Genomic DNA, 127,853 nt, shown 5'->3' with positions numbered 1-127,853 from the left:
GGCAGAGGGAGAAGCAGGCTCCATGCAGGGAGCCCGACGTGGGACTCCATCTCGAGTCTCCAGGATCACGCCCTGAACTGAAGGTGGCGCTAAACCGCTGAGTCACCCGGGCTGCCCAAAAGTCCTTATTCCTTTAAAAATATTTTATTTATATTAGTGAGACTGTGCATGTGCATGAGTGCATGCGTGAGTGGGGGGAGGGGTAGAGTGAGAGCATCTCAAGTAGACTCCTTGCTAAGCTTGGAGCCCCATACAGGGTTTGATCTCACTATCCTAAGATCATGACTGGGGCTGAAACCAAGAGTCCTATGCTTAACTGACTGAACTACCCAGGTTCCCCCGGAACTTTTGAGATTTCTAAATGCTCAGGCTATACCCAAATCAAAATCCAGAAAAGAAGAGCCTAAAAATCTCTATTTATTAAGCATCTGGGTGACTTTTATGATTAAGTACTTGTGATCCTTGTACCAGCAGCATCAGCATCACCTGGGAGCAAGAAAAAAATGTAAATTTTGGGCCCCTCTCTGCTTTGTGGTGGGGTTGATAGTTTTGGTGTAAATAGTCTTTCAGGTGATTTTGATGTATACGAAAGTTTGAATAACATCAAACTAACCTCCAACAGTGACATAGGGCAGTGGTTCTTAAATTTGGTTGCACACTAGAATCACCTAAGGAGCTTTTTAAAAAAGTACTGATGCCTGGACCTTATCCCCAGAGAGTCTGATTCAATTGGTTTGGGGTATGGCAAACGTTTTACTGGAATATCATGGATAATGAGGCTTATGTCCTCTGCCATCCATAATCATTTCACCATAATTTTGAATTTATTTAGTCTTGCTGATTGGATTTATACGCAAAGGCTTATTAAATTTGGATGCTTGAAATAAACTTATGACTTTAAAATATCATTGTTTATTTGGATTCTGTGTAAGATTTAATTTTAATAAAGGGATATTACTAATGATTTGAAAACTACAGGACCCGCAGACTCAAGTCTAAACTCTTTAGTCTTTTTTAAAAATTCAATTAGCCAACACACAGAACATCATTTCAGATGTAGTGTTCAATGATTTATTAGTTGCGTGTAAACCCACTGCTCATCACATCATGTGCCCTCCTTAATGCCCATCACCCAGTTACTCCATCCCCCATGCCCCTCCCCTCTAGCAACCTTCAGTTTGTTTCCTATAGTTAAGAGTCTCACGATTTGTCCCTCTCTGATGATTGCTGTTTTCTTTCCCTTCCCCTATCATCCTCTGTGCTGTTTTTTATATTCCACCTGAGTGAAACCATGTAATTGTCTTTCTCTGATTGACTTATTTCGCTCAGCATAATACCCTCCAGTTCCATCCAGGTCAGTGTAAATGCTAACTAAGTATGCATCCTTTCTGATGGTTGTAAACTGTTTAGTCTTGCCTTTAGGACAGAGTGTACTGCTTCTCTTATTGATACCCCCTTAGCTCTGCTCTCTAGCTGTAACACATGTCTAGGAAGTAGGCCTTCAGCACTTAGGAAGGGGAAAGAGCACCATAAGGATGTCCCAGACTACATTCTAGTTCTAGCCCACTGTAATCTTGGCAAGTCACTAATTCTCTTTGGGGTTCTGTTTCCTCATTATGAGGGGAGGAGATAAAACCAAGTCTGTCTAGGACCCCTTCTGAATTGGTATGTTATCATTTACACATTTAGGTGAATTTCCCAACTTGGAGTGCATTATCTTTTCCTTTCTGCTTCTCTGGGTTAATTTATCCTGAGGCATAGTTTGAATTCTAATTATCCTTACTATTTTTTTTTCATTCAGTCTAAGTTTCTTCAACCTCTTAGGCATCTTTATATGTTTATGTCTGGCTTCCTACTGAGTAATAACAAGGTCTCACATATCCCTTTATATCCCCAAATACCTAACACATGGTAAATAAACACGGTTTGGTTTTTTTTTTAGGACCATGAATTACTGCCGCTGCCCATTTTTGCCCAGTGAATCTTTCTTACTGTACCAAAGGTTCTAATTCATATCTTATTCACCTTATAAAGTTTCTTTTATCATAGTCCTTCCTATTTATCCTCTACTTTCCAGGGAGTGTTCTCTAAAAACAGCTCTCTTCTGGCCTCTGCTGGTGTGATAGCAGACAACTGTTTTGTTAATTCTTGCTTAAGTGCATGCTCAAGGACTCAGGCGTAAGTAGACACTGGAGTTTTGAAAGAAACCATTCTAACAGCATCAATTCAGCAAAGTGAAAGATTTTGAGAGGTCTCTTAAACTGCCACGCTTGCTGAGCACAGACAGCTGGATGGTAAAAATTTGAGATGTATTTCAAAATGCTTATTTCTGAAGTGGTATTTTTCACAATTAAACTCCACACTGTTAAAATCAGTTTTAACAGAATTCTTAATCAGAATTAAGATTAACAGAATAAGATTCTTAGGTGTAGGTTTCTTTTCCTTTTTAAAAGAGATTTTATTTATTTGAGAGGGTGCGTGCACAAGTCGGTGGCGGGGGGGGGGGGGGGGGGGCGGGGCGTGTAGATTGGGAAAAGCAGACCCCACTGAGCAGGGAGCGCAATGTGGGACTCAGTCCCAGGACCCATGACCTGAGCTGAAGGCAGACGCTTAACTGACTGAGCTACCCAGGCACCCCAAAGTGTTTCTTTTTCTTAAAGTTTTTATTTATTCATGAGAAACACAGAGAGAGGGAGAGACACAGGCAGAGGAAGAAGCAGGCTCCCCACAGGGAGCCCAATGTGGGACTCCATCTGGACTCTGGGATCATGCCCTGAGCCAAAGGTAGACACTCAATGATCAAAGGCTAAGCCTCCCAGGCATCACTATGCATTTTTATTTAAAGAGTTTTTAGGGATGCCTGGGTGGCTCAGTGGTTTGAGTGCTTTGGCTTAGGGCGTGATCCCAGAATCTCAGGATTGAGTCCCTCATTGGGCTTCCTGTATGGAAAACCTCAAGTTTTTAAAAAGTACATTTTAAAAACTCATTTAAAGGTAGAGTTGGTCAGGGGCACCTGGGTGGCTTAGTGGGCTAAGCGTCTGCCTTTGGTTCAGGTCATGATCTCGGGGTCCTGGGATTGAGCCCCGTATCAAGCTCCCTGTTCAGCAGGGGCCTGCTTCTCCCTCTCCCTCTGCCCTTCCCCATGACTTGTGTTCTCTCCCACTTGCTCTGCTCTTTCTCTCTCAAATAATCTTTAAAAAATATAATAAATAAAGATCTGGTCAATAACAGATAAAAAGGGAGAGGAAAAAAAAGGGAGAAGGACCTTAGTTTACCCAACCTCACAGGTTGACTGAAGAGAAAATGAAAAATGCTAGGTATAAATGGTTGGATAGGGCAGCCTGGTGGCTCAGCGGTTTAGCGCCGCCTTCAGCCCGAGGTGTGATCCTGGACCCCTGGGATCGAGTCCCATGTCGGGCTCCCTGTGTGGAGCCTGCTTCTCCCTTTGCCTGTGTCTCTGCCTCTCTCTCTGTCTCTCATGAGTAAATAAATAAAATATTTAAAAATAAAATAAATGGTTGGATAACTGTTAAGCTACAGGTTAGACTATCTCTTGCTTCCTGTCTCTGCTTAGGCTGCCTTTTATTTATTCTTTAATTTTTATTAAAAAACATTAAAAAACTTTGAAAGAGAGAGAGAAAGTACTTGAGCAAGTGCAGGGGATAGGGGCGGAGGGAATCTTTCAAGCTGACTCCATGCTGAGCGCAGAGCCTGATGCAGGGCTTGATCCCAGGATCCTGAGATCACAACCTGAATGGAAACCAAGAGTCGGCCACTCAACTGACTGGGCCGCTCAGGCACCCCTTAAGCTTCCTTTTATTTATTTATCTATTTATTTAAAATTTAAAAAAGACTTTATTTATTTATTCATGAGAGACACACAGAGAGGCAGAGACAGAGGCAGAGGGAGAAGCAGGCTCCATGCAGGAAGCCCAACGTGGGACTCGATCCCGGGACTCCAGGATCACACCCTGAGCTGAAGGCAGACGCTCAACCGCTGATTCACCTGGGCTGCCCCTTAAGCTTCCTTTTAAAAAGGAAAGTCCATTGGAGATATAGAGCTTTAACTGCACATGTGGTGCCTGTTCAAATCCAGGTGTCCCTGACTCCTGACCTTTAGAAGTACTATACAATAATGGATACAGCTCTGATTCTGGAATTAGGCAATCCTGGGCTCTAATTTTCACCTCTTAGTTATTAGAGGTAGCCCAGTAACAATTATGGTCATTGAGAAACAGGGGAGGTTATTAGGTGGGGCCTTCTGGAAATAAACTTTTTTTTTTTTAAAGCTTTTATTTATTATTTATTTATTAGAGACAGAGAGCGAGAAGCAGGCAGAGGGAGAAGCAGGCTCCATCCAGGGAGCCCGACGCGGGACTTGATCCAGGGTCTCCAGGATAATGCCCTGGGCTGAAGGCAGCGCTAAACTGCTAAGCCACCAGGGCTGCCCTGGAAATAAACTTTTTAAGTTATTTAAGTGATAAATCTCTACGGCCAATGTGGGGCTCGAACCCACCACCCTGAGGTCAAGAGTAACATGCTGTTCTGACTGAGCCAGCCAGGTACCACCTCAATCTAAGTTTATTTGAGTGGAAACTTTTTAAAGAGGGACAGAAACAAATGACATGTTTTTTTCTTTTCCCTTCCTTCTGTTTAGAACATGGACATGATGTTAGAGGTGGCATAGCTACTTTATAGTGACAAGGATGAAGGCCACACACAAAGTACAAAAGAGCAGAAAGCTAGAATCTGGGTCCCTGAGGGCATGATGCGGCTGCATTACCAGCCTTGGACTGCTGACCTCCAGACTTTTTAATGTGAGAAAAATAAAACCAGTCATTTGTTGTTTAATCTGTTTTTTAGGTCCATTTTTTTTTCAGCTTAACGTTAAGCTGACACATGAATTCACAAGATTATTTAAGGATTAAAAGAGAAAAATCTATGGAAGAGTGTAACACAGTTCCTGGCATATAGCAAAGTTACCACTGAATGGGTGCTGTTATTTTGGAGAGATTGGGGACTGCCAGCAGGGAACAAAAATCAAATATAGGATAAACAATTTGGGAAGGGAAGAAAAGTATAGAAGCTACGATATGGGGGATGCCTGGGTAGCTCAGTGGTTGAGCATCTGCCTTTGGCTCAGGTGGTGATCTCAGGGTCCTAGGATTGAGTCCCACATCAGGCTCCCTGCAAGGAGCCTACTTTTCCCTCTGCCTATGTCTCTGCCTCTCTTTCTGTGTTTCTCATGAATAAATAAATAAAATCTTAAAAAAAAAAAAGAAGCTATGATAGGCTTGTAAAAAATTCAGATGTTTAGAGCCAGGCCATGTGTGTTCTTAAGGGGTCTTGGAGTAGATACTCAGTGTATGTAATTTCTTTTGCTATCCTCTCTGTGAGAACATAAATTGATATCATGTGTTCATGTGAGAACCTTGATCAACGAAGAAGATGAGACAAGGCAGAGATTTCTAGGAACTCTGAGAACAGTTTTATGTATGTGGTTAGATTTTAGTGAGGCATTCCATTCGGTGTCTCATTTTCTCCTGCTTAAGCAATACTGTCAAAATATGGATTAAAGAAATATTCAAAAAAGACACTGATAAACAAAATGTCACCGAAAATGGTTGACATAAATGTGGTCTGTCATCTTGATGACTCAGATACTAGGTCCCGGAGGAACAGAAGTTTGCTGAATAGAGAAATCTATTTTACTGCCCACTTGGAAGTTAATAATATCAGTCATTTCAGAAAGACAAATACTACTGAGCTTGAACACATTGGCAGAGAAGAACCTAACAAATTCAGCTTGAAAACTGCACCGGAAAAATAAAAGTATGATGAAAAGAGACTGTGAAAATCTGGGATATTATGATCAGATCAAAGAATTATGTGAACTTATAGAATATGCAAAAAGAAGAAAGGTTGGTATTTGTGGCTGAGCCTCCAAAGGAATTCACTCATTTAGTGAATAGTAGCTCATTTCAAGTAAACCAAAGAAGAATGCTGTAAAGTTAAAAGGATTACTAAAATTTAGACTTTTTTTTTTAAGACTTAAATGTCAGATAGTGGAAAGACCTAAAGAAGAGCATCTGATTGGGACGCCTGGGTGGCTCAGCGGTTAAGTGTCTGCCTTTGGCTCAGAGTGTGATCCTGGATTCCCAGGATTGAGTCCCACATCCTGCTCCTTGCATGGAGCCTGCGTCTACTCCCTCTACCTGTGTCTCTCATGAATAAATAAATAAAAATCTTAAAAAAAAAAAAAAAGGCAACTGATTAAGAGAATGAAAATTTGTAGCGATTCACAAAGCCACTGCTGAATGTAAACACCAAGGGAAGACTGAGTAAAAAGATATGAAAGGCAACAAATCACAGACTACAACTATCATATTTTCAAAATTGTAATAAGGTATTACCAAATAAAGTAAATAAACAACTCTTAAGTTAGAGTGCAAATGAAAGCACCTTACTGTTTTAAAGGTGCAAAGCAAGACAATACAACATAAGCACATCCACATTTTAAATAGTTGTGTGGTGGGTAAATGCCATTTAAAAACACGTTCAATAGAAAAATGATTTATAAGTCAGTTTATAGAAGATCAAACAAAATCAATGTTTAATACCAACTGTAACTATAAATAACTAAAAAGAAATGAACTGTCTTCCATCCTGTTTTTGCTTCAACATCTATGTCTTCTGCTCCTTGCCTTTTGGAGAAAACATTGCATTGTAAGGCTGCCGTCTTTTGGGACGAGGACAAGGATCAAGATCTTCCTTAATGTAACCTTAAAAACAAATGACAAATTTAGGACACTGTATTTGCAACATGTATTTCTCTCAGCATGTACCCAGTAAACATATGACTTATTTAATGCCTTCTAGTTTACATGCTCCTGATTATTAGCCATGCAATGTTAATGAACGAATCATTTCACTACTTATCAAATGTGTTGTATACATTATCTCGGCTAATGCTCACACTCCTTTAAGTAGCCTCCACTATACCTCCTTCACAGATGAGGTAATGGAGACCCAAGGAAGTTAAAGAACTTGTTCAAGTTCACAAAGCCACGAAGTGGAAGAGGCTGACACTTTGCTAAATGGCTGTCAAAAATTCAGAACCAGAGCTCTTAAGTACTTTCCTAGTTTGCCTATTAGTTGCAAATGGGGAAAAACTGCTAAACGAGAACTCTTCACTATTACAATACTATTACAATAATTCCAGGTGCTTATCAACAAGACTTTCTGTGGCAGTTACTTCTTTAGATGACGTGCCCCTATACTCTTCAATCATCCGATTCTCCTAAGGTATCCTGAATCATGTAGTTTGCACTTTGTCATAACCCCTTAAGGCCATAGTAGGTGTATAAACACAGGGTCTATCTAGATTGTTTAATTCTATTTGATGACCAGGCAGGGTCATCAAGACAAAGGGAAGGTAATTTGGCTTATTAGCGGGGAAAGTGAAAATATGGTAATGGCTACAAGAGACTTTGCATCTTTTGGAAAAACTATCTTACTACTCAATATCTGGAGCTTCAGAGCTATATACATTCTCAAGTCATATTAAATGTCAGCGCCAATTGGAAGGCGCTAGTTGCAGCAGTCTTCCAAACAATGGTCCTTTTAACTCAGATATGGTTTATAAATACCCAGCATTCTGGATTAAGTGAGGTTTTAAAATCTAAAATTCAGAGTAGTTGCTTTAAAAAGATACTCTCTTTTTAACGATATAACTTTGCTGGCAACTTTTGTAATGTCATTTTATTAAAAGTCATTTTGATGAAAAGAAAGGATAAATGAGAAATTAACTTTCTGAAATTTGAGTGATAAATGAGGATAATGAATACACAATCGTATTTAAGTGATTATACACAATCTCTGGTTTCAATGACATTACTCACAGTGTTAAAGGTAAGCCTTTTATCTTTAGGAATTTATTTTTATGTCCCAGAACTAGCCTCTGAGCAGAAGGTAAAAGGAACTATAGGGAAAAGTCTAATGTTTAGACTTGCATATACACATTATAAAAAAGCCAAAATGTTATAATCTGTACTCTCACCTCTTTCCATACATGTCTGCGTGGAAGGAAAACCAACTTCCCAGAAGTTCTCTGGTGTGTTGGGTGGAATGTAGCGGAATCGATGTCTTGAGCAGGAAGCCAATTTCTTTTCTCTTTCTTCTGCTGGAATATCTGCATAATACTAATAATAGAAACTGGTAAGTTTTTTCACTTAGAAATAATAAATGTACTGTTAGGCTTATTGATTACAAACTGGAAGCTAATAAAAAAGCTGTCAAAGTATTCAGCATGTTAAAGGGACGGCTGGGTGGCTCAGTGGTTGAGCATCTGCCTTCGGCTCAAAGAGTGATCCCGGGGTCCTGGGATCGAGTCCCACCATCAGGCTCCCCAGAGGGAGCCTGCTTCTCCCTCTGCCTATGTCTCTGCCTTTCTCTGTGTCTCTCATGAATAAATAAATAAAATCTTAAAACAACAACAACAAAGTATTCAGCATGTTAAGGAAACAACATTCACTGAAGATAATATTAGTAATTAATACTAACAGTAACTAGTGCTGGTCTGTGAAATCTTTGCTCCACAAATGAGAAAAGGAGCCTGGAGCTTGTATTGCAAGGTAAAAGCAATATGCTGCTTTTCTCATTGATAAAGTCTTACAATACAAAAACAAAAACTGCCAGCTTAATAGTGTGCTGAGTGATGTAGTTGATTTATATAATGGCACAATCTCAACTGTCAGATGAATAACAAAATTGCACTTTGAACAGCACTTTTCTCAGTTGTTATTTGGATATAACATGTGTGTTCTGAAGTAATTTTCTTATTTAAGTAATTTTCTTATCTAAGTTTTTACAAATAAAAGTTTAGCTCTGCAGTTGCAGGTTTCATGACTTCTCCCTTCAAGCTATTTTTTCAATTAGGATCAACAATGTATTGTTTCTTACAACTGCAAATAAAGAACTTGAACTTCATAAAAACAAGGCTAAAATTTATTTTTATTTTTAAAAAAGATTTTATTTATTTATTCATGAGAGATACAGAGAGAGAGGCAGAGACATAGGCAGAGGGAAAAGCAGGCTCCCTGCAGGAAGTATAAAAAAGAAAAGAAAAACGAGGACAGAGGTATATGGGAATTCTCTGTACTTTCTGCTCAATTTTGTTGTGGATCTTACACTGCTTTCAAAAAACAGTTGATTAAAATAAAACAGAAGGAAAGCACATAGCAGCTATTTTAGTAGTCCAGAGTGATGAAATGGTGCCTTGGTCCAGGGGATTAGTGGTGGTGAAAGTTAAGTGGGTGGAAATGAGATACACTTTGAAGGTAGAACTGATGGGATTTGCTAATAGATCTGTTACTGAGATACGAAAAGAATAGAGGATAGTTATATAAGAGCTTTGGTTTAAACAGCTAGAAGAATGGACTTAGATTCAGTTGAGTAGGGGATCAGTGGTAGAAACTCTGCTTTTGGATATAGTGAAATTTGAGATGATTATTACACTTCCATATGTATATTGCATATTCCACAGGTCGGAACAGACACTGGGATACATTTTAGCAACTGTCAGCATATAGATAATATTTAAATACACAGGACTGGCACTTTCACTCCTGGTCATGAGAGAGTAACAGGGAACAGATTTATCTATCTTAAACAACAAAAATATTGGAATAAAATATAAGAGACAATGGTTTTTAGAGACTGAATAGCAGACAGCATAAGAAATGATTCCTGAGAAAAAGAAAGCAAATTAACAGTTTGCACTATACCTGCACTATAAGCTATCCATATATAACTAACTTATCAAATTTTCTTTCTTCTTTTTCTTTTCCCTTTCCCCTTTTCCTTTCCCCTTTCCTTTCCTTTCCTTCCTTCCTTTCTTTCAAGATTTTATTTATTTATTTGAGATCGAGCAAGAGCAAGCATGAGTGGGAAGTGACGGGTGGACAGAGGGAGAAGCTGACTCCCCTGCTGAGCAGGGAGCCCGATGTGGAACTTGATCCCAGGGCTCCAGGATCACGCCCTGAGCCGAAGGCAGATGCTCAACTGCTGAACCACCCAGGCGTCCCAAAAGAAAATTTTAAAGGGGGACTAAATCATTAGAGGCAGGCATCTAATAGGTAACAGATAGCAAGGGAAGTAATTAAAAAAGCATGTTTCAGAAAAACACAGAACCTGCATGAGATATTTAGTGATAGGATAATTAGTACTAATTCTATGTCATTAGTCCAAGATAGCCAATATATAAAAGGAAAATATAATTGTGTTCAAGGATGACACAGAACCTGTTCATCACATTTTGTTTAGGAAGGAGTATTTGGGGAAAAAGTTAAGAGCTTATAGTTATATCAGTTATTTAGAAAAAAAAATTATGGATACATCTCATTTCCTGAGAGTACTGGTATAATAAATGTTAAAGATTCCTACTAAAATATCAGAATTTTCCCCAACAGCATATGAATAAGGAAGGGTCTTTGCTATAATATAACACCAGAGGAAAGAAATTAAAACAAATACAAATAAACAGGGAAAAGAAAAACGGCACAAATGTCTTAAGCTGGTAAAATGAATGAGGGCTTAGGCTCCAAATTCACTTAGTGAAAGTCTGAGACTGAGGGCTTTCATTTCCATGTATTTAGATCTCTCAAGTCACAGCCAGTGTGCTCTTTAATTATGCATCCTGCTATTCCTGGCTCAAACTAGGTTTCTAGATACAAATATAGCCTCTATGATTTTTAAGTCATGCATTTATGATCTATAAAGCCATATTTTAAAAAATCCACTGGACAGTATTTACATTAGTACTTACAACTTCACATTCCTTGCATGTGTGTCCAAGCAATTTCCTTCTCTCTTCTTTTTTCCGAACTACCTCAATATGAGGAAAATTTTGTAACCTAGTCTCTCTGGAAGAAAAAGGAATTAAATTTAAAAATTAATCCACTGTTACTACAAAGATCCCTGGTTTAGAGTTTTAATTAATGAAGGTGAGAGCCTAGAGGAGAAATAATCCCAAAACATTAATTCATTTTACTTGAAATGTTTATTATGTTAGAAAAACATTTTGGGCAGCCCCAGTGGCGCAGTGGTTTAGCACCGCCTGCAGCCCAAGGCGTGATCCTGGAGACCCTGGATCGAGTCCCACGTAAGGCTCTCTGCATGGAGTCTGCTTCTCTCTCTGCATGGAGCCTGCTCTCTGCATGGAGCCTGCTTCTCTCTCTGTGTCTCTATGAATAAATAAAATCTTAAAAAAAAACAAAAAATTTTTTCATGCATTCTTCTCTAAATACTTATTAGATACCTACTATTTGTCAGGTATTTTTATGTATATTGTTCTCTAACTGAAAAAAAAACCCTATTATTTCATAGTTTTGGCTCTGGATGGCAGAAAATAATATATAAAACAACCTAATTTATTATTATTATTTAAAGATTTTATTTATTTATTTAGAGAGAGAACATGTGGGCAGTTGGGAGGAGTCGAGAAGGACAGAGATAATCCCAGGCAGCCTCTGTGCTGAGCATGGAACCTGACGTGGGGCTTGATCTCACAACCCTGAGATCATGACCTGAGCTGAAACCAAGAGTCAGATGCTTAACTGACTGAGTGAGCCACCCAGGAGCCCTGAAAATAACCTAATTTAAAAAGAAATGCTGTACTATTAAAGTCCGGAATTGGTATTCCATAACATAACCAAGAAAGAGAATAACTGCCTGTTAATTCAGTTTCTTTAAGAACCTGTATTTCTGGGCTAATCTACTCCCCTCCCTCAAAAAAAGAGATTCAATGGGATGCCTGGGTGGCTCAGGGGTTGAGTGCCTGCCTTTGGCTCAGGTCGTGATCCCGGGGTCCTGGGATTGAGTTTCACATCGGGCTTCCTGCAGGGAGCTTGCTTCTTCTCCCTCTGCTTACGTCTCTAGCTCTCTCACGAATAAATTAAAAAAAAAAGAAAAGATTCACCTGTTTGTATGTTATTTGTCATTTTCTCTAAAAATTCCTTTTGCTGCCTCCACCAACCCTAGATACTTCAAAATGTTAGGAATAATTATTTGCGCTTGTCCTTAAATGGATCAGATCCTACTGAGAACTACTGGGAACTGAAGAGGGTCAAAGCCATGAGGTATGTATTAATGAGGTATAGAGTGTTTTGGGTAGAAAGAGCAAGCAGAAAGTATGGAACTTTTTAATATACTGTATCCTGCTATAAATTTTAAAGCCAAATATAGAAAGTCCAAACTTACAAAATAGGTAAATGAAGAATTAAATGATGGTATATATATATTTGTTTATAATAGAAATCTCCCCCAGGAGCTTCAACAGCCTGACTCACAAAATCTGATTTCTGAAACGATTTATTGGTAACATATCTACTCCTCTGAGGCATTCTGATCACATGCCCCTCTAGTTGACAAGTACTTTCTCTCAAAAGGAAGCTTTAATTGCTCTAGATCAAAGTATATAAGGTTATAGGTTCTGGGGTGGGGCTAAAACCCAGGAACTCTCAACTTTAGAACAATCTGTAACTTAAAAGGACAGATAAAAATTGCTTTCTTTCAAATAGTTTATGGACTTTTAAAAGCTTTTGCAGAATACATTTTGGCCATATCCTCTCCTTTGTTGTTTATTCTGCTTTTGTTGTTAAAATGCTGTCGGGAATCTATTAGCACTCTGGCATCTGTAGCAGACCTTAAGCATCACCTAAAAGATTACTAAGCTTCTTGTTCTACAAAACAACCCATCTTCCCAGGTTTTGCTAGTATTGTCTATGGGGAATAATGCTAATCTTAAGACTTTTACCATCCTTATGCCTTATACTCAACTCTTAGGTCTCCAGCTATCTAATGGTTTCAGAATAAATAAAACTACACATGTTTTTAAAAAGTTAGTGAACCTTCAATATGAAAAATTTGAAATGACAGTTCTTACTCTGCAATCCTACTTCAAGGAATCTACCCCAATGATACACAACAATACAAAAAGAGAATGTACGTTATTCACTGCAGTGTTTTGTGTTAGCAAAACTATAAACATCCCAAATACCCATTACTAAGGAAGAAACTATGGTACAAACAATAAAATACTATGCAACTAAAAAGAGAAATGTGGAATACCATCATACAAAATTATGAGTGATTTCTAGCATATATACTTAAATGAAAAAATTGAAAGCAAAATGGAGAAAAGTATATATAACACCCTACCACTTGTTTAAGGGGAGAGAAAACAAAAATATATTTCTGTATAGATATCTGCTTTTATTTTTTAAAAAAGACTGAAAATCCTCATTTTTAACGAATGGTTACCTTTAGGGGTGGGAGCTGATAGGGTAATGGGGACAATGACAGAAACTAGAGTATCTGAAAACACCTTGTTTTGAAGCCTCTGAAACCATGTACGTATTTTACATAATTTAAAAAAATATTTATTTATTCATGAGAGACACAGAGAGAGGCAGAGACACAGGCAGAGAGAGAAGCAGGCTCCATTCAGGGAGCCCAACGCGGGACTCGATCCCGGGACTCTGGGATCAGGCCCTGAGCCAAAGACAGATGCCCAACCACTAAGCCACACAGGCATCCCTATTTTACATAATTTTTTAAAAAAGAATTAAAGATAAAAAGAAAAAATTTCTACAAAATTCAAAAGCAAAATAAAGCAAACCAAAGACTGAATCAGTGACATACCTACACAAAAAATAATTATTCCAAATGGCTTTAAAACACAGTGACTGTACATTTATAATAGTCATAACTTTTTTCATTTTTATAATTTTTATTGTATGAAAATTTGCAGATAACATGGTTGTTCTAATAGATCTTAAGAACAAAATCCCCCACAAAAACACATTAAACCATTTTCATAAATCATAATTATTGGTGATAATTTATGTTATTCTGAGATTGCTCAATATACTAAAGAATAAAGTTAAAGAGAAATGTTGTTGGTAGCATTGAGAGGTGGGATTCTCAGAAGGGGAAAGTAGGTACAGATGTGAGACAGAAGAGGTTATTACATAAAGATCCTGAAGTTGCAGCTATCAATATGAAAAAGTATAGTTATCTTAAAAATCAAAATGAAACAAAAACCTTATTCCTAACTCTGTCCACCCAAAAGATCTAGAAACAATGACTAATAGTAGCAATGAATAACCCTAGTGCTCAGAATAAAACACACGAAACATTTAAATCCATGAGTTCATAATAACACCATAAATAAAAACTCCCTACTCACATCTGGGATTGCTAGAGTACTATTTCTTTGAAGAACTGGTAAATAAAGGAAAAGAATTAAGCACTAGCAATAAACAATAGTTCTTGTCTATCAGAGTCTTAAGGGTATCAACAAAAGTTTGTCTCAGCCTGTCAGATCTCTAAAATTCTCAACAGAAAGAAGTATAAATTTTGTATATTGAATAACTCAATTTGCCAACATCATAATGAAGAAAAAAAAAAACATAAAAAATTTTTAAATTGAATTACTATGCCTAAGTTCACTTCTAGAATGAATAGTACATGATTAAAAGTTACAAAATTTGCCATCTTTGGGGGCACTTGGGTAGTTTATTCTGTTAAACATCTGACTTTAGCTCAGGTCATGATCTTGGGGCCCTGGGATGGAGGCCTGCATTGGGCTCCCTGCTCAGTGGGGGGTCTGCTTCGCCCTCTCACTCTGCCCCTCCCTCTGCTCATGCTCTCTCTCAAATAAACAAAATCTTTAAATAAAAAAAAGCAAACAGAATTTGCCACCTTTGAACAAAGGGCACAAAGCAGCATCATGGTTCAAAATCAAGATGTAAAAAAAAAAAAAATCAAGATGTTCAGTTTTTCTTTTAAGGTTTAAAAACCCTCATGTGGGACGCCTGAGTGCCTCAATGGTTTAGCGCCTGCCTTTGGCCCAGGGTGTGATCCTGGAGACTTCAAGATCAAGTCCCACATCAGGCTCCCTGCATGAAGCCTGCTTCTTTCTGCCTGTGTCTTTGCCTCTTTCTCTGGGTCTCTCATGATTACATAAATAAAATCTTTAATAAAACAAAAACAAAAACAAAAAAAAAAACAACCCTCATGCAATAATTCTTAAGCACAACCTAAGGCTTGCCACCTAAAGTCTTATTACTATGTAACAGTTACAGTATATAATTTAACAAATTCCTGAAATTTAAATACAGTCTACAATAAAACAGAACTAGAATAACATTTGTTATAAAAAAGAGAAAATAACTATTGCCACTGTTAGAGTAGTGGTGATATCAATTGCCTTATTTGTAATATTAATTTTTATGCCTGACTCCATCTTTTTTTATGACCATAAAATTAAATCAGTGATCTGCACCTGTTTTTAACCAAAGTAGCAATTTAACAGTTCAGTGGTACTCTGAGAACGATAGCTGTTTTACTTCCAATCACATCACTAGTATTAATCAAGGCCAACTTACCTTTCATCATCCTTAAAATATAGCTCCACAGATGCTTTCTGCTTGACTTTATCTTGTTTATTATCATCATGAACTGTAAACAAAACACACATACCACACACTGAATGCAGAACTAAGAAAAAGTTTTTTTGCAACAGGAATGACTTACATCAAAACTTCCATTCTTATTGGATTTCATACTGTAGGCTACTGGGCAATTCATTTAAATTTTCTGTAATTTTTTTTTCTTCTGCTTAATGAGCTGATTATCTTGTTTACCTCAGAATTACTCGAGACAAAAATCTTACCTAGAAAACTATTTTAATTAAAAAAAATTAAAAAAAGATTTTATTTATTCATGAGAGACACACACAGAGAGAGAGGCAGAGACATAGGCAGAGGAGGAAGCAGGCCCCCCGCTGAGTAGGGAGCCCAATGCGGGACTTAATACTTGAGTTCTGGGATCATGCCCTGAGCCAAAGGCAGATGCGCCACCCAGGTGTCCTTAGAAAACTATTTTAGATTTAAAAACTATATATATGACGTATATGTACATATGTGTAGATTACATATAAATATCAAGTATTTTAGACTTTAAAAAGAGTTAGTCTGATGCCCGTTATCATTTGGCATCAAACAAGACAGCTTTTAATAAGTTTCATTTTTAGTCTTGTTGATTTTTATTTTTAAAGTAAGCTCTATGCCCAACATAGGGTTCAAACTCACAACCCTGAGATCAAGAGTCACAAGCTCCAAGTAGGTGGTCCAGTCCTACTGATTTTTATAATGTGTCTTTGAGGTAGATTAACTAGGAAATAGCGGTTAAAAAGTTTTATCAGAAAATTGGTGACAAAATTAGAACAGAAGCTCAGGGAAATGAATCCCAAATTGTCTAGACCCAAATAGCCAACTGCTATTGTGTATTCAAATAATCAAAATTTATCAAGCATCTTGCTAAGTTCTGGCCATGTAATGTCCAACAGAAGAAACCAGGTCTCCTGTCCTCCTGGAGTTTATGCCACAGTGAGGGAAAAAGGCATTAAGCAAGTAGATAGCTAAAGCTTATCTGAGGAAGGACATGAAAGGTGGTAACTAATTCAGCCACAAAAAGCAAGAGTGGAGAATGGAGAAGGTTCCAGGTAAAGTTCTTGAGATGGGATAAAGTTTGGTATATTATAAGAACTAAGAAAAGGCCAGTGTGGTTGAGATTGAGTGAAGAAAGGTGTTAGGAAAGATGAGACTGAAGGGGTAGGCAAGTACCATATCATGATGGGCTCTGAAGGCCAAAAAGAGTTTGAATTTTGTTTTGAATGCAAAAGAAAGCCACTGAAGACTTCTGAAAATCCACTTTACTGAGGTAATATTTATAAAGGAAACACCCTGATTTTAAATGTATTAGGATTAATTTTGGCAAATGTTTACTCCAGTGTAACTACTATCCAAATCAAGACAGGGAACTTCAACTTCCCTCATCCCTGGAAGTTTCCTCCTATTCTGCTTCTCAAACACATGTTCTCTGCTGTCTCTTCCCTTCCCCTCTGGAGGGATGATTTCTGCCACCACAGCTTAGTTATGCTGGTTTTAAAACTTTGTATCAATGGAATTCCATAGTATGTATTCTTTTCCATCTTTTGGATTTTTCTAGCTCAATAGATTTTAGATTATTGCTGAGTCTAATACCCTCCTTTTTATTGACAAGTAGAGGAGTTTACCACAATTTGTATTTCGTTACCTGTTGATGGACATTTGGTTTATTTCTAGTTTTGAGCTACTACAAATAGCACTATGAACATTCTTGAGCACAATGCTTTATGAATGTGTTTTGGTTTTAAAAAAATATATTTTATTTATTTATTTAAGAGAGAGAGCATGAACAGTATGGGGTGGGGAAAGAGAAGGAAAGAAAAGCAAGCACCCCACTGAGCAGGGAGCCTGATGTGGAGCTTGATCCCAGGACTCTGGGATCATGACCTGAGCTGAAGGCAGATGCTTAACCGACTAAGCCACCCATGTGCCTCTGTTTTCATTTTTCTTGTTTATATACCTAGGAATGGAATTGCTAGGTACTATGGTGGGTATGTATATAACTTTATAAGAAACTGACAAACCTCAATAAAGCTGTTAAAAAAAGCCTTGCTGAACTCTTTTCCATAGCACACTTTTATATTCCCACCAGCAAAGAATGAGAGTTCCAGTTGCTCTTCACTCTTGCTCATGTCAGATATTTTTTTTTCTCATGTCAGATATTACCAGTCTTTTTAACCATTTCAGTGGATGTGAAGTGGTATCTCAGTCCCTCATGTCCAATAACGTTGGGAATATATTTTATTTATTTTTATTGATTGATTGATTGATTTTTTACGTTGAGCATATTTACATGTGTTTACTGGCCCTTCAAATATCTTTTCATTGAAGGTTTTTAAGTAAGAAGATAATACAATCCAACTTACATGTGAAATAAATGATTTTTAATTTTGTGCAGAGAATGGATTGAAAAGGAGAAACAACTGTCATAAAAAGACTAGTCAGGAGGCCTGTAGTTGAAGAGGTGGAAAGGAGAGTGGTTGAGACTAGAGCAGTGGCTACAGAGATGGAGAGAAGTGAAATGATAGGAGACATATTTTGGAGATAGTAGTGCCAGGGTATCAGACTGGGCATGATGAGGAGTTGAAAGGAGAAGTCAAATATGACTCCCACATTTCTATCTTTAGTAATCAGGAGGATAGTAACTGAGGTTTAAGGAGACCAGGAAAGGCAGGGATAGATCAAATTTCGGTAGGAAAATAAAGATTTCTAATTTGAATTTATTAAGTTCAAGGTGCTCATAAGATGTCCAAGAGGTAGCTGGATTCAAGCCTGGGGTTCAGAAGAGAGAGGAAAAGGCTAGGAATAATGAATATATAGAAACGTCTTAAAAAAAAAAAAAAAAAAAAAAAAAAGAAACGTCTTCACATGACTTCCACTACAGCACATACTCCTGTTTCCTTCCTATTTCACTAGCTGTAGCTCCTTCCAACTTCCTTTGCTGGCTCTTCTTTCTTTCTCCAACCTTTTAAAGTTGTCATACCCTAGAGGTCAGAACTTGAAATTCTTCTCTGATCTCACTCAGTTTCGTGGCCTTAAGTACCATCATCTACTTGCTGTTGACCTCCTGCCCCCTAAATCATTTCTTTATCCTGGAGGTCTTGTCCAAACTCAACACCCTATCAATTACCTACTGATACTTCCACTTGAATATCTAGTAAAGTATTAACATGTCTGGAACTAAGCTTTTGGTACCCTCCCTGAAACTTGTTCTTTCTAAAAAAGATGAGGTAGAATTTTGTGATATGAGGGTCAAGAAAATGAAATAAATGGACAGTAAAATCCTAAACCATGTGACTGAGAAATGAAAAAGTCTGAAAGGTCATTTGGTAAGAAATAAATGGAACCTGGCTTGGATATGTTAAGTTTAAGTTGTTGAAGAGACACAAAAGTAGCATTTGCATTTATATTACATTTTCTCTAAGAATTGCAGGACTGGGATTCATCAGAGAAGTCAAACTAGAGATACAGAGGTAGTTAAGAAAAGCATGAGAAAAATATATGAGAAAGAAAACAGAGTCCTGGGATACTCTAAGAAGCAGAAGTTCCCAGAGATCAAAAGAACAGTACAGCACTGACACAAATGATTAAGTGAGAAGAAACTTTGGGATGGTCAGTGTAAGATAAAAAAAAAAAAAAAAAGAAATTAACAATTATGTCTAGTAAAAGAACCCCCCCCCCCCTTAAAGATTTTATTTACTCATGAAAGACACAGAAAGAGAGGCAGAGACACAGGCAGAGGGAGAAGCAGGCTCCATGTGGGAGCCCGATGTGGGACTCGATCCCGGGTCTCCAGGATCACGCCCTGAGCCAAAGGCATATGATCAACCACTGGAGCCACCCAAGTGCCCCTCCCTCTCCCCCTCTAAAGTGAAAACAATTAGCAAAAGGCTCTTCTTGGGGGAAAAAAGTGAGCTGAACAGTTGTAAATTTTTATTACAAAAGTTGGCCTGATCAACTTTTTGCCATGGACTGAACAAGCAAAACCCTGCTGTTTTGTACCTTTGGTTAAGGTCTTTCTCGCTTTGAGCTAATAAGGGCTGTATTTTTAAAAACCTGATGGAAGCACAAGGAAAACATAATCAAGAGAGAATGTACTAAAGCAGAAGGTGTGCTCATTTATAACCTTTGCACTGGACTACAAATTCCCTTTTATTCACAAAAAGAAAATGAGACATTTAACTTTAACTTTCAATTCAGATTATCTACTTGGAGTTTCACTTATTCTTTTGATTGCTACCTTGCACTATAAACTACTGCTTCTAACATAAAGAGTTTTAAAAAGATTGATACATATAGTTACATTATGTTGTTTGGGAAGGAAGGTAAAGCATTCAAACAAAATTAGTCTGAATTTTCTATAAAACTTTCTCCTTCCACTGTATTACAATGATTAATTTATTACTTGACAAAAAAAATCTCAAAACTTTTATGAACTTTATGAGTAAGGTACAAAGAAATTTGTAGTATTCAATCAAGATTAATTTTTTAGTTCTTTAAAAAAATTTTTTAGTTTTTAAACATTTTATTTATTTGAGAGAGTGAGAGCGCAAAACTGAGAGGGTGAGAGCGTACAAGAGAGCATGAGCGGAGGGAGGGGCAGAGGGAGCAGCAGACTCCCCACTGAGTAGGGAGCTGGACCTGGGGCTTAATCCCAGGACCCTGGGATCATGACCTGAACCGAAGGTAGCCACTTAACCAACCAAGCCACCCAGGCACCTCAATTTCTTAGTTTTGATGAATATTTTTATGGTAGTATTTAATATAAGGGGAAACTGAATGAAAGGTACAGAGAATTCTCTAATTATTTTTTTCCTTCTGAGCTATCTTTTGTAACTCTTTTACTGGTCTGAAATTATCTCACTATCTAAAAGAAATTTATGTAAGAAATATGAAATTTAATTGTTAATATATACCTCATCAAGCCTTTGTTAACTAACTAGCTCCTTGACTTGATTTACTAAACTGAGTGTAACTGAGGAGCCATAATTAGGAAGAAAATAGCCTTACTGTTTGGTTTCTTTGTGGTAGTTGACAATCCCTCTTCTTCATCTGCCACCTGGGGGAAGCTATCTGCCAAACAGGATTCATATTCTTCATGTGTTGTCCGATCAAACATATCTTCCAAGCTATCATTCATTTTTCTTTCTCCATCTGTGTAAAAGAGCATTGGCTTAGGGCAAGAAACAAGCTTTTTGCTTTCTATGTAGACCAATGTGAAACTTGTAGTAACTGCCACAAAAGACACTTGCCTCAGATGTACATGGGGCAACAATAAACCAAGTCTAGATAGTTACTGTATTTATAAAGACTTAGCGCTTTAAATGTCCCTTACTCATGTGCAGAGAATGCTACTTTTTTGTTGCTGTCATTACATACATAAAAATCTTTTTCTCCCTATTAGCTCATGTATAATTCATACTATGCAGGGCAGCCCTGGTGGCTCAGTGGTTTAGCGCCACCTTCGGCCCAGGGCATGATTCTGGAGACCCAGGATCGAGTCCCACATCGGGCTCCCTGCATGGAGCCTGCTTCTCCCTCTGCCTGTGCCTCATTCTCTCTCTCTCTGTCTTTCATGATTAAATAAATAAAATCTTTATAAAAAAATAGTAATTCATACTATGCTAAAACGAGTCTTACCAAAAACTGTAAGGAATAGAAAATGCATCATAATGAATGGTGAAAAATACTAAGTTTAAATAAAATGTGTATAAACAGCTGACATTAAAATCTGTAGAATCTTGCTCATCTGCTTATTTTTCTAATGTACTTGCAAAAAATGTAATTTCTTACATCATTATTAACCATCATTTCTTACCATCATTATTGGTAATTGAATACTGATAGAAATAATGAATTCAATTCCTCATTTGAAATGTTAAGTGCTAAATTCATCTTCAGAGTACTAACTACATTTCCTACTATATAATCACATTTTGAAAAACAGCAGTTAACTAAAAAACAGAAATAGATCCAACTGGCTAACAAAGATGATGGAGCAGAAGCCTGCTGAAATTCCTCTCTATGAAAGAATCACTTCCCCAACCCCCAATCCCTCTTTCTTTTTTAAACAGAAATAAGGAAAACATTATCAGGAGCTGATACCAGAACAAAATACTCTTAAAACCAAAATATCTCTCTCTTTTTTTTTAAAAGATTTTATTTATTTATTCATGAGAGACACAGAGAGAGAGGCAGAGACATAGGCAGAGGGAGAAGCAGGCTTCCCACAAGGAGCCCGATGCAGGACTCGATCCCGGGACTCTGGGATCATGCCCTGAGCTGAAGGCAGATGCTCAACCACTGAGCCACCCAGGCGTCCCAAAACCAAAGTATCTTCTTAAGAAGAAAGTTACTTAGGTGTCATTCACTATAAAAGGACAATAAATAACTGTTAAAGATTCTTTTAATAGGTATTGTCCTTTCCATGTAGACAGCCAGCTACTTGATCTTATAGTTCAAAGACTACTACAATTTTTTCTTACATACTGCAGTTAGGGCAACAAGAGAGAGTGTTTCTTCTTCTTCTTTTTTTTTTTTTAAAGATTTACTTATTTGGGATCCCTGGGTGGCGCAGCGGTTTAGCGCCTGCCTTTGGCCCAGGGCGCAATCCTGGAGACCCGGGATCGAGTCCCATGTCAGGCTCCCGGTGCATGGGGCCTGCTTCTCCCTCTGCCTGTGTCTGCCTCTCTCTCTGTGTGTGACTATCATAAATAAATAAATAAAAAAAATTAAAAAAAAAAAAAAGATTTACTTATTTGAGAAAGAGAGAGAGTATGTGCATGAGCAGGGGTAGGGGCCAAAGGAGACAGAGAGATTGGGGCAGCAGATCCCTTCTGAGCGGGGAGCCTGACATAGGGTTCAATACAACAACTGTGAGACCATGACCTGAGGTGAAACCAAGAGACAAACGCTTAACAGCCATCCAGGTGCCTCAAGATAAAGTATTTCAAAAGAAGTGAGAATAAGGGACACCTAGGTGGCTCATGGTTGAGCATCTGCCTTTGGTTCAGGGCGTGATCCTGGGGTCCCAGGATCGAGTCCTGCATTGTGCTCCCCAGGGAGCCTGCTTCTCCCTATGCCTATGTCTCTCTCCCTGTCTCTCTCACAAATGAATAAATAAAATCTTAAAAGGAGTGAGGACAAGACTGGCTTCAGCCCTGGGCAGGCAGATTACAGAATATTCAGAACAAGATAGGATATGTACATATAGTCTGATTGTCCTCAGCTACTAGCAGATGATCCCTGGAAAATGTCCTTGCTTTTGGTACTGCATCCTCTGTGGCAGATCCTAACCCCTCAATACATAAGGGTGTAAGTGACACTATTCCTGGGATATTGCTAAGATGGTGCCAACCAAAATCCTTCTACTGTTCCTGAGTCTTTTAGAAATTCAAGGCTTTATTTTATTTATTTGAGAGAGAGAATGAGTGAGCATGAGAGAGACAGAGGGCGAGCACGAGCAGGGGGGAAGGGCAGAAGTAGAAGTAGACTCCCTGCTGAGCAGGGAGCCTGATGCAGGGCTCGATCCCAGGAGCCTGGGATCATGATCTGAGCTGAAAGCAGATGGTTAACCAACTGAGCCACCAAGGCACCACAAAATCAAGGCTTTAGATGAATAATTAATAGTTTGTCACCACAAAAGGCTAAATATCTTTTTCTGTAGAAGCAGAATATGGCAGAGTAACTCAGCATATACACGATTACTCTTAGTTTACTGTTAACTTACACTAATACTTATCAGTAGAGTCTCCCCTTTTCATACCTTATCAAATTGCTTTGGAAATTCTGCTTTCTAAAATAGGACTCTCAATATTCCCTTTTACAAAAAATTATCTAGGGATAATACTAGGGATCACAGCAAACATTTTCTTAAAAAGGTCAGACAGGAAATATTTTTGGTCTGGGGGCCCAAGAAGGTCTGCAACTACTACTCAGCTCTGCTGTGGTACCATGCATGCAGCCACAGGCAATACATAAACAAGTGAGCCTGTGTTCCAATAAAACTTTGTTTATAAAACTGGCAGCTGGTTGTGGTTTGCTGAGCCCTGGACAATTCGAGTTCTTTCTGGAAAAAAAAGATTTTGGCTAAAGATATTTTCCCCTTGTAATACTGAAACTGAGCTTTACTAAGAGAAATCTATTCATCAGAACAAGAAAAAACCCCTGGTTTATGGTGAAGAGGTCACTTCTGGTCATCAGTGCAATGGTATGACTATAAACTTCCCTCTACATTTTTATTAAATTAAAAAAAAATCAAATCTTACTTGGACTTTTCTCTCCCTTCTGCTCTTGCTTCTTCATTTTTAAAAGCACAGTTTCACTAACCAATGTGCAGTCCATGTCCACTGTCTCTCCTCCTGCTAATCTTGACTGACTGCCATCCTAAATATTTAAAAATTCAAAAATTTTAACAATTATCCCATATGGCCTTATATTTACTTTTTAAAAATTCTGGTAAAATATACACAGCATGAAATTGACCTTTTTTTTTTTTTTTTTTACCATATTTTAAGTGTACACTTCAATAGCATTAAGTTATATTTATTTTTATTCTTTAGGAATATATATAGATTTAGGTTTTATTGCCTGTAAAACATTTTAGCTTCAATACACAAGTATCCTCTCTCAAGCCCACAAAAAGAAGGACTGCTGCCAAGGAAGGGAGAGATGCATACCACTGACCTCCCTGGGCTTCTCCTCCCTTTCTTCTCCAGTTGGCTTCACAGTAATGAATGTCAGTGTACACAAAGAACAACAATTTCATACTGTACCAAGTTAAATACTTCATTAATATGCTCCCAAGTGAAAGAGTACTTTTCAAACTATATAAAACCTAAAAACAAGCCAAAAGAGTTATTTCCACTAGGAATTTTATCTTTTTTTTTTTTTTTTTTTAAGAGCAGGGGAGGGGCAGACGGAGGAGAGAGAGAATCTTAAGCTGGCTCCATGCCCAGCATGAGGCCAATGTGAGGCCTAACTCATGACCCTGAAATTATCACCAGAGCTGAAATCTAGAGTTGGACATTTAACTGAGCACCCAGGAGCCTGGGAATTTTAATTTTTAGAGAAATATACAGTATTTAAAAAATAGCCAACTGGGAAAATAATTTTTTTCTTTATGGTATGTTATTTTAAAAGTTAATCAAGGCATCTGATGAATTATTTTGATAAAATATAAAATTATTAAGGGGCCTGTGGCTGGCTCAGTTGATTAAGTGTCTGCCTACTGCTCAGGTCATGATTCCAGGGTCCTGGGATTGAGCCCTGTATCGGGTTCCCTGTTTAGCAGGGAAATCTGCTTGTCCCTCTGCTCCTCCTAGTTTGCGTGCGCGCACTCTCTCTAATAAATAAATAAAATCTTTAAAATATATATGTGTGTGTATAAAATTATTAAAATATGTAATTAGCATTTTTCGTTATTTAATACTATAATATTTTTCAGCAAAGGCCTTTCTTTTTCATTTTTTTAAGGTGGGGAGAGAGAGAGAGAGAGAAAGGGAGAGAGACAGAGACAGAGACAGAGAGAGAAGAGGGGCAAAGGGAGAGGGAGAGAATCTTAAGTAGGTTCAAAGCCCAGCATGGAGCCTAATGTAGAGCTCAATCTCACAACCCTGAGATCATGACCTGAGCTGAAATCAAGAGTCGGATGCTTAACCTACTGAGCCCCTTGGGTGTCTCAACAAAGGCCTTTAAAGTCAGAAAGTATTATTACCCTTTCAAAAACATCATAAAGTTAGAAGAATAAGCATTTTCATTTCTTAGTTTTCTGAATAAAGAAATGCAGGTTTTATTTGGAATAAATAAATGCAGATATGTGATTATCTTAACGTCACAGAGTTAGTTAGGGGAGGAGGATGACTAACAACTTACTAGAATAACCACATGGGCCTTGGTTTTACTTTCTAACTTACCTTTGTATCTACTACAGTAGTATCCATTTTATATTGAGAGAGGTCTGCTCCTGGATCTATGCTCCACTGGATATTTTCAAAGGATCCATCTTCAATAAGGAGAAAAAAATACAATTAAAATGGAAAAAATGGATTTTAAACATTCTTATCACTTTAAAACCTTATGAGATCCAAAGAATGGGAAAAAAGATTTGCAAATCCTCTATTTGCTAAAGGGGCTGCATCCAGGACATAAAAAGAACTCTCACAACTCAATAATAAGACAAATACCCCAACTGAAAATAAGCAAAGAATCTAAACAGACAATCCTCAAAGAAGATATACAAATGGCCAATAAGCATATGGAAAGACATTCAACAGCATTAGCTGTCAGGAAAAGGCAAATCAAAACCACAATGAGATAACACTTCATACCCAAAGTATGGCTAGAATAAAAAAGATAATAACAAGTATTGGTGAAAATGTAGAAAAATGGGAACTTTAAGTGTTGCTGATGGGAATGTAAAATGACATAGATGCTCTGGAAAACAGTTCCTCAAAAGGTTAAATACAGTTAGCATATGGTCTAACAATTTTACTCCTATATATAACTCAAAAAAGATGAAAATATACATCTACATAAGATTGCACTCAATGTTCTGCTATGAACATTCATAGTAGTGAAAAAATGAAAAGTCACAAAAAATCATATATGATTCCGTTCATATGAAAACACAATAGGCAAATCTATAGAGATAGAGGGTAGGCTAGTTGCCTGGGATTGGGGAAGAGGGAAGAGGAATGCAGAATGATTGCTAATGGGTATTGTTCTTCATGTAGAAAATTCTTTCTTACTCAAGTATAATTAACATCCAGTGTTATATTAGTTTCAGATGTACAATGTGATTCAATAGTTCTATACACTTCTCAGTGCTCATCAAGAAAGCGTACTCTTAATCCCCTTTATCTAGTTCACTGATTCCCACTCCCCCACCTCCCCTCTGGCAACCATCAGTTTGTTCTATGTATTTAAGAGTCTGCTTTAGTTTTGCCTCTTCTGTTTGTTTCTTAAATTCCACATGTAAGGGAAATCATACAGTATCTGTCTTTCTCTATTTCACTTAGCATTATACCCTCTAGGTCCATCCATGTTGTTGTAAATGGCAAGATATTTTTCTTTTCTATGACTCAGTAATATCACACTGTATATACATAACCGCATTTTTGTTTATTCATTGATTTATCTATGGACACTTGGGTTGCTTTCATATCCTGGCTACGGTAAATAATGCTACAATGAAATATGGGGTATATATATCTTTCTGAATTAGTATTCTCCTTTTAAAATTTTTTAAAAATATTTTATTTATTTATTCATGAGAGGCACAGAGAGAGAGAGAGAGAGGCAGAGACACAGGCAGAGGGAGAAGCAGGCTCTGTGCAGGGAGCCCGATGTGGGACTCAATCCCCAGACTCGAGATATGCCCTGAGCCAAAGGCAGATGCTCAACCACCGAGCCACTCAGGCACCCCCTGAATTAGTATTCTCATACACAGTAGTAGAATTATCGGATCATATGGTAATTCTATTTTTAATTTTTTGGAACCTCTACACTGTTTTCCATAGTAGCTGTACCAATCTGCATTCCTTTTTTTTTTTTTTTTAAAGATTTTTATTTATTTATTCATGAGAGATACAGAGAGAGAGAGAGAGAGAGAGAATGAGAGAGAGAGAGAGAGAAAAGCAGAGACACAGGCAGAGGGAGAAGCAGGCTCCATGCAGGGAGCCTGACGTGGGACTTGATCCCGGGTCTCCAGGATCAGGCCCTGGGCTGAAGGTGGCGCTAAACTGCTGAGCCACTGGGGCTGCCCACGCATCTGCATTCCTTTTTTTTTCCCAGGATATAAGTGATTTCTATTATTTTTAGCCCTGAATGATTTTAGGAAAAGTTGGAAAAACAACATTAGAGAAACAGCATTAGAACATTAGAAAAACAACAACAACAATGCCAGCTCTACATTTATCAAGCATGGCTTAGTTTTTAATCCATTATAAACCAATATTGTTTCACTCAGCTTCTTTTTTTTTAAAATAAATTTATTTTTTATTGGTGTTCAATTTACCAACATACAGAAAAACACCCAGTGCTCATGCTATCAAGTGCACCCCCCCAGTGCCCATCACCCATTCACTCCCACCCCCCGCCCTCCTCCCCTTCCACCACCCCTAGTTTGTTTCCCAGAGTTAGGAGTCTTTATGTTCTGTCTCCCTTTCTGATATTTCCCCACACATTTCTTCTCCCTTCCCTTATATTCCCTTTCACTATTATTTATATTCCCCAAATGAATGAGAACATATAATGTTTGTCCTTCTCCGATTGACTTACTTCACTCAGCATAATACCCTCCAGTTCCATCCACGTTGAAGCAAATGGTGGGTATTTGTCATTTCTAATGGCTGAGTAATATTCTATTGTATACATAAACCACATCATCTTTATCCATTCATCTTTTGATGGACACTGAGGCTCCTTCCACAGTTTGGCTATTGTGGACATTGCTGCTATAAACATTGGGGTGCAGGTGTCCTGGTGTTTCATTGCATCTGTACCTTTGGGGTAAATCCCCAACAGTGCAATTGCTGGGTGTTAGGGCAGGTCTATTTTTAACTCTTTGAGGAACCTCTACACAGTTTTCCAACTGTGGCTGCACCAGTTCACATTCCCACCAACAGTGTAAGAGGGTTCCCTTTTCTCCGCATCCTCTCCAACATCTGCATTCCTAACAATAGTGCACGAGGCTTCCTTTTCCTCTACATCTTTGTCAACATTTGTTATTTGTGTTTTTGCTTTCAGTCATTCTGACAGGTGTAAAGTGATATCTCACTGTGGTTTTAATTTGCATTTTCCTGATGATTAGTGATGTGGAACATTTTGTCTTTTAAAGTCTACATTTTATTTATTTATTCAGACAGAGAGAGAGAACAAGCAAGTGGGGGGGGGGGGAGGTAGGGGCAGAGGGAGAGAAAGTCACAAGCAGGCTCCATTATTGTCCCGGGGCTCGATCTCACAAACCTGAAATCAAGACCTGAGTCTAAATCAAGATTCAGATGCTTAACTGACTGAGCCACCCACGTGCCCCGTAGAACATCTTTTCATTATGTCTGCTGGCAATCTGTAAGTCTTCTTTGAAAAAAAGTGTCTGTTCAGGTCCTCTGCCCATTTTCAAATTGAATTATTTGTGTTTTTAGTGTTGTCTAAGTTCTTCACATATTTTCGATATTAATTTGATGTGTACTGTTCTTTTTGAGGTGATAAAATGTTTTAAACTTAAGATTACAGTGATGGTTACACAACTCTGAGTATACAAAATAATGGACTTGTACACTTTAGTGAGTGATTTTTATATAACAGATTGTTTTAAAAAAGTTAAAATTGTAGGGACGCCTGGGTGGCTCAGGAGGTTGAGCGTGTGCCTTTGGCTCAGGGAGTGATCCCAGGGGTCCCGGGATTGAGTCCCACATCAGGCTCCCTGCGAGGAGCCTGCTTCTCTGCCTATGTCTCTGCCTCTCTCTCTGTCTCTAATGAATAAATAAATAAAATCTTTAAAAAAATAAAATGTTAAGATTGTAATACTGGAGGAGTTTTCAATGTATGTGGACATACATGACACCTATATAAAGCACAGTCACAGAACACAAAGTGGTGCAATATTAACTTTAAGTAGGTCATGAAAGGTTAAGTATGTAAACTATAATCCTTAGAGCAACCATAAGAAAAGAACTTCAAAACCAAAAATGTAAAAAAAAAAAAAAAAAAAAATCAGAAATGAGAGTGAAAAAAAGTGTTTTTTTTCATAGACAGACTGAAACTCTTGCTGGAAAAACAATTAAAAGGAAAATAAACCCAGAATGAATGAAAAACTCCACAATGAAGAATAAAAGAAAAAATACTACCTATACAGTACAGAAGCATTTGGTGGCCAAAAAACAAAGGCTCATTTTAAACACAGCAAAATTATGAAAAGATTAATATACATATTAAGAGCAAAAAAAAAGGGGATCCCTGGGTGGCTCAGTGGTTTGGCACCTGCCTTCAGCCCAGGGCGTGATCCTAGAGTCCCAGGATCGAGTACCACATCAGGCTTCCTGGATGGAGCCTGCTTCTCCTGTGTCTCTGCCTCTGCACCTCTCTCTCCCTCTCTTTCTTTCATGAATAAATAAAATCTTAAAAAAAAAAGAGCAAAAAAAGATTTCAAATAAGTTTAAGAACCCACATAAATGTATATACGTGTATGTTTATATAGATACATGTAAATGCAAAGAAAAAGGACAGGCTACCTGTGGACTGAGGAAAAAGGTTTGGATGATGGAGATTTTACTTTATGTATTTAAAAATTCCACATAGTTTAAAATTTGTAAAACTGGGGATGCCTGGGTGGCTCAGTGGTTGAGTCACTGCCTTTGGCTCAGGGTGTGATCCTAGGTCTGGGACTAAGTCCCACATCGGGCTCCCTGCAGGGAGCCTGCTTCTCTCTCTGTGTCTCTGCCCCTCTCTTTCTCTATCTCATGAATAAATAAAATCTTTTTTTTCTTTAAAGATTTTATTTATTCATGAGAGATACAGAGAGAGAGAGAGAGAGATGCAGAGACACAGGCAGAGGGAGAAGCAGGGTCCCTGCAGGGAGCCTGACATGGGACTTGATCCCAGGTCTCCAGGATCACGCCTTGGGCTTAAGGCAGCGCTAAACCACTAAGTCACCCGGGCTTCCCAATAAATAAAATCTTTTAAAAAAAATTTGTAAAACTTTAGTAAAGAAAGTAAGAAATTACATAAAATAGGTAAATCCACAAAATCACCTATAAAAGTAGGTATTAAAGACTTTCATTCATTTTTTTCAAAAAGCATGAAGGCAGGAAAATTACATGTAAATGAAACCAGTGAGAACATTCTATAAACACAGAAATATGCAGGAAGAAATGTTTTTCCTAAAACAATTCAATATAGCCAAAGAATATATATAGTATAACACTCAAAGCCATTAAAAAAAGAGGGGAAATATTATTTTCTTTTTTGGAAATACTACTTCCATTAAACATACCTTGACTGTTTTGTACAGACTTTGTTTTAGTAACTCTACATGGATTTAACTGAAGAACGGATGTAAGTTCACATGCTCCACGGACCGACCTGGCTATTTTTGTTGGCTCGTGAGAATCAGCTCCCTAAAACAGAAAGAATTATTAGCATCTAGATGAAATCATGAGCAATAATTTTAATAAAAGTACTTGAACATTTAACACAAACCTTCACATCATCGGAAAGATTCTCTGTCTCCAAACTTTCACGTGGACGTAGAGGGATTTTAAAGATGGGATTTTCTTCCTTGATTTGTAATGGTGTTTTATTATCTGGATATGATTTCTCCAAGGACTGGAGGACGCACTCCTGTAAACAGGGCTCCTCTGGGGAATCTCTGGTAAACACAATGCTCCCACTCAAGCCCTTACGGCTTGAGGAAGAGCCCTTTGGAATGGGCTTCAAGGCCTCATAGAGAGTCACTTGCCTGAATCTGATTTTAGAGGTCTCACTTCCTTGGCTTTTCTCTTGACGCTGAATAGCTGAAAATCGATCAGACAGGTCTAGAGGTTTATCCATTACATAGTCTCCTCCGTTCATGGAAGAATGACTATCCAGTAAAAAAGGAAAAGCATTTTCTTTATCAAAAGAGCCTTGGGGGCAGCTTAGTTCGTCTTCACTTTCTTCTTCAACTTTCCTCCTTTTGGATGTCCTGCTTCCCAATGATTTCAGGGGCACTGCATGTTTTTCTTTATCATTGACAGTATCTTTAATGTGATCAAAACTATCCTGTTCATTTTTGGATTCACTTATGTTTTTACTGATAAGCATCTGCTTAATTGAAGATGACTGGCTAATAATCTTGTTCACTTCAGACCCAAGATTATGATGTGTGAAAAGGGCACTATCTTCAGATTTTGATCTGGTTTTCTCTGATCTAGAAGTAGAAGTGTTGTTGAAGGGTGCTGTTTTCAGGAGGTTTTTTTTCCCAGTCTCTAAGAGAGAAGGGGATAAACTCGTATTCAAGCCTAAACTACGTTTCACATTAGAAGTAGCTCCAAATACAGGAGATGATACCCGAGCAGTCAATTCTTCTTGAGGAGGAGTCCTGGACTTAGAATCTGAAAATCTAAAAAAAAATAAGGAGTGGTAAAACGTTCTTCCTACTAAAGAAATAGGATAAACATTCTAAGACAAGCATATGAGAAAGCTTACACTAAAACAGAATTATTAAGAGTAAGGGTCTTAGCCATGTATCAGACTCATGATTAACCAACATTTGAGATAGGGTAGAGTTGTCAGCTTTTCTTCCTTTGGCTGACAAAAGGCAGAGAGAAATGATACAGTAAATATATCTTAATACCTTGATATTCCTATCCATAAATATTTTTCCTAAGATATTTAAACTTCACTATATAAAAAAATCATATTTTAATAAATTCCACTGGAGACTCAAATTCTTTTGTTGATATGAAATCTCATCATAAGTAACTTCAAAACACAAAAAATTCTTATACTATAGAATTGAACATAACTTAAGACTGAGCCTCCTTTTAGCAGAGTAGACAGCTGATAGTAGAAAGAGTATTGGGTTAAAGTTTGAAGATGTGGAATGGGCAAGAGCTCTGGCTCTAGTCATTAACAGCTATATGGTATTAAAAAAGGCATTTAACCTCTGTGGACTTGTGTTTCTGTTGACTAAAAAATAGGAGTAATAAAACCTACTTTAATGAGTTACTTTGAGCAGCCACTCTGGAAAACTATGTGGAGGTTCCTCAAAGAGTTAAAAATAGATCTGCCCTACAACTCAGCAATTGCACTGCTGGGGATTTACCCCAAAGATACAGATGCAGTGAATTGCTGGGACACCTGCACCCGGATGTTTATAGCAACAAGGTCCACAATAGCCAAACTGTGGAAGGAGCCTCGGTGTCCATCGAAAGATGAATGGAGAAAGATGATGTGGTTTATGTATACAATGGAATATTACTCAGCCATTAGAAACGATGAATACCCACCATTTGCTTCGACGTGGATGGAACTGGAGGGTATTATGCTGAGTGAAATAAGTCAATCAGAGAAGGACAAACATTATATGGTCTCATTCATTTGGGGAATATAAAAAAATAGTGAAAGGGAATAAAGGGGAAAGGAGAAAAAATGAGTGGGAAATAACAGAAAGGGAGACAGACCATGAGAGACTCCTAACTCTGGGAAACGAACAAGGGGTGGTGGAAAGGGAGGTGGGCGGGGGTGACTGGGTGACGGGGACCAAGGGGGGCACTTGATGGGATGAGCACTGGGTGTTATGCTATATGTTGGCAAATTGAACTCCAATAAAAAAAAAGAGTTACTTTGATGACAAATTAAATATATGTATCTAAAACCAAAAGCACTTTTAGAAAGCTAAAGTATTACATAAATATAGGTATTACTAGTTAGCAGATATTCTGAAGTTAGTAAATGAGTTGCAACACAATCTTAAAAATTAATGTAAGCTTATAGATGCATTTTATACAACACCTAGTTTTTGGAAATACAAACACAGAAGGGATGATTGGGTCTTTATAGAGGTAGAGTAACAAGGCTGAAACTTAAATAATGCTTGATAGAAGAACAGAAAGAGGAACGCCTGGGTAGCTCAGCGGTTGAGCATCTGCCTTTAGCTTAGGGCGTGATCTTGGGATCCGGGATCAAGTCCTGTATCAGGCTCTCTGTAGGGAGCCTGCTTTTCCCTCTGCCTATGTCTCTGCCTCTCTCTGTGTGTTTCTCATGAATAAATAAATAAATCTTAAAAAAAAAAACAAACCTAAAAAATAATATCTTTCTCTCTACAGCAATGCAAAAGGCCCTCAATTCATCATAAAGTAGGGAAAAAATATATAAAGATTTATTTGTTTGAGGGGGGGACAATTGTGAGGAGGGGAGAGGTACAGGAGAGAAAATCTCCAGCAGACTCCCCACTAAGCATGGAACCTGACTTGGGGCTCAATCCCATGACCCTGAGATTATGACCTGAGCTGAAATCCAGAGCAGGATGCTTAACTGACTTCATTACCCAGGCACCTCATGGGGAAATTTAAAAAAAGTTTTAATTTTTATTTATTTTTTTGAAGATTTTATTTATTTATTCAAAACAGACATAGGGAGAGAGAGGGAGAGACACAAGCAGAGAGAGAAGTAGGCTCCATTCAGGGAACCTGATGTGGGACTCAATCCCAGGACTCCAGGATCATACCCTGGGGTGAAGGCAGGTGCTCAACCACTGAGCCACCCAGGCATCCCTGGGAAATTTTTTTTTTAAATAAAAATTAAGGGACGCCTGGATGGCTCAGTGGTTGAGTATCTGCCTTTAGCTCAGGGCGTGATCCCAGGCTCCTGGGATCGAGTTCCACATTGGGCTCCCCGCAGGAAGACTGTTTCTCCCTCTGCCTCTGTGCTTCTCTGTGTCTCTCATGAATAAATAAATAAAATCTTAAATAAATAAATAAATAAAATTAATACAGGATGTCTGGCTGATTCAGTTGGTAGAGCATGAGACTTGATCTCAGGGACGTGAGTTCAAGTCCCAGGTTGGGAATGGAGCCTGCTTAAAAATAAGTAAATAAATATATATCACCAGAATGCCAAACTATATGCTGACAGACAGGTGCAGTTTGATTATATGGAACTCACTATAATGAGATCTCATTAGGAATCTGTAAGTTTTTACCAGTGTCCCAAATTACCTTAAATTATCTTCATTGTTTCTTATAGATTCCTCAAAAGGTTGTTTCTTGTGATCTTCTAGACAGTGATAGAGTTCATCACCAAGAGGGCTCACGGGACCCTGAGATTCCTTTAATAGTAAAACAAGAAGTACATAAATACAATGGAAGATTATTCATTCTTTTTTTTTTTTTAAAGTTTTATTTATTTATTTGAGAGAGAGAGAGAGAGAGAGAGCACAAGAAGGTGGAGCAGGAGAAGGAGAAGCAGTCTTTCTGTTCTATTGAGTAGGGAGCCCAACTCAGGGCCCGGTCCCAGGATCCTGGGATCATGATGGAGCCAAAGGCAGATGCTTTACTGACTGAGCCACCCAGGTGCCCCAGATTACTCATTACTTTAAAGAGGAATGAAATGTTGATATGTGCTGTGATGTGGATGAATCCCACAAACAGACTAAGTGAAAGTAGCCAGACTCAAAAGCCACATCATGTAGGCTTTAATTTACATGAATTATCCAGAATAGGTAAATCCATAAGGGACAAAAAACAGATTGGTGGTTGCCAGGGGCTGGAGATACTGAGGCATGAGGACTGAATTTTTAACAGTTATAGGTTTTATTTTGAGGTGATAAGAATGCTTTGGAACCAGAGAGGTGGTAGCTGTATAATACTGTGAATGTATTAAATGCCAATGAACTGTTAGAAATCATTAAAACACATTTAAAGTTCAAAGGTTAAAAACTACCCACTACCATTTGAAGAGTGATTTAAAACTAAAAAAACAAACAAAAAACAAAAAACAAAAAATCAGACAAATCCAAATGTAATGAAAAATCAATTCAATTTTTAAAAATTTAACAGCAAGACCATTTTTTAAAAAAGATTTTATTTATTTATTCGAGAAAGAGAGAGAGAAAGAAGCAGAGACACAGGCAGAGGGAGAAGCAGGCTCCATGCAGGGAGCCCGACGTGGGACTCGATCCCGGGTCTCCAGGATCAGGCCTTGGACTGAAGGCGGCGCTAAACCGCTGAGCCACCTCGGCTGCCCAGCAAGACCATTTTATAAGAGCAAATACACATTTACTGACTAAAGCAAAGGAATACTATACTAAAGTTGTATCAAAATAAAACCTAAGATAGAAGAATTCAAGTTTTCTATTTTTAGGGATCAATTAAGAAAAAAAGTGAATGTGCCTGATGTAAGGAAGTACTAAAACAATGAAATGAAATTCATGTCCCAATCCCTAAGAATTAGATTGCACATGTAAGGACAAAGAACTAAAGCATCTACAGCAGTCCCAAGAATTCAGCCTGTTTTCCAAACCAAACCCCAGTTTGAAGAATATTGAAAAATTACAATAAATTCTGGCACCAACCTTAAGGTTTAAGTCTTTAGTTAGATGGAACAAGGTAGGGATAGGGAGGTTAGAGGAAGCAGGGAAGACAAACTTCCAAGCCATCATCACTTCCCTAAATTTTGACTCAACCCACAACCTTTAATACAAAGAATTCTAAAGACCCAGGTTTTGGGGATGCTGGGGTAGATAATATAAACAGGCCTTTCTAACCACATAAATTTTGTTCTAGGCCTTTATCCCATGATCTTTGGATAAAATAATTTTTCTCTCACTCAATTCTCTAAAAACTGACCTAAAAAGACACCAATTAATTCATATTATCAACAATTACTCACAGATTCTTCTTGAACACTAAATCCAAGTGTTTCAGCAACAACTGTAGCTAAATTAAAGGATGACTTAGCAGTAGGACAACTGCTTGTTCCATGTGTTTCTAAGAAAACAAAAACAAAAACCTGCAATTAATACAATTGTAGAAATGAGATGTATTGAAAAATACAAAAAAGGAAAAAAAGAGGCTCAAAGAACCATTTTATAAGACGGCACTGGACAATTTTAAAATTCTGTGCAAAATAGCTATCATAAATAGCAATAAAGTGCAGGTATCTAGGAACTATATTTGCCAAATTTTTTTCAGCTAAGATTTTCTATTTTTTCCTAAATGCACTGAATGCAACAGGCAGATTATTTTTCTTACTGACACTGAACCCCCCCCCCATTATGTATATTTATGATGGCTTTCTTGTGATCTAAGATATAGCATATTTATAGTATCTTTCATGAAAACATAGTTTGTGGGAGAGATTTTCAAAATTTAAGCTAACATATATTTATACAGAAATTACCTATGTTCAAGTATTTTACAAATTTTTATGTATAGAGTTTCAAATCAACAGGTATTTGCAGAGCACATACTATATACTAGGCATTGTGCTAGGCACTAGATGAAAAAAGGTTCTTGTCCTCAAAAAGCTTAAGGGCTCATACAAGTGAAACAGGTAAAAAGAGAATTGCAATAAAATATGATAAACATTAAAGGCACATAAAAGAGGGGATTTAAACAGAGGAAGGACTCCTAAATCTGCCTTCGGTTATCAAGGAAAGCTATACCAAGTGATACCTAGGCTGACCCCTTGAGAGAAAGAGGAATTTGACAGGTCAACTGGGCTAGGGGAGAGAGGGTAGGCTCTTAAGTATGTGCTTAATACTTAAGCAGGGTTCAGATACATGAAACAAAATTGCATGTTTAGGGAACTACAGTACAGGTGTTTTAATTGCTGGAAATCAAAATGCAAAAGATGTAATAGTATTAGGACATAAGCCCAGCTTGACCAATCCTTCCAACCACCAGACTCTGGATCCCAACTCCTCTCACCTTTTCTTTTTTTTTTTTAAAGATTTTATTTATTTATTCATGAGAGAGACAGAGAGAGAGAGAGAGAGAAGCAGGCTCCCTGTGGGGAGCCTGATGTGGGACTCGATCCCAGGACCCCAAGGATGCTGCCCTGAGCCAAAGGCAGATGCTCAACTACTGAGCCACCCAGGTGCCCCCCCCTCACCTTTTCACGGATGTAGTTACTGTTCTCTCTTTCCTTAGAATTATTCATTTCTCTCTTTGTACTTGCCCATTCCATCAACATAAAAATATGCTGTAAAGGGGTGCCTATGTGACTCAGTTGACTCAGTGTCCGACTTTTGGTTTTGGCTCAGGTCATAATTTCAGGGTCCTGGGATTGAGCCCAGTGTCTGTCTGGCCCCTTGCTGGGTGAAGTCTGCTTGTCCCTCTCCCTCTGCTCCTTCTCCCTGCTTGCTCTCTCTCTATAAAATAAATAAATTTTAAAAATATGCCGCATATGTTATAATATCCCATCTTTTAACATCCTCACTTGACCCATTTTCTAGCTACTGTCCCATTTTCCCATCCCCTTGGCCACAAAACATCTTGAAGGACCTGTTTACAAGTGCTTTCTCCCATTTCCCTGCTAGCTTCTCGACATTCAACAGTTTAGCTGAATACCATTACACCCTAATAGTTCATGTTATGAGTTTTAACATTCAATGATCTGCATGTGACCAAATCCAATGGCCAATTTTCAGTCTTCATCTTCTCTGACTTATTGACACTCTCTGCCAGAGTTGACCACTCTCTCCTCTTTCCATGTGGCTTAAAGAACACTACTTTATCAGTTTTTTTTTTAAAGGATGTATTTATTTGAGAGAGAGAGAGAGAGAGAGAGAACCGGGGGAGAGGGAGAGGGAGAGAAGCAGACTCCTCACTGAGCACAGAGCCTGATGTCAGGCTGGATCCCAAGACTCAAATATCATGACTTGAGCCGAAATCATGAGTTGGATGCTCAATCAACTGAGCCACCCAGGCACCCCTATCTCAGGGGTGAGATATCATCTCACTGGCAGCTCCTTCTCTGGCTAATTACTTTGTTGATTCTTTCTCATTTTCACAATCTCTAAATCACCATCTAGACAACTGTAAATACTGCCTTTAAAGAGGTGAAAAATGGTTCTTTGAAGGCAAAAGAATCTTTTTATGCATAAAGCATTTATATGGATATACTCATACACTATATCTGCAGTACTGAAATTCATGGAAAAGTAGTTAGGGAAAAAACATCTAAAAAGGCTAGTGTGATGGTGAGAAAAATAGCTATGAATCACTATTTTATATAATGAAGCACTCCAGAGCTAAGTACTTGAACTTCTCTTCTCAATCTACATTCACTTGCTTGGTGATCTCATCCAGTTTCCTGGATTTGATACCACCTTATTATTTTTTTTTTTTAAGATTTTATTTATTCATGAGAGGCAGAGACACAGGCAGAGGGAGAAGCAGGCTCCATGCAGGAACCTGACATGGGACTCGATCCCGGTCTCCAGGATCACACCCTGGGCTGAAGGCAGTAGCTAAACCGCTGAGCCACCCAGGCTGCTCTAGATACCACCTTACATGCTAACAATTTCCAATCATATCTCTATCTTAGACCTTTCTAAACTCACATCCAATTACTCATTCAAAATCTTAACTGAAGTCTATCTAACATGTCAGAATATTCTCAAAACCAAATTTCTGATTTCTAACCACTCCTATTCCTACTTCAATCTGTAAACGTGACACTCTTGGTTTCTTTCCCCTTAGTAAACAGCAGCTCCAAAGAACAGAGTTGCTCAAATCAATCTCCTCTGCACTCACTGTGCCCCAGCCAGAGGATTCCTTGATGTTCTTCAGAAAGAACCAAACATCCTTGTCCCAAGGCCTTTGTGCTCTGATTTCTCTACCTGAGGTGTCCCTTCCCCCAAATCCACATGACTCCCTTGTTTCCTGACATATCTCTTCAAGTGTCACTTTTTAATTTTGTTGAAGATTATATATATGTATATATGTGTGTATATATATGTATATATGTGTGTATATATACACACACACACACACGCACACATATATATTTATTATATATATATTTATTCATGAGAAACAGAGAGAGGGAGGCAGAGACATAGGCAGAAGGAGAAGCAGGCTCCCTCAGGGAGCTTGATGTGGGACTCCCTCAGGGAGCTTGATGTGGGACTCCTAGAAACCCCGGACCACAACCTGAGCCGAAGGCAGACGCTCAACTGCTGAGCCACCCAGGCGTCCCAAAGATTTTATCTATTTGAGAGAGAGACAGAGCAAGCACAAGCAGAGGGAGAGAGAAAGGGAGAAGCAGACTCCTCAATGAGCAGGGAGCCCAATGCAGGGCTCGATCCCAGACCCCTGGGATCATGACCTGAGCTGAAGGCAGATGCTTAACCAACTGAGCCACCCAGATGCCCCAAGCCTAAGTGTTACTTTTTTAAAGTGAGGCTTTCTAATATCTCATGTTACCCTGCTTTATTTTTCCTAACACTTGCTTCTATCTAATATTTTCTTTCTCCCTCAACTAGATTGTATACTCTATGAGGTTAAAGGCTTTGTTTTATTCAGTGCCTGGTATACAGTAGGCACTCAGGTATTTGTTGGATGAATGAGTAAAGCACAGGAAAGCCTGTTTACTTAAAATTATTAGCAATTTATATTAATATGGACTGGGATAAATATGAATTAATAATAATAGGATAATATGACTTTCCAATATGAAAAAGATTGTCATACAACCAATAATACAAACAAAATCATATGGAAAATACTGTCTAATTCAGATTGTTGGCCACTCTTGGCCACCAGTAACCACAAACTTTAAACTTATATAGTAAATCTCAGTATGTTGCTTACTAGCCACGGGGGATTGACTCTGATCACAAGTGTCAGCCACTAGAATTTCACTTTCATTAGGTTTAGGCTGTGGATGAGTTGAAGGCTTCGGAGCTTTTCCCAGTTCTAAGGGGAAAAAAGAGATAACATAAATAAATATTTGATATAAAATACCAAAATATAATCCAACACAAACTTGTCTTTAAGTGCATTAGAAGTGATATTTTATTGATAAAATTTTCATATTCTAATAAAAGGTTCATTCTTTTAGTTTCACTAAGAAACAAAGCCAGAAGTTAGGACAGTGGGAGAGAAAGGACTAGAATAGATACGCTTCTTCTGACTTAAGTATCTTAGAGTTCTAATTTTTTTTTTTGAGTTCTTATGTTTTAATATATCTTTTCCTTTTGTATTTGTTGCAAATCAGTAGGTTCATTTAAAATGAAAACTGCATTATATATCTCTACAATCTTTGTTTTTAGAGTTTTTATTTTCTGGGAAGAAATCCTGAAACATGCTTTATTAGAAATCATTCCAATGTTTAAGGATTTAATTTAAAGAAAACCAGAAGAAGAAGAAAGGGAAACAGACTTATTAATTATAACCAGAAAATAATATTATATCATACTATAAACTTTAAAATAAGCAAGGGTAGTTAGAAAGAGATGACCAACTAGTCATTAAATAAGTTTTAAAATAATTTGCATGGCTCAAAAATGATATTTTATAATCAAAATTTTAGATTCCAAGTAAAAATGATCAGAGCAAGATTAAAACAGACAAGTTTTAAAATACTTACAGGTTATTCTCATTTGATGGATAAATAAACCAGAAGCATTTATACAAGATATAAAAAAAGACTTTCCTAATAAAGAAAACTGCTGTGATTTTTTTTTTAGGTATTCTTACAGATGGATTTAAACATGATCTAAATTATGTAGATATTTGTAGTGATTCTGTCAGCAGACTAAAAGGCCAATGAATGTTCATTTTAGATTCAAGATCTTACATTTTACTTTAGTTCCTAATTACATGTAAGATTTGTAACAGTTCTTTTGTTTTCCACTAGATGGTGATGCAAGCTCATCTAAAATGGAAAAATAAAATGGTGCCAATTTTCCAACAAAGACTAAGATCTACTTATTATTTTATAAAAATAGCTACTGTCAACAATTTATTTATATTATGAAAATATCTCTAGAAGTATGTATACCCCTTCCCTCCAAATGCTTTCCTTGTTACAATTTAGGTTAAAAATGAAAGTATCATTTATATCACATCAATTTTTTTTAAGATTTAAAAAAAAAGTATTCATTCATGAGAGACACAGAGAGAGAGAGACAGGCAGAGGGAGAAGCAGGCTCCATGCAGGGAGCCTGATGTGGGACTCAATCCCGGGATTCCAGGATCATGGCCTGGGCCAAATAAACTACTGAGCCACCCAGGGATCCCCTACTTCAGATAAATATTAAAAGAAATAAATAATTGCATCACATCACATGATAAATTTCAGGCTATATGCAAAGGTAGTCTCAAAGTATTTAGCAGTAATGGTAAATGGGCCTGGAATTAGAAATCTGTCACGGATAAGTCACAAGGTAGATGTCTCCAGGATCACATCCTGGGCTGAAGGCGGTGCTAAATTGCTGAGCCACCCGAGCTGCCCAGTAGATACTTTATAAAGCCATTTTCTTGGTTACCATCAATTACTACAAATTATAACAACTTAGCTTTATACAAATGATAACATTTAGCTTTAACTGGCTAAAGCTCTTGGTAGGAGAAGTTATGGGTAAGACATGGAAAGTACCTTTAGAGCCAGGATAATCTGTATTTGAATTCTGACTCATCTAGTTACTTGACAGGTGACCTTGCATGAGTTATTTAATTAATCCCTCCAAAGAGCATACCTTTCCTCATTATAAAATGAAGATACTGACAGCTACCTTCCAAGCTTGTCAGAAGAATTAAAAAATAGTAACAATGTACTCAAATCACTCACTTATCTGGCACACAGTAGGTGAAAATTAACATTAAGTTCTTCTAAAAAAAAAAGTTCTTTCCTCTTTTCCTTCTAATCCTACTCATAGAAATATTTTTTAAATAAAAGCAGAAAACCTATATACTACATTTATATAATGTTGAGCGTTTACATATTCAGATAAGCAACACATGCCTATACATTACATAGGCAGAAAATGCCTTCCCAGTTCACCTCACTAATGGAAGTTAAACTTATAGTTGTGATGTGAATTCCCTGAACAATGGCTGTCTTTCTTCCACTTGATGGAAGAATGCAAAAACTCACCATTGTAGAATATGTTTTTATACAAAAACATAACTAAAAGAAAACTCCAATCCTTACCATTTGTACACACAGATTGCTCCAGTTTGGCTTGTGTTTGTTCTATGTACCGGACATGGAGGTTCTCCTTTCTTCGTAGCCGGTTAATGCCAGAAAATGAAAAGGCTGTTATCGGTGAATCTGGAATAACATTTTCCTCAGATTCAAGATCAGCTGGTTGGTGCTGTTGATCATTCCTAGACGAAAATGACAAACAAAAGAAAATAAATTCAACAAACATTAAAACATCTCTATCTAGTATGGACTTATAAAAGAGCACAGGTTGAAGCTGTAAGAGATGTAATTCCTTGCATTTAATGCTCCAAATCTAAATATAAGGACTAGAGAAGTATTCAAATGAATGATTAGAGCACTAAGTAGGGAATACTATTGTGAGAAGTGAAGTACAAAAACAAAAAAAGTGAAGTACAAAGTGTGATTGGTGGTACTCTGAGGTGAAATGAACTTCAAATGGCAGAGAAAATGAGCAGATTCCACACATTTGAGTAAAGGCATATAATACTGTGCACCTGGTGTTAGAGAATGGCAAACTGGAACTACATGAAAAAGAGCCTTGTTTAAGTGTGTTCATAATTTAGAAAGCAAGGAAGGATAGAAGAGTTAATTAAGGTTTCAAAGCATGGAAGTAATGTGATAATCCAGCAGCAAGATCATAACATGGACTGGGACAGAGAGAAAGGAAGCAAGGAATCATCTAGGCAGTGGCTATAATGGTCCAGGCAAGAGTTTCTGTGGGTTTGGGATGCCTTGGGGTGGCTCAGTGGTTGAGCGTTTGCCTTAGGCTCAGGGCGTGATCCTGGGATTGAGTCCTGCATCGGGCTCCCTGTGGGAAGCCTGCTTCTCCTTCTGCCTGTGTCTCTGCCTCTCTCTCTGTCTCTCATGAAAAAATAAATACAATCTTTAAAACAAACAAGACAAACCAGAGTTTCTGTGGGTTTGAACTAGAAGGTTGAAAACAGCTATGGAAAGGAAGGCCCGATTCTGTGGTAGCAGAATCAACATGACTTGGCAAATGACAAATACAGAGTGATTAATATTAACACTGATAACTACCAACATTTGTTGAGGTTTATGTTGCCAGGCACTTAAGTGCTACATGCATCAGTTTAATTATCAGAACTGTATGAGCTATTAACATCATTTTCATTATACAAATGAGAAAAAATGAAAATATAGAGTAAAGCCACTTACTAAAATAATAAGTAACAGAAGCAGGATCTAAATCCAGACAGGCAGATTCCTAAGACAGTACCGAGAAGCATTCAATGTGTTATCCTTAGTACAGACCATGAGATAAATAACTGACTATGAGTAGGATTTAAATTTTGAGTTTCCACCACTGCTTCTACCCAGGCCCCTTTACAATCTACTCTCAACATATCAGTCAGAAAAGTCCTACAATTTAGTCATATCCTATTACTCCTCCAATAAGCTGCTACCTCTCCCCATTTCACTGGAAACACAAGACAAAGTCCTTTAAATTATTTACAAGGTCCTACATGATCTAATTGTCCATTCCTCCTACTACCTCTCTGATCTATTTTTATATTAGACTCTATTTTAATCATCCTTGCTTCCTCAAGGTTCCTTGACCTACCCACCTTAGGTTCCTTGCTCTAGTTCTTCCACCTGCTTGGAATGTTCATCTCTAGATATCGCTTAGCTAGATAACTCTTTTTAAAGATTTTATTTGTGTATGAGAGACAGAGAGAGAGAGAGGCAGAGACACAGGCAGAGGGAGAAATAGGCTCCCTGTGGGGAGCCGGATGGGGGACTTCATCCCAGGACCTGGGATCATGACCTGAGCCAAAGGCAGACGCTCAACCACTAAGCCACCCAGGTGCCCTTAGATATCTCATTTCTTTCAAGTCTTTGCTGAAGTTTTATTTTCTCATCAGTGCCTACCCTGAACGTGCTATTTAAAATTGTAACCTCTGGGGTGCCTGGCTGGCTCAGATGGTTGAGCGTCAGACTCTTGGTTTTGGGCCTCAGGTCATGAGATTGAGCACCATGCATCAGGCTCTGCGCTCAGCACCGAGTCTGCTTGAGATTCTCTCCCTCTGCCCTGCTCAGTATTTATGGCTTTCAAACATAGTATGTAATTGATTTGTCTACTGCTCACCTGCCAGAATGTAAGCTCTAAGAGCATAAAGAATCTTTGGTTCACTGATGCATTATGTGTCTACAACAGTAGGCACTTGGTATGTGCTCAATAAATTATTTGTTGAATGAATAAATATGAGAGAATCCCAGATTCCATTAGAAAAAAAATTTGTGCTGATCCAGGCATATGTTTCTGTCTAACTTGATTCAGGACCAATGGCATGTAAAGACTGGGTTTGGACTGAATTGTGGTTATCAAGTAAATGATTAACTTGAACTCAATTGACTTTCCTGTGTGCAATGATTACTGACTTTATTGACCAATTCTTACCAGTCTGGCAGGCATATATAAGACTTTATGTGACAAAACCAGTCTATTATATTCATTATTAATTTGTAATATGATTTCAAACAAAAATTAATGAGAATTTTATAAATTATGATCAACAGGGGGTTCTGGGTGGCTCAGTTGGTTAAGCATCTGCCTTCAGCTCAGGTCATGATCCTAGGGTCCTGGGATCAAGTCTCACATCTGGGTCCCTGCTCAGTGGGGAGTCTGTTTCTCTTTCCCCCTCTGCTCCTCCCCTCTGCTTGTGTTCTCTCTTATGCTAATAAATAAATAAAATCTTAAAAAAAATATGACCAATAGAGATCTTTAAAAAATTACAAGATTAATTTTTCCTAACACAAATTTGTATCTTAATTTCCTGGGGAATATCAATATTACTTAGAGCCTATAATCTATATTGAGGAAAATCTTTAGAGCTAATATTTACTTTTAAATTGTCTTATTCTGGAAAAACAGAGTAAGCTAAGGTCATATGAGAAAGCCTTATAAATTAATGGAGTGTAAAATCTATCTGACCTTGCTTTAACTAATCACGTCACAGGCTATCTGCTTATTAGTCATGAAAATTCAACCTGGAACATGAATGAGTCATAAGAAATTGATTTCCCGGCATCATCTATAAGTAGTGAGGATCACAAAAGGAAAACAAAACAAACCCCCAAAACTCCTAGATCTAATTAGAGGAATAAGTAAACAAGTGCTGACTTTGTTCTCTTTTGTCATAAAAGGGAAAAAAACCAAACTAAGTCCATGTATTAACCAAATAAATCTCTTCTTTAAAGCATTAGGTCTTGGATTTTCTGAGAAACTTTAAAAGTTCACGCTATATTTAGTTATTATGCACACTCATCAGCTTTCTTCTACTTTTCTAACAGCAGAGTAAAATTTTTTTGATTGTTTTGTTGGCCTCCCCTTAAATTCCTTTCAAAACAACTTTAGTTATTTATTCTAAAGACCTATAAAGATCCAGGGTCTCCCTCTATATAGAGTCTACAAAAAAAGTTTTTAACATTGAGCTTTTCTCCTCTAAAGAACTTAGAGTTAGTGAAAACATATACTTCATGAAGCAGTTATAGTCATCAAGTTTACTTCAATATTCTGACTTTCAGGGCACTTAGGTGGTTCAGTTGGTTGGGCATCTGCCTTTGGCTTGGGCTGTGATCCCACGGTCCTGGGATCAAACTCCACATCAGGCTCCCTGCTCAGTGGGGAGTCTGTTTCTCTTTCCCTCCACCCCTCACTCATGCTTGCTCTGTCTCTCTAGTGCTCTCTCAAATAAATAATCTTTTTAAAAAAATATTTTATTTATTCATGAGAGAGAGAGAGGCGCAGAGGGAGAAGCAGGCTCTGTGCAGGGAGCCCGACATAGGACTTGATCCCGCGTCTCCAGGATCACACCCCAAGCTGAAGGCGGCGCTAAACCGCTGGGCCACCAAGGCTGCCCCTCTCCCCTTTTTAAGATTTTATTTATTTATTAATGAGAGACACAGTGAGAGAGAGGCAGAGACACAGGCAGAGGGAGAAGCAGGCTCCATGAAGGGAGCCTGACACAGGACTGGATCCTGGCTCTCCAGGATCAGGCCCTGGGCTGAAGGTGGTGCTAAACTGCTGAGCCACCCAGGCTGCCCTCAAATAAATAAAATCTTTAAAAAAACCCCACAACATTCTGATTTTCAAAAAAAAAAAAAGAAAAATTCCCTAAAATACAAACTAGTGAGTCTGAGATCCTGCTCTCTTAGAACCACTACAAGTTTATAATATGAGTAATTCAAGTAAGGCTAATTTTAATTCTGAGGAATACTGTATATATAGCTCTCTCTGGAAGGCATGTGAAAATGATCCTCTTGGTATCATCTCACAAAGAGTGATAATGAAAGAAATATGTAGTAATATGCCTCAGGGCTCCATCCTCAGGCAGATTTTGCTCAACATTTTATTAATGATTTTGATGCTGGGCACTAATGGAATACTCATCAAATTTGTGGAAGACATAAAGCTGAAAATAAGCCCTAACTTAATACAAGGCAGGAAAAAAACCAACTATGAAAGACTTCCAGAGGAGGGAATAATGGGCCAAATCTAACAAAGCCAAATAGAACAGGTTAAATGTGTGATTCTAAACCTCACTGAACTGAATCAGAAGAGAGAATCCAGCTTGCCACCCACACAGGCAGGTAATTTTTTGAAAATGCTTTAGCACAAAACTATAGAAAGGGTATACAAACTCTGAAGTGAGGTAGACCTGGGTTCAAACGCTGGCCCTGACGTTTATCAGTCACTTTGGGTAAGTCAGTTAATCTTTTTGAAACTTAGTTACCTTATCTATAAAGTATGGTACTGTAAGTTACTACTTCCTTTTTATAGGAAAGCTGTGAAATGGAAGCAGTATACATAAAGATATAATCCAATTTCTAGAATATAGTACTTATTCAATAGTGTTCTTCTTTTACAATGGAGTAGGCTAAATAGTATAAGGTTTCTCTGCAACCTACTCTGAAGCCATGACTATGAAGTCCTTTATTTTTATCTAAAACAACGTATCTATAAGTAGAGGATAAGAAAGATGTATTTCAAGGTTCTAGTCACAGTAAGCCCAATAAGGAACAACCAATAATATCTAAATGCTTTGACTATATTAATATAAGTAAAAGAGACACATGCAAGCGTAGAGCGGGTCTGTACCAGGGAGGTACAGAGGAAGAGAATCTCAAGCGGACTCCCTGCTGAGGACAGAGCCCAACATAGGGCTTGATCTTATGACCCTGAGATCATGACCTGAGCTGAATCAAGAGTTGGATTCTTAACCAACTGAGCCACCCATGTGCCCCTAGACTACTGAATTTGTAATTAGGATTTTTGACAAACTAAAACGTTTAAGAGAAATGGTCCTTTGAAGTCTTGAAGTAATGCTGCCTGAGGAACAGTTAATGAACAAAGGACTATTTACCCTAAGGAAGAGTAAGACTCAGGAGGGCCCTGACAGTTGTCTTCATGTGCAAAGTAGAAGAAGAGTAAAATTTGTTCCAGAGGCTCCTGAAGGCAAAATTGGAATCAACAAATAACCTGTAAGTAGAATAATTTCTACACAAACTTAGGAAGAGGTTTTTAATATCTCACTAAAATTAAACAGACTCAGGGGATCCCTGGGTGGCTCAGCAGTTTAGCGCCTGCCTTTGGCCCAGGGCGTGATCCTGGAGTCCAGGGATCGAGTCCTGTGTCGGGCTCCCTGCATGGGGCCTGCTTCTCCTTCTGCCTGTGTCTCTGCCTCTCTCTCTCTCTCTCTCTCTCTCTCTCTCTCTCTGTGTGTCTCTCTCATGAATAAATAAATGGAATCTTAAAAAATAATAAAAAAAAATTAAACAGGTTCGAGAGATTAAATTTACAGTAGTGTATTCAAACAATGGCTATTTGTTAAAGAAGTTATATAAAGAATTCAATTTAGAAAAGAGTGATAATGGGCAGCCCGGGTGGCTCAGAGGTTTAGTGCCTGCCTTCAGCCCAGGGCATGACCCTGGAGACCCGGGATCGAGTCCCACGTCGGGCTCCCTGGATGGAGCCTGCTTCTTCCTCTGCCTGTGTCTCTGTCTCTCTCTCTGTGTCTCTCATGAATAAATAAATAAGATCTTTAAAAAAAAAAAAAAAAAAAGAGTGGTAATGAAATGAATCCTATAGTCCTTAACTGTATAGACTGCTTTGACCACTGATGTAGCACATTCATTTTCCAAAACAAAAAGAGCCATGACCTCAACACTTAGCTTATTTAAACTTATATTTAGCTTATTTATTGCTTTCTGTGACTGGTAGAGTTGAATATATGTTATACATATAAGGATACACATACACATTTTTAAAAACTTTATAACAGCAAATTTTTCTTTTCTGAATAATTTCTTAGTACAGTGTCACTAAGTAACTGTCCTACCATATATAACATATCTGTAACATCAAAACCAGTTTAGGTCTCAATTATTGCCTATAACAAGCAGAAGCATAAGTCAAATGTTTTTTCTAAAGTTCAGAGAAATTTCAGGCCCTAATAGCATAATGTTACAGTGGTTTAGGCAGTCAAAGAAAAGATAATACTTGCCATTTTTTTAAATTGCCAAATAAAAGTAAATTTGTTTAAAGAAAGCAAGCTACAAAAGAGGTTGGCTTATGAGAATAACAACTCTCTTAAATTTCAGAAGAGAACTTAAAGACATGCTAGATAAGCTCCTACACTGTTCTGATTCAGGCACGTCTGAAATTAAAGAAGCATACCTTGAAGCTCATCAACCTGGTTAATCTTAACTGTAATTTCAAACTTTAGCTCTCATTTCTTTTCTAAAATACCAGTGAGCTTCAAGTGACTTTTAGAACACTAAAAATAAAGTAATTCTGAATGAATTCGAGATCATATTTCATCAAGCAAGTGACATTATCCAGTTTCAATTCACTTCATATGCCTTAAGTGTTAGAGGCACTCACCTCTCTGGTCTTATATTAACCTCTACACTCTCATTATCTTGTTTATCTTTGGTATTCATAAATATCAAGGCTGGGGTATTCAAAATACCATAAGCTACATATGAATCACTTCACAAAACATTAATTAATATAGGTTAACAATCACTTAATCTGAAATCTTTGGGACCAGACGTGATTTGGAATACAGATTTTTTTTTAACATGAAGGGTAATATGGAGCATATATAGCTTATTACATAACACCTCCAGTGGAGCCCAAGGCATCATCCTGTAGTCAAGCATGCTGAGACTTTCACAGCAAAGCATAGGAATGCTCACATGAAGTGGGATAAATAAGGACTATATAAATAGCATCCTGTGAGTTGAGGTGAGGTTGCAAATAACATTTAAAAAACTTTTGGATTTTAGAATCATATAAAAGATTGTGGATGTATGTTCTAGCCTTACCTCAACATGCAGCATGAGTAAAACTGGAAAGTGTTGACATTTTGAAAATTTCCTTTGCTAATAATATTTAGTTGACTGATAACATGGGAGGAATATCAAAATCCTATTGGATATCCAGTACTTAAAAGTATATACTGATAAGGATGTTAATTCCACCTGTAAGATGTGTTTGCACTTAAGACAATAACTATTCTAAGCCAAAATAATGTGTTACACCTGCATAATTTATCAAAATTTTGTTTGTTTATTTATTTATTTAATTTTTACCAAAATTTTGTAGATGTCCACTCATAGGCAATGCAATAGAATCTTTAAAAGCACTATAAAACCATTAAGACTATCCTGAACCTAATTCTTAAAAAATGTTTCATAAAGTTTATTATAAATGGGGACTAAGAATATCTTAGCTCTGACAGATCATATACACAAAAAGATTATTTTCTTTTTCTTTGAGATACTGTTGAATAATGGAAAAAATAGAGGCCTTTAGGTCAAAGGATAGATATCAAGCCCTGCATTGGGCTCCCTGCTCAGCAAAAAGCCTACTTCTCCCTCTTTCTTTGCTCCTCCCCCTGCTCGTCATGCTGTCTCTCCCTCTCAAAAAAAATAAGTAAAATCTTTAAATAAACAAACAAATAAATAAAAATGTAAGTATTTCAGGGGCACCTGGGTGGCTCACTGGGCTGAGTGTCTGACTCTTGATTTTGGCTCAGGTCATGGTCTCAAGGTTGTGAGACTGAGCCCTGCTTTGGGCTCCATGCTTGGTGGGGAATCTGTTTGAGATTTTCTCTCTGTTTCCCTCCTCAGTCCCTGCTCATGCTCTCTCTCAAATAAATCTTAAAAAAAATACATATTAAAAATTTTTTTTTAAATTAAAATGCTTTCCATTAAAATGTTCTGATTATTGAATTATTACTAAATCAAAATGCTTTAAATTAAAATGTTTTTTATGTATGCATTAACCAAAGAGATACATATACACTCTTCATGTATACTCCCAAAACACAAAAGGTGCTTTTCTTATATTGTTACAGAAAACTGTACCGTTTTTTAAAATAAAATCTGTAACTCTTAAATTATCTCTATAGTTTGTATAGCTAAGTGTAATAAAGGAAGAAAAGTTGAGGGGAAAATATTCAATTTTATGCTGCAATTAAGGAAAGATACTTACTCAATTTTCTGCTGCAGCTGTTCAGAAAGCTTTTTATTTTCTTCCTGGAGAGTATTCTTTTCATTCACTTAAACATAATATGAAAAAGAAGCACATATTATAGCTATATGAACATGTCTGTTAGGCTTTTTTAATAATATCATTAATTATGGAGAAATTAGGATTTCTAGTTCTAAGTCATATGTTAGAGTTAATACTACTGTGCAAGACTAATCCGTTACTAGGTAGTGATTACTACATCCCATATATTGTGCCAGTTCCATGTAACTAATTAACTGATAATTTTATTTTATGCTTTAGGCAAAAGAGAAAAAGTACTTCATGTACTGGGGAGTACAGTTTAATTATCCATACTAAGGTCAAGGGAGCATTCCATCTGTTGCTCAGCCCTACTAATTTCAAATACTATTTTAGTAAAAGATATCTTGAAATAAATCTGATAATAACAGTAAAATAACACTGAATAGCAGTATATAATTTTTATAACGTAAGCAGATTTAGGTCCAATTTTCTTCCTTAGTCATACCCTGTTTCATAATTTTGGTATTAGTATTTGTTTGAATCTACCTTGACTAAATTTGTGTTTATTTAATTTAGAAAGCAGAAACTCAACTTTGGGCTATAATTTCCACTTCAATCAGCACAAAATTATTATAAATCCTTAGTATGAAGTCACTGTTAAAGCACATTCTTCACTAGGAGGAATATCAAGATCATAGTAAATATGACTAAACCTCTAAAAAAGAAAGTTAATCATATTCCAAAAATATGTTAATAACTTAGTGGTTTACAAATCTAAACATATTTTCCTTCGTTGAGTAAATAAAATTTTTTTTGGCTATCTATAATATGTGAGGTTACTAAACTAACCCTGGTTAACTTTACTAAGTACCAGTTAAATTATATGAAATAAGATAAAACTAAGGAAACAAACATGGACATGATCAAAGGAAATTTCCTTCTTGCTTTACAGCTGCTAAGACTTGAGGGCAAATGTGAACAGTGTATATCCCATCTTTTTGTACCCTATTTCTTATTGAAATAAGCATTAAATTAAATCTACAGAAAGGGAATAAAGGACATTTGAACTTTTGCCTACATGAAGAAAAAGGTATATAAACAATCCATTTGACTGCAACCAATTTAATAATAGGTTTAAACAACAGTACATTATGCTTTAAATACTTAATGAATAAAGAAAGGCAACTCACTAAGCTCTGTGATAAGTTTAAGATTCTGCTGCCGGATATTTTCAAACTCTTGCTGTTTTTTCCGCATATGCTCTTCAGTTACTGCACAGCGATCACATAATCCTGCTCTTAGCCTAGGACACAAAACCAAAATATTTTAATTTTTTAGGGATCCCTGGGTGGCGCAGCGGTTTGGCGCCTGCCTTTGGCCCAGGGCGCGATCCTGGAGACCCGGGATCGAATCCCACATCAGGCTCCCGGTGCATGGAGCCTGCTTTTCCCTCTGCCTATGTCTCTGCCTCTCTCTCTCTCTCTGTGACTATCATAAATAAATAAAAATTAAAAAAAAAAAAAATTTTTTTTTAAAGATTTTATTTATTCATGAGAAACGCACAGAGATTGAGAGAGGCAGAGACACAGGCAGAGGGAGAAGCAGGCTCCATGCAGGGAGCCTGATACGGGACTTGATCCTGGACCTGGGGATCACGCCCCGAGTCAAAGGTAGATACTCAACTGCTGAGCCATCCAGGCATCCCAAAACCGAAATATTTTTAGAGTAGAACTTATTCTCACCAGAAAACAAATATGTGAGATGATGCTATGTTAATTAGTGGAAATTCTTTCACGATGTATATGTTTACCAAATCACCATGATGTACGTTTTATTTTACACTTTTATCAATTATCAATTATACCTCTATAAAGCTGAAATTTAATTTTTCAACTACTAAAAGTTATTTCCTTATATTTGGACTCCAAGATTTTTATACTTTATAAAGCTCTAAAGAACTGACTTGGTAAATATAGAGAAAATTAACTAGTTTAATGATGTATTATTCCTTTAACATATTCTAGAATAGGCTGAAATCATGCGACAACATCACTTTCTACAATAGATTATAATTCCAAGTGGAATTCTGTAAATTCTGCCAATTTTATTTATTTATTTTTTAAAGACGTATTCATTCATTCATTCTTGAGACAGAGAGAGAGGCAGGGACATAGGCAGAGGGAGAAGCAGGCTCCATGCAGGGGGCCTTACATGGGACTCAATACCGGGAGGCCAGGATCACACCCTGGGCCAAAGGCAGGCACTCAACTGCTGAGCCACCCAGGCATCCCAAATTCTGCCAATTTTGAACTCTATCCAAGGAACTTATTTATTGAAGAAACTGACCTTGTTTTATTTTATTATAGTCAAAATATGAACTCCAGTCCAGTACCATGGGGCTGAATTATATATTAAGCAAGCTGGCATCTTTCCTTTCCATGTAAATGCAAATTGTTTTGGACACTGTTTATTGATGGATTAAAAAAAACAATATATTTAAAGAACAAATTAAAAAATATACTAGAATATTAAATGCATTGCTGGAGCCTTTTCTAGTAAAGATAGTAGGGGAATAGCTATTTTGGGGCCATATTTTGTTTAGGTGACACCTATTGCCCTAATAGGGGAGGTCTTCTACCATTGCCTGCCATAACCCCTGTTAGATGCTGCACTGTACCACTCGGAAGTCCCTAAGGCGAGAAGACTGGAATTAAATTAGAAATCAATAACAAGGGCAGCCTGGGTGGCTCAGCGATTTAGTGCCGCTTTCAGCTTGGGGTGTGATCCTGGAGACCCGGGATCCGGTCCTGCGTCGGGCTCCCTGCATAGAGCCTGCTTCTCCCTCTGCTATGTCTCTGCCTCTCTCTCTCTCTGTGTCTCTCATGAATAAATAAATAAATAAAAAGAAAAAAGAAAAAGAAATCAATAAGAAAATTTAGAAAATCCATAAATCTGTGAATCTTAAACAATGTACTTCTAAATAAACAATGAGTTAAAATAGAATCACAAGGAAAATGACAAAAATAGGCCATAACACACATGTACATATAAAGCAATGATCAATAAATAAAAAGTTCTTGAATATTAAACATGTGACTATCAAAACAACTTCAATAGTAGGGTTGTTGGAAAATAGAAGTCTTCCAGAACATGGGGTGGGGGGTGGGGTAACAGAAATCAGAGAAAAGATTATAAAGTATTACTTTATGACCAAGAAATGTTACAAAAAGAGATAACATATTAAACTGGAGACAGGAAATAACAGAAAAAGATTGCCAGACCTTTAGAGATACTAGCCTTCAGGTTAGTAACAGGCTGAGTGCCTAACACACTGAAGGAAAAACACATACAGCTCCCCCTCACAAAATTTCAGAATGATAAAAAGATCAAAAGTCCCAGGAAAGAAAAAATGTTACAAAGAATAACATTAGAATGATATCAGTCTTATCAACATTGGATGCAAAGATAATGAGAAAACAAATGTCTTCAAAGTTTGGAGGAAAATTATTTTGGAAACTAGAATTTTATATCCTTTCAAAATATCATCTAAATCAACAGTAAAATAACATTTTTAGATATGCAGAGACTCTGAAAATTTACTTTCTGTGCTCTTTTCAGCAGATACTTGAGGGTGACCTATAACAAAATGAGCATGAAAAAACCAATAAAAAGGAAAAATAGGCCCACATTTCATCAACCATGTTCACTTGAATATCTTCAAGGTCTAAAATAGTGCCTTGGCACAAAACAAGTGCTCCATAATTATTTGCTAACATGAACATGAGTAGAAAGAAATAATGGCATTAATGTGGGGATCCAGTGAAGAGAAACTCCAGAATGGCAGTTGTAGAATAACCTAGAAAGTAAATGGTCCAAATCAGTACAGAGTATTTCAGCGAAAGAAGTATGCCTTCAAGGAAAAGAACAAAAAAAGATTATAATCAATAAATAGAATAACACATTACATAATACTAATGACATGGTAAGGAAAACATGTTTCTTATCTCAATATGAAAAAAGTTGTTAGAACTTCTAGGAAAAACACAGCAAACTCACTTAAATATGTCCAAGTCATAATATAATTATGGGCTGATTTGAGCAAGATATGAAACAGAATAGAAAAGAATCTATGTGGCCTGGACATTGGAAACAGTCTCAAGTGGCACAGAGGTCATGATATTGGATCTGTAGAGAAGGAAATCTTATCCTGGCTCAGCTGAGAGTATTTACAGAGTCAATAAATAAACACTGTTTACAATTTTTCAGCTTCTATAATTAACTTATAAACCAAATATAAAAGATTGAGATCTGGTAACAGAAAACAATGTAACATTTATCAAGCTTGTCATTATTTACACTTAAAGGTTCAGCTGAACAGAGTGGGAAGTAGAAGAGAGGAAGAATGATGCCGGGAAGGGTTAAAGTATCAATACCTTCCTGCAATATAGTGGTGAGTTCAGGGAGACGGTTCAGACATTTTCCTAAAATATATTCCTGTAAAGACATACTTTTTTTTTTTTTTTTTAAAGATTTTATTTATTTATTCATGAGAGACACAGAGAGAGAGAGGCAGAGACACAGGCAGAGGGAGAAGCAGGCTCCATGCAGGGAGCCCGACGTGGGACTGGACCCGGGGACTCCAGGATCACGCCCTGGGCCAAAGGCAGGCGCTAAACCGCTGCGCCACCCAGGGATCCCTGTAAAGACATACTTTTACAAAAATGTATGTATTAAATAGGCTGGAAGGTAAAATAGAACTAAAATAGTAACTATTCAAAAATACGCAAGAGATAAATAGTATACTCATCTTCATAGTAAGAAGTAGGCAGATAATGTCTCAAATTGATAAATCAAGTGTTAGAGTGAAAATACATTATTTATGGGGCACCTGGGTGGCTCAGTCCGTTGAGTGTCTGCCTTGGGCTCAGGTCATGATCTCAGGGTCCTGAGACTGAGCCCTGTGTTGGGCTCCCTGCTCAGCGGGAAGTCTGCTTCTCCCTCTCCCTCTGCCTGCTGCTCCCCCTGCTTGTGCTCCCTCTCTTGTTCTTTCTCTCAAATAAAAAAAATAAAATCTTAAAAAAAAAAAACATCATTTAGAACTTTGGTGAATGAAGAACTGGGACTGGCAGGGTTGGCAAAGAGAAGAACAAAAAAACCTACTGCTTTTATAGTAATTATACAACTTTATACAACGTACATGCCTTACTTGAATAAAAATTCAAAGGGGGGAAATATAAGCTAAATGGTATATTCCTTTTATCATAGCATTTTAATAGTAGTACATTCTAGTAAACTTTGTGTGCCATCTTTTTGAGAATTAAGGTACTAAAAAAGACATACATCTTCTTGTCTTTCTGCTCTAATACATGTCTTCAGATTCTCAAGCATTTCTAAAGCTAATGGTAAAGTCTGTTTATGCCCTTAAAATTCTAAAGGAAACAAGTCTCTGTAAACTATTCCAAAACCAAGACACTATTAAACTATTTTAAGAGGAAACTCAATTTTAACCATTTGCTTAAAGTACCTGACATTTCATATTTACATTTCTCTTTTAAGATTTGTTCAAATAGCTTAGGGTCCAATTAATAAAAATTCAAATATTTGACCCAATTGTGGTAAATAATTTACACACAGAATTTTTAAACTATAAAGGCCAAAGAGATGGGGGATCCCTGGGTGGCTCAGCGGTTTGGCGCCTGCCTTTGGCCCAGGGCGTGATCTTGGAGTCCCGGGATCAAGTCCCATGTCAGGTTCCCTGCATGGAGTCTGCTTCTCCCTCTGCCTGTGTCTCTGCCTCTCTCTCTCTCTCTCTCTGTCTCTCATGAATAAATAAATAAAATCTTAAAAAACAAAAAAATAAAGGCCAAAGAGAACAGAATATTGAAAAGTCACTGATGGGGCTCCTGGAAGGCTCAGTCAGTAGAGCATGTGACTCTTGATCTCAGCATTTTGAGTTCAAGTCCCACGTTGGGTGTAGAGCTCACTTAAAAATAAATAAATAAAAATTAAAATAAAAAATTGAAAAAGTCAGTTTTGAAAAACACTGAATGAAGGAGATAAATGGCATTTAACAATTCTAATGGTTATTTAAATGTCATTCTACTAGTTGACTTGTCAGTAAAAACTGAACACTACTTTTTTTCTAAGAAATCAAATCTAATATATTAAAATATCATAATGTATCATCAAAAACAATCCCTCAGAACCCCTACTTTCAAGTTTAAAAATGCTACTTGTATAGACAGTTCTAAAATGAAACAATATTTCCTAACTTGTTTATTACTACCAGTTTTCTCCAGTCAACTGCCATTCTTTTTTTTTAAATTGGAGTTCAATTTGCCAACATATAGCATAACACCCAGTGCTCATCCTGCCAAGTGTCCCCCTCAGTGCCCATCACCCAGTCACCTCAATCCCGTGCCCACTTCCCCTTCCACTACCCCTTGTTTATTTCCCAGAGTTAGGGGTCTCTAGGTTTTGTCACCCTCACTGATATTTTCACTCATTTTATCTCCTTTCCCTTTGTTCCCTTTCACTAATTTTTATATTCCCCAAATGAATGAGACCATATAATGTTTGTCCTTTTCTGATTGACTTATTTCACTCAGCATAATACCCTCCAGGTCCCTCCAAATTCAACTGCCATTCTTGATAACATCTGTGAAAAAGAGTCAACTCTTGACTGCTTACAGATCCTAGTTTAAATTTAAATGGATGTGAGAAAATATGCTAGCTCCTATTTCTATCAGCAAAGTTCCACTGCTTTCCTCTTGCCTCTCTTCCACTGATGCTATCAGAAAAAGAAACATAATTCCACTTGTAAGATTAGAAAGCAACATGCTTCCTAAGTCATATTACAGTTTGCTCATAGAGATGAACAAATAAAACCTTTCATTTTGCAACTGGAAAATTTACCAGACTAACAGAACGCTCAATTGTTTATATCCCAAAAAGATTTCCTCAAATTTATTCATTTTCATTCAAAAGGGTTTACTGAATACCTACAATGAGTACTATACATGCCAATTATACAACAGTGGCCAAGATAATGTCATTTGTTTTAAAGAGCTTACAGTGTATTAGAAAAAGGCAATAAAAAAGTAATTATGGCAAAGTATGATTCACATCGCGACAGTGGAAATACATGGTACTATGAAAGTACTTACCAGAATTAAATCCAGTCTAGAAAGTCAGAGGTTTCATGAAGAATATATTTAAATTCAAATCTATGGGATGCCTGAGTGACTCAGCAGTTGGGCACCTGCCTTTGGTCTAGGGCGTGATCCTGGAATCCCAGGATCGAGTCCCACATCAGGATCCTAGCATGGAGCCTGCTCTCTCTCTGCCTATGTCTCTCATGAATAAATAAAAAAAAATCTTAAAAAAAAATCTATGAGTAAGACAAAAAGAGGACAGTCTATTATTTGAAAAATAGTTTCACAACCATAAATCCTCTGATTAGAAGTACAAATTCTCCCTTTCAATGACAGATGAAATATGACTTTCCCATGATTGCCAAAAATGCTTTTAGAAATACTAAAATCTATTAGACAATCATGGTTTAACTACTTTGTTCAGATTTTTTTTTTTTAATGCATTCTGTCTACTTCTCCACACAATGACTATTTCTTAGATTTAGTGAAATACTTTGTTTCCTTTAAGGAAAGTCTGTTACATAAATAGGAGTAGAATATAAATCAGCCACAGAAAATTAGAACTTTTTATTATCTAATTTACTTTTACCAAGTAATTCCTCTCATCTAAACATCTCACAATGTTTTCACGTAAGTATAAAAATAAAAATGGTCTTATCCTACAAAGAGTAGTAGCATGTTTCAGAATTACTGTCTAGAAATTTTAACAAAACACTTTTGCTTTTTAAAGGTCTTGGCAAGGGATGCCTGGATGGCTCAGGGGTGCACTCTGCTTTTCCACTTGGGGCGTGGTATCACGGGGTTCAGGGATCAGGTCCCACATCGGGCTCCCTAAGGGGAGTTTGCTTCTCCCTGTGTCTCTGCCTCTCTCTCTCTCTCTCTCTCTCTGTGTCTCTCATGAATAAATAAACAAAATCTTAATAAAATAAAATAAAATAAAATAAAATAAAATAAAATAAAAAATAAAGGTCTTGGCAAAACATTCATTTGTATAGATTCTTAAAGCTTGCTCTATTTATCATTCTTATGTAACATAAAACTACAATGAAATTTTAAATAAGGCAGAATTTTACCAAATGTTATCTACTTAGACATTTAAAAGTAGAATATAGTTAGCAATTTAAAGGAGAAATAAAAAACAAAACTTCCCCCAAAAAACCAGACTAGAAAATGGACAATGCTGGGGAGTTAATATTTCAGAGTATCTGTTTTGGTAACTTTAGGTCAAATACAAATACTTTGAAATGATCAGTTAAAGTATAATTCATTTATATCACATTTACAAAATTAAAACAATATACAAGCAAGGCTTCAGGAACACAGAAAATAGGGGGTTTGTAAGGTCAAATTTTACCTCATTATCCATTAACTGTGATTTAGGGACAGTTTCTTCAATCTTTGCTAGCTAAGTTTCCTCACATGTAAAATGGTTTTATCATCTGCCTTATAGCTTTAATGTGAAGATTAAGTGCTAGATGTCTGGGTACAAAGTAAGCCTTCAATAGATATCAATTGCCAGAGTTTTTTTTTTTTTTTTTTTTTTTTAAGATTTTTATTTATTTATACTCATGAGAGACACAGAGAGAGAAAGAGGGGCAGAGACACAGGGAGAGGGAGAAGCAGGCTCATGCAGGGAGCCTGAACTGACGTGGGCTTCGATCCTGAGTCTCCAGAATTACGCCCTGGGCTGAAGGTGGAGCTAAACTGCTGTGCCACCGGGACTGCCCTGATTGCCAGAGTTAAAGCCTAAGAAAGATATGCTCTCCACCATTCCTCCTAAATGCTCCAATACATATCCAGAGAAAACAAGGAAATCCCTCACCACACTAAGAGTACCTAGCTGATGGTTTCCCTTTTGATCCTGAACTGGGGAGAAGAAGGGGGCAAATGACTTTCTAGTTTCCTGATACCTCAGCAGGAGAGAGACTGGGTCTGGCTACTCTACAGACTGGAGTACAAATGGCTGGAATCATAGTCACCAATTAGGAAGGACACTATAAGTTTTAAAAAATTGTTATTATATACTTTTACTTGTATTAATCTCATTTTATCTTCAAAATAGCCCATGACATTTATGGTTAATGTCATGTCATATGTTCTTGACTTTTCTTCTACTCTGATAATTTTTCTTTCTCAATTTTTTTTGGCTGGCTGAATCCTTCCTTATTCTTCATTAAACCTTAATTAGTATGTCGAAGGATTCAGCCCTAACACTTCTAATTTTCTTCCAATACTCTAACATGTCCTTAGATCTCTTACCCAGTCTCTAGGTTTCAAATGCCGTTTATATACAGATGACTTTCAAATTCTTTTCTCTAGCCCTAATCTCTCTAGTTAGTTTCAGACTCAACATACCTATCTACTTGACATCTCCACATGGATATAACAGATGCTGTCAATACCTGCTCATATTCCTTCGTAATTTCCCTGCTTAAACCCTCCAAGTGCTTCCTGTTGCAATTAAAATCCAAGCTTTTTGACTATGATTCTACATAATCTGGTTACTCCCACCTTTCCAATCCTAGCTCCTATCATTCTCCTACTCATTAAGTTAGAACCACAGACGACTTCCTATTCTTCAAATATTTCAAAACTCATTTCTACCTAGATGTTTTGCATTTGTCTGTTCTCCAGGTGACTAGCTCTTATCTGTATCATTCAGATCTTAGTTCAAATGGCACCTCCTCAAAAAGGCTATCCCTGACACCTATCCCTTCACTTCCCAATGTCTGTGGTCACTTCATTACATCATATAATTGTATTTCTTCATAGTCCTTACAATCTGAAATCATCTTATTTGTATGACTTGCTCCAAACCTTTGAAAATTAAATATCAGCTTCATGACATACTAGGGATAGTATTATCCCTAGCATGTATAACAACACCTAGATTGTAGTAAGGACTCAAATATTTATGAATCTGAATTAAGGGCACAGTATAAACCTGATTTCAAATTCACACCTATGATTCCAAAGCATATGGAGCTTTATTCCACAATAGGCTGCTTATTTTAGTAAATGTGCATCATCTGGGACAGGAGTTGTAGAAGACAAGCATACAACTGCAATTTGCATAGGTGCATAGTAGTAGGTTACCCCACCACTAAAGGAACAGTGGCAAACTCAAACCCACCAGCCCTTCTGTAACATATACAAAATAGTAACAAAAGAAAATTATTAATTATAAACACAGGAAACATTATTTGTTATAGGTAGTTCAAAGTTTTAAATAGCACTTATAGTTCAGACAGAAAATACAGCAAATTCTGGAAGTCTCTTCTAAACCTAGGGTGTTAATCTCATAGGAGTGAGAAACAAAGAAGGATGTATGTGGAAGCAGAGTAAGTGATAGGCATCATTTTGGAAATACTCAGAAAGAAGAATCCCTAGACTCCCCGCAAGTAGAGAAATATGCAGGGAAAAAAGGGCAGAATACGAAGACAAATAGAATTGTGAAGCAGTTGCCACCTACTTAGAGGTAAACATGGAATTAAAGGATCAAATGAATTAGAACATTAATTCTAATTAATTAGTGCTACTCTTACGCTTGTCCTGTATCAAATACCAGATAAGGAAATATTATTTAAAGGGTAAATTGTTGAGATTGCTGTAATTAATTAAAAAAAAACGAACTTGCAAGAGTAGATCCTTGATTTCATAAAGTATTTACTCAATGTTGACACTGGATAAAGGGCATTTATATAAAGGTTGGGAAAAGGGTACTTTTAGTCCCAGAACTATTTATAAATTAAAAGCAATGTTCTATTAAGGAAGGAAATAACCTCTTACACAAGAATACCCAAGAACTAGACTCACCGATCTTCTAAAACTTTAATAGTTTCATGGAGGACTTTCTGTTGCTCCCTCAGTTGTTGATTTTTGGTGAAGAATTCCTCTAGTCTCTGCGCATCTCTAAAAGTCAAGAAATAAGTTTTTAAAAAATCCTAATAGGATAATTATCATAACAGGATTAATTCTACTATAAGAACTCCAAAGTATGGTCTCACATTTACATAACATGTATTTCTTGTATCAAAATAAGTAACTTGAAAGGTAAAGTTTAAATATCTTGTTAATTATAGTTCAAATTATACTAGAATTTGCTACATAGTATTTTTATGTACCATAAAAGTATTGTCCTATTACCAGCCATTCATTATACAATGTTGGAACAGAGGAACAAGTGGATTCTGATGCCATCAGTGGATTTTGATGACTCAATGTTGTCAAAAATGCTATTAAAATGTACACTTACGGTTTTTTATTACCTTGTCTACAGTTGTTAATGTAAGTAACAGATATCTCCACTCATCTCTATTCCAGTTATGGGAGAGTTCATTTGCAAGGACTAAACACTAATTTGTGTATAGCATGCAGAATAGTACAAGCACATATTAAGTTCTATTTAAGTGTTTAACATTGTGATTTTATAGTCAAGAAAAAACAAAGACATCTAAAATTTTCTCCTAGATTACCTAATTTCTTTCCAAGTTAGTGTCTTATTCTATTCCTCCATATTTTTAAAAATCACATTATTATATAAAGTATACATATCATTTAATTCTAAGAAAACCAATTAGGTATTTGACTGGGATTTTCTGTATGGTCTTGAAGCTGAAAAAGATAATACTGTGATTGAAATATCTTCCCCAGTTCTCCCAAGGGTCTAAAATATCAAATGATGACAAACCAGTCCACTTACAAAAAGTAGATGTCAGAATGATTATGTCAAAATGGTTAGACTGTAATATCACTGGTAGCAAAACAGAGTCAAACTAAGTAAAATGCCAGATACCCAATACAGAGGATACCTCATCATGCTGGTTGAACAGCTGACATTGAATGAGAAATGAAAAATCAATACATCTAAGAATAACCGCCTACTGCATATGGTTTTGGTAGCATATGTAGATATCCAAAACCTGGGGAATAATATGGTGATAGCTGAAACTCATTAATTTGGCAGTTTCTCACTTAATTAAAAAAAATTATCAAAAAAAATTATCAAAAAACCCCGCCATATTTTCCAATACTTCTAGAAAATGTATTTAATTCAGATGCAGTACATCAAGCTCTCGCTGATCCTACTTTGCAAGTATTTAACAAATATAACCAAATTTAAAACTTGTCTGAATTAGGGGGAACAACTGAACACATTTTCTAAGTTAACAGATTGTTAGCTGCTAAAAATAATTTGAATTTATTTAATTTAAATCATAAAAATATATCAAATATTACATTCCAGATTCATATATTAAAGACTTAGACACACTCTCTCTCAAGGAATGAAAAGTTCATAGCAAAACTTTTTTCTTAAATTATGAAAAGAGAAAACTTGTAATAGTAATGTAATATCTGATTTTCCTACATCTATACATTGTTTCTATTTAGAATGATTCAGAACATAATGGAATTTGTTTTAAAACCAGACTGACTGATGGCCAAAGTTCAAATTAAATCTAACCTCAATTACTTAATTAAATATTCATGTCAACTCAGTGGTAAACAACAGGTTTCTACTAATTATAAGGATATTTTAACAAATTCTTTAAGAAAGCAAATTGATGAATTCTAAATGGTACAAAAAACAGTCATGCAATTTCAAAAAAATTGAGTGAAAAATATTGTTTTCTTTTAAAGATTTTATTTATTTATTCATGAGAGACAGAGAGAGAGAGAGAGGCAGAGACACACAGGCAGAGGGAGAAGCAGGCTACATGCAGGGAGCCCAATGTGGGACCCGATACTGGAATTCCAGGATAACGCCCTGGGCCCAAGGCAGGTGCCAAACCACTGAGCCACCCAGGGATCCCCGTTTGTTTTTTTTTTTTTTTTAAGAATTTATTTATTTATTCATGAGAGACAGCGAGACAGCGAGAGAGAGAGAGAGAGAGAGAGAGAGAGAGAGAGAGAGAGCAGAGAAAGGCAGAGGAAGAAACAGGCTCCTCACAAGGAGTCTGATGCGGGACTTGATCCTGGATTCTGGGATCAAGACCCCAGCCAAAGGCAGACCCTCAACTGCTGAGCCATCCAGGTAATTACAAGTGAAATATATTGTAAGATAGGTTTACCTTAGAACTCATCCAAAGGAAGTTAGTGACTAACTAACCAACTTCACCTATATAAGGTAAGCTCAATGTATCTATCCCACAAGCAACACTCTTACTAGAGACTTAGTATCATTTTCCTAGTAGGCAACCTTCTGTTTTTCTGAGGTAAATGAATATTTTAAATAAATAGCATGTAAATAATAACTGGCATGTAAATGTGGAAAAAACTTTAATTAATTAATTTTAATTAATAAAATATATAATATATATAAATAATATATAAATAAATTTTATATATTTTAATTAAATTTTATTAATTAAGAAATTAAAAGTATGAAAACAGTCCTGTACAACTGCAGGATTTTTTTTCTTTGTAATTTAAAAATTAAAAAAATAATTTAAAGGGATTTATTTGTTGGTGGTTAGTTTATTTGTTGGTTTAGAATTTCTAAATTTCTTGGCAGCTAAAAGGGGAATTATCTTTACTATAAAGCTAGATAACTGAATATGGTAAATGTTAATTTTTATATTTCCTCAGTGAAAATTAAAGTAGTTATTATTTTTCTTTAAAGAAAAGCAGGGGCACCTAGGTGGCCCAGTCAGTTAAGCATTTGCCTTTGGCTCAGGTCATAGTTCGAGCCCCACATTGGGCTCCCTGCTCAGCGGGGAATCTGCTTCTCCCTCTGCTTCCTCCCTTTGCTCATGTTCCCCTCTCTATCCCATGTTCTCTTTCAAATAATTAAATAAAATCTTAAAAAAAAAAGAATGGCAAATAAATAGGATGATCAGATTCATGAATTGATTATTAAGACAGTTAATCAGTTGGTAAGTATGGATATACATTGGCAAAGAGATGTAGTCCATGTTCACAAGCAGGTTAAAACAATCAGGCGGACCTGGCTTAAGTATAACTTTTCAAAAACAATCTCACAATATTCAGCTGTTGACATTTTCCCATGTTTAGTTTTATAAATGAATTTGTGTAAGAGAATACCATGAACTATGTGCAAGAACTATCATCAAAGCACATATCTGAAACAACCAAGTGATGAATAAAATATGGTATAATTAATTCCTCTTCTAATTGCTTTTTTCCAGGTGGGAATATCGAAGGATAGGGAATCCCTTTTTTCTTTTTTAAAGATTTATTTATTTACTCATTCATGAGAGACATAGGCAGAGGGAGAAGTGGGTTCCATGCAGGGAACCCGAAAGGGGACTCAATCTCGTGGTATCACACGCCCTGAGACAAAGGCAGATGCTTAACTGCTGAGCCACCCAGGCATCCCGGGGAATCCCTATCTTATAAATATAGCTATTCTAACAATATGGAGATAAGACATCTTGATTATTCTTACACCCTCACTGTATACTGTAAAATATACCGATATAGGGGGATTATGGTAATATAGTCAAGCTCAAGTTCCTGATCTCACAATGCAAAGATTTAACTTACTACAAAATAGAGCACCTCATGAATTCTCTGATTACTCAGGGAATTCAGTAACTTACCTGTGCTTCCAAAATGTACACCCCAAGCTACCTGAGGTACACAGGTACAAAGCAGTTACAATATGTATTAGAAGGTTGCTAAGATGATCAAATGACTCTGTAAACTTACAAATGAAGGCATTATTATCAGCTATTGAAAAACCAGCTTTGTTTCCACTCTTTAAAATTCAAAGTTGTTGTGATAGATTATTTTTGAGAAAGTAAAATTCAGCAATCATTTACAAATTTAAGAAGTTTTTCATGTGGCTGATTGATTATAGATACGGAGAAATACGTTTGTGTAAAAAGTCTGTAATAAAAATGTACATTTGTGATAAGCAAATCTAGATGGCTTCTAATTATGTGTTACCATTCAACTGCAGGGAAATGATTCTGATTCAAGGTCTACCTTGTAGTTATAAATCTAGGATTTAAAATAGTAATATATTTTGGGGCACCTGAGTGGCTCAGTGGTTGAGCCTCTGCCTTTGGCTCAGGTCATGATCCCAGGGTCCTGGGATTGAGTTCTGCATCAGGCTTCCTGCACAGAGACTGCTTTTCCCTCTGCCTATGTCTCTGCCTCTCTCTACGTGTCTCTCATGAATTAATAAATAAAATCTTTAAAAAAAAAAGTAGTATTTTAGAAAATTACTAGGTCTACACGAAGAATCCATTTTAATAAAACTAAATTCCTTTAAAAACATGTTGTGAATGCAACTTAAAATGTGTAATCAAATCACAAACACAGTAATTTCTGTGTTTCAGTACTGCTTCTTAAAAGTGACCAACATTTTGATTAAAAGATGTCATTCTGGGATACCTGGGTAGCTCAGCGGCTCAGTGTTTGCCTCTGGCTCACGGCCTGATCCCAGATTTCCAGGACCGAGTCCCACATCGGGCTCCTTGCATGGAGCCTGCTTCTCCTCCCTCTGCCTGTGTCTCTGCCTCTCTTTCTGTATCTCTCATGAATAAATAAATAAAATCTTAAGGGAAAAAAAAAAGATGTCATTCTAATCAATGGTTGTTAATCCAGCATTAACAAGATTAACATGAAACCAAGGTACAATATAAAGTACTCATTTTCTAACTACTAATCAACTCAGAAACATTACACTTTTGATATTAGAAAAGGCCAGAAGTTGAGCGCCTGGGTGGCCCATTCAGTTAAGGGGCTGACTGGAGTCTGGCTCAGGTCAAGATCTCAGGGTGGTGAGACTGAGCTCTGAGTTGGACTCCACCCTGAGGTGGAGCCTGTTTAAGATTCTCTCCCTCACTCTCTCCCTCTGCACACCACCCCCAACCCCTGTTCATGTGCTGCACATGCTCTCTAAAAAAAAAAAAAAGAAGAAAAAGAAAAAAGGCCAGAGGGAACAAGTTTGGTATGGTACTTATTTTCTGATTAACAATGTTTGTAGCAACCAAAACTAGCTGGGCTATAAATAAAAATGAGGATGGCAACAACACAATAAATACATTTTATAATTTTAAATCTCAAATGACTCAAAATATTTTCACCATTGAAAAGAAGTGTATTTATTTCTAAGTAAAACAAAGATGTTTCCCCTTTTTTATTTCAAGTGGATTAAAAAGAGAAATTTTACTTAAGCAAGAAAATGATCCTGTTTTTCTCTTTTGACACAATTTCAAAATATTTATTTTTAGAATAACTCTTATTATTGGAAGAATTTACATTTAGAGTTTTCTTCTGCAACTCTTCAGATAATTCTGACATATATAAACATAAGGTGATACCATCAATACTAACTAAAGTACACTAAAGAGCTGGAGTTTTTAATATCCCTATTGCCCACAGAAACAGAAGGTAATTTGTGCCATAAAAGGAAATCATGCCTCAAAAGTTGCACTGGCAACTACTCTCTAAACTGTAGGAATAGGGCTAGTCTAACTATAGTGACATTTTTGGTTGCCTGTCCAATAGCTATTTCTTTCTCATTCCTTGCTAAAAGAATGCTGAATTTCTTAAATATGCAACAGCTGCTTAAAGAGAAGATGATCTCTCCAGATTCAGGGGATGAATATTAATTTTTAAATTTTTTTAAATGTTCCATTTTAAAATCATTTCAGATTATAAGTTGCAAACATAGAACAGAGTACCTGTATATCTATCACTCAACCTCTCAAAATGTTAACATTTTGTATAACCATGATACAATTATGAACATCAAGAAATGAACACTGATACAATACTATGAACTAATCTATACATCTATAGACCTTATTCAAATTTTGCCAATTGTCTCTCTAATGTCATTTTTCTGGTCCAGGATCTAATCAAGGACCCTACACTGCATTTCATGTCATGTCTCCTTCAATCTGGGGCAGTTTGTCCAACTTTCTTTGTCTTTCACAGTCCTGACATCTTTGAAAAGTACTGGCCAGTTAATTTGTCCTTCGACTTGGGTTTTCTGTGTCTCCGCATGACAAAACATGGGCTGGAGTAATGTGCTCTTCTTAGTGCATCAAATCAGGAGGTGTGTGAGATTGACATACCATATTTCTAGTTAACTTTCAGTTTGATAGAGATGAAATTTATAATTTTATATTTCTGAATTTCAGTCATCTCCCAAACATGATTTTCTAGGTATGAAAGAAACTTTCCAATTTTCATTTTCAGATTATAATGGAGAAAAACAACTGGGTGTGTTTTGATGGGTGGTTGTTAACTTCAGATTTTGGTTAGAGCCTTAGAAGCTTTAGGAATATGAAATAACGGAGGCCCAATGGTATTTATACACCATAAAGCAAATGCAATATTAGTCACGATGATATTAATTTTGTTATGAGCAATAATATTCTATGACTCCATATGTTTCAGATTCCCAGAATGTGGAAGATGTAAAGAACCATGAATAAGATCTGCTTCTGACTTAGAAAATCAGATCTGATTCTAGGCTTAATAACCAACAAAACAATTTAAGGGACTCTCTGGTAACTTCACACTGGTTAATAAAGGGGTCTCATTTGTTCCCATTTCTTTTATCAGTTCAGAAATCCCAGAATTATTCTGCTCCCTTCTTGCAGTCCAGGTGTTAATCACAGCTGAGAAAAGAATGTCATTAATAGATCAAAAATGAATGTCTAGAACAGCTCTCATCTTAGTACTTCATGGAAAAAAATTATATATACATACAAACTTATATGTGTGAACATATAAAAATTATATTAAAATATAAATACATGCAAATATTAACTAAGATATACTCAAAATTAAGTTATTCTTTTTACCTTAGAATTTTGAAAAATTCATTGTCAACTATCCAAGGTCCATGCTGTAAAGCTAATTTCTTATAAATAAGACACTGAGGTCAAATAGAACATCAGTGTCAATTGCTTTAAAAATAAGAAATCAGTGTTATATACTGATACTTACAAAATTCGTTCCTTTTTCAGTTTGGTTACTTTTACTTGTAAACCTGAAAAAGAAAAAAAAAAAAAAAACCCCACAGTATTTTATTTATACATTCATCATCTCCAAAGCAGTTGATCTGAGTTTCTTTATGAGTTTAATGCTACACTATTAAGTCACTCAACTCTGGGCTCTGAATAATGAGCCAGGTCCCATTAGTTTGGAGAGTGTATTTCCCTTACTTGTACCCTGAGGTCACAAAAGTATATCTGCAACATTACTGCTTTTAGTCTACTATGTGACAGCTAAGTAGAATGAAATTTTCTCCACCTAAAGTGAGTTACTTCCTTTATAATAGCAGGGGCAAGCATATAATTAGAGGTTCACTATAAACGAAGGTCTATGTTCTGACATAGCCTAGGTATTTGCTAACAGTAATCGTGCTTATGTAGGCTCAAGTCTTCTGGGATTAAAATAGATTGTGGCAGGAAGTCCTGGACAGGGAGCAAAACTGCTTACACTAAAGTACTTAACAAAGAACACTCAAGATAGCTGTTCTATGTATTTTTAATTTTAATGGAATCTGACATGAAACACAAGAAAAGATCTCTGCCTATGGAACTCAAGTAGTTATTGTGAAGAAAGTAGGCTGAAGAGCACTGAAATTGCAAAGAAGGATATGAACAAAATAGGGTGACATCTCTAATTTTCAGAAATAATAATTAACAAAAGGAGAAAAACAATCATTAAACAAATATGAAAAGCTATCCAACATTACTAGCAACTAACTATAAATTCAAACCAAAACAATTACTTAGCAAAATTATGATCATAATACCTAATATGATAAAAGTGTTATGAAACTATACTCCTATACTTTGCTGGAGATACTACAAATTTGATACAATTCTTTTGGAAAGCAATTTAGCAATATGTAATAGGACTCTTTCATCAAGATCTCATTTCTTGGATTCTAACCTACGAATATAATCCAAACCAGAAAAACTTATAGTCACAAAGGATATTGAAAAATTTAAAGCAATATAAAATGCTTAAAATAGGGATATGTTTAAGTAAAATATGATATAAACACTTGATGGAATAATACAGTTATCAAAAGCATTAGGTAAAAAAAAGTCTGTTTAGCAACACTAAACAATTTGGTTTTCTATTTTCTCTATGACCTCTATTTTCTGCAATGTGATTATCATAAAGGAAGGAAAAGGTTTCTGTGTTTACTTTTTCTGATTCCTAAATCAATCTTTATAGTATTTTACAATTTTCCCAATTGTGGATACAAGTTTTACCTCCAGGAAATGTTCAATTGATACACTACAATTTTACTTATTTTTAAAGCTTAAAACTTGAATAAACGAATATTATGAAAAGTAAAAAAAGTTATAAATAATCAACTGTTCACAGAAGCTTTATTCATAATAGCCCCAAACTAGAAACAACCCAAATGTCCTTCACCAAGGCAACTGTTAAAAAGAAAAAAACCTGGTGCATACTTATAGCACAATGGAATATTCAGCAATAAAAAGCAATGAACTACTGATACATGCAACAACTTGGATGGTTTCCAAGGAAATTATGCAGACTGAAAAAAAAAAGCCAATTTCAAAGAATATATCCTATGTGATTGTACTTATATAACATTCTTGAAAGGAAAAAATTATAAAAAACAGATTATGTGTAGCCACAAACTGGAGGGGTAGGGATAGGAGAAAGGGGGTCAGGAATTTTAAAAAGCAGTGTGAGAGATCTTTGGTGGTAGTCACAGGATCTATGTGATTGAACTGCATAGAAAACACGGTGCACACATATATGAGTGAATGCATATAAAATTAGAAGAATCTGAATAAGGTTGGTAAATTGTATCAGTGTCCATCTCTTGGTTGTGCTATTATACTACAGTTATAAAAGATGCCTCCCTGGACAGAGCACAGGACAATTCTTGATATTATTTCTTACAACTTCATGTGAACCTACGACAAGCTAAAATAAAAAGCTAAAAAAATTTATGGAAAAAGATCAGCCCCAAGAGTTGGAAGACCATTAAAATATGAAACATAATAGGGGGACGGGGTGGCTCAGTCATTTAGGTGTCTCCCTTCAGCTCAGGTCATGATCCCAGGGTCCTGAGATCGAGCCCCACATTGTGCTCTCTGCTGCAGGAGTGTGTGTGTGGGTGGGGGGAGCCTGCCTCTCTCTCCCTTCCCCTCTGCCTGTTTCTTCCTAAGCTGGTGTTCTATCGCTCTCTCAATCTCCCTCTCTCAAATAAATGAAATCTTAAAAAATAATAATAAAGGAAAATATTTTAATGTCAAGGATTAAAACTGGTACGATTTTTTAATCTTTTCCATTTGTCAAACAAATTCAGGTAACGACAAATGCATGAGAACCTGAAATTACTTTAGTAAATCATCAAATCATTTTGAAGAATTAAGAACTTATGACCTGATTAGGCCAAAAACTGAAGTCAGCAGTTTTTCACTCTTTTTCTTCCCAAAGTGTGTGAAAATTTACTTATTGATAGATTTTCTTATTTTTAATTTTAGCTGACTTCTAAAATTCAGTGCAGCCAAACATGAAGTGGATTCTTGCCATGGCCATTTTAAGAAAAGAAACAATGAGATACAAAATCCATATAAACATCAAAAGAAAATTCTTGGGAAATATGGAAAGAGTACTCTTTTATCTTACAAGCATTCAACACCTGTGAGGCATTTGTTCTGTCACGCAGATCAGCCCTGAAACAGGTTTATGTATGTATGTATATGTGTGTGTGTTTAAATTTTAGCATTTGCTATTCATCAAGTCAATTAGGCATCTACAATTAGAACCCCTATAAAGTGTGCTTTAATCCTGCTCCACACCCATCGGAAGGAATGAGGCTATACAACAATGCAGCTCCTGTATGAACAGGTAGTCTGTTCGGCAAAGTATTTGGGATTGTAACACTGGCAACCTGAGATACCTATTGAGGAAACAGCATTCACAAGACTAAGCACTGTACTACAAATTAACCCTACACTGGCTAACATACGAATATTAGAAGAAATGAAAGAATTAAGGGCCCATATGTATAGTTATAACAATGACACAAATTTATAAGAATTTAGAAATGAGGGGATCCCTGGGTGGCGCAGTGGTTTGGCGCCTGCCTTTGGCCCAGGGTGCGATCCTGGAGACCCGGGATTGAATCCCACGTCAGGCTCCCGATGCATGGAGCCTGCTTCTCCCTCTGCCTATGTCTCTGCCTCTCTCTCTCTCTGTGTGACTATCATAAATAAAAAAAAAAAAAAAGAATTTAGAAATGAGGCAAGAATTTATTATAAACAAAATAAAAATCATTGTTAATTTTTTACTTATTTTAGTTGTCTACCCAGAACAATCCAATCCATATATGGTGTACGTATATTGATTGAGTCACTTTATTGATTTATTTTTAAAGATTTTATTTATTCATTCATGAGAGACACAGAGAGGCAGAGACACAGGCAGAGAGAGAAGCAGGCTCCAGGCAGGAAGCTTGGTGTGGGACTTGATCCCGGGCCTCTTGGATCATGCTCTGAGTCAAAAGTAGATGCTCAACAGCTGAGCCACCCAGGCATCCTCGTATTGTCACTTCAAAACAAGTTACTTATGGTTTTGAATAAGCCTAATAATACTTTTCTTGGCAAATAGTGGTTTTGTGTATATAGCTCAAGCAATTTAATTTCTACCAAAATATTACTATTAGTATTTCTGCAAAGGCCCTAATAAGTTATTTCAATACCAAAGTAAAAAATCTTGACTTTATGTTTTGTTTGGTCTTAAGATTTAATTATCTCAAAATGGATAAGTTACTTTCTGTAGACTCAATTGAACTTATAGATGTTAACACAAATGGAAAAATAATAGATGTGAGAGCTGATAGAATTCTTAACAATGAGTATGACACTGATGTCATGGACCAAAATTGCATGCAATTCCTTTCACTGTTTATTTATATAGTCTTAATATAAATGTTATCTTTTAGGAATTTTTGACGAAACATCTGAGGAAATAAATGAAATAGTCCAGAACTGAATCAAAAAGTATTTATCCTGTTGTATGAGAACCTCTACAGTTTCCTATTTATTTCTTTTTAAGTAATCCTCACTCAACATGGGGCTCAAACTCACAACCCTGAGATCAAGAGTTTCATGTTCTGACTGAGCCAGCTAGGCGCCCCTAGTGTTTCCTATTTCTTCAAAAGGGGTTCCAATTTTGTCCTGAAAAACCTGCCTAGTTTTCTAAGAAACTGATGTTCAGATTTACTAAAACATTATTAGATGAGATGCTGACAGTAGAACCCGGCACGGATAAGAGACTATTTATTAAAATGGTGCCATTCTAAGGTGCCTCTACACCACAATGGGTGTAGAGATTAATTAAAAATGAAAATCTTTAAAAAAATAAAGAAAAATAAAATGGTAGCACTCTGAAAAATAAACATTCTAACTTCTATTTTATTACCTGTGCTTTTAAGTAATAAACTTGATACTGAAAGATTTAAAAAGAAAAAAAAAATATTGCACCCAAATACTTCATTCAAACCTTTAAAATTTAACAAATTCTGAAATTTCTATTAAATTATATTAAACATAAAACATGCTCTAACAAATTATCAGTAACATTTATCTGTAACAACTTGTTTTTGACCCTGATAGTAGCAGCATTTGCCACAAAAGGAACACGAAACACTAAAGGGAACAATCATGAAAGGATACAATTATCCTAAGGATACAAGATATAAAAACTCAGTCACAAATGTTTCCAGAATTTTCCAACAAAAATGGTCTCCTTTACAGTTTTTCAACAGAGGTTGACTTTATTCTTTCTCATTTTAAAAAGAAATGCATGTAGCTTAATACATTCTTGTGATTAATGTACAAACTGTTTTGTATATGGCATGTTTTAGTTACCATTTTATCATGTTTTGGTCAAATGAGGGAAAAAAACATCTTAAGATACAGTGTGGGTATTCAGATGCATGTTAGTGCCTATGTATGGGTGGGTAGACTTCCTTGGATATCTAAGTAAAACTTATATATTCAAGTACTCTCGTTCAAAACATTTCTTTTCTCTCTCTTTTTAAAATTGACACAAAGGTTTAAAAATAATGAGTCAATTTTGATTCCTATATATACTTCAAAACCTGCAAAGTCTGGACAAGTCCATGTTTGATGTCTTTCAAATAGCCTCTTATACTGGTTTCTCCAAGTGGATCCCCCACTTTAAAAAAAAATTAAGTACCCTTCAGGCATGTCTTTGATCTTATCACACAGTTGGAAGATCTAATTTTATATGGAACTATGTGGAATACATTGACAAAGAACTATGCTTTAAAAAGTCTGCTTTCAAAAAGAAAAAGTCTGCTTTCAGCAAACTTGCCTCATCTAAACCCCCAATTTTTTTTTTTTTAAAGATGTATTTATTTATTCATGAGAGACACAGACAGAGAGAGAGGCAGAGGGAGAAGCAGGCTCCTCACAGGGAGCCTGATGCGGGACTTGATCCCAGATCCAGGGATCACCACCTGAGCCAAAGGCAGGCGTCAAACCACTGAGCAACCCAGGCGTCCCTAAACCCAAATGTTTTAAAATAACATTACCTTTTTTTTTTTTTTTTTAAGATTTATTTATTCATGAGAGACACACAGAGAGAGAGAGAAAGGCAGAGACACAGGCAGAGGGAGCAGCAGGCTCCATGCAGGGACTCGATCCCAGATCTCCAGGATCAGGCCCTGGGCTGAAGGCGGCACTAAACCGCTGAGCCACCAGGGCTGCCCTAAAATAACATTACTTTTTTAAAAATAGTACTCATTCAACACCTTTAAGAATCCAAAATGATTCTGAAATTGGAAAAAGTACCCTGATTAATCTAGTATTCTAAGATATCAGAAATTACCTTCTCATCAATTCACACATATATCTAATACCTACCATTCATAAGACACAGATATTAGCTAAACATACTAAAAATTGTTATATTCCTCTCAATATTTTCAGTGTATACAAACTCTCTCTCTTGGGAATGTGATGAGTATTGGGGCATAGCTATGAGCACACAATTGAAAATAATTATTGCCATATAATATTTGTGAGTTTTATATGTTTTATAATCTGATGAATATGGCATGTTGTTTCTTATAAAAAGTGTATTATTTATTTTCCTGACTCTTCCTCATCATAAAATAGTTATCTTCTGAAGACCCTGAAACACTGAGGAACCTGAAGAAGAAATCTGCCAAATATTTTATCCCTGTTAAAATAAGATCCTAAAAATAAAACTGGCCCAATTTTATTTTTATTTATTTCTTTAATTTTTTAAAATATATTTTATTTATTCCTGAGAGACACAGAGAGGCAGAGACATAGGCAGAGGGAGAAGCAGGCTCCCCATTTGGAACCCGATGTCCACATCAATCCTGGAACTCTGGGATCACACAGAAGCTCAACTGCTGAGCCACCCAGTCATCCCAGTGGCTCAATTTTAAATGGGCATATATAAAAATTCTAAAATGATTATGCACAACATGGAAAAGCAAGCAGAGTTTAAATGAAATAATAACAAAAATAAGCCAGATATAAAACACTATATACATTGATCACAATACAAGCGACACAAATTTCTTTTAAAACTAGGAATGAAAATAAATAAATAAATAAAGAAAGAAAGAAAGCAAACTAGGAATGAGGGGCAGCCCAGGTGGCTCAGCAGTTTAGTGCCGCCTTCAGCCCAGGGCGTGATCTTGCAGACCCAGGATAGAGTCCCATGTCAGACTCCCTGCATGGAGCCTGCTTCTCCTTCTGCCTGTGTCTCTGACTCTGTCTCTCATGAATAAATAAATAAATAAATAAATAAATAAATAAATAAATAAATAAATAAATAAAATCTTTAAAACAAACAAACAAACAAACAAAAAACTAGGAATGTGGGATGCCTGGATGGCTCAGCAGTTGAGTGCCTGCCTTTGGCCCGGGGCGTGATCCTGGGGTCCCAGGATCCAGTCCTGCATCAGGCTCCCTGCCTGGAGCTTGATGGAGCTTGATGGGTAGTAAAGTATTTCAGCATTTAAAATAAATATAAAATGCTGATATTTTCATGTTATGGGATTTAAAATACTGATGTTCACGAAAATATTCCATTGACCAAGCTATAAACTATGTAATTCATTCATATATCATTTATTATTTTTTTTACTCTGTGCCAAGCACTCTTACCTACAGAGATGTAAAGATGAGTAAGATAGTTACTCTGCCTAATAAAAACTTATGATCTTCTTCAAACCAGTTATAAAACAACAGAAAGTAATTATTTGAAGGATAAAGAACTTAACTTTATGCCTGAAGACAGCAGAATGTTAATTCTCTATCAAATGCTTATTAGTAACTAACTCAAGTACATCTGGTCCTATTTAAATTACTTCAAAGTATTGTATTTGCTTCACTTCCAGGTCTCAAAGAGTAATAACTTTTATAATATGCAGCAGTAACACTCCCATAATAAACTTAAAGCTGTTCTTATTGGTAAACCTATGTGATACAGTATGGGAAACCAAAAAGAAGATATTGCAGCTCTTTAACAGAAATTGGAAGACTGTTTATTCCTCCCCAGTTTTAAAAGTAGTGCATATAGTGGATTATATTGATGCTATTAGGATTACAAAGACTCTCTTGTATGTGACTTATTTTTGCTATCATTTCATTATGCAATTACATTGTATAAACATTTTCCTTAAAAGAAAAAGAAGGGATCCCTGGGTGGCGCAGCAGTTTGGCGCCTGCCTTTGGCCCAGGGCGTGGTCCTGGAGACCTGGGATCGAGTTCCGCATCGGGCTCTCTGCATGGAGCCTGCTTCTCCCTCTGCCAGCGTCTCTGCCCCCCTCTCTCTCTATGTCTATCTTTAAAAAAAAAAAAAAGAATACAAAGCCCCAAAACCCACTATGTCTTCTTCACTGCTGTATCCTCAGCAACTCCTATCATTCCTAGCATATAATCCAATTACTACTCCCTGAATGAATAGGAAGTCAGTATTAAAACTCAGAATTGTTCCTCAATGTTTTATACTAGATTTTCTGGGAGAAAACCGTATAGTCAAAAGAAGAGCGAATTAATTTAAAATATTCATATTTATCCTTGGACATATGACCATGAGCATAGTTCACTTTAAAATTAGATCTTTATCAGTACAATTTTGAATTTCCATTTTTTAAAATATTTGAAGTCAATTATCTGCCTCAGTCAACTAAACAGCTCCAAGAAATTGAGACGAGAAAGGCCAAGAATCCTAAAAAGTGAGCAATAAGGTATATAACAATTCATAAAAATTGTTATAAATTTGTAAAATTGTTATAAGTTCATAAAAATTCATAAAAAATATAAATTACCCTTAAACATAAGCAGATGCTTAATCTCATAAGAGAAATACAAAAATAACATATACAGTAATCAAATATAACATGAAGAGGTCTTTTAGATTCAGACTTGAACAACCAAATATAAAGACACCTTAGATAATTGTAGAAATTTGAACTCTTTCATCTATTAGATATTAGATGTTAATAAATTGTTTTGTTAGTGTGATAACAGATTTATTTGGTAAAAAAAAGCGTACGGGAGGGATGCCTAGGTGCCTCAGCAGTTGGGCATTTGCCTTTGGCTCAGGGTGTGATCCTGCGGTTCCGGGATCGAGTCCCACATCGGGCTCCCTCCATGGGACCTGCTTCTCCCTCTGACTGTTTCTGCCTCTCTCTCTCATGAATAAATAAATAAAATCTTTAAAAAAAGAAGCCTACTGGAAATACATACTGAAGTATTTATAAATTAATTATGTCAGAGACGCCAAAATGACTGACTGAAAGAGGGATTGAGAAGTACATGGAATACAAGTAAAATAAGACTGGCCATTTACTGATGATAGTTCAAGCTGAGTGATTAAGTATATAAGAGATTATTATACAGTTTTCTTTACTTTTATATATAGTATTTCCTAAACAAAACAGAACAAAATATTTTAAACTTTATTTAAAAAAAATTTTTAAAGATTTATTATTCATGAGAGACACAGAGGCAGAGACATAGGCAGATGGAGAAGCAGGCTCCCCATAACGAGCCCCAATGTGGGATGATCCAGCATCCTGGGATCATGCCCTGGGCCAAAGGCAGATGCTCAACCGCTGAGCCACCCAAGTATCCCCATTTTAAACTTTAAATTAGAAAAGAACATAGAAGAACTCAAACACAAAGGATTATAAAAGGGAGCCTGGGTGGCCCAGTTGGTTAAGAGTCTGTCTTCGGCTCAGGTCATAAATGTAGGGTCCTGGGATTGAACCCGATGTCGGGCTCCCTGCTCAGCAAGAAGTCTGACTGTCCTTCTTCCTCTGCCCCTACTCATGCTCTCTCTCTGAAATAAGTAAATAAAATCTTAAGAAAAAAAAAATAATTATAAAAGTGGTTGCCAGTTTGTGTTGGGGTATAACTTTTTTTACTTTGTGTTTCAATATTTTTAGGAAAAAGTTTAAGCTAAAATAAATCAATACATAAAACAATAATAAGAAAATTGATACCTGGACTTCTATTTTATTTTTAAAGATTTTATTTATTTATTTGAGAGAGGGAGAAAGTATGTACTCGAGAGAGCACAAGCAGTGGAGAAGGAGAAGCAGGCTGCCTATTGTAAAGGAAGCCTGGACAGCCTGGGTGGCTCAGAGGTTTAGCGCTGCTTTCAGCCCACGGTGCAATCCTGGAGACCTGGGATCGAGTCCCATGTCAGGCTCCCTGCATAGAGCCTGCTTCTCCCTCTGCCTGTGTCTGTGCTTCTGTCTCTCTGTGTGTCTCTCGTGAATAAATGAATAAAATCTTAAAAAAAAAAAAAAAAAGAATAAAAATAAAAAAAAGAAAAGGAAGCCTGACTTGGGGCTTGATCCCAGAATCCTGGGATCATGACCTGAGGTGAAGGCAGCTGCTTAACTAAGCCACTCAGGTACCCCAATACCTGGATTTCTAAATGAAATTACACCCTAGTTGCATGAGCAATTCTATATGCTGAAAGAGGGCTTTAATGAAAACATGAAACAGAATGATCTATCAAAGAATGAGACTAGAAGAGTAAGGGATACTTGTATAGTAGAGGTAGTTGAACCCCAACCTTTCATAATAAAAAAAAATTACAGAGCTTTTAATGTTTATTTCAGCTAGGAATGAAAAAAACTACAATTAATAAGTAAAGACCTCCAACAAAGTTGCAGGATACAAAATCAATACATAGAAGTCAGTTGTGTTTCTATAAGCTAACAATTAGAAAAGGAAATGAGGGGTGCCTGGTTGGCTCAGTCAGAAGGGTATGCGACTCTTGACGGAAAAGTATGTGACTCTTGAGATCAGGGTTGTGAGTTTGAGCCCTATGTCAGGTGTAGAGATTACTTAAACAAAAAAAAAAATTAATGAACTTATAAAGAAAAAATGAATGAAGGAAACAATTCCATTTATAGCAGCATCAAAAAGAATACTTAAAATAGACTTAACCAAGGAAATGAAATATTTAGACAAAGAAAATTACAAAATATTCCTTAAAGAAATTGAAGAAGGCAAATTAAATAGAAAGACATGGCATGTTCATGGGCTGGAAAACTGAATATTGTTAAGATGTCTAAAAGACTACTCAAAAAGATCTATAGATTCAATGCAATCTCTATCAAAATCCCAATGAGGATTTTCTTTTTTCTTTCTTTCTTTCTTTTTTATTTTTTTTTTGGATTTTTGAAGTAATAGAAAAATGTCTTAAATCCACATGTAATCTCAAGGGACTCCCAATAGCCTAAATAATTTTGAAGAAGAACAAAACTAGAGATCACATACTTCCTGATTTCAAAACTTAACTAAAAGTTACAGTAATCAAAACAGTGTAGTACTGACATAAAGACAGAAGTGGAGACCAATGGAATAGAATACAGAGCCCAAAAGTAAACTCTCATATATATGATCAAATGGTTTTTGACAATGGTGCCAAGACCATTCAACGGGGAAATGGTCTTTTCAACAAACAGTGCTGGGAATACTGGATATCCACATGTAAAAGAATGAAGCATGGCCCTTACATCAGATACAAAATGTAACTCAAAATGGATGAAAGAAAAAAAAATGGATGAAAGATCTAAACATAAGAGCTAAAACTATAAGATTCTTAGAAGAAAACAGGGGAAAAGCTAAATGATAGATTTGGCAACGATTTCTTGGATAAGACACCAAAAGTACAGGCAACAAAAGAAAAAAATAGATAAATTGGGCTGTATCAAAATTTAAAAGTTCTGTGCATCAAAAGACACAATGAACAGAGTGAAAAAGCAACCCACAGAATGGGAGAAAATATTTGCAAATTATATTATCTGATAAAAGATTAATATCCAGGGGCACCTGGGTGGGTCAGTTGGTTGAGTATCCGACCCTTGATTTTGATTCAGGTCATGATCTCAGGATTGTGAGATTGAGCCCTGCTTCTTACTCTGCGCTCAGTGGGGAATCTGAGATTCTCTCTCTTCTCCCTCTGGTCCTCCTCTGCCCATGCATTCTCTTTTTTTCTCCCAAATAAATAATCTTTTAAAAAAGATTAATATCTAGAATATATAAAGAACTTCTACAACTCAACAACAACAAAAAAAACAAACCTGATTAAAAAATAGGCAAAGGACTTGAATAGACATTTCTCCAATGATACAGAAATGGACAATAAACACATGAAAACATGTTCAACATCACTAATCATTAGGTAAATACAAAGCAAAACCACAGTATCACCTTACATCCACTAGGATAGCTATCACTATCAGAAAGAAAAAGAAAGAAAGAAAGAAAGAAAGAAAGAAAGAAAGAAAGAAAGAAAGAAAGAGAGGGAGGGAGGGAGGGAGGGATGGATGGTGAGAAAATGGAGAAATTATAATCCTCATGCATTGCTGCTGAGGATGTAAAATGCTACTATGGAAAAGAATATAGTAATTAAAAATTAAAAATATAATTACCATATAATTAAGCAATCCTATTTCTAGGTACATACCCAAGAGTTGAGAGCAGGATCTTGAAGAGATTACTTGTACACTCATGTTCAGAGCAACAATTATTCACAATAGCAAAAGGATGGAAGCAACTCAAATGTCTAATAATAGATGGATAAGCAAAATGTGGCATATACAATGGAATATCATTCAATCTTAAAAAAGAAAAAAATTCTGATGCTACAGTATGGATGAACCTCAAAGACATCATGCAAATGAAATGAGCCAGTCAGAAAAAGACTGTAACATTCCACTTTTACAAGGTGTTTACAGTAGTCAAAAATCACAGAGATAGAAAAGTGGCTGCCAGAGGCTGGAGCAGGTAAATGGGAAGTTATTGTTTAATAGGTATAAAATTTCAGTTTTACAAGATGGAAGAGCTCTAGAAATGGATGTGGTGATGGTTGCACAACATTATGAATGTAATACCACTCAACTGTGCAACTGAAAGTGGTTAAGATAAAAAACTTAATGTATATTTCATGACAATATACTTTTATTTATTTTTTTATTCCTGAAAGACACACAGAGAGAGGTAGAATCAGACAGAGGGAGAAGCAGGCTCCTCATAGGGAGCCCAATGCGGGACTTGATCCCCGGACTGGGATCACACCCTGAGCTGAAGGCAGCAGACGCTCAATAACTGAGCCACTCACGCGTCCCCCTCATGACAATTTTTTAAAAGTAACTATCCCCATTCTTCAAAAAGAGGTGGTAACTCTCCCTTGAGAGAGTAACTATCCCGTGCCAAAAGAGATAGAAGATAAGAATTTTCTAAGATTTCTTAACCATTTAAATTTTCTCATGTTTACTTTGGCCATTCTTTCTGTTTTTTTTTTTTTTTTCTAGAAATTAGTTCACAAAAATCATAAAGAGGAAAATAAAAGGAATCAGTATGTGAAACCTCTGTTACGAATTTTTTTTTTCTGTTACGAATTTTTAATAGTATCTTATTGTACTTGGCTGGGATGGTGGTCCACAGCAGGCATTGATAATATAATGGTGCTGCTTCAGAAGGATAGCATTCTAACACATAATCACTAACACATATTTTCTTTACTATGTGCCAGAAACTCTCCCCAATGCTTTACATATATAAAACTATTTAATACGCTATGAAGTAGCTATTATTAGTATCTTTATTTTATAAATAAGGAATCTGATGCATCATAAAGTTAAATAACTTGTACAACGCCACTACCTTTGAATGGTGAGATGGCTTTCAAATGGCATCTTAGATGGCAGCCTCCATCCAGAACTCAGACTTAACAAGTATATCTCTTTCTCAACACAGCACTACTCTCAAACCTTAGAAATAGGTGTTGTAGGATTTATACTAAATCCTAAAGGCAAAGCATGATAACAATCCCTTAAGTATAGTACATACTGTTTTACATAATCTGAGCCTATCTCCCTTTCTAGCATTATCTCTTATCCACCTGCCCAATAAACTCCCATCTCCTGCCTCATTCCCTCTGTAGACCAACCTGTCTACAGTTCCTTGATTAAAATGAGGCCATTGGGATCCCTGAGAGGCTCAGCGGTTTAGCGCCTGCCTTTGGCCCAGGACGCGATCCTGGAGTCCCAGGATTGAGTCCCATGTCGGGCTCCTGGCATGGAGTCTGTTTCTCCCTCTGCCTGTGTCTCTGCCTCTCTTTCTCTCTCTACGTCTATCATGAATAAATAAATAAAATCTTTAAAAAAAATTAAAAAAATAAAAAAATGAAATAAAATAATAAAATAAAATAAAATAAAATAAAATAAAATAAGGCCATTAACTGCCAAACCTTTGCATATGCTGTTCTCTTCATTCGATTGTAAAGTCTGGTCTGACAGTAAATCTCACATGCACCCCTGTTCTTCCTTTGTGTTTCCAGATAACAGGGTACACTACAAAATCCCTTAGAACTATAACTATATATGATTCATTCTTATTCACAAGTTATGGCAGATGGCAAGTGCACCCCTTCAATAAGTGTCTCCCAAGTACACCGGAGGCATGCAAGAATACTTCTGGGGCTCATGTTTCAGAATCAATTAATGATGAGTCCATTATGATGAAGTTCTGCCAGAAACTACATTTACCACAGGGAAAGTTCCAACACCTAGATTTAGGTGGATCATGTTTTAATGGCACCCCAGCATAACGTAAAAGCTGCAAAGCACTGTACAATTAAACCTATAGTTGGGATCCCTGGGTGGCGCAGCGGTTTAGTGCCTGCCTTTGGCCCAGGGCGCGATCCTGGAGAACTGGGATCGAATCCCATGTCGGGCTCCCGGTGCATGGAGCCTGCTTCTACCTCTGCCTATGTCTCTGCCTCTCTCTCTCTCTCACTCTCTGTGACTATCATAAATAAATAAAAATTAAAAATAAATAAATAAATAAGTAAACCTATAGTTACAGCAAGAAACAAATGTAATGCCACACATTTCTCATGCATCGGAAAAATGTATTCTGTTACAGAATTAGATAGATAATAATATTATACCTTGAGTTTACCTTTGTATTTTTAAAAAGATTTTATTTATGAGAGCACAAGCAGGGTGAGAGGCAAAGGGAGAAGCAGACTCCCTGCTGAGCAGGGAGCCTGATGCAGGGCTCAATCCCAGGACTCTAGGATCATGACCCAAGCCAAAGGCAGACAGATGCCTAACTGACTGAGCCAACCAGGTGCCCCTTGAGTTTACCTTTAATTGAAAATTGTTTTAGATGGAGTACCTTATAACACAATCACAATTAATATTTATATATTCATCCCAATCAAATAGCTCAATCCTCTGCACACTAACTGTACATTGTATAAACCTTTTAGCTCCTATTTCATTACACTGTAATTATCTGCTTATATAACTCTATCTCTATTAGACTTCAGGCTCTTTTTTTTTTAAGATTTATTTATTTATTTATGAATGAATGAAAGACACACAGAGAGAGAGAGAGAGAGAGATAGGCAGAGACACAGGCAGAGGGAGAAGCAGGCTCCATGCTGGAAGCCTGATTCGGGATTCTATCCCGGGACTCCAGGATCATGCCGGGGGCCAAAGGCAGGCGCCAAACCGCTGAGCCATCCAGGGATCCCCTAGACTTCAGGCTCTTTGAGGGCAAACTGCCATTTGTTTTTATATCTTAGTGCTTGGTAGCAAATAGATTCCCAAAGGCCTAGAGAATAACAAGTAGCATTTCAAAGTCTATAAAGAATCCTACAAGTTGGGATCCCTGGGTGGCTCATCAGCGGTTTGGTGCCTGCCTTTGGCCTAGGGCGTGATCCTGGGGTCCCAGGATCAAGCCCCACATCAGGCTCCCTGCATGGAGCCTGCTTCTCCCTCTGCCTGTGTCTCTGCCTCTCTCTCTCTCTCTGTGTCTTTCATGAATACATAAATAAATAAAATCTAAAAAAAAAAAAAAAGAGGGATCCCTGGGTGGCGCAGTGGTTTGGCGCCTGCCTTTGGCCCAGGGCGCGATCCTGGAGACCCGGGATCGAATCCCACGTCGGGCTCCCGGTGCATGGAGCCTGCTTCTCCCTCTGCCTGTGTCTCTGCCTCTCTCTCTCTCTCTGTGTGACTGTCAAAAATAAATTAAAAAAAAAAAAAAAAAAAAAACTTAAAAAAAAAAAAGAAAAAAAAGAATGCTTCAAATAATTTTACAGAAAAAAATTAAGTTTAAAGCTTATTAAACTGAGATCATAGAGCAAGGAAATAAATGAATTCAGAATTTAAATACCAGTCTTCAATCAACAATTTCTATGCCCTTTCCACCATACCACACATATTACTGTAAGTAAATAACTACATATTGTGCAAGAACTACATTCTATAGTAGTTGTCTATAGTTATAAAGCTTAACCATAAATGGGTCACAAAAACTTACAATAAAGGTACTTTATAAATGAGATCTCAGAACTGTCACACAAAGTTATCACTATTAGTCTCGATAGAACACTATTAGTATTTTAAAAAAAAGATTTTACCTTGTACTTCCTTATCATGATACTCCTTTAGTTTTGTCCAAAGTTCCTTAAAGTCATTAGATACATCTACAGAACTAGGGCTTCCACAGTTGCTTCCAGAGATGTTCATCTTGTTAAAATGCTCCACACTTCTATCTGCCTAATATTTTCTGACCTTTTTCTGTTACATTATATAGGTAATGAAGTTGTCTTCAACAGTTGAAATACCTGAAACAACAGATGGCAACATAAATGAATTTTGCATTTATCTGTATGTAATTTGAAGTCAGAATATCTTTGAGCCTAGCCAATTCGTCTCAAGTTTTCCTTTACCTACAATCAATCACTTTGAGAATTCGGGGGAAGGAAGTGAAGAAGATAATTATGGTGAGAACCCTCATGGCAGTTATTTGGTCTTTAGTTAAGCTAAATCTTCAGGCAAACTTTCTCTAAGTCCTCCTAGAAAGAAGCAATTACTTAAGTTGAGATGATTCTACTTTTGACAGGTTTGTAGTCATTCATGCTCAGTATTAATTGCTTCACCTTCTAAAATAATTTATTCCTCGTTAAACTTTTTTTTTCCCTCGTTAAACTTTTGAGTTGCCTGGAGTGCAACAAAAACTGGAAAACTTGACATACTTTTGACTTAAACAACATTCACATCTACATACCTACATATTCCAAGAAACACAAACCTTGTAAAAGAGCAAGAAAGATGATTGTGATGAATACACCTGAAGATCTGAATACCTTTCCCATAACAAGAGAAATCAGTGAGCAAGACACAGGAACAGTAAAGATCTATGAACACAAAAATGTCTAGCAACAAGGCAAAAAGGTAGTAAGGCTATACTGTGTCCCTCTCAGAGTAGAGGTGAATGATTATCTGTGTGGCCCCTAAAAGAAGCAATGGTATGCTAAGAACTTCAAGTGGATTCATAAACATTTTAAGATGTGTCCTTAAACTGAAACCATTAACTACTTCTAAAAGAGTAAAACAAGTCTACTAAATTTCACATATGGCTCCTTAGCCAAGGCCTTACTATTGCTAACGTGCCCAAACTGATTTAAGTGTCTCTTACAAACCACTTCTCAAGGTCTCTGATGATGAAGCTAAAATGAACAATGACTTTCTTTTTGTAAATGCAGGCTCCATGCCTAAGGTGGGGCTTGAACTCATGACTCTGAGATCAAGAGTCCTATGCTCAACTGACTGAGCTACCCAGGCGCCCCAGCAATGACCTTTCTTTTTTTTTTTTTTTTTAAATTTTTTTATTTATTTATGATAGGCACACAGTGAGAGAGAGAGAGGCAGAGACAGGCAGAGGGAGAAGCAGGCTCCACGCACCAGGAGCCCGACGTGGGATTCGATCCCGGGTCTCCAGGATCGCGCCCTGGGCCAAAGGCAGGCGCCAAACCGCTGCGCCACCCAGGGATCCCAGCAATGACCTTTCTAAAGGAGCAAAGTGATGAGTGAAGATACTTTAAAAGCACTACAGAAATACTGTTAAAATACACCTTTAAAATGCAATGAAACGCCGGGACACCTGCACCCCGATGTTTCTAGCAGCAATGGCCACGATAGCCAAACTGTGGAAGGAGCCTCGGTGTCCAACGAAAGATGAATGGATAAAGAAGATGTGGTTTATGTATACAATGGAATATTACTCAGCTATTAGAAATGACAAATACCCACCATTTGCTTCAACGTGGATGGAACTGGAGGGTATTATGCTGAGTGAAGTAAGTCAGTCGGAGAAGGACAAACATTATATGTTCTCATTCATTTGGGGAATATAAATAATAGTGAAAGGGAAAAGAAGGGAAGGGGGAAGAAATGTGTGGGAAATATCAGAAAGGGAGACAGAACGTAAAGACTGCTAACTCTGGGAAACGAACTATGGGTGGTAGAAGGGGAGGAGGGCGGGGGGTGGGAGTGAATGGGTGACGGGCACTGGGTGTTATTCTGTATGTTAGTAAATTGAACACCAATAAAAAAATAAAAAATAAAAAAATAAAAAAAGAAAAAAAAATAAATAAAATACACCTTTATTAAGCTTTTTAAAAATTGTGATTAGGCTTTTTTGAGTGAAAACATGTACTGGGGGATCGCTGGGTGGCGCAGTGGTTTGGCGCCTGCCTTTGGCCCAGGGTGCGATCCTGGAGACCCGGGATCGAATCCCACGTCGGGCTCCCTGTGCATGGAGCCTGCTTCTCCCTCTGCCTCTGTCTCTGCCTCTCTCTCTCTCTCTCTCTCTCTCTCTCTGTATGACTATCCTAAATAAATAAAAAATTAAAAAAAAAAGAAAAGAAAACATGTACTGGATTTTAGATAATGTTAGGGAATTATTTTTAATTGTCCTGGGCATGATAGTGTGCTCATGTTAAAAAAAAAAAAAAGAAAAAAAAGGGCAGCCCCGGTGGCCCAGCAGTTTAGCGCCTTCGGCCCAGGGCCTGATCCTGGGGTCCTAACATCTAGTCCCATGTCACGCTCCCTGCATGGAGCCTGCTTCTCCGTCTGCCTGTGTCTCTGCCTCTCTCTCTCTGAGCCTCTCATGAATAAATAAATAAAATATATATTTTTTAAAAAAGTCCTTAGCTCTTGAGATATATTCAGATATGTTTACAGGTGAATTCACCTGTTGTGCATTTGCTTTCAAATACTTCAGCTAAAACAAAAAACGAATGTTGGATGAAATAAGAAGGGCTGCTTTGACAATTATTGAATATAGGGAATGGATGGATGTGTGACAGAGTTTGTAATTCTAGTCTCTTTCTTGGGTATATTTATTATTTCCGTAATTAAGTTTTTATTTTTTTTTAAGACTTTATTCATGAGAGACACACAGAGAGAGAGGCAGAGGGAGAAGCAGGCTCCAGGCAGGGAACCCGACCTGGAACTCGATCCTGGTTTTCCAGCATCCTGGCCCTCAGCTGAAGGCAGGCGCCTTAACTGCTGAGCCACCCAGGTGTCCCAGTAATTAAGTTTTTATTTTTTATTTTTTATTTTATTATTTTTTTTTTAATTAAGTTTTTAAAAGAGGGGTTGGGTGCATGGATTAATACAGCTTTAATTCCAAAGAGGCCTGAATTCTACTATATCTTAACCCTAAAAGATAACAGGCCTATCTATTGTCAACAAAAGCTACCATTTACTACTACGTAAGATAATGGAAAAAGAAAAAAAAAAAAAAAGATACTGTAAGGTTTTATAATTATATCTTAAAACCTAATCTTGAGAACTCTGTAAAACAACTACTGTTAATAATTTCATTTAAAAAATAATAATTTCATTTTAGAGTTGGAGAATCAGGTTTAAGAGATTATTAAGTAACTCGCCCGAGGTCATACCGTCAGGTCCAACAAAGGCTACTAAATCCCTGGGACACCGGTAAAGAGGTGGGGGGAGGGGGCTCACAAGTGATGCTAATTAACTACAGAATACTGCCGCCCAAGAAAAATAATTATTTCTCTTAAGTGATAGTTAAGTCTTATTTACCTTAATGAAGGATTTAAATCGCATGGTATTAAATGACAAAAACAATAGTGTAAAACAAGCATTCTTCAATGTGTCTTCAGAAGTAGTTTAAAAAAAAACGGGGGGGGGGGCAGCCCGGGTGGCCCAGCGGTTTAGCGCCGCCTTCAGCCCACGGCGTGACCCTGGAGACCCAGGATCGAGTCCCACGTCAGGCTGCCTGCGTGGAGCCTGCTTCTCCCTCTGCCCGTGTCTCTCTGAATAAATAAATAAAATCTTTTCTTTTTTTTTTTTTAAGTCTTTTTCCCCCACATAAAAACCACTGACTAACACAACACGAAACTTGGCATTTCTGGCTCGCAAGCCCTCTCCGACCCATGCTGCACGCCCAGCCGTCCTGTCAAAATCCCGCTTTCAGCTGGAACCGTTACCTTGCACGATGACGTGCCTTGATTTCGCAAAAATGTTCACCTCGCGTCTCGAAGTGCCTCCCGCGCTCAAAGGTCCGTAATAATGTGACTCATTCCCACGCATCCTGCGGCAGTGTCAGCCACCACAGGGAGGGCGCTCGGAGAGAGTTTCTTTCCTGTCGCACCCACCACACGTCCTCGCACACGGAGGGCGGGAGCCGCGCCCGGAGTCACACAGGCGCCCGAGGTGAACCAGCGGGGACTTGGGCCGGTCCTCCTCCGGGCAAAGCAGAGGTGCAGAGGGCCCGCGGCCGCCAGCTCTCCCGCCCTGCGCCGCGCAAAGTTCCGCCACCGCCGTCACCCGAACTCGCGAAACCCCGCGCGGCGCGATTGGCGCACAGCGCGCGACGCGCCCCCGGCGCATGCGCGGGGCGGGCTCGGCGCCGGGAGGCCGGTCCGCAGCGCGCGCGGGAAACCAAAGGCCCGCGGGGAGCGCGGGCTCGTCCTCCCTCCGACCCACCCCGGCCGAAGGTCGCCGGGCCCCAGACCGGAAGTAGCCGCTACGACCCACCGCTCCGGATTCGGGGAAGGAGGTGCCTCTTCACTCACGGCTTCCGAGATCGCCTCAGGGATCCTCGAAAGCCCCCGCGCGGAAGCAAGCACGGCTCCGGGGCTGTGAGGAGGCAGCCGCTCGCTCTTCCTCCCCTCACTAATCCGCCAAGCCCCCTCCGGGAAAGCCGGCCCCTCGGGGAGACTCGCGCTTCCGGAGGCGGGGGAGCGCCCGAGGGCCGCTGGCCGGGCTGGGAGGCGCCCGGCCCGGCCCCGCCCCGCGCCCGGGTCCGCGTGACGTCACGCGGGGTTCCCGCTACGTCACGCCGCGCCTCCCGCGGCCGAGCGAGGTGGTGCCCCGTGTGTCCCCGCGCCGCTGCCTGTGACTCGGGAGCCGCTCCGGGAGCTGGCGGCCGCGGCGCTTTGGTTGAGATGCGCTGGAGAAAGCGCATGCTTTTCTGCCTGGGGAACTTCAAGCCCGCGGTGCGTCTGACTTCGGCGCCTTTCGGGCAAGCATGTGCGAGAACCTCCTGGAGGTTAGAACCGAGGAGGGAGCGGACCGTAGTGTCTGCCCTGGAGCTATTACCTGCAGCTCAGTAGTGATGGGAGCGGACAGGACCGGGCGCTGAGGCCGTGTGGCAAGACGAGGTGTATTTTGCTGAGATTGCAGGCAGAGTTCCTGAAGACCCTGAAATGAGACGGAATCAGAAGTGACTAGTATTATTTGTTGGACCAACAAGCTCTTAGGTAATTTAATGTCTTATTTATTCATGAGACACAGAGAGGCAGAGAGAGACACAGGCAGAGGGAGAAGCAGCCTCCATGCAGGGAGCCCGACGTGGGACTCGATCCCCGAACTCCAGGATCACGCCCTGGGCTGAAGGCAGGTGCAAAACCGCTGAGCCACCCAGGGATCCCCTATTTTAATGTTAAGAAAAAAAAAAAAATCAACAGTGCCTGTGGCTGTTTATAACATTCAAACCGTTGATATGTTTTCTTATTTATTTTGATTAATAAAAGAAGCGTGTTAGCATTAACAATTCTACAAATGAAGTTGAAAATAAACAGAACAGGCTAGAATCAACAGGATCTTTTAAGGCGGTTCAGTCCTTTTCTGTAGTACTTCTAAGATCTGGGTGGAAGACAGGATAGTATTAGGAACTTTTAGAGGTTAAGCAGTATTTAGGAGACCATAGATACTAACTGTAAAGGTAATTTTTCCACTCACTCCCAGTGTTAAGGGATGACTGTCAGAGCTTACTCCTTTTGGAATGGCCCCCACGGGGTGTTTCTATACCATTCTAGCAATGCTATAGGAACGTTGGTTTCTTTAGGGAAGAGAGTTACTGAATCTTCATTACCCTATGACAGTAATCTATCATTTGCTTGTAAATTTTTAAAAATATTTATTTATTCATGAGAGAGAGGCAGAGAGATGGGCAGAGGGAGAAGCAGGCTCCTCGAAGTGTGGGACTGGATCCCCACAGCCAGGATCACGCCCTGACCTGAAGGCGGATGCTCAATTGCTAAGCCACCCAGGCATCCATTTGCTTCTAAATTTTATAAGACTTCATAACACTTTTAAAGAAAATGGGTGAAAAATTGACCGTCACTTCTGATACAACACAGGAGGCATAATTGGTAGTATAAGTGTTTAGAATGGAAACAGTTTTGTTATAAATGGGAAGAACTTGTAATCAGTTTGTCATATAATAATAGTACACTGGAAGAACAGTGTACTTGTGGTCCAAAGAAAAACTGTCAGAACAAAATGACCTAACCTGTTCCTCTGGCCTCTGCTGAGGTTCCGCTGTCCAATGCATTTATACAAGTCAGAATCCAAAGAATCTGGTCCTTGGCACCTTTTTCCCCTTTAGCCCCTGTATCCAACCTAGGATTTTTACTTCAGTTTTACTTACCAAATATATTCCAAATTAATCCCCTTCTTTCCTTCACTACCACCATATTCCAATATACCACTTTCTCTTACCTGGTCTGCTAGTCTATTTTCCGTATCTACCCAACCAACAAACCCACCTAAACCTTTCTCTTCACTGGTGTTCAGAAAAAAATGTGAGTATTCTCAATTCATCCATATATTTAAATTTTAAGTTGTATACATTCAAAAAAAAAATAGGGGCACTTGGCTGGCTCTATCGGTAGACTGAGACTGCCAACTCTTGGTCTTGAAGTCATGAGTTCAAGCACCACTTTGGGCGTAGAGCTTAATTAAAAAAAAAAAAAAAAAGAGGGCAGCCTCGGTGGCGCAGCGGTTTAGCGCGGTCTGCAGCCCAGGGTGTGATCCTGGAGACCTGGGATCGAGTCCCACATCGGGCTCCCTGCATGGAGCCCGCTTCTCCCTCTGCCTGTGTCTCTGCCTGTCTCTCTCTCTCTCTCTCTCTCTCTGAATGAATAAATAAGTAAATCTTTAAAAATATATATATATAAATTGTGTACATGTATTGTTGAAAAATGGTATATAGTCTAATGGGTAAGTTGGGATCTGGAGACAGACTTCTGGGTTTGAATCCTGCTCTAATACTTCCTTAACAAGTGAGCTTTGACTGATTTTTTAATCTCTCTGTCACCTTTTCTTGCCAGTAAAATGAGGATATAGTATCAACCATACAGGGTTATGAAGAGTATATGATTGAATACATGTAAACTGCTCAGTACAATGTTTAGATACACAGGAGGTGTTCAGAAAAAAAAGCTAGCCCTTATTAGTACTTCTGAGCTAACTCATGACTATTATTATTTTTTTTATTAAAGATTTTATTTATTCATTGAGACACAGAGAGAGAGGCAGAGACACAGGCAGAGGGAGAAGCAGGCTCCATTCAGGGAACCCGACTTGGGACTCGATCCCGGGTCTCCAGGATCACAACCCCGGCTGCAGGCGGCGCCAAACCACTGCGCCACCGGGGCCGCCCCAGTATTACATTTTTGAAGACATTTTTTAAAAGGATGAGAAAAAATGGAAATCTAATATTTTTTCCTCCTCCCACCGTAAATTTTACGCACTCTGAGTCCACTTCTTTACATTGTAGCTACTGTGATCTTTCTGAAAAATCTGATAATGGCTGCATACTCTGAAGAGTAACTGAACTGTCTATTGTGTCTCCAGGCCTTGCTGACCTTTTAGTGTCTTGCAGGTCTTTGCATGCCTTCACTTCTGTTTGGAATTATCAACCAAACCTACCTTTGCTGTTTGCCTAGCTATTTACTAATCATTTTATCTAGTTTTAATAGTCTTTTCTATTAGATCCTCTTATGTTACTATGTACCTTCCCATCTTGCACTTACTAGTTTTTTTTTTTTTTTTAAGATTTTATTTATTCACGAGAGACACAGAAAGAGGCAGAGACACAGGCACATGCAGAGGAAGAAGCAGGCTCCATGCAGGGAGCCCGATGTGGGACTCGACCCAGGATCACATCCTGAGCCAAAGGCAGATGCTTAACCGCTAAGCCACCCAGGCGTCCCGCACTTACTAGTTCTAATTAATTAATTGTCTCTCCCCACTAAACTAAATTTCTTGAGGTCCAAACCATGTCTTGTCTACCTTTTTTTTGTTGTTGTTTTTTATCTCCAGAAACCCAGTGCCTGCCATAAAGTCTGTACTGTGTGGATAAACGAATAAATTGGGCATCCCTTAAGGGATTGCTATTTTTTATGTAAGTGGAGAAAATCTTTGAATCCATTTAAAATTCTTAGATTCTCCATGTGAGATTTTATGATGGTCATTTAATAGTGGAAATGGTGGGCATACTCATATACTCATAGATATTCTCTCCCTATAGGAGCTTTAAGCCCCACATTGTAGAATAAATTATGAGGTCCTAAAGATAAGTGAGAAAACTTTGTGGCTTTGAACAATGTTTCCCAAACTTTTTCAATACTTAGAAAATTAGTATTAGTATTTGTTTTGCATATTGTAATAAAAAAATGAACACACGATATTAGTGAACTGGGCTGAGCTGTCTATAGTCAGAACTATTTTAAGAACAAGACAAAATGCTGTTTGAGAGATAAGAGGGAAAAGAAGTTTTGAGACAAAAGAAAATTATGTTACCTGTCAGCATTTGTGTCAACTTGAACACTTGATTTAATTTTTTAAGTTGTTTACAGTAATTACTAAGTGTTGTTTGTGGGTAAGAGTATATATCAGTTAGTGATCTTGCCCCAAGTGCCAAAATGTTTTGTTTATGATTTGAATTGATGGTGGCAAGATTCCAGTTGGGTTGAGCAGTTTTATAATTGTTTTAAGAATGTATTTAACATTCTACAGAGAATGTCAGTATTACAGTTTTTATTTTGGCAGTCTTAAATGGTCATTAATGTACTTATAACAGACATTAAAGATTATACATTGCTTTCCAATTAGAAAAATTAGCCTTATGTAGTCTGGCCAACTTCCAACTTAGATATAAGAAGCTTGATTTTTATTATGGCTACATATACATTCTTTATTTCTCTTTATAAACTATTAAAGTAGTTTTTTTGTTTTTAAAAGATTTTATTTATTTATTCATTAGATATACAGAGAGAGAGAGAGAGAGAGAGAGAGAGAGAGAGGCAGAGACATAGGCAGAGGGAGATGCAGGCTCTATGCAGGGAGCCCAATGTGGGACTCGATCCCTGGACTCCAGTATCATGCCCTGAGCGAAGGCAGACGTTTAACCACTGAGCCACCCTGGCATCCCTGCTTGTGTTATTTATATAGCTACTTCATTTCACATCAGTAATGGGCAAAGTTTTATTAGATATATAATTTGCCCAATTTATCTCTTTATACTTGATAAAGATTTCTATACACTATACAATATAGTGTATATTTGGTTAGTTGCCTACGTTTAAATTGATGGCAGGCTAATATAGAATGATAATGATATGTTACTACAAAATGATTTATTGTGAATGGAAAAGGTCTTCTTTTACTTCCAGGTCAATAATTTTATTATTTGGTGGCTGCTTGACAATATTTCATACTTATGCATGTAGGTCTATTAAGCCCAGGAATTTTGTTAGTTAGCCCTTAGGTCTTCTAACATTGGCATTTATAAGAACTCCAGAGCTTAACTGCTATGGAGATGATAAAAGAATTTAAGAGTGATCTGTAAGACCATAGAATAGAAAAGTGGGTTTTATTTTGAAAATCTTATAAAACTAAGTAATATTTAACTTTTTATCCAGTAAATATAGTACTATACTTGCATTCTGTATACATATGTATAATACTAACGTGATGAAAGCTGTGGGGACAATATTTAGGTACAATAATGTAAATGGAAAATTTAAGAAGGATTAGCTGTGAGAATAAGTCACTGACAGTTGGATTCAGTTGAAGCAGTCCTTAGTAGGTTCACAAGAGCAAACACATTTAATATTGTTTTGTCCACTTTAAGAAAAATAATGATTCATGCCTTACATGGTATTTTTTCCATCTATGAATTGATGAATTTATTCAATCCTGAAAAATAGTTGTGATCTTTAATGTACTCATGCCTCACAAATTACAGGTTTGTCTTCAAATCACTGGCAGACTTTGTTTCCCAATTTTTCTCTATTCTGTTTGAGAAAAATAGACTTTGTTTAAAATATCAGCTTTTTGCTTTTCCTAATTCATATGTCAGTCTACAGTTAAGGAAGTTTTGATAGTTACCTTTCCAAAAATGTTTACATTTTAAATTTAGTTCTTAGGGATGCCTGGGTGGCTCAGCGGTTGAGCGTCTGCCATTGACTGAGGTCGTGATCCAGGAGTTCCGGAATGAAGTCCCACATCGGCCTCCCCGCAGGGAGCCTGCTTCTCCCTTTGCCTATGTCTCTGCCTCTCTCTGTGTCTCTCATGAGTAAATGAATAAATTTTTAAAAATTTAGTTCTTAGAGGAGACCTTCAGTTTTAGCCAATACCTGTCAATTTTACTTAAGTTATAGTCAGAAGTGTTAGAAATTAAATTATGTTTTAATTTACCTCACACCTTTGGTGACTATTTTTGTGGATTATTTATGATACTAAGACAAATCTAATATGCTTATCTAAAGTGACCATATCCCCTGGCTTACTAGCAATAAGTCTGGTTAATATCTATTGTTCTGGTTTAATTATTAATAGGGCTCCTGTTTACTCTCAAAAATGTCCTGGTTTGGGTGATAAATCATATGGTCAGAAGCTTTAAGGCATTTGAAATATAAACTAATAAAAAAGGGAAGATTTAAATGACTCTTTGTAGTCAAGAGTATTTCCTTCATAACTATGTACAGACCTATCTAAATTATTTTTAAAGAATATTGTGGAATAGATAATATAAGCCATAAAACGATTGTATTTTTTGACTTATTGATACTACTCTGAAATTCCAAGTTGAGGAGTGGTTTGTTTAATACTTATAGGAAATGGATTCAAAATAATTAGCTATAGTAAAATACAAAATACTTTTCCTACATATATTCCCGTTGAGCCTAGAAATAACTGTCATAAAGGTAGAACAGTTTCAGTTTTCATCTTTTTTTTTTTTTTAAGATTTTATTTATTTATTTATTTACGAGAGACACAGAGAGAAAGAGAGAGAAGCAGGCTCCATTGGGTCTCCAGGATCAGGCCCTGGGCTGAAGGTGGCGCTAAACTGGTGAGCCACCGGGGCTGCCCCTGGTTTTCATCTTTTTCACAGAGGTTGAGAAATTAGGTGATTTGACTAACACTATATGTACAAACTAGTAGGTAAGTTGATCCAAGACTCCTAACCCAGTTTTCTGGCTATAAATTCTTTATCTATGCTCTTTCCAGTACAGTATGCTATTTTTGAACAATAAAATCTATATAAAGTTTATTTTGTGCTTTTCTATTTTTTAACTTGGAAACTATTTTTGAGAAAACAACCAAGTAAAGTTTCTAAATTTTGATCAGTAGTTATTACTTATCACAAAAATTATTCTGTAAAGGCTAATTTGCAGTCCCAGTACATTTTTGTATTTATTTCAGAAAATTTATAAGAGGTTACTAAAAGGAATTTTAAAATTTGATAGCAATTTAAGTCCGTAATTTAGAAAAGAAAAATAAATTGGGCTCTCTCCCTCAGGGTTGGAGTGAAGCACCTCCTATATGGACCAGTCTGAGTTCATTTTTTTAGACATTTTGCATTAATAATTATACTCGGTAGAAATTATGGCACCCATGTTCTTTTACATGCCTTATAATGGTGGACATTTGAGAGATGAATATAAATCAGCTTCTTTTTTTTTTTTAAGATTTTATTTATTTATTCATGAGAGACACACAGAGATACAGGCAGAGGGAGAAGCAGGCTCCATGCAGGGAGCCTGATGTGGGACTCAATCCCAGGTCTCCAGGATCACGTCCTGGGCCGAAGGCAGGGGCTAAACTGCTGAGCCACCCACGGATCCCCTATAAATCAGCGTCTAAAGGAGTTAGCAGAAGCATTCATACTAGCTTTCTCCTGAGTTTAAGCTTCTTCCATGTTGTAAGTTTAAAACTAAGTAGATGGAGGGGCCTTAAATTATGTTGTTCTCTCAGAAGGGACCAGAGCAAGGAGTGCTCCAAAAAACTATGTTCTAAATCGATGATGGCATATAGACATTTTCCTGGCCTAGGATACTGTACAAGTCCTGAGCTGGAGACAGGACCCAGGATTTAAGATTTAAGCACTAGGATTCTCTGATAATCTGCATGTTTCCTAGGCGAGTCTTATTTCCCCCAACTGAAAAATGAGAATATTCATATTGTGTCCAAGGGGCTGTTATAAAAATAAAATAATATATGTGAAACTTCTTTTTTTTTGTTTTGTTTTGTTTTTGTTTTTGTTTTTGTTTTTTTGTGAAACTTCTTAAGGAAAATTTCAGAGAAGTTTGAGGCAATTTGCCTATTGGGAGTAGAATGGTAGAAAGCTTTCCAGGCAGAAGGTATGTGCAAACATTCTGCTATGGGGAATTATTGTAAGTGCTGGAAACTGTAAGTATAAAGTAATGTATAGGTTGAATAAATTCTAATTTTTAATAATAATTATACTGAGCAAGAAATCTTAACTTCTCTGTGCCTCAGTTATTTATCAGTAATATGAAGATAATATATGCCTTGGGTATTTTACATACAAGATTGTTGACAGAATTGAATGATTATGAATGTATCCAAAGAGTGTAAGAAGCTGTGGTTAATAGATTTAAGAAGTACAGCTTAGAGATCTCTTCAATTGCAAAAGTTATGTAATTGTAGTAAAACTATTGAAATGCTATGAAAATTGTGAGATACATAATTGTAGAAAAGTTTAAATTACAGTGTAAGTGCTTTTACATCTTATTTGATTCATGTAACTAAATTTAAGCCAGATAGAATTATTATATTGGTGTTATTTCTGTTATATTCCAAGGGACTTTTTTTTTTTTTTTAAGATTTTATTTATTCATGAGAGACACTCAGAGTGACAGGCAGAGACACAGGCAGAGACAGAAGCAGGCTCCATGCAAGGAGCTCGATGTGGGACTCTATCCCTGGTCTCCAGGATCACGCCCTAGGCTGAAGGCGGTGCTAAACCGCTGGGCCACTGGGGCTGCCCTCCCAGGAACTTTAAAAATCATCTAGCTAAACTGCAAAACTGTATAGAAAGGGGAAACTAATTTCTTCATGTGTTTTGGAAATTTGTGATTGTAAGAAATTGTTTACCTAACAGATTTGTATTTACCTACTCAGCTTCAGGTGCAAGAAAGGAGGTATTGGCATCAAGTTGGTTGTGATCTGAACTAATTTAGTGAAGATCTGAGAATATTTGATAACTCCTTCTAAAAATAGTATCTCTTCGTAATGGCCTTTGTTCAACAGTGTGTGTACTCACTTTTAAAAAATTTCTATGCCCTCTTTAGTTCAATTTCTCTATTTTACCCTTATGAATTCGTTAGCTAATCTAACCACTGTCCAAGAGAGTTATTTTATAAAACTCAGATATTTGATTTTAACATAATTCAAGTTAAATGAAGATGATATGCTTTTTTTTTTTTAAGATTTTATTTATTTATTCATAGAGACAGAGAGAGAGAGAGAGGCAGAGACACAGGCAGAGGGAGAAGCAGGCACCATACAGAGAGCCTGACGTGGGACTCGATCCCGGGTCTCCAGGATCACGCCCTGGGCTGCAGGCGGTGCTAAACTGCTGCACCACCGGGGCTGCCCAGATGATATGCTTTTAATCAGCTCTTTTTAAAAAATTTATATTTACTCCTTCCTCATTTTCTCTAAATTCGGTTTTTATAATTATGCAACAAATAGGATATTTACGTAAAGCAAATAACTGGCTATTTCAGTTTTCTGTTTTTAATCTACTTGAGTAGAGCCTTCCTCTAATGTATTCTTCAGAACTATGCTCCAAGATCACATAAAGGTTATAATGAATTAGCTCTTGTAACCAGACCCTCTTGGACATAGTCCAACACAAACTTGTACTATTCAAAATTCTGTGTTTCACTATAATGAGAAGTGTTACTTTAGGGTCCAGTGTAGTCAGTCTGTTTTTAACTACAATTTTACCAACGTAAACTAAACAGTAAAGCCTTTGAATCAATACTGGGCATAAAAGTATTTACAGAGTACATACTGATTTGTTCATTTGGTGCTGTTTGGCCCTTTAAAAATTGGCAGCCAAATTCAGGAAATGAAATGTAGTTTATTAGAAAATGCCTTTCTCACAAAAGATCAAGTTTCAATGCATCTCAGGTTTTGTGGGAATGGATCAAATACATCAGACAAAATTAGGCTAAAGTTCCTCTCTTGCCATTTGAAATTGCTATACTCATTTTTCAGAAAATCCATTTTAGTTGCATATGTATTAGTTTAAATTATATTGGTCAATTAAGGAAAAAGCAGTTTAATCATATTTCTCCTATCACAGTGAGGTACTGGACAGCTCTTGGACTCCGCTGGCTTTAGCCGTTCCAATGGCAGCTGGATTCTTGAAGGTAAAACCTGACAGCCCTTCACCTGGCTTTCTGCCTGAGGGCTTCTTTGAAGCCTTTGGAAACAGAAGTACCCCCTGAAAGTGTGAGGAAATTAGCAACCTATGAGGCAACCCTTAACTGACAGAAGTCAGAACTGATAGATAAATGCTTCTCTCTCATCTTCTGGCAGGCAAGCCTGAGGCAGCTTCATGGCTTGTAAGAAGGGTCCTGGGATTGAGCCCCATTTGCCAGTATAGAAGTAAGCATTCAAGGATGCACTCTTGTTTTGGCTTTCCCCTCCCTCCCATTTTCTTCTAATGCCCAGCTCTTGTTCCCTGGAGATGACTTCTCAAGTAGAGAATTTGCATGTAATTTGGAAGACTCATTTTCCACGGAAAATCCAAACTAAGACATAAGGTTTCCATTTCAGGGGTGCCTAGCTGCCTCAGTTGGTAAAGCTTGTGACTTTTGATCTCAAGCATGTGAGTTCAAGCCCCATGTTGGACATAGAGCCTACTTAAAAAAAAAAAAAAAAAAAAGATTTCCAATTCACTATTTTTATTTTTAAAAATTTATTTATTTATTTTAGAGAGAGGGAGAGCATGCAAGAGGGAGGCAGAGGAGAGAGGCAGAGGGAGAAATTGTACTTCAAGAATCCTGAAATAGATCCCCTGCTGAGCAAGGAGCCCCATGAGAGGTTCAGTCTCACAACCCTGAGATCATGGCCTCAGCTGAAGTCAAGAGTCAGATGCTTAACCAATGAGCCACCCAGGCGCCCTATCCATTTCACTATTTTAAAGATATTAATAGAAAATTTAACTTTTGGGGGTATCTTCCTGGTTCAGTTGATAAAGCATGTGACTCTTGATCTTGGGGTTTGAGTTTGAGCTCCATGTTAGACATAGAAATTAATTTAAAAAAAGAAAAGAAAACTTAACTTTTGAAAGTTTGAATGTGTGGATGGGACAGTCAGATTAATTATATGCAGTAATTTGTAAGGATTTTGATACTGACTCAAGACTGATTGGACTTGCACAATTGAGACTATTTTTCTGGTAGTGGTAACAGTTTGATTTGAAGGAATTTATATACTCTTGCTCAGTCTCTTATAGGGAAGAGAATCTTTTCTTGCCACTTTTCAAACCTTATTGAACATTAGAATAATCTGGAAAAAATATAAATATGTAGATTCATAGGATCTAATGTGATATGTCTAGAATGGAGTTTAGCAATCTGCATTTTTAATAAGCATCCTTCAGGTGAATTGGATGGTCTACAGACTACACTTTGAAAAACACTGATACATTATTACAGTGATAATGCTGCTGAGGGTAACCTGTGACTATGAAATAAATGAAAGCCAATTTACTCCACAGGGACTGAATGAGTGTCATGATACTATTAATCACATGTTCTCATAAACTGAACTAAGAAACCATAGACTGGGTTGTCAGATTGAAAAGATAACCCAATTTTAATTTCAGAGTCATTGTGCTCTTCCTCTGTAGAAATTTGATTTGGTAATACTTACTTGGCTTCAACATTTGTATAAACATGTGGTTTGTTATGATACCAATGAACTGCTGAGAATTTAATTTATGCTAGATGTGTTTAATTTATATTTAGTGGAGAAATTAGAACAACATGCCATTCATCTCAAAGATGTAAACACATCTTAACAAATAAAGCTATGGGAAAAGAGATTGATATTGTCATGCTGGAATGGACTGAACAGCTTTTCTTGCTGAATGGCCTGTAGCCAGTTTCAAGTGGTTAAATTGACATTATAGTTAAAAAATAGTATACTTACTCCTGAGCAACATAAATTTAAGTTTTGTTAAACAACTGCTTGGAAAATGACTAGAATAGAATTTAACAGCTCATTAAAATGCTATGGAATAGTGTTTACCATTCAGTAATTATTATATTATTGAAAATTGATTACAGTATTAATACTTTTAGAGACGTGACTGATTTTACCATCTACTTTCAGTTAGGAGAACTTGCCCTCCAGATTTAGCCCTGTATATGTTAAATGTAAATTTTTTAATAAAGATCCACATTACAGAACTCCGCAATATTGTTCCAGGTTCATAAATGTACTGCGAGCTACATAAAGTTACTGATATTGTATTTCTTAATGCTTCAAGATTCATTTAGAAATTCATTAGATTTAAAATGTTTTCATATTGGGGGGAAGTGTTTCTCACTGCTAATCTAAATCATTGTAGTAACAGACAAAGAAACTTCAAGGGAATTGTTTTAAGATAGAACTTTGAAACTAAAGTTTGCCATGCAAGTTATATTTTCACTCTGTCAGTAATACATAACTTCTAAGGCAATAGTTTTCTGATTACTTTTAAGTCTGTATGTCTTTAAGGATGAGCTATAACATCTTCTGTTTCTTAGTTAGTCTTTGAGGCTTAGCAAGTTTGATTGTTACGGCTGATTTATCCAAATTAGCTATTTTATGCAGAAATTTTTAAAAATTCTTTTTTTAAACTAAGCTCTATGCCCAATGTGGGGCTTGAACTCATGACCCCAAGGTTAAGAGTCACATTATCTACCAATTGAGTCAGCTAGGTGCCCAAATAAAGAAATATTTTAAAAATATTTTTAAAATTTATGTTACTTCCTGCCTTTTCAATTGTTTATAGTAATACCCACTCTAAATACATGAAAATAAATACGCAAATTGAATACTAATTCAGTAAGTACTCAAATAAAGCTAAATTGTTTATGTATCTAATAAAATAGTTTTAATAAGAATATTATATAATTAGTGGGCTACATTGGTGAAGTGATATTTTTGTCTCTAGGTATACCATCTACATACAAGCTTTTCACTTTAAAAGAAAAACAATTTGGGGCTTTTGGCTGGCACAGTTGCTAAGCATCTGACTCTTGATTTTGTCTCAGGTCTCATCTCATGGTCATGAGATGAAGCATGTCTGGCTCCATGCTCAGCAGGGAGTCTGCTTGTGATTTTTTTCCTTCTGCCCTTTCCCACTGCTCATGCTCAAGGACATGAGCTTCCTTCAAATACATAAATCTTAAAAAAAAAAACTTTTTTGTTTTTTAGATTGCAAGATTAAAATGAGTCCTGGTTATAAATCAAGCACAGCAACGACAGGCATTTTGAAGTAGCACTTAAAGACACATCATCAGCAAAGTAATGAGATATTTATTGTTTTCAAGATTTACTGGCACTCTAATAAATGCCAAAATTGACATCCGTCAGTGTGGGTGTAGGATTCTGCCCAGAATGATAAGCTGGCACATTCCTCTTAGCATTTAGGAGGAAAACACAGTGCAGGTATGGCTCTCAAAATGTGTTGTGTCTGGTCAATCTATGGGTCCTTGTGTTGAGGGAAAGACCTACCAACTTCAGGGATCTCCTGTCAGACCAGGAAGTTAAAGTTGATTGCAAGAGCTCACTAAGATGAGTTTGTGTTATAAGTGAATCTATTTGTTGGTTCTAATATCAAGTCATAATCTGTTTCCTGCTTTTTATTTACACTCTGGAAGATGTGTCAATCAACCCAACTTTATTTATTTTTAAGTTGTTTTTGTTTTTGTTTTTTTAGTAATCCCTACACCCAGTGTGGGGCTTAAACTCATGACGTCAAGATCAAGAATTACATGCTCTACTAAGCTAGCCAGGTACCCCCTTGGCCCAACTTTAGTTAAGCAAGCTCTTAGCTCACTATTCTGAACTCCCTTCTGATCCATGATATAAAATTTCATAGTATCTCACGTGTGAACTTTGCTTGTTGGTTTCATCTCTTAACCAATGTATCACTAATTTAGTATTACTTTTAGAAAATGTTAAATCCTATTCCATCTTACTTCTTTCACCCACCCCTCTTTGGACTCAACCTATCATTATTTATTATCATGAGAATGAAGTACAATTTAATATTGACCTACAATAAATTTAATTTGGAAGAGAATCTTTAAGAAGAACAAAAATATTCTAGAGCCCTGAAGAAATAATTCAATCAGTACTAGAAAGAACACAAGCCTTAGAGCATATAGAAATCTTTGGCCAACTAATCTGTCTTATAAAATAATAGATACAAATTGCTATGAAATGGCTTTGAAAAACTTGGATATGAGGCACAAGTAAGTATGATTTGTACCGTCCTTGCCACAATTCCTTCCTTTGGTATAGACGATTGATAATTGAAATTTTAGGGTGCCTGGCTAGCTCAATCAGCAGAGCATGCAACTTTTGGTCTCAAGGTTGTTAATTCAAGCCCCACATTGGGTGTGGAGCGTATTTGAAAAAAAAAAAAGAGAGATTGTCCTTTACTAAGGAGCCTATCTGCATAATAAGGCAACCTTTGTTTTTCCAAACACATCCTTTTACATTCTTGCTAATGATTTTCCTCCCCTTTGTATCCTCGAACCATACCCCTCCTTTGCTCATATAAGTTTCATGTTGTCTCATTTTCTTTGGAATTTCATGTTTGTGTGGATTCCCCAAATGCCTATTAAATTGGATTTTCTCCTGTTAATCTGTCTCATGTCAATTTGATTATGAGTCCAGCCAGAAGGACCATAGGGCAGGGGCAGGCATTCCTCCCTGACACTTTCCGAGGTTGCTAATTTAGTTTTTATCTCTCTGACAAAAATAAAGTGTATATTCCAAGCTAAGCTTTGACTTTTCTTACTTAAGCCATTTGTTGAAATTTATTATATAGTCTATTAAAGAGATGGGAAGGATATTGAATTGACATCTGTGGCACCTACCGTGTACTTGCTAGGTGGTTTAGGCAAAGTATCTCATTTAATCCTCCCAACAACTGAGAGAATGGTATTCGCTTCCTTAATTTACAGATGGAGAAAAGAGAATTCAAAGTTAAATAATTTGCAAAGGTAAACTAGGTTGTAACAACCAGTATTCAAATACATCTTAGTTTGACTCAAAAGCCTATGTTTTCCAGTATACTACCTTTACTCTAAATTGTAAAAATGAGAAACAAACGGAAGTGATTATTTTTCAAAGTCCACTTGGACAAAACTAAATTTGCGAAAGTTAAGAAGCATCCCTCAAGTACAAGTTTACCTGTGAAAAAATAAGGGGATTAGGAGAATTAACATTTAGTTCTAGAAATCAGAATTGCGATTTTTGAGCCTTTGTTCTCAAGATTTCTGTGGTCCCATTTCCTTGCAATTCCTCAAGTTACAAACATTTAAAACATTTTTTGAGAACTTATGTGCAAAGCACCATATTAAGAACCTTACCCCTTAAAAAAGCAGGTTCTGTTACCTCTAAAATGGGTTTTGAACTTTGCAATTCTGGTCTTTATAACCTTACTGAAATTTTCCTGCCAGTTCCAACCAAATTTTAGAAGTACTAACTTCTTTGGCAAATCCTAAACTATATTGATATAAGGGTAATATATATATATATATATATATATATTCATATATATATATGAAAATAAACATTTTTTTGTTTATGAGTTAGTAGAGACTTATAATTTTATCTTTTATAGTTCTTTAGAAAATATAGAGTAGATTTCATGTAATATTCAGAAGACTCAATGTAGGATAGTGAAAAATATTAGTTTGGGCTAGTATTCAGGAAACTGAAATGTTTTGCTCCCAGGTCTACTTTTAGCTTGAATAGTAGTGATTTAACCACATTTGGGGGCTTTTTATTTAAGTGAAGAATGGAGAGTTGGATGCTTTATTTATTTATTTATTTATTTATTTATGCATTATTTATTTATTTTCAAGTAGGCTCTTGGCCCAGCCTGGAGCCCATTGCAGGGTTTGAACTCATGACCCCGGGATCAAGTCCTGAGCTGAGATCAAGAGTCAGAGACACTTAACCGAGTAAGTCACCCAGGTGCCCCTGCACTAGTTATTCTTTAAGAGTTCTTCAAGTTAAAAAATTTCGGGATTCTAAGTGCTTTTTGTTGGAAACATATGAAGAATTTAGGAAGGAAACAGGTTGCAGTTGTTAAGAAAGCTAGAATTGTTGACAAAAAGAATCATTGTGTGAAACTGAGAGGCTAGAAATAAGGATAAAGGAATACATCCCTGACTTAATTTAAAGAATAAAGAGATTTTTAGATGGGTAGAATCCTTTTTGACCTGGGTCCTGAGATAATGTAGGGCTATGTGAAATACACACATGTACACTTACAGCTCCATAATTTGATTTATAAATCCATATGTCCTTAATTTTAGCAAAACATCACAATGCATTAGTATTTTAAAGGGATCGATTTACAGGAAATACATAAAGGTCATATTTATGGACTTTCATATATTTGAAACTGCAAAGTGTATTATATGAGAGCTGTAGAATCCTTTTCCAAAGTATAGTTAGGCTTGAAATTTTATCCAAAGTTTTCATGTATATATGAAATATGTATCTAGTTTCTAAATAGCTTTCTTTAAAACCATAAACAAAAAATGTCCACTAAATAAACTGCAGTTCCCACTTAAGTTTATCTTTAAACAGAAAGCCTTGTATTTTAAACAGTATAGTTTAAAATTTTTTAATTAATATGTATAATATATTTACCAGAAACACTAAAAGTATACTCTAATGACATATATCTATATCTTGCCTGAAAACTAATTGAAAAGAGAAACTTTCAGCCAACGAAAAATTTTGATCCATAGTCTCCCCTAAAATTGTCAGAATACAAATGTATGCTGAATAAAATTGATTTCGGTTTGTTGAATCAGCATATTCCTTATGCAGATTCAATATACATAGCTTTTTAGAAGTTCAGCTGAATTTTCAGAAGTTTTGTGCAGAATTGCCTGCAATTCTGTGCAAACCTTCCTGCAAACAAAATGATATCTGAACATTATTTCTCACTTAAAAAAATTCTTTATTAACTTCCTAAAGAAACTTTTAGAGCCTTTGAGTTTGAACATCATGACAAAGTGGGGACCTGGGGACAATAAAAAAGATGCATCACTCTTGCTCAGTTTAAGACAAAGTCATATTAAGATGATCTATAGACAGCTCTTGACAGAAAAGTATTCAGTATAATTCTGTTTTAAAAAGCTGTTTTAATTCCCAGATAAATTCACTTGTCAGCTGCTATATTAATTCAATGTCCAGAAGATATGTACATTCAATTCAATCCGATATTAATAACTAAGGGAGTAGTTTGGTAACCAAAATAAATGTAAAGGGATTGATTGGTAACTTTGATTTTAAAAGACACAAACTACTTAAAATAAAAATTGCATCAGTAAAAAAGAGAGGTAAAAATTATTTAAAAATATAAAGGAAGATCCAAATATTCTTTAACTTAAAAAGTTTTTCAGACCTAATAGGCATGACAAAACCTGTCTTCATTCCTTTCTATTCAGCTCAGCAAGTACTTTTGAGCTCCAATAGTTAATCAGTTACCAGATTCCACAATCTTTGTTTTTCACACTTCTCAATTCTTACTGTGAATTGTTCCTGTAATGTACTTAGGATCACCAAGCAGGCCAACACTATTTTTTATGCCTTAAAAAGGCAATTATTATCATATTCACAATTAGATTGACCATATAAAATTGTTACCATATAGCAATGTCCTATAAAACATGATAGTATATTATCAAAGAAGTAGATGGCTTAACATGAATCATTAAGAGGAAATCTATTTAGTAAAAGTATTCAACCCAGCTTTCTTCATAACTAAAGCCATGCCCAACTTACAAAAAATAGTGTATTATATACCAAGTAATCTTTATCTAAACAAATCAATGAACTTATATTTAAGTATTATAAAACAATATTTAGCCAACTTGACATAAAAGGTATAATCCAGGCATTATCATGTTAAACATAGATACCTGTTTAAACATCATTTCTTAATTTAGCTTTTCAAAAGTGCATAGAAAATTGAGGAATATAAAAAAATATGTTAACTTACCCTTCAATTTATTTAGGAAACCTCTGCTCTGGGTCAAAAGCACAAGGTGTTTCACTTCTGACTTCTGAAGCTACAAACTTAAACAGTAAATCAGAGGAAGCCGCTTCTCTGGACCACACTAGAGTTTGCTAGACACTACTGCTATGTGAAAGAGTCCTGCTGCATCTAAGCTATATACAGTGTGCAATGGATAACCTAATATGCCTTTCATTTAACTGGCTGGGCAGGTTTCTACCGTCTGTGGAACATGGAATCAAACCAGAATATGTTGGCATAACAGGCCAGTCAAACCGGTTCTTCTGTAGATCCAGAACCTGTCCAACCAGTCTGCATCAAAGGCTAGCCCAACAAGCTGCAGCGGCTCAACTCTGCTAAGCTTGTATGGGTGAGTTATCCCCACCTCCCATCAACTCCCAACAAACTACTCAGAATGTTGTAGCCTCCAGCAAAATAATTCAGAGTTCTAGTGGGAGGGATAGATCTATGCAGGCATAGCAAGAGTCCATTGTTATAAACCTCTTATTGTAGATACTGGAGTATCTATCATCTTCAGAGGTAGGTAATCCTTTTAAAAATATACTTCAGGGCTTTCTGCAGATTAAAGCCTCTAGAAAGAGATTATCTACAATGAAGAAGAATCCATAATGCCTGACCTTTTCCACTAGTCCACTTGGCTCTGCTTGGTCTAGTTTAGCCTTGAGAGGGAAGTTCATATTCCCTACAAGGGTAGTGGCCCTGAGACCTAGATGGAGGCATTTCTAAAGGGAGGAAAACAAGGTATAAGTTGACCAGATGTTTGCCTGAATATGTTATCTTCCTTGTACTCAAATGATCCTCATATCATTCCAGTCTAAAGCTGGGAAAACCTCCTATTTCTATATACTAGGACAACTTGAAGGATTTTTACTTTGAATATTCAACAGTTGAACACAAATTATTGATACCTACCATGTGCCAGGTACAGGGTTACAGTGGTGTAAAAGAGAAGTTTAGTAAGAGATTGGAACAAGGTCCCAGTTCCCAGTTAAGTATGTGTAGTAATCTTTTGGAAGGAAGAAATAACAGAAGATCATATTTTGACAGAAATTGGTTGTATTAAGAGAGATCATGTGAGATTTGTTCTTCTCATAATATTTGCACATTTATAAACAGCCTTTCCTACTTACTGATACAGTGATTCTCAAACTTTCCTATTTATCATCTGAAGTGCTGATTATGAACAGATTACTGAGCCTTACCTCTTGAAATTCTGATTCAATAGGTCTGAATGTTCTTTAGCACTCTGGTGAATCTGCTGCAGCTGTTGAAGGGACCATAGACCCAGATTCCATGCTCAATTTCTTTTCTATATTAAAAATTGCCATATTCACTTTTCTATCTCCAGTGTCTAGAACACTGCCACTTAGAAAGTATTTAGTAAATGCTTATTAAGTAAATATCTACTCAGGCCCAGCACTTGCTAGATCCCAGGGGAGTCATAGCTAGTAACTATGATGTGAATGAAACTGCATTAAGTACTTTAATTATAATAATTGAGAAAAGGAGCAAGTATGGTTGAGTATGGGAAAGACTTCACAAAGGAGGTTGGTTTAGAAACTTTCTTTTTTAACCATGACCAAAGATTGCTATCTGTAGGATAACAAAAGGTTGAGGAAACAATAAAAAGAATGTCTTTGATTTGATATAGTAATAAAAGCTTTAAAAGTACCTGAGGACATCATGACCTCAAAACTTAGTAATAAGGTTATTTCTAGAGCAGGGGTCTGCAAATTTTTCTACAAGTGATCAAAAAATAAATCTAGGGTTTGTGGGCCAGATTGTTCTGTTTCAATTATTTGTCTTTAACATTATAGTGTAAAAGCAGGCATAAGCCATAATCAAAGACTGAGTGTGGCTATATTCCAATAAAACTTTATAAAAACAGGTGACAAGCTGGATTTGATGAGTAGGTTATAATTTGCTGACCCATGTTCTATAGTGAAATGTATAGAAATTAACAAGATTGTTTAATTGGCTAGGAAAATGGGTTTTGGAAGTCCAAAAGACTTGGGTTCCATTCCAATTTTGTTCCATTAAATTAGCTTTGTCGGGCAGCCCCGGTGGCTCAGTGGTTTAGTACCCCCTTCAGCCCGGGGTATGGTCCTGGACACCCAGGATTGAGTTCCACGTCGGGCTCCCTGCATGGAGCACGCTTCTCCCTCTGCCTGTGTGCCTCTCTCTCTCTCTCTCTCATGAATCAATAAAATTAAAAAAAAAAAAGTCAGTTGTCAACTGACTTATAAAAAAAATAATAAATTAGCTTTGTCATGTGAATTACGCATCTGTTTTACTCATAAAATATGAATGAAAATCATAATACCTACCCTCTAGAGTTACTGAAAGCTTCAAATACTGTAATTCATGTGAAGTTTTATCCAAAAATCAGTAAAGACCCAATAAAATGTCAGCTAAAAATAAAACTCATTAAATATGATAGTTAAACATATTAGTGTTTATTTCCATTTTTTAAAAAAATTTATTTACTTATTTGAGAAAGAGAGCACAGCAAGAGGAGCTACAGGCAGAAGGAGAGGGAGAAGCAGCCTCCCTGAGAAGCAGGGAGCCCAATGTGGGGCTCAATCCCAGGACCCTGGGATCATGACCTGAGCTAAAGGCTGATGCTTAACTGAGCCACCCAGGCACACTATTTCTATTATTTTTAAAAGTCCTGCTCCAATGGCAGTAAAGAACCAATAGCATGAACCCTTAAAAATCAAAAAGAATGAGGAAGATAGCGGACAAGAGATGACCATAAATTTTGGAAGAATGAATGAGGATGAGTGGTGATTGATTTAGCAGAGTAGAGAAAGAGGAAATGTAAGCAAGTTTATCTCTGCTGCAGAATTCTAAGTAATGTTGGGGATTTGAGGCACAAGATACCTCTAAGTAGTCTGGGGGAGTGAGTGGGGGTGGGGGGCTTGAAATGGAAAGATTGGTTAAAAATCTGCTTAAGGAGCAGTTTGGGGCAGCCTGGGTGGCTCAGCAGGTTAGCACCGCCTTCAGCCCAGGGCATGATCTGACATCGGGCTCCCTGCATGGAGCCTGCTTCTCCCTCTGCCTGAGTCTCTGCATCTCTCTCTCTCTCTCTCTCTCTCTCTCTCTCTGTGTGTGTGTGTGTGTCTCTCATGAATAAATAAATAAAATCTAAAAAAAAAAAAAAAAGAAAAAAAAAGAAGGAGCAGTTTGCTCCCTAGATCCCTTCCCCAATGCAGGTGCCTGGAAACTGCTCCTTCTTCAACCTTGAGAGAAGATCAGTGGGAGTTGTTGATTGTTGATGAGAGAGATTGTCCCAAGTTGGTTCTGGTCTTGAGAGTATCAAGCAGAGGTGAGGGTGATTGGTAAAGTACCAAAGTGTAAGCAGTGTGATTATGTTAGTTTTCTATGGCTGCTATAACAAATTACCACAAATTCAGTGGTTTAAAAGGACACAAATTTATTATCTTCTAGTTCTAGAGATCAGCAATCCAAAATGGGTCCCAATGGGCTAAAGTTAGAGTGTTATTCTCCTTTTTGGAAGCTAGGAGAGAATCTGTTTTCTTGTCTTTTCCAGCCTCTAGAAGCTGTTTGCATTTCTTGCCTGATAGCCTCTTCCATCTTTAAAACCAGCAATAGCCAGTCACTCATGTTGCACCATTCTAACACTGACTCTGCTGCTTTCTTTTACCCTTAAACCCAACTGTGAAATCCATGGTAATCTCCACATTTTAAGGTCAACTGATTATCAACTATAATTTCATATGCAAATTTAATTCTCTTCTGCCATGTGACATAAAATATTCACAAGTTCCTGGGACTAGGATGTGGACAGCTTTGAGAGACCATTATTCTGCCTATGGCAGAGATTAAGTCAAGGTCTCTATATTAAGTGGTGAGACACCCAGGTCTAGTCTTCTGGTAGGCTTCTGAATGCTGGTAACCAGTTTATATTCCTTACTCAGAAAGCAGAAAACTGGATAGTTTATCACAAGAAATTCTCAAAACTCAGGATCCCTGGGTGGCGCAGCGGTTTGGCGCCTGCCTTTGGCCCAGGGCGCGATCCTGGAGACCTGGGATCGAATCCCATGTCGGGCTCCCGGTGCATGGAGCCTGCTTCTCCCTCTGCCTGTGTCTCTGCCTCTCTCTCTCTCTCTGTGACTATCATAAATAAAAAAATAAATAAATAAATAAAAGAAATTCTCAAAACTCTCATTACCAGAATACAGTGGTTACTAATTAAGGATGATTTTGAGCCCAGGGGACATTTGGCAATGTCTGGAGAAATTTGCTATTGTAAACAACTGGGGGAAGTGGGGAAGATGCTGTTGGCATCTAGTGTGTAGGGGCCATGGATGCTACTAATATTGTACAAGGCACTGCATTACATCCTTACTTGTCCTTACACCCAAAATAATTATCTGATCCAAGATGTCAGTAGTGCCAAAGATGAGAAACTCTACTCTAATGTTAGGCTAACTGGTCAACATCACTCTAATATAAATAAATAAATCCTACCTAGGCACACACAGTTGCAAATGAGCATTTTTATTCCTTGTTTTATGATACAGAGAGCATGTAGCATGAAAGAGGCAAAAAGAAACAAATAATAGATAAAATGAACCTACAGAAAATGGTCAATGTTGGGAGCAGAATAATTTTTTAAGTATATTAATATCTTCAAAGAAATTAGAGAAGATACTGAGGACATAAAACAAGACTATCTAAAAGTGGAACTTAGGGAGAATAAAAAAGAGATATTGGAAAGTGAAAATATGATAGCAGAAATAAAGTATGCAGGAGTTAGAGGATGAAGTTGAGGAAATCTACCAGAAATGAAAATTAAGAAACTATTGAGGGATGTGCTACAAAATAAGAGTAAATTAAGAGAGATGAAAACATGGAAGTTTAGAAATGGAGATAACAGTCCCAAGACCACAGCACTATGTAGAGTTGCTGCATGCCAATAAGGTATTGAAGACTCTGTGATTTTTACTTCAAATTTGAAGTGTCATGACTGAGGGAAAGAAGGGGAGGTTGGGAGGAGAGAAGAGAGTGAGAAAGAGGCTACATGGGAGGAGGGAGATGGTTTGGTTTTGGGTATAAGATATAAATTTAAAAGATTTAAAAATGCATGTGTTCACTTGTTTCACCACTAACCAAGGGTTAATGTTCAAAGATCACAAAATGAGGAAGGTAATCAAACTGTACAAGTACAAACTTGCACCTGCAGAAAAAGTCTGCACAAATATTTATATCTGGCAGTATTCATAAGTAAAGGTTTGCAACATACTGTCCAATAGCTAGTAAAATCTGATCATTGTAAAATTAAAAGCATGTTGCACTTGAATAAGTTCAAATGATGAAACCTGATTTTAAGCTTGCCTCAGTCACTCTCGGTTACCTTTAGTTACTCTTATGTAAACATGAATTAGTTCGTTATTTGCCATCCTGAAGCTGGGTTGCTTCATTTATTAAATGAGAGGATTTAATTGGATATATTCTTTAAAAAAAAAAAGATTTTAAAAGATTTATTTATTTGAGAGAAGAGTGCGAGAGTAGGGGTAGGGGCAGAGGGAGAGGGAGAGAGAGACTCTCAAGCACACTCCATGCTGAGCATGGAGCCTGATGCAGGGCTTGATCTCATAACCCTAAGATGGTGACCTGAGCCAAAATCAAGAATTGGAAGCTGAACTGAGCCATTCAAGTGCCTGCCTCCGACACTTAACAGATTGAGCTGCCCAGGTGCCCTGGCTATATCTGTTCAGCTCAACACTTTTATTCTAAAGTTTTTTTGAGGGGATCCCTGGGTAGCTCAGTGGTTTAGCACCTGCCTTTGGCCCAGGGCATGATCCTGGAGTCCCAGGATCAAGTCCCACATTGGGCTCCCTGCATGGAGTCTGCTTCTCCCTCTGCCTATGTCTGCCTCTCTCTCTCTGTGTGTCTCTCATGAATAAATAAATAAAATCTTTAAAAATAAATAAAAATAATTATTAACCACAGGGCCTTGTTCAAATTCCAACATAGGAAATTACACTTTATTTTTTTTTTATTTGGAAATTACACTTTAAAAAAAAAAGAATAAAGCTTTATTGAACAAACAAAAAATTAAAAAAATGTGGGAGCAAAAGCAAAATAGACCAATTGAGACATTTTATAGAAAAGCAATTTTAAAATGCAAGCTAATTTTAGGTTGTGTTCTCCAAAAGCTGACACTGAGATATGGACCCAGGTGCAAGTGATTAATTAGAAAGGTGCTATAAGGGATGCCTGGGTGGCTCAGCCGTTGAACATCTGTCTTTGGCTCAGGGTGTGATCCCAGGGTTCCGGAATTGAGTCTTGCATTGGGCTCCCTGTGAGGAGCCTGCTTCTCCCTCATCCAATGTCTCTGCCTCTCTCTCTGTCTCTCATGAATAAATAAATAAAATCTTTAAAAAAAAGAGAAAGAAATGTGCTATAATATGAAATCAATAAGGTAGTCAGGAAGGCAGGACAAGAAAGGAGAATAAGAAAAGCAAGGGTGGGCAGCCTGGGTGGCTCAGCGGTTTAGCGCCACCTTCAGCCCAGTGCGTGATCCTGGAGTCCTGGGATGGAGTCCCACGTCAGGCTCCCTGCATGGAGCCTGCTTCTCCCTCTGCCTATGTCTGTTCCTCTCTCTCTCTCTCATGAATAAATAGATAAAATCTTTAAAAAAAAGAAAAGCAAGTGTATGATTTCAGCATCAACTTAGTCCCAGGGACCTCCAGAGCATAAATTACAAAGATAGAGTTTATCCCACCTGGAGGCAAAGGAGCTAGGCTTTCATACCCTGAACAAGTTACTAGCTACTGACTACTCCTGGGATTTGTAAATCTCCAGGTACTTTCACCTCTCTGTGAGAAGTGGATCTAGTAACTCAAGAACATCCCTTTGAAGAAGATTGCAGGTACTATAACATTAAGAGTGAAGCATTATGACTTCTGCTTCCACCCAAGATGGAAGTTATAGGAATCAGATTTACCCTACCACCTGAAAAAAAAAGAAACAAGGACAAAATGTATAAAACAAGGGTTTTCAAGACATTGTATATCAATCAACAAGAATAGTTATCTCTAAGAGAGTAAACAAACAAACAAGTTGAGTTCTGTCAAATTGGATAAAATTGCAAAACCGAACTTTATACTGCCCTCAGTAAACATACTTTGGACCTAGAAATCCAGATAGGTTAAAAGTTAAAGGATTGAAAAAGATATACCATGCTAATATTTATCAAAAGACATCTGGAGTGGTTATATTACTATCAGACAAAATAGGTTTTATTTATTTATTTTTTTTTAATTTTTTTTTTTTTATTTATGATAGTCACACAGAGAGAGAGAGAGGCAGAGACATAGGCAGAGGGAGAAGCAGGCTCCATGCACCGGGAGCCCGACGTGGGATTCAATCCCGGGTCTCCAGGATTGCGCCCTGGGCCAAAGGCAGGCGCTAAACCACTGCACCACCCAGGGATCCCACAAAATAGGTTTTAGATCAGAGAATACTACAGGGCACCTGGCTGACTCAGTAAGAGAGTGTGACTCTTGATCTTAGGATTGTAAGTTTGAGCCCCACAATGAGTACAGAGATTACTTAAAAATAGATCAGAGAATATTACCAGGGATAAAAAGGGTCATTTCAAAATAAAAGGAAATGTAATCTACATACTTGTGCATCTAATCATATAAATAAAAAGTATGTGAAGCCTCTCTCTGTGTCTCTCATGAATAAATAAATAAAATCTTAAAAAAAAAGTATGTGAAGCAAAAGCTGATAGTGCTGAAGGAAAAGAGAACATATCCATAATTACATTTAATAATTGTGGCTGAGGATTTTAACACCCATTTCTCAGTAATTGTTAGAATAAGTAGAAAGGAAATCAGACTTAACACTATCAACCAACTTGATATAATTGATATTTATAGATCACTTGGCCTAAAAATACTTAAATACATATTTCTTCAAGTGTATATGGAATATTTACCAAGTTAGACTATAATCTGGGTCCTAAAATAAGTCTTAAATTTAAACAGATTAGAATCCTACAAACTATGTTTTCTGACCACAATGGAACTAAATTAGAAGTCAGTAAAAGAATGGTGTGTGGGGATGCCTGGGTGGCTCAGCAGTTGAGCGTCTGCCTTTGGCTCAGGGTGTGATCCCGGGATCCAGGAAGGAGTCTCGCATCCGGCTCCTTGCAAGGGAGCCTGCTTCTCCCTCTGCCTGTGTCTCTGCCTGCCTCTCTCTCTCTCTCTGTGTTTTTCATGAATAAATAAATAAAATCTTAAAAAAAAAAAGAATAATGTGTGGAAAATCCCCAAATATTTGTAAACTAAATACACTCTTAACTCATGGGTATTTTAAATAAATGAAAGTAAAAATACAAAATATTTAAGTTTGGGAAGTAAATATGTATTTAAATTCAGAATGGTCTAATGTGATGGTGGTAGTAAATCACTTTTAAATCTAGTAAGAAGGCTAAAAGACAAAAGTATTAAAAATAACTATAATTATAATTATCTGTTAATGGATACACAAGGTAAAAAGATGTAAATTGTGACATCAAATACAATGTTGGTAGGAGAGAGTAAAAATTTAGAACTTTAGTATGTGTTTGAAGTTAAGTTGCTATCAAATTAACATAGACTGTTATAACTATAAAATGCTTTATGTAAGCCTTGTGGTAACTACAAAGCAAAGACCTATTTTGGATACATACATAAAAGATAAAGTTATCTAAGCATAACATTACAGAAAATCACAAAATCACAAAGGAAGGGAGTAAGAGAAGAAAGGAACAAAGGAATTATAAGACAATCAGGAAACAGCACAATGGCATAGTGAATCCAGTTTTATCAATAATTACTTTAAATGTAAATGGACTAAATTCACCAACAGAAGACACAGAGTGGCTAAATGGAGAAACAAACAAAGAAGACCCAACTATATGCCTACAAGAGACTTATGCTTGAAGGGCATACATAGACTAAAGTGAAGAGATGGAGAAAGATATTCCATGTAAATGGAATCAAAAGCAAGAGGGATTGCTATACTTATATGACAAAATAGATTTCAGTCAGAAACTATAACAACAGACAAAGAAGGCCATTATGTAAAAATAAAGGGATCAATTTATCAAAAGGATATAACAATTTAAATATTTATAACCCAACATCAGAGCACCTAAATATATAAAGGAAATAATAACAGATCTGAAAGGAGAAATAGACAGCAATACAATAATAGTGGGGGACCTTATGCATATATGGGCAATTAATTTATGACAAAGGAGCCAAAAAAATACAGTGGGGAAAGGACAGTTTCTTCAATAAATGCTATTGGGGAAACTGGAGAGCCACATGCAAAAGAATGAAAACAGACTACTGTCTTACACCACACACAAATCAACTCAAAATGGATTAAAGACTTGAATATAAACCTGAAACCATAAAACTCTTAGAAGAAAATATAAGCAGTAAGCACCCTGACAGTGGTCTTGGCAATTTTTTAGATTTGACATCAACCACAAAGCCAATAGAAGCAAAATACAAATAACTGGAGTGCACCAAACTAAAAAGTTGTATATTATTCTGTATATTTGAAAGTTTAAAAATGTTAGATATTAGATCTTAAAAGTTCTCATCACAAGAAAAGAAAATTGTTACTCTGTGTGGTGATGCATGTTAACTAGACTTATTGTGATGATCATTTTGCAATATATACATATAACAAATCATTATGTTGTACACCTGAAACTCTCAAAAGGCTATATGTTTATATATATATATATTTAAGATTTACTTAAGTATTTATTTATTTTAAAACATTTTTTAAAAAATATTTATTTATTATTTATGATAGACATAGAGAGAGAGAGGCAGAGACACAGGAGGAGGGAGAAGCAGGCTCTATGCCAGGAGCCTGATGTGGGAATCCAGGATCGCGCCCTGCGCCAAAGGCAGGCACTAAACCACTGAGCCACCCAGGGATCCCCAAGTATTTATTTTAGAGAGAGAGTGGGGGGAGAGGCAGAGAGAGAAAGAAAGAAGCAGACTCCCTGCTGAGCATGGAGCCCAACACAAGGCTCAATCTCATGACACCGAGATCATGACCTGAGCTGAAGTCAAGAGTCAGATGCTCAGCCAACTGAGCCACCCAGGCACCCCAATTATATTTCAATTAAAAAAACAAAATTAAGTCAGAGGCTATATCTCCCTTGTTTTACATTATACTCCAATTCCTAGCATAGGATCTGCTTGACATAGAGCGAACATTCAATAAATACATGTTGCACGAATTTGAACCAAATTCTATTTGACTTAGCAATCTGGAAATATTTCTTCTTTTCTCTAAGCATTAGTTTCCCTGTCTGTAAAATGAGGGCTATGTTCTAGACACTCTGTAAGGTTCTTTTCGGATTTGTCATTTTATGGTTTACTTTCCTTAAACCTCAATCTCACTCTCAGTAACATTTCTTATTGATGAAAAAAAAAAGGGGAGGGGGATGCCAGAGTGGCTCAGCAGTTGAACATCCGCCTTTGACTCAGGGCGTGATCCCGGAGTCCCAGGATCAAGTCCCACATCGGGCTTCCTGCATGGAGCCCAGTTCTCCCTCTGCCTATGTCTCTGCCTCTCTCTGTGTGTCTCTCATGAATAAAATAAAATCTTAAAAAAAAAAAAAAGAAAAAGAAAAAAATAGTAGGGGACTTTAAAACCTTGCTTTCAACAATTGATAGATTATCTGGATAGAAAATCAATAAGGAACATTGGGCTAAATTTACACATTTGATTAGATATATCTAAAAGACATACACAGAACATTCAATTCACATTGGACTATATGTACCTAAAAGATATACAAGACATTCCATCCAGCAGCAAAATACACGTTATTCTCAGTGCACATAGAACATTCTCCAAGAAGACTTAGCAAATATAAGGAGACTGAAATCATACCAAATATCTTTTCTGACTACACTAGTATGAAGCTAGTTATCAATAACAAGAGGAAAACTAAAAATTTCACAAATGTGTGGAAATTTAGTAATATACTCCTGAACAATCAATGCATCAAAGAAGAGATTAAAAAGGAAACTAAAAAATCATGAAACAAATTAAAATGGAAACACAACATATCAAAACTTATGGAATGCAGCAAAAGTAGTTCTAAGGGAGAAGTTTACAATGATAAATGTCTACATTAAGAAAAAAGAGTTCACACTCAATGTGGGGCTTGAACTCATAATCTAGAAATCAATAGTCAGATGCTCTACTGACTGAAGCCAGCCGAGTGCCCCATAAAAAAAGAAAGATCTTAAATAAATAACCTAATTTGATATCTCAAGCAACTGGAAAAAGAACAAAGTCCAGGATTAAGAAGGAAGGAAATAATAATTGGAACAGAAATAAAAAGAAACTAAAAAGACAGTGGAAAATATCATTGAAACTATGAATTGGTTTTTTTGAAAGCTAAAAAAATTGACAAACTTCTGTTAGACTAAGAAAAAAAGAATAGACTCAAATAAAATCAGGAATGAAAGAGGAGACATTAAAACCAATAACACAATTACTAAGGATCATAAGAAAATGTGAACAATTATAATCTAACACAATAGATAACCTAGAAGAAATGGATAAGGTCTTAGAAACATACAACCTAGGGCACCCGGGTGGCTCAGTTGGTTAACCATCTGCTTTTGGCTTGGGTCATGATTGAATACTGTGTCAGGTTCCCTGCTCAGTGGGGAGTCTCCTCCACTCCCCTCTCCTTTTTTCTCTGTCCCTCCCCCTGCTTGTGCTCTTTCTCACTCTCTCTCAAATAAATAAAATCTTAAAAAAAAAAGAGAAACATACAACCTATCAATATTGAAGCACAAAGAAAGAGAATCTGAACAGACTAATACTAGTAAGGAAATTGAATCAGTAATCAAAAACTGCTCAACAAAGAAAAGCCTATGATCAAATGATTTCACTGGTGAATTCTACTAAACATTGACAAAAAATTAATATCAATCCTGCTTCAACTCTTCTAAAAGATTGGAAAGAATACTTCCAAACTCATTTTATGAAGCCAGAATTATCCTGATACCAAAGCCAGAAAAGATACTATAAAAAAGATTATAGGATACCAGGGTGGCTCAGTGGTTGAGTGTCTGCCTTTGGCTCAGGTCATGATCCCAGGATCCTGGGATCGAGGCCTGCATCATGCTCCCTGTAGGGAGCCTGGTCTCCCTCTGCCTATGTCTCTGCCTCTCTCTGTGTGTCTCTCATGAATAAATAAATGAAATCTTTAAAAAATATAGGCCAATATCTCTGATGAATGTATTTGCAAAAATTCTCAATAAAATATTAGCAAACAAGATTCAAGAGTACATTAAAAGAGACATACACTTTGATCAAGTGGGATTTATTCCTAGTATGCAAGGATGGTTCAACATATGCAAATCAATAAATGTGATACACTATATTAACAAGATGAAGAATATGAATCATATGATCATCTAAATAGATGCATAAAAAGCATTTGACAAGATTCAACATCCTTTTATGATAAAAAATTTCATCAAGTTGGGTAAGGAAGGAATATAAAGGCCATATATTTCAAACACAGAGCTAACACACTCTATAGTGAAGAGCTAAAAGTTTGTCTTCTAAGATCAGGAGCAAGACAAAGATACCGGGGATCCCTGGGTGGTGCAGCGGTTTGGCGCCTGCCTTTGGCCCAGGGCGCGATCCTGGGGACCCAGGATCGAGTCCCACGTCGGGCTCCGGTGCATGGAGCCTGCTTCTCCCTCTGCCTATGTCTCTCCCTCTCTCTCTGTCTGTGACTATCATAAATAAATAAATAAATAAATAAATAAATATTAAAAAAAAAAGACAAAGATACCAATTGTCAATACTTTATTCAACATAGTACTGTAAATCCTAGCCAGAGCAATTAGACAAGAAAAAAGAAAAGCATCAAAATCAAAAAGCAAAAAAAAAAAAAACAAAAAACAAAAAACAAAAAAACAAAATCAAAAAGCAAGAAATAAAATTGTCTCAGTTTGCAGATGACATATAACATATAGAAAACCCTAAAGACTCCACCAAAAGCTGTTAGAACTAATAATGAATTCAGTAAAGTTTCAAAATACAAAATCAGTGATATTTCTATACACTAATAGCCAACTCACAGAAAATGAAATTAAGAAAACAATCTTATCAAAAAGAATAAAATACTCAGGAATAATTTACCAAGGAAATCAAAGATCTGTATGCTGAAAGCTATGAAACATTGATGAAAGAAATTGGAAAGATATTCTGTGCTTATACATTGGAATATTATTAAAATGTTCATACTAGCCAGAGCAATCTACAGGTTGAATGTAATCCCTATCAAAATTCCAATGTAATTTTCCCCAGAAATAGAACAAACAATTGTAAAATTTGTATGAAACTACAAAAGACCATGAGTAGCCAAAGCAATTGTGAGAAAGAACAAAGGTGGAGGCATTATGCTTCCTGATTTCAAACTATATTACAAAGTATAGTAATCAAAACAGTACAATATTGGCATTAAAACAGTCACATAGGTCAATGGAACAGAAGAGAGAGCCCAGGAATAAATCCACATGTATATGATCAATTAATTTATGACATAGGAGTCAAGAACACATGATGGGGAAAGCATAGTCTCTTTAATAAATAGTATTGGGAAAACTAGACAGCCCCATGCAAAAAGAGTAAAATTAGATTGCTATCTTACATTATAAACAAAAATTAACTCAAAATGGATTGAAGAATGTAAGCTTAAACTGAAACCCTAGAAAGAAAAAAGGGGGGAAGTTCATTGACATTGGTCTTGGCAATGATTTTTTTTTTTTTTTTTTTTTGGATTCAACACCAAAAGCAAAGGAAACAAAAGCAAAAATAAATAAGTGAGACTACATCAAACCTAAAAGCTTCTGCACAGCAAAGGAAACTGTGGACAAAATGTAAATGCAACCTACTGAATGGAAGAAAATATTTGCAAACCACATATCTGATAAGTAATATCCAAAATGTACAAGGAACTCTTACAACTTGTAGCAAAAACAAAAACATAAAATCTAAATATATATGGACAAAGAACTTGAATAGACATTTTTCCCAAAGAAGAGATACCAATGGCCAGTAGGTACATGAAAAGGTGCTGAACATCACTAATTATCAGGGAAATACAAATCAAAATCATAATGAAATAGCACTTCACAACCTACTAAGTGTGGCTATTATTGAAAAGACAAGAGGGGGCACCTGGGTTGTGTAAGCATCTGACTGTTGATTTAGGTTCAAGTCATGATCTTAGGGTGGTGCAATAGAGCCCCACATTGGGCTCTGTGCTGGGTGTGGAGCCTGCCTAAGGTTCTCTCTCTCTCACTCTCCCATTGCCTCTGCCCCCTCAAAAAAAAGATGAGATAACAAAAACCAGTGCAGGTGTGAAGAAAAGGAAACCTTCATACACAGTTTGTGGGAATGCAAACTGGTACAACCAGTATGAAAAATAGTATGGAAGTTCTTCAAGAAAATAGAATTACAACTTCTATATGATCCAGCAATCTCACTTCTGGGAATGTATGCAAAGGAAAATAAATCATATCCTGAAGAGATATCAGTACTCCTGTGTTCATTGCAGGATAGTCACAAAAGTCAAGATACAGCAATAACCAAAATGTCCATTGATGGACAAAGAAAGTGTGATATATATTATTAATAATCACATAAATATATTTCATATAATATTACATTGTATATGTAACATATTATTTATGTATGTATTATTCTGTCATGAGAAAGAAGAAAATTCTGTCATTTGTGACACCATTGGTGAACCTGGTGAACAGTAATGCTAAGTGAAATAAGCCAGACAAAGACACATACTGTATGGTATCAATTATATGTGGACTCAAAACAATTGAAGACACAAAAAGAGAGTAGAATGGTAGTTGCTGGGGAGCTGGGTGATTTGGGAAATAGAAGAGGCTGATAAAAGGGTACAAACTTTCAGTTAAAATGAATAAAGTCTGAGAAGTTCTATTGTGGGCAAAATGCTGCACAAACAGCATTGCATACTGCAGAGAAATCATCCATGAAAGAAAGAGTCGATCAATGAGGGAAACTTCATTACTTCATTGTTCCTTATTTTAAGAAATAGCCACAGCCACCTCAACCTTCAACAACCACCACCTCGATCAGTCAGCAGTCATCAACATGGAGACAAGACCCTCCACCAGGAAAAAGTTAATATTAAGTGAAAGCTCGGATGATGATAAGCATTTTTTGGTAATATTTTCAAATTAAGGTATGTACTATGTTTTTTAAAAAATGGTACTATTGCATACTTAGACTACAAAAGAGTGTAAATATAACTTTTATATGCGCAGGGAAACCAGAACATTCATTTGACTTGCTTGATGATGATACTGGCTTTATTGTGGTGGTCTGGAGCAGACCCTCCAGTATCTGTGAGTTATGCCCATAATTCAACCTGTAGCACTGGTATTTGTCATTAAGATAATGTAATTTTTACTTTTGTTACCTTTGTTTCTTAGTGTATGTGAGGGAGAAAAAGTCTTTTTTGCAGCAGCTCAGTTTAAACCAGCAGATTAGCTGATTAGAATTAGGTTTCAATTCTAAATCCCCAGGAGGGAGAATCAGATGGACAGAGGTTAGATTATATATCCATCCCTGAGCACTCAGTTTTGGCCAAGGTCAGGTTTTTCAGTACATATCAGGCTAACGGGGCCCATCCTTGTTGACCAGAGGTAATTTCCAGTGAAGTGAGAGCAGGAGCTGGTCAGTTACCTAAAACAATATTTACCATTAAAAAATTGGTATAGGGCACCTAGATGGCTCATTCAGTTAAGTGTGTGCATTTGGCTCAGGTCATGATCCTGGGGTCTTGGGATTGAGCCTGCTTCTCCTCTCCCACTCCTCCTACTTGTTCTCTCTCTGTCTCTCTCTCCCTCCCTGTCAAATAAATATATGAAATCTTTAAAAAACAATTGGTATAAAAACTGTTTAGAATTGAATAAAAAAGAGAAATATGGTATATTTTCCAATTTTTATGTCTCAAACTAACTTTAGTAGTAGAATAAACCTTTGAGAATTTATTACTTAGAAAATTTTATGATTGAAAAGACTTGAAAGAAAAAGAACTTGAAATGGGTATTTTATATCTATATTTAAAGCTGAAGTAATTGGTGTGCTTAAACTTCCAATATGAAGTCATAGAACTACAAAGCAAAATGAATTTATGGTTAAATATTGCAACTTACTTTGTCTGAAATTACCTAAGTACTATATAGGTGCTAATGAATTCTCCAACTTGAGGAGACATGCAACGAAAATTGCATCATTCTTTCATTCTGAGTACTGCTGTAAGCTGTATTTTTTTTTTTTCCACCGAGGCTTTTTTCCTTTAAATTGTTACCTTGTGCCAAATTAAGAGATATGAACTTGCAAATGGCTTCATTTTATGTGCTGCAATAATAACTAGACTCACCAAGGAAAAGTAACCTCAGCCACCTTTATAAAAGTTCCTTTTTTTTTTTTTTACTTTATACCTGTGTCACTACAATTTTTTTTTTCTGTGACACATGTTAGAAGGAGATTTCCTTTGTCTGAGAGTGTCATGACCAGTGTCTTTAATGCCAGAGAAGTTGTAATTAGCTGGAAACATGGCTAGAGGTCACATTTTCTAAGTAACAACGTATCTTTACTTCTGGCTTGGAGAACAGTGGCAAGCTTCTCTTCTTATCCCTCCAATTCTTTTCTCCTTGGCTTTATAGTATAGTTGTTAAGAGTTTGGGTTTCAGAATGAGAAAGGCTGAACTCAAAACCCCCTTAAACCACATACTAGTTGTTAATTCTTGGGTAAATTACTAGGCTTCTGAGCTTAGTTTCTTCATCTGTAAAGAGAGATATAATAAGATTATTACAGGGATTAAATGGGATAATATTTGCAACATGCTTAGCAAGAGGCTGGCACATACTAAATGTTTAAAAAAGTAGTAACAATGATTAAAAATGATACTGATAATTATTTTCAGTGCTAGGCCTGGGGAAACAAAGATGCTGATGCATGGTCCTTGTCTTGAAGGAACTCATAGACCAACAGAGTACAGGACTCAGAAAGTGTTGAGGAGGCACTTGGTAAATGATAGTTGGTTCTTGATATTTCCATTAAGCACTATATTATTATTATTTAATAATCTATAAATACAACTTATTCTTAACTTTGGATTTTAAGAATATTATACTCAGAGGAAGTTATTGTAAACAACTCACTAGAACTGTAGGTGCTGGCATTCTTTGCCTTGTTCTTAATTCTATCCCAGTTACATAGGCTGCCAGGCTTTTTCTTGGGTACCACGGAGAGATTAAGATGAAAAAAAAAAATGAAGCATATCCTATCTAGAAGATTGGCTCTAGTACCAGATTTGGAAGTGGAAGGACTAGAATGTGAGAAGCAAACCCATGCAATCTATCGAGAGTTGAGGCAAAGAAAAACAGGCTCAAGTCACTCAGTTGGTACCTGGAGCCAGATGTCTTCCAGGCACCTGTACCTGGAGAAAAGGAAACAGAGACACTAGGAATTCAAGAAGTTTGAGTAGAAGCTCAAATCAGCATCCTGACCCTTACACAAGCAGCCTAACCTGAGGGTTATGTAAGGTGAGAGACGTGGAAAGAACAGCGCTACCAATGCTTTTGCCCAGTGGTGTCCAAACCTTTCTGACTGTTGGTCTTTATTTATAAATTATATACGGGTATCTCTATTCCTAGTAGCATATTAGTGCATAATAAAGTTCATTGTTAAAGTTCATTGTTAAAGTAATTGCAATTACTTAATTTTTCTGTAGTAAAAAAGATTTTTTATTAAGAAGGCTTTGTGCAATTACTTTAGATAATATAAGTAATTTAGAATTATTTTGGCTGGCTTCTTGGCAGATTTGATTGTTACTTTTTTTAAAATGAAGATAGGCTGATGAAGAAGAGATTGGGCAGCTTTTTGATGTTTGGTGTTGCACTTGCTTTATCAGTGTTATCTTCAATTTGCCTTTTCTTTGCATTTTAAAGCCATCATGTGAAGGTTAGGTTAGTAATTCCTAAGTACACCTAATTGAGCACATAGAGACAGAAATTAATTTCTATATACTGAAATCCAATGAAAAATTAGGGTTCCCTTTTTTCTCTTTTGATTTATAAAGCTCCTTTTCCCTCATACGACCATGCATATCACATGGAACTTATATCCTCCCCACATTAAAAGGATCCTTTTATTTTTTTCTGAACTGATGTTGGGAAGAGATTGGGAGAAGTTAAGGAAGTAACACTTTGCTTTTTAAAGAAGGAGAAAGGAGACAGTTTTATGTATAGGGCTGCAGAGAAGAAGAGGAAAAAAGGGGAGGTTAAAAAGATACAGGAAATTACCAATTTTGCAATGACAGAGTACATATAACACTTCACACTCAACGTGTCTTTCCTTGCTCCTTGCCTGTCCAAATTCTGTTCAGCTCAAAATCCACTTTTTAAATTAACCTGTACCAGATTGTATTTTCTAAAAATGGAGGCAACAATATCTCCCAACCCACGTGATCTTTTACCACCTTGATACCCTTTCATTCACTGAAGAGTTATTATAGATGGGAAATAAGTCCATGAAAAAATGTTCAACATCACTAGCCATTAAGGAAATGCAAATGAGGACTACAATGAGATATTTCTTTTTTTTTCCAATGAGATATTTCTAACATAATATAATAAGTAAAATAATATATAACATAATATAACAATATAATAACTAAAATTAAAAAATAGCAGCAATACTAAATACTGGTGAGGATAGTATTTATCTATCATATATTGTGAGTGGGCATATAAAATTATATGGCCACTCTGGAAAATATTTTGGCAGTTTCTTAAAAAACTAAACATATATTGGGGTGCCTGGATGGCTCAGTTGGTTAAGCATCTGCCTTCAGCTCAGGTCATGATCCCAGGGTCCTGGGATTAAGCCCCTTGTCAGGTTCCCCACCCAGCAGGGGAATCTGCTTCTCCCCTCCCCGCCCCCCACCACCGCCACTTGTGCAAATTCTCTCTCTTGCAAATAAATAAAACAAAATCAAAATAAAATAAAAAACTCAACCCCCCTCGCCCAAAACTAAGCATGTATTTAATGTATAATATAACCTAGGAGTGACTCCTGGCATTTATCTCAGAAAAATGAAAATTTATGGTCACAAAAAAAAAACTCTTGACCTGAATGTTCATGGTAGCTTTATTTATAATAGCTCCAAACTGTAAATAACTGAAGTGTGATTAGCTAAGAAATGGTGGCATATCCCTACCAGGGAATACTGCTTAGCATATCCCTACCAGCAATACTATTGATGAATGCAATAATTTGGTTGAATTTCAAAGGATTATGCTGAGTGAAAAACATCAATCTTAAAAGGCTACATACTGTAATTTCACTTATATAACATTCCAGAAATGACAAAATTATAGATATGGACACAAATTAGTGGTTGCCAGAGTTTAGGAATGATTGAGAGGGTGTAACTCTAAAGGGGTTTCACAAGAGAGATCTTTGCGGTGATAGTTCTGTATCTTAATTTTGGTGATGGTTCCATGAATGTACCAATGTGACCAAATGGACAGAAAATGACAATGTCAATATCCTGGTTTTGAGATTTCTTGGTTTTGAGCCACTATAGTTACTAAGATATAACTGTTGGGGGAAACTGAGGTGAAGGGTATATGAGACATCTCCGTACTTTGTGTGAATCTATAATTATTTCAAAATAAAAAGTTGAAAGAATGAAAGAGACTCATTTTAGGGTAGATCTTTATTAGTCTTTGTCTCTATTTTTTCTCTGATCCTGAAAAGTCCATAGAGGGGTGCTAATGGGCACATACCAGAAATATTTTATAATTTTTCTTGTGAATTTTTTGACTTCAGTATTATGTAGAATTATATTATTTAATTTCTAATTTAATTCCATTGTGTAAGATTTTAAACTTCTGAAAATTTTTGAGAATTTAAAGCCCAGTATATATTTTACCTTAGTGAGCTTTCTAACTACACTTAAGTAGCATGTGCATTCTGCAGTTGTTGCTAGAGTGTTTTATGAATATTAATTAGGTCAAGATGGTTTATTTTTCTACTTTCTTCCTTAATTCTACTGCCTAATTTAGTCATTTCCTAATCCAAATCCATTGCCTAATTCAAAGCAGTGGATTTTATTTTTTTATAATTTATGTTTTTTTCTTTTTTTTTATATATAATTTTTTATTTATTTATGATAGTCACAGAGAGAAAGAGAGGCAGAGACACAGGCAGAGGGAGAAGCAGGCTCCATGCACCGGGAGCCCGACGTGGGATTCGATCCCAGGTCTCCAGGATCACGCCCCGGGCCAAAGGCAGGCGCCAAACCGCTGCGCCACCCAGGGATCCCTATAATTTATGTTTTTCTGCTAAAATTTGCTGTTTACTTATTAAGACCATATTTCCTTTGGACAATTTTCTTCTATGTCACTGAATATGTTTATAAAAGCTTCTGAAAGTCTTTATTAAATTCAACATCTGGATCCTCTCAAAATTGATTTATATTGACTATCTTTTTTCTTGACTATAGGCCATGCCATATGTTCTTGTTTATCCTTCTGCTCAGAGTCTTACAAGGATGAGAATGTAAGTGTTGGCTGGGCTATGTTCTCATCT

The 127,853-nt window shown here is 36.8% G+C and overlaps 1 protein-coding gene across 6 annotated transcripts; it reads right to left on the bottom strand.

The window, feature by feature from the left end:
* Positions 1-6,382: 6,382 nt before the first annotated feature.
* RBBP8 (RB binding protein 8, endonuclease) lies at positions 6,383-107,219 on the bottom strand. 6 transcript variants are annotated; one of them, XM_072829015.1, is made up of 20 exons: positions 107,081-107,219; positions 89,821-89,922; positions 84,822-85,028; positions 68,799-68,841; positions 61,683-61,778; positions 51,903-52,015; positions 50,692-50,758; positions 42,156-42,331; positions 39,812-39,916; positions 35,883-35,980; positions 34,211-34,320; positions 30,711-31,611; positions 30,505-30,628; positions 25,427-25,515; positions 23,780-23,897; positions 20,523-20,666; positions 15,450-15,522; positions 10,826-10,922; positions 8,060-8,201; positions 6,383-6,782 (listed from the first exon to the last, which is right to left on the bottom strand). In XM_072829015.1, exons 3-20 carry the CDS (start codon positions 84,928-84,930, stop codon positions 6,685-6,687), a joined length of 2,703 nt encoding a protein of 900 aa, XP_072685116.1. In that variant the 5' UTR covers positions 84,931-85,028; positions 89,821-89,922; positions 107,081-107,219; the 3' UTR covers positions 6,383-6,684. The 6 variants fall into 6 exon arrangements, with proteins under 6 accessions (XP_072685116.1, XP_072685118.1, XP_072685117.1 ...); XM_072829017.1 differs by lacking the exons at positions 89,821-89,922; positions 107,081-107,219 and adding an exon at positions 89,295-89,523; XM_072829016.1 differs by lacking the exons at positions 89,821-89,922; positions 107,081-107,219 and adding an exon at positions 89,257-89,509.
* Between the last annotated feature and the right edge of the window lie 20,634 nt (positions 107,220-127,853).

This window comes from Canis lupus, chromosome 6, assembly GCF_048164855.1.
Source record: "Canis lupus baileyi chromosome 6, mCanLup2.hap1, whole genome shotgun sequence".
Classification (NCBI taxonomy): Eukaryota; Metazoa; Chordata; class Mammalia; order Carnivora; family Canidae; genus Canis; species Canis lupus.
Note: the sequence above shows the minus strand (reverse complement) of the source record. Positions and strands in the feature narration are given on the sequence as shown.

Bases quoted from the DNA above. Each gene is read 5' to 3' on its own strand.
- RBBP8 (XM_072829015.1), bottom strand. From the start codon at position 84,930: ATGAACATCTCTGGAAGCAACTGTGGAAGCCCTAGTTCTGTAGATGTA. The intron at 50,759-51,902 runs GTGAGTTGCCTT...ATTATGTTTAAG, and splicing joins TAAACTTATCACAGAGCTTA to TGAATGAAAAGAATACTCTC. The intron at 42,332-50,691 runs GTAAGTATCTTT...ATTTTCGTCTAG, and splicing joins CAGCTGCAGCAGAAAATTGA to GAATGATCAACAGCACCAAC.